Below are 144,179 nucleotides of genomic sequence, written 5' to 3'. Positions count from 1 at the left end.
CACCCAACTATAACATTATTTGAACCTTGTTTTATTCAGTGATTTTCTAGGTCTTTTTAAAAGTAAATTAATTATTTAGGTGTGTGTATGTATGGTAGAATGATTTTGTAATATATGTTGTGCTTAGATATTATTTTGTAAAAAGAAACTTTTTTTCCTTGTAACATTACAGGGTATTAAACAGATAAATATAACATTTTTCAGTAGTGAATGTGTATTTGATCTTCTCTTGTAACTTTCATAGTAACACATGATACCAGCAATCTATTTTAAGGTGTCATTACTCTCACAAGAGCCTTCTATTAACTAAAAGAGCTCTTTACAGAGCTACCTTCTACTTTTATCATGTATGTTGTTTTGTACTGTTTTCTTTTTTTAGTTCTTAAATTAACTTGAGAAACTCTTGCGAGAGCCATACAAAGCCCATCATTACCAGAGGCTCTCGTGATTTCCTCATGAGTGCTCATGAAAGCCTGGGAGCGTGCTGTCCGAAGGGGGTAGTTCTTCGTGGTTTGCTCTTTCAAGCCACTCGCGAGATCATACTTTTTATATTGGAATTTGCATTTACACTGAATACATCTGGATGTAATAGTTATAATTTATATACGACAGAACAGTAACAGTATATAGTTTAATGAAATGTAATCCAATTTTATAATTGTGGGGGGAAATAAATTACTTAGATTTATGAAAAAACCGACTTGGTGTACGGAGAGAGACTGTCCTCTCCTGTTAGACCTGTCTCCCAGATGATGGATTAACATAGTAAGGTGTGTGCATGGACTGGCCTCTCCTTTCAGACCTCTTTCTCAGATGATGGGTATGCGTAGTAGGCTGTGTGGAGAGAGACTGTCCTCTCTGCTGGGACCTCTCTCTTTGATGACAGGTAGGCATGGTATGCTCTGTCCAGGGACTGTCCTACCTGCTAATATCACTGTCTCTGATAATGGGTGTGCATACTAGGGTGTGGGAAGAGACTGTACTCTACTCACAATTCTTACCAAGCCAAAGAGTGTAAATAGTAGACTCTGATAAACATCATCGCTAGTAACGCTTCTTCCCAGATTAGCAAGTGTGCATACTACAGTGTATTAAAGATCACCTACTCCTTTCTACTTTCCGGGAGTCTTGCGAGATTGCAACATTTTTTTAAAATATGAATTAACCATCTACTTATTACAGTACTTATCTCTTACACACTTCTCAAAAACAAGGACCACAATATGCATTCCTCCTAACAGAGTGTATTGAGAACTCATCTACCCCTTTTTACTATTCGCTATCCCGCGAGCGTCGTGCGAGACAGTAACAGTTAGTAAAAATAATATACATTTATTTTCTTCACAGTAGTTATCCCTTAGACACCTCCTCTCCAAACTTAGGGGGACAGCATGCCTTTCTGCTACGCCCTTATATAACTTTTTTTATTTCATTTCCACAACATCTCCAATTTTTCACAGTAAACAGTAATTGCGTACATTTTATTTGTAACATTTCAACACCAGCCAACCACATTGCTCGCTCTCACAAGACTTGTGGGAACTTCTTGCAAGAGTGTGAAGGCACTTGGAAAATAGAGGCCTCACGACCAATTACTGGGCACTATTTTTAAATTTGCGCTCTTGCTGGCCACCATGAGGACTCTCGCAAGACCAACCATCCAAGTACACAAATATTTCTGAACCTTAATTTTTCAAAAACCTCTGAAAAGATTTGCACCAAATCACAAAAAGCACAATCCGTGGACTAAGATCTAGCTTCATGGCGAGTTTGGTGAAATTCTGTTCAGCAATTTTTGCTTTAGTAGTGTCTAAAGAAGTCTATGGAAAATGCATGAGAATTTTACGTTTTGGGACCCCCTTTTTTCTCCTCCCCCTCTTAACTGATCACCCCGAAACGTTTCAGGAAGGAGCTGAGGTGGATGAACCTTGTTTGAATAATTTTGTGAAGATTCATTAAAGTGAACAAAAAAAGGTTCCATGTATGGTAAAGCAGATCTAACTATAACTACCAACTGGTGACCACCAGTAGGTATTAAATAACTACCTAAAAATAAATATATATGTGTTAAAAAAATTGAAATTCACTGAATAAGCACTACTGTTTAAAAACAAAAAAATAACAGAGACATTTGTCAAACGTAACGAACATTGGTATAACTTTCACTACTGTGATGCTCTGCTTATGACCTCCCAAGTTACAACATTCCTGAAATCTGAAACCTATAGTGGTGCAGTCATACATTTGTCATATATGTATAATTGGCAAATTTCCCTTTTTTTTGGTTTTTAAAGGGTAGTTTTTTATCAGTGTTTTCTGATTTTTTAAAACATTAAGCCTTGCTACCTTCCTCACGTATAGCAAGGGAATTTGATTTTGTTTGAGTTAAAACACATTTTTTTGTTACAATTTGCAAATCAGGAAGCAGATGATGGATTATGTGGCAAATGTAAAAAGCATTCCATGAAGGAGCTGCAGCGGCTGTACTTTTTTTTTGGAAAGTTCTGTGAAGGTTCATTGAATGGCACCAAGGTTTTAAGGAAAATAAATGCTCTTACCCTGGTGACTGATTCATGTATAACTACACAGTGACTATACATATGTCTATCTATCTCTATGTATTTCCATAAATACATATAGATAGATGGATAGATAGATAGATAGATAGATAGATAGATAGATAGATAGATAGATAGATAGATAGATAGATAGATAAATATAACTATATTCATATTCACTTTACAAAAACGTTATAGTTAGGCTCATATTTTAAATTGACAAAACCATAGAAGTTTTCCTGTTATAGTTATCTCAAATAACCATAACTCGTGCCCTAAAGTAAATATAACTCGCTGCCCCGCCACGCACAGTTTTTTCTTAAATACGTTTACTGCAAATATTCCCTTGATGTTATCAGTGATGTTATCAAAGATGTCATGAGTACTGTAATTTGTGGGGTAATTAGCAGTGCATGGTGAGGGCACAAGTTATAGTTACCTTAGACCGGGAGTTATAGTTACCTGAGATAACTCTAACTATAACAGGTTAATTTCTATGGTTTTGTATATTTAAAATGTGAGCCTAACTATGTTGTTGCTGTAACCTTTGTTTTTTACAGTGAATTTCCACGTTTTTTTAAATTCTGTTTCCTAACTATAACGTCCCTGTAACCTTTGTTTTTTTTCAGTGAATTTCTATGTTTTTTTTTTTATGTATAGTAATTTTCATTACTATATGTTAATCAAGGCCCTGAGGCCAACCTCCTATAACACCCAACCTTGCACCATGCACAGCCTTTGCCCGTGCGTGACAGGGGTTGCCCACAAGACCTGGCCTGCAGCCAGACCCTGCGGCCAACCTCCCGAACCACCCAATGCTACACTACGCACTGCCCTTTGGCCGGGCATGATGGGAGTTGGCCGCAGCCTGTCTCTCTGGGTGTAAGAATAGGTGTGAGAGGGTGTATCTGGGAATGAGAGTGGCTGTGAGAGTCTGTGTCTGGTGTATGAGTGCGTGTATCGTGTCTGCACAGGTCTGTGAGTGGGTGCATGAGGGTGTCTGTGTCTGAGAGTGGGTGTGTGAGAGTCTGAGTGGGTCTGTGAGTGGGTGTGTAAGGGTCTGAGTGGTTGTGTGAGTGGGAGAAAGAGATTGAAAGAGAGAGAGAGAAAGAGAGAGAGAGACAGAGAACGGATGTTTTGGGGGACGGGAGCTATTTTCTTTTGCTTTACTTTTTTATTGATTTCAGCTTAGCTGTTGTTTTGATCAAACTCTGTTTGCTATAACTATTGACCCTTTGATGTTAGTTTTGAAAATTATTGAAGTATTCCCTTACTAATGTTTTGTCTCTGATTTTATTTTGAAGTTTTATGTTTTTTATTTCCTAATGATGGATGTTTTGTATGTTTACTGTTAGAAATGGGGTATTTGGTTGACAGTCAGGTTACCCCCTGTTCAAGCAAGGACCCTCACTCTAGTCAGGGTAAAAGAGAATCACCCTCAGCTAACCCCTGCTTACCCCCTTGGTAGCAGTAGGCTTAACTTCAGAGTGCTAGGTGTAATGTATTTGTACCAACACACACAGTAACTTAATGAAAACACTACAAAATGACACAACACCAGTTTAGACAAATAGGAAATATTTATCTAAACAAAACAAGACCAAAACGACAAAACTCCAACATACACAAGTCAAGTTATGAATTTTTAAAGATTAAATTAAAAAATAGCGCTTAGAAACACAAAATGCTTCGATGAGGTGTTAACACGGCATCGTGACTGAGTCGTTCCCAACAAGCTGACACCAGCGGCGCCAGACACAGAGTCGCGTAGACCCCCACGTAGAGTACCTTTGGTGAAGAGTGAAAACAAGTTGATGCGTGGAGTCGGGGATCGCGGCGTCTGTGCGAAACATTGAATCCGCGCACTTCGAGTGGCGTCGGTCATGACGTGGTGCGGCGACTTCCACGGAGTCGCAGACTTCAGTGGGGCTGCAGAGGCGTCGGGCCTGAGAAGGTCGTCGCATTGCAGCGAAGATCACGGAGTCGGTTGCAGGTGGCGTCACCGGATTCAGCACCGGCATCGGTCTGAAGTCATCCGAAGTTGATTTCCTTGGATTTCCACAAGCTTTCCTTACAAGGGCCCAGGGACTGGATAGGCCACCACTTGACAGAGCTGGAGTCTCTTCAGAGGCTCCAGGTGCTGGCAGAGAGAAGTCTTTGCTGTCCCTGAGACTTCTAAATCAAGCCCTTGAAGATTTCTTCACAAGATGGAAGGCACACAAAGTCCAGTCTTTGCCCTCTTACTCTGGCAGAAGCAGCAACTGCAGGATAGCTCCACAAAGCACAGTCACAGGCAGGACAGCTCTTCTTCCTCTGCTCTTCAGCTCTTCTCAAGGCAGAGGTTCCTCTTGATGTCCAGAAGTGATCTAAAGTCTGTGGTTTTAGGTGCCCTTCTTATACCCAATTTCTCCTTTGAAGTAGGCCTACTTCAAAGTAAAGTCTCTTTTGAATGTGAATTCCTGCCTTTCCCAAGCCAGGCCCCAGACACTCACTAGGGGGTCGGAGACTGCATTGTGTGAGGACAGGCACAGCCCTTTCAGGTGTAAGTGACCACTCCTCCTCTCCCTCCTAGCTCAGATGGCTCATCAGGATATGCAGGCTACACCCCAGCTCCCTTTGTGTCACTGTCTAGTGTGAGGTGCAACCAGCCCAACTATCAAACTGACCCAGACAGGGAATCCACAAACAGGCAGAGGCACAGAAATGGTATAAGCAAGAAAATGCTCACTTTCTAAAAGTGCCATTTTCAAACACACAATCTTAAAATCAACTTTACTAAAAGATGTATTTTTAAATTGTGAGCTCAGGGACCCCAAACTCCACATGTCCATCCGCTCCCAAAGGGAATCTACACTTTAATCAGATTTAAAGGTAGCCCCCATGTTAACCTATGTGAGGGACAGGCCTTGCAACAGTGAAAAACGAATTTCACTGTCAGGACATATAAAACACATTACTATATGTCCTACCTTAAACATACACTGCACCCTGCCCTTGGGGCTACCTAGGGCCTAACGTAGGGGTGCCTTACATGTAAGAAAAGGGAAGGTTTAGGCCTGGCAAGTGGGTTCACTTGCCAAGTCGAATTTACAGTTAAAAACTTCACACACAGACATTGCAGTGGCAGGTCTGAGACATGATTACAGAGCTACTTATGTGGGTGGCACAACCTGTACTGCAGGCCCACTAGTAGCATTTGATTTACAGGCCTTGGGCACCTCTAGTGCACATTACTGGGGACTTACTAGTAAATCAAATATGCCAACCATGGATAAACCAATCAACAATACAATTTACACAGAGAGCATATGCACTTTAGCACTGGTTAGCAGTGGTAAAGTGCTCAGAGTTCAAACACCAACAGCATCAGGTCAGAAAAAATAGGAGGCAGCAGGCAAAAAGATTGGGGATGACCCTGCATAAGCAAAAAAGTCCAACTTTTACACATTGCAAATTTGCTAAATATTACACGTTTCCAGCCTTTGTACAAAAGTGAGCAATAGAATCCGAAGGGAAAAGGTTTACTTCTGCGGTCAAAATCGAGGCCTACTACTGTGAGGCACGAGGCTTTAATCTGATTCTTTTACGGTAAAAGACACTTTAAAGAAGATTTATTTTAGGAAACTTTTCTTATCTTCATTTTGTTGTGTTCCTGTTTCTAAGCTAGCAGTATACTTCCCTTTGCTGCATCTAGTAAGATGTATTATTTTATTTTAATTGATTTTCTTTATGTGCAGCATTATGTTTATGGTACCAGAAAACTGGTTTGAAATGTTCACAGATTGAGCAATAAAAAAGCAACAAAAGAATGAAGTGGTGCATAAAAGTTATGAAATCTGCATGTACGCTGTCAAAAGTGGTTTTAGCACTTATTGTGGCACAGCTACAAGATACAGATTCCCCACCGTGCGCATAGACTGAGCTACGAGAGGCACTATGCTGTTTCTTGCTATAGCTTTCGGCAAAGGGAGCTAAGCTATTGGGAAACAAGAGGTTAGCTGCTGTTTAGTTGTGGCATTAGCAAGGGCATTAGATTTAACTAAAACTAACGGTATAATATGTTTACTTATATAGACTTCTAGCCATCTCTTTTTGTCCATTGCTCTTTGTGTCATTCAAATTTTCCTTCCACCAGCTACAGGATGGAGCGTGGGTCAGCCCACTTAAGCTATTGGCTGACTTTACTGTGAGAGATAGGATTCTGCCCTTTCACGAAAACATCCACACACAAAGACGTTCCCTTCACTGCCAGGGACTAATATGGCAAGTTGTACTTTTTGAGACTAGAAAAATATTTTTGCCTTTAGCCAATGTTTTCTTTTCAGATTGACGAGGTCTCAGCAGCTTCCCCAACAATAAACTTCTGCAAAACTATGAAAAAACAAACCAGGCACTGACATAGTCAAAAGGGTGGCAGCCGAAACCAGGCCTATTGGCTTTGCCAGTGCTTGTTGTCTGGGGTGAGCATGGTATTACAGCAGAACGTCGTGTTCCCAAAACTCCAAAAATCTGTGCATTTTGTGCTCCACACCTCTGTGTTTGGGTAGTGAGAGGTTGGTGAGTGGGATGGTGGGCACTATTGAAACTCTAGTTGAAACTGTGGTTTTGCAAATTTTCACTGACAACCATCCATATCTTACAACCTACAAGTCGCGATCCAGAGGCCTATGACTTCATGATTGAAATGTACACATCTCTCAGTAAAGAGAAACAATCAAAGGCACTTTTTTCCTCCGGGCCACATATCTTCTCCAAAGCACTTTAGAAATGGATGTTGTGTTACCATTTTAGTTCTCATCATAAAATTGACAATGTTTGGGATTGAGGAATGGTGAAAGATTTTCTGGACTCTAAGGAAAATCGAATGTTGCCTTCTACAGCACTTCCCCTACACGGAGAAAAGTCAGCTTTCCTGATCTTTGCAGTAAAAATAATAATAATTACATCTTGCACTATACTTTCACATCATGTCAAAATTTTAATCGCAGTATTCAATTTTAAACGTAAGCAAACACAGATAAAAAAGATTATCTTCCAAACGAGTGTGCTCTTCTACATTTATTTAGAATATGTCCATTACCTAAAACAAGCGTTAAAAGTACACCTTAATAGAAACTTTAAATCCATTGCTATGAAACAATACTGATCTCCATGAACGTAAACATTCCTGGTTGGGGGTTACTGATCTGTGTGTAAAACAGACATTTTACACTAGTTCTAATTGCCGTGGCCTCTTAAGAGCAGCATTGGAAGTCCCCACGCAAAAATACTTAGAATGGGTTTTAATACTCAGAGCCCTTTTAACGTGGGGCAGGCATTCAAATTAACAGGTGCAGTTGAGAGACTTCAGTGAAGAAGTCTACATACACTTAAACACGTGAAACAAAGACACACCGGAGAAAATAGCCTCTGTTAGTTTTATTTTTTTTATATAAACAAAGGGATTTCGACAGATTATATAAATATCCGTTTTTTTATAGGAATCGTGTGCTCCTAAGCATTTTATGACTTGATTTGTTTCAAGGGAAAAACAGGCATTGGTCAAGACACTGGAGATATATTTACTATGATTGTATGCCGTGTTTGCACCACAAACGTGACGCAAATCATCACAAAATCTTTTTTTTTACCTATTTACTTTCCAGCACAAAACGTGTTTTGCGCTGGAAAGTACCCAAAAAGTAATGCAAAGCAGCGCAAAGCACAGATTTGCATTTCTTAGCTCAAAGGGGGCGCTACATTGGTGATACATGGGCGTTCCCATGCAACCACCCATGCTTCTTGATGCTAAACCATATCTGCTAACATTAGCAGACAGGGTTTAGCACCAAATATTGATGCCACTGAAAAGCATGCGTTAAAAGGAGAAATGTTTTCATTTCTCCTTTTTTCCGTCTTTGCATGCATGCTGCACTATGCAGCACACATACAAAGCAGGAAAAGTTTTAAAGTGTGTCTACTCATAGTATTTTGTACTGGAAGGGTACCCTTCCAGTATAAAACCTATGCTAGACACACACACCCTGGTATTATGGCGCTAAGGTGTGTGTGGTGCTTGGCAGCTAAAAGGGGGGTGGAGACAGCCATATTTCTGTAAATATAGCGCTCTCCTGCTCTCTGCTTTTCATGCAGCGCAGCATTTATCGCTGCTGCACTGCTTCTCTGTTAAGTAAATCTGGGCCTAGGTCAGCACTTGGCAGCCAATCTTTTGGCTTTGCCAATACTTATGTTGGTTGTGCGTGTTGTTTGGTATAAACACATAGCACATAAGCAACCAGCTAGCAGTGATGAGGTAACTGCTGGTCTCCCATCTAAGTAAAACAAGTATTGTCTAAAAGTAAAGTTAAGAACCTCACATTGCATTGTACCTGGTGCTGAAGGGGACTATTTATTGTGCAGATGTGCATATTGTAAAAGAGTCACTCACAGTCAGGTAAACCAAAGGCTGAGATGTGCTTACTCTGTATGTTTGTCAATTAAAAAGTGTGAGATCACCTTTTAGTATGTAACTTAAATATTTATTGTTGAAAATAAACTAAAGCAGGAAATGGCCACAGACTCACCTAGACTAGAACCCTTAGCCTTTAGTGTGCCTATCTGAGACCTTAACACTTAGGCCAGAAGTGACTCCTTACTGTGTTATGTCCAGACTTAGCTGTGACATTCAACCCACAGATTTTGAGGGGAAAAAGACTTCAACGTTCCATCACTAGGAATGTTTAACAGTGAAAACACTAGAAATTAAACAGACACAGTGCCAAGCGATACTAGGATCTGAACCTTCAGCCTACTGAGTGACTGCACATGACCTTGGCTATTAGGGCAGAAGTGACTCTGTTCTGCTCTGCACCCCAACATAACTATAATATTCTCACCAAACATCGTGCTAGTCTGACTCATGAAAGTCATTGTATGGAGAGACCGTTACAATAACAATCTCTCTCTCTTCCATCCCTAATTCGGGGGGAAGGAGAGAGAGAGAGAGAGAGAGAGAGAGAGGGAGAGAGAGACGCAGAGACGACCGTGGGGGGAGCCTGAACCGTTGCCCCGAGGGGGTGGGAAGGATTTTCTGGGGGAACAACCCGAGGGGAGATCAAAGCATACACACTCCAAATTTTAAACCAATGTCTCCATAAGGTATCCTTAAACCCAGACCAAAAATGCACTGTTAGCACTCTTAACATTCAATTACTGATTATGCCTTCTTAGGACAGATTTCTGTTCTTTTTTTATTTAAATGTAATTTAATTTATTTATTGTGCATATATTTTTTACTTTTAATATATTTTAATTTTGTTCTGTTGGTAAATATTTGGATGTGTTTTTTAATTATTAGGAATTAGAATGGTATAGCTAACCATTGCTAAATCCAATGCTTTATCTGCTTTTGCTTACCTTGGGCAGGGAATATTAACTCTAACTCCTCCATAGTCTAACATACATGCATACAACCCTACTATTGAATAGACTAGACAAGCATTAGTAAAGCTAACCATCTAAAGGCCAACCCTTCTACTGATTTTGCTTACATTGGAGTGGGAATAGTAAATCTAATTCCTCCAAGGTCCAACACATTCCCTACTATTGCTTAAATTGGAGGGGAAATGTAAATTTAACCCCTCCAAAGTCCACCATTTTCTCTACTGCTCCTTGGGTTGGAGTTGGAATAGTAAATCTAACTCCAAAGTCCAAAGCTTTCCCTGAGTTTGCTTACATTGGTGTGGGAAAAGTAAATATAATCCCTCTGAGGTCCATCACTCTCCCTACTGTTGCTGAGATTGGAGTGGGAACATTAAATCAAATATGTCTAAAATACAACACTTACGGTACAAGTACATCTAACGCTCCAAAGTCCATCACCCTCCTTGCTTTGCTTCATTGATCTAACTCCCTCCAAAGTCTTATACTTTTTCTACTTATGTTGAAATTGGGGTTAAAATAGTAAATTTTACTTCTTGGCTATATGTTAAAACATTTTCCTTTAATGTTTATATCATTTATTTTAAAAAAATGAAATTTTTTATTTAAGATTTTTATAATCTTATTTGAATTATGCGTGATATATGTTTTTGTTAATGCGTGATTGTTAATTTCAATTCATTATTGGCAATATTATTAATGTATTATTTATAATTGTGTAAATATTGTTTTTTTATAATATATATCAGTATTAATTAAGAGTATTTTCATATTAATTATTTAAGTTATGTTTCATATGTTTTGGTTAATCATAAATGTGTTATTTTTTAACTTTAATTTAGCATTAATATTTGTGATGTCATGTTTCTTAAACAATGTTTAATTTATGAAGGTTGAATACACAATGCTCTGCAGGAGCATTTTCTTTCAGTACCACAGGCTACACACATACTTATTGTAGAGGGTGAAGGTGTAGAGCTAGTCAGCCGGTTTGTAGTTAATATTTATTTTCTAAATGACTGGCCATTAATAGAATGCATACTTACTTAATAAATTAATTATTGATAAAAGAGGAGTCTCTTGCAGCAGAGTTTCTCTACAAGAAGTCAATTTATTAAGTATAGTGTAAGGATACCACCCCTACTTAAGAAGCCATCAGTACTAATTACGAGATTAGAAAGACAATGTCGATCGAGTGAATGAGATTGATTTCAGACTACGAGGAGAGCTTTGTGTAAACTGTGGATACAGTAAACAGTGGATATGCTCATATCGGTGTGTTTCAGGTTCCTGGTACTAAGGCGGTTTCGGCTGTGAATGATGGGCGCAAGACCATTTGCTGGAAGAATGTGGTTGGGTTAGAGACTATATAATGGATTGTAATGGGAAGTGCTTTAATAGTTTGCCAATAGGTTTTCGAGAAGATGTGGTTTCGTGGTTAATGTGGAGACTTTGGAAACAAAAATCCAGAGTTGTAATCTGTAATTGCCAAAAAACACAGTTTGACACACAACTGATTAAAGTAACTCCTGTTACTTTTTGTGCCAACATGGGTAGAGCTTAGAAGATGGCTGAACACCATTGAAGGCACTCTATCCTGAACATTAGATTGTTGTTATGAGTCTAGACATGCTTTAAAGTGAATCATCTTATTTTGCTCTGCTCTGCCCTTCCACAGTTACATTGAAAGGCCAAAATGATAGGTGCCTTAATTGCACATGAGTAAAATGCAACAATTAAACATAAAGAAAATGAACCGCAAGCTAAAATATCATCAAGCCAATTTCAGCCTTCCACCTTTTTGAAGCAGGTAGTTTAAGCTCTATGCAATTGGGTAATAGTAAAGTCTGTCCAGGGTTTCTACAAATTCTTCTAGAAAACTTTAGTGAATTCCTAATTCCGAGACAATTGAGGCACTTGTATGTGTTCTACAATTATGCATGTGGAAATACCACTGTCTATTCGTAACCGCACCGCAAGAGGAGAATATGTTCTGCCATGGCGAAACCCCCTTCCTGCAGCCCTGCTAAGCACAGCAAGCCATTTGAGTGCTGTCTTTGGCTGGAGTAAATTTCTGATCTTTTCCTGGCTGGGAAAGTTTTGAAGAAGACTTTGCAATATGCATCCATACGCAACTTTATAGAGGAGCACAAAATCACTCCCACCCTAGTGTGCCCACTACTGGCATACTCTTGGTTCCCAGGAAGAGATGTACTCACACAAAAAGCTTTGTGTACGTTAACCCTAAAACAAGTGCAAAACCTACTTCTGTTATTACCAAACCTCATTTTGCCATCCTTCAAAAAGTGTATACCTGGGCAGCGTGGTTCTTGTGTGTGTGTGAAAGTTTATGTTGCATCTAATACTGAAAACTTGATGCGAATAATGGAGCTGAAGTTATTCATCCCTTATATTTTCCTTTTGAGAGCTCTTGCTACAGCTGTGAGGTTCATGGAACTCATGGATAATACATATAATTCAAATAGGCGTGATTGACACTTGACGGTGGTTTTGGGAGCATTTACTATAATTGAAAGACGTCTGTGCACCCTGTACCTACTGGTTAAAAAGCACTTGCTCAGAGGGTGGTGCTGGTCGGGGGAGGGGGCTGCTACTAAACGGGTTGCTACAACCCCGCGCACTTTGCGAGCGACAGTGGATTATTTCCCTGCATTGACTTTAATGCTTGGCTAATTTCGATTTTCAATGACAGATTCCACACTCGCACCCCCACCTGGGCTGCTTTGTGACTATTGTGTTGCGCATTTTGAAATTCTTTGTGCTGAGAGCGATATGAATTAAAATCCCTCGGCTTCTTATTTTTCTTTCAAGAATACATATAATAAAGCGGGAAGTTAATAGAATGAAAATAATTTCCACAATAACAGTTCCAGCAAATCTTCGAATTGCAAGGATGAAGGTGGCTAGACGGAGTGCAGCAATTACGTCTATTATTAGTCGCGCGGCGGAAGGATTGATGTACAATGGGCCGCGCGTAAGCAGGAGCCCAAGGACGTGAACCAAATGTTAATAGTGAAATTCTCATAGATTATAGCTCCCTTCATTAACATTTTCACACATCGCTGACTAACAAATGAGCAAAAAGGCCTTCTGTAGCGGCAGATTTATAATACACTGGATGCTCTCACTGCCGCTCTGTGTGGTGGAGTTTAATCTCCCCAAACACAGGAATTACCGGAAGTTTAACACTTTGCGGGCCTGGTCTGGCAATCGATCACAGTTCACTCTTTTACAGACGTAGCAGTATTTGTTAACAGTGGCAATAGGCTGCCATCTTGCCCCAGGTAAGCAGCAGCTGTTGTTTTGAGTTGTTACCTGAGTGTTGAAGTATTGAATGGTGATTGATGCGTAGTGTTCCCTTCTCCCACCCAATCTAGCTCAAACCGAGTGCGTAATTTAGACAAAAAATAAGGTCAGGGCGCCTCAGTGTTTTTTGGAGACCACTGCTGGGGCAGCCGAATGCCAGGGATGCTGAATGCCAACGCTGCCTATTCTTTATTCCACCTCATGCCCTCTTCTCCCACCATCCTGCACATCCTGTCATTGTTCCCTGCAACTGTAATGCTGTAACATATTCTGCCAAGTGCCAATGTCAAAATACAGACAGAAGGACTACTAATTATTGCTAATTTTGTAGTTGGGTTTCCAATTTGGGTGGCACGTAGGGTTTCCAGTCACAGTGCAAATGTCAATCATTTACACCATCTCCACCAAACTCCCGATCACAGGTCTTCAATTATTGTCTTTTGCGCTCCATCAACCAAGACTTAAATGATTTGGCATATAGGGAAGGAGAACTTCCAGTAAAAGACACAATATCGGCCTTACTCTCCTCAAAAACAATCTGTAGTACACATGAAAGAAATTATCTGTACCATAGCTAACTCCAGAGACTCAAATATTCAGCAGATAAAAGCTAAGGTGGACATTTCGTAGAGGGCATTACTACAATAATCTGTGCGGGAACTATGTGCATCGTCTTGAAGGTGATCCACTAGTCATTGACATCCAGTGAAGGCTTGTGAAGATTTGAGTGGTAGATACGTAGGTTTTAATATGCATTTTAAACGATTCTTGCTGATGTTATAGGCCAACTGCAAGCAACTAATTTGTTTTTACACAGACTCATGAAGGGAATGTTAGCATATTCTACATTCTCGTTGAAGCTAACATGAACACCCTGGCACAGTCTGTCTCAGAAAGAACCATATGGAATATTATACATCTGTCTGAATTCTGTGGGCTTGATTACGAATCAGGTGGAGGGGTAGCCGTGCACGGGATACCTCTCTGTCTGATCTTCCGTGGCCCAGGTATCCTGCAACCGGTTTTCCTGGATGCAAGAATACTAGATCTGATTTTTTACCAGTGCGAAATTCGAGCCAGTAAAATTGCATGAGGGTTTGGCTGCAACAGAACCAAGCTTCATTCTTCAGTTTTTGCCAGCTTTTTTCTCAGGCAGTACCCTTTTCCTGACTAGCCTGACTGCCCCCACCCTCCATTCCTACCCCACACAGAGCCATCTACACACATTTGCCACCTGCTCAGTGCAGGTGGTAAATGTGTGCATTAGGTCCAGTAGAAAAGGGAATACCATGTGGAAGTCTACATTGGAATCCTTTGTCCACAAAGTTATTCCCCATTCAGAGGACTAGGTCCTCTGAATGGGGAATAACTTTGTGGATAAAAAATTCCATAATAGGCATAACTCAGTTTGCAGATACTGACCGGTAGCTGTAATTCTGGCTGCTGAATCACTACATTGACTTCTTCCTAACTCATATTCAGGGACTTTGTGTCCTAACACATAACCTATTGTCCTTTTTGTTTTAAGTCAACCACCCTATCCTCAACTTAGTTTCTGTAATACAAATGAAATTCTTCTTCTTCTTTGGAGTTCACATCTGAAACAAACTCTGTCTGTTCCTGCATCACTTGCTCTGCCCTGACCCATATACAAAATATCAGGTTATGAATATTAAATGCACCCTAAAGTACATGAGTTTATAATACTTATTCTCATGGTTAAGGTATATTTAATAAAGGTTCCTGAAAGATTATTTCATGAAGCCCTGCAGCATTAAGGTGTCAAAAAGTAAAGCGGGATTGTCTGTTGGTTTAAATAGAAGCCAGATTTTCAGAACACTCTCTAAGTAAATTAATTCCATTTAGGCTAAATGTATGTGAATTTATGTTATGGGGATATCCAGAAAATAATTTCCAGCCCGGCGCTATTGCACCTGCTATGCACACCCCACTGTAAATGTTTACACCAGAAAAAAATGTGTGAAATTGCTAATTCCTTGATAATTTCGTGCAATAAAATAGTTATAATGCGACAACCTAATGCGGCCTTTGAGCTTCCGAAGTATTCCCTAGCCTTCCTAGTACAAAAGGCCCAGGAAGTGAAGCACAGAAATTGTGTCCACTTGTAACACCCCTCCGATGCATTTGCATGCCGAGGACGTTATGGAATTTTATTATATAGGGCATACTTAATCTACATTTCTCCACCTCCTTAACCTGCTCACTCCATGGTAAACAAAACCACAGATGAATATATGAGCACACAAGGCTAACCTTTTTTTTTATATCCACTGCCATTTGAACCTTGGGATTGCAGTCTCACGATGGCGTGGCATCATATGCACGTGACTTTGTCACTTTCCTTTGCGGAGCCCGGATCTATGCCACTATTGAGGCAGCTCCCCAATGTTGACAGTGGGCGGTCACCCTCCTGGACTTCTCTTGTGAAAGCTTGCTGAGCTTGCAGTGTTCCTTGTGCAGCCCATCATCTTTTAATTTCCCTCCACCTCTTATGATTCTTCTTGTGCTGCCTGCCAAGTTTTAAGTCTTTTGGCATGGTTTATGAATCACATAAACTACTTTCCTCCTTTCCAGAAAGGAAGCTGCTTAATGACCTTCAGGCGGGTGCTCAAGATACGAGGGGCATCCTCGTCTTCATTCAATACCTCATAGAAGCCGGGCTAAAAACACTCTCTGTGGGTAGAGTAGGCATTGGTGTACTTACCTGAATCATTTAGATGTACTTATATGAATGACGAGCTTAACTAAATCCAGTAAAATGCAATTAAACCACCATACACCACCCTAAGCCACCATATGCTTTTAATGAGAACATTTCTCTTTTCTGTTGTGGATAATTACTGTAGATTACTCAATAGAATAAATTTTGCCAACTCACTAAAACCTTTTTTGAATCCCATGCCTGGATTTATAATCTCACCTTTCCAACATCTCGCAGTTTTTCTCTTCGTAGCTCTGTCCGATTTGACCCTTTTATGCATGAGTTGTTGCTTCTGCTGCAAATTGAGAACATATTAGGATTCTTGTTTCTGCCCTTGAATGTCCTCTTAAAGGCCGGTTGTTGTGGGATTCCACATTTCTTGTTCTTCCTTACTATTGAAAATCACCACCTATTGCATGGTATTCCCTTAGATTTTTGCCCTATTTTCCTGAACCCATTTTTGCTGGCCACAGGGCTATGCGCAATTTACTCCTGCTAGCCAGCGGTAAAGTGCTTGTGCTCTCCTCTCTAAACATGTAACAATTGGTACAATTCTAATTGGCACCTTTAATTTACTTGTCAGTCCCTAGTAAACGATTCCGTATGTACCTAGGGCCTTTAAACTGAAAGCACTAGTGTGCCATCCACTAAAGCAGCACTGTAAAACATGTCTCCAGGCCTGCCACTACAGCTTGGGTTTGCCGTTTTAAACTACCTTTTAGATCAGGCAAAACAAACCTTTTGCCAGGTCTAACCACTCCTTTTTACTATTTATAACTAACCACTAAGGTGGACCCTAAATGCCCATAAGGCAAGGTGCATGATATTTAAAAAGTAGGACATGTATGTAAGCTCTCCAGTAAGAAAACACCTGTTTTCACTATAACCATGCACAGTGATTGATATAATTCTGGGAGCAGTTAGAAAATAGATTCAAGGACTTATTTTAATTAAAAAAATGAATAAATTTTTAATGGTCAAGTTGAAATTTATATAACTATTTTGCAAATGACACTTTTTGAAAGTTGTCATTTTCCACACTAAAGCCAAAAGTGCCTTTTGTCAGTGTCCAGTGTCACATGACTGCTCATGGCACCCCTGTGGGGTGCTGTGAATTACTCCTGGACGCTGGACAAAGGGCTTGGGTCTGGGAAGGTGTGTTTCTTCCTTGAGCAGGATGACCTCGGGCTGTGCCCAGCGCCTTCTTTATCTTCAAATTAGGCCTACCATGACACTGGCGATGTACCTCACACCTAGGTCTGCCTCCCATTTGTCTTCCTAGACCATCTGTCTCCTTACACAGTTAGAGGGGGAGCTGTCCAAGAATTAATTGGTTTGGAATGATCACAAGGGTGGGGTTGCCCATTATAATAGCCACACGTCTGGGGGCGCACAGGTAACACTGATCAGGGAAGAAATGTCTTTCCATGTTGGAGTTAGGAAAAGAGTGGTACTGTGGGATAGTTTGCAACAAAATGCACAAGAAGTACTAAAAACATGGGTAGTTCCACCCCAGTAACTTTTACCCCATTGATTAGGGAGTGGCCACATGTTTTCCCCCACTCACAGGCTGGCACTGGGCATAAATGTGGCATCCACAGTACCCTCCTCAGAAAACTCCTAGACCTGTGAGATCACAAGACGGACTGCCCTGCTGTCGGAAACCTGAAGGAAGACTGGACCTGTTTGCCTCAAAACTAGGACCTCAGATGTGACTCCAAGGGTCCTCCTGTTTGAGCCACAAGTGCACAGAAAAATTGGAGAAGCTCTTACCCTGCAACTGTCCAGGTGACCAGTTCCAGCTGTACTTGCTCTGAATCCTACCTCCGGCCTCTGCTAGAGTGAGTCTTACCCCCAAGTGATACACCCCAGGTACAGGGCCCTTTGCTGGTGTTAGAGCTTAATCCTCCTGCCCCCAAAATTGTAAAACGTGGGACTTAGAAACATGTTAACAAATCTCTGCCAGGAAAACTGTTGGAGTCTGGGACTGCCTTTGAAGCCACAGCTGTCGACTAATCACCCATTATCCTCAGTCTGCTGGATTGTCTGCTGAAAATGATTTGACTTAGAGAAATGTTTTTGAGTCTGAGCGTAGAAGGCTGACACTGAGCAGCAACCCATCAACATCGAGGCCTTCCTGGGCACAGACTTCAGACTTTGCCCACTCAGAGTTTACCCGCCTTTGTCGATAACTGCACGCAGGACCCTGCCTTTCCGCAAACCTTCGGCCCCCCTTTCGGTCCAGGTTACAGCTTACCCTCCCGACAATTCGTTGACAACCACTTTTTCTCCGTAGAAGTTTCTAAGTCTGAAGGTGAACATTTCACAGTGATGAACTTGGTCACTGTATGAGACAGACAATCCATCATAGTTGGCCTTGACTTTTGACTTTAGCCTGGTCTAGTGTGATCAGTTGCCCGTGGTTGGCTTTGGGTCTTTTCAAGCTACTTTTCATTCAAAATTTATATCTCCGGTTCTGCTTATTTGAGTTTGTCATTTTTGTGTCATTTTATTTTTTATTTTTTAAAATGTTCTCTATTTTTCTAAATTGTTTTGGGATTTTTCTTGTGTGGTGTTTTAACTTTATTACTCACTGAGCACTGCATAAATACTTTTCACATTGCCCCTAATTTAAGCCTGACTGCTTTGTGCCAAGCTATCAAAGGGTTACCCACAGGTTTATTTAGTGATTTTTGTGGTTCACCTTGAAAAGGACTATAATTATTATTTCAGGTGGAAAGACCCCCCCATTCAATTAATACTCCACTTTATAACACATATGCCAATTAATCCCTGAATATGTACATGCACCTTTAAATACAGGGGAGTATAAACATGTATTGAGATTGGACTTTTGGTCTCTATTCATATTTCACTTTTTCCTGCAGGCTAAGGCTGCAGTGGCTTTTTTCTTCTAAGAACCTAGGGGGTTATTACAACTTTGGAGGAGGTGTTAATTTGTTCCAAAAGTGACTGTAAAGTGACGGATATACCACCAGCCGTATTACGAGTTCCATAGGATATAATGGACTCGTAATACGGCTGGTGGTATATCCGTCACTTTACCGTCACTTTTGGGACGGATTAACACCTCCTCCAAAGTTGTAATAACCCCCCTAATTTCCAATTAGAAGGAGCAGAATTCCGGTACGGAATTACATTTAGCCTCATCACTTTGCTGGGTTGTCCCAGATTCTGGAACATCGAACTCGATTTTACCAGCTCAAATAAAGGCAGATAAAATTCATATGGCTTCTGCTGTAATAGCATCCAGGACCCCTCACCCCTGCCCCACCTAAAGTCCTTCTCCGGCAGCAGCTCCTCAAGTCAGAACACTTCTTCTCCTTTCCCCTTCTCTTCTCCCAAACGCCTCCCCCAGCCACGCCTTGCACAGAAGCCCCCGCTCAGAGTAGGTAGTAAATAGAAGTGGTAAACCCAATGTTAGAGGGATTTCCTTGTGCTTTTACTTCTGGTAAAACCAGGTCTACATATTTATTGCCCATTCCATGATGTTTAACTTGTAATTGCATGGCACTGGCAGGATATTACTCCACAATACTGGTAAGTACAGGTGAGGAGTTAGCGCCAGGACAGTGCAACGTGTGATGAGGATGTATGTGGGGAGGACGTTCATCATATCTCTCATTCAGAAGGCCTTTTTGTACCCCTGCTAAAACCAACATATTCTGTGATTGTGCTACATGAACTGTTAGAGTCCTAACATTGCTCTAATATGTGCACAGCTGCAGATCCACCCTGCTTGGTTCCCAGATGATACCCATAGTGAATTCTACTTACTAAATGTTTCAGTTTCTTGTTTTGTACAAGCATTTCAGTTGTTGCTGTATATTGCTATTAGAAGCAGTACTAGTACTGTCCCTATCCATTTTCTTTTCATCTAGTCCCTCACCTCGCCTTTCCTGCAACCTATGACGCCAGTATCGGGCAACCATCTTGCATGAGCCACTACAAAACGTGCGCACTCTCTTCCGTGTCCCATTGATTTATCTGTAGCTCCACATCACTAAAGGCCAACCCAGTGTCAGTGTGTAACTCCCAACACACTCACATTGCCAGGCTGATTTAACTGTCACTGTCTATGCACTTCTGCTAACCAGGGTATAACACCACCTACCGAACCCCTGAACCATTGTCCACCTCACTGGTGGCCCGTCACTCTGAGCAAAACAAAGAGTCCTTGCAGCCTCAAACCTGTCTCCATCACACCTACAGAAAAGCACCCACGCATGCATGAATACTAGCATTCGTCATATACTGTATTACAGCAGCTCACCTCACCGCAAGAAGCAAACATAAGATTCAAGTAGCCACACGTTGCACAAGCAACCACCGTCAACAAGCACAAATGGACCGACACCATTCGGTTACCCATCACAATCACGAATTACTACAAGTAATAGACAAGCTTCACAGACACAACCTCAAAGACACACATCAGTGCATGCACACTCACACATCAATTGATGAATACACTCACAGTCATCACTGCACATGCACACACTCACACACACACACACACACACACACACACACACACACACATACACTTACAATTTATTGAACACAACATGACTCCCCATGCATATTTCACTTCTTCAGACTCCGGTCTGCATGTTTCACAGACTTACGAGGCAACGCCCCTTCCACAGAACTTAAAGCCACGAAGTAACAAACACACACCCTGACAGCCAAGTGCCATGAAACAATGCGTAATATAGGCAAGGAAGAACCACGAGGCTGAGCCAGTGGCAGAAGCGTGCCATACAAATAGCAATAACAATCTTGCTCCGAGGCACAGTATAAACATATATTCGGTGACTGTTTTTTTATGCCAGTTGGTCATGCAATACCTACAGCGGTATCCATGGTCTCCGCAGCACTGGCTTAGTGGAAGCCAGAGAAATCCCTCTTCTATTAAAGGGCTCCTCAAACATACGCGAAAAGTATCACCCCCATAGCTTCAGTTCACTCTGGATCAAACGCGCCTTTGTAAGTTTGTAGGGGCGCCATATTGTTAGTTATCACTGCTTCATGCGCACAGGATGCGCGCTTGCAATGCACAAAATGGTGGTGAAATTATTCCGAATGGAAGAATTCTCCATTTGATTGGGTACTTACGATTGTACGATGATTTGGGAGATTGTAAATGGCTTTGCAGTGTTCACTGCCTGTATAATTAGAAACATAAAAATGCTTAACTGCTATTCCTTCATAAGGCCCCTCACTAAAAACAAGAGGGTTTATCAAACCTTCTTCAAGTCAATGTATAGCAAATGAACCATCTTATTTAAACTATTTTTTAACATATTCAACGGATAGATATTATGTGTCTTTTATGGACATGTCCACAGTGCTCGGTCTGCTATTAATAAGTCATTGCAGCACATAGATGACTTTTCATCACATACCTGAGTTTGAGTTGACTTCTAAAGTTGTGCTGTCAGTAGAATAGTGGGCATCTGAATTTGCCAACTTCAATAAATTGTGGGTGATTTGCCTTGGTGTCGGATGGGTAAGAGTGGGTAGCGGTACCAAATCATTTGTGCATCTTTCAGGATGGAAAGCAGGCCCATTGGCAGACAGAATATGTGTGCCTGGCAACTGTGACCGTATTACTAAAAGTGTGTTTGCACTTGCTCTTTGCACCCCACGGCACTTTGCACTTTGGTAATAAAGACAGTGTTTAGATAGAATATAGTTTCCAAAATATTGTGTGAACAAAATATTGTGTCAACAAATACAAGGACACAATATAGTGGAGGTAAGTTTCTATGGGTAAGCAAAGATTTACTATACTTAAATCCACATATATGTACAGTGACAATATATATATATATATATATATATATATATATATATATATATATCTTCAAGATACGTAGATGCTGAGTTAGGAATACTAAATCTATACTTACCTATTTGCACTTACCTCTCAATAATTTTGTCCACAATATTTTTGACACGATATTCTGCACACCTGATATTTCGAGCATCGACATTCTGTCAGCCAACCAATAACAAGCATTTTCAATGCAACGGGTCTCGCATTTGCTCGAGTTAGAGCTATTAGCGGTGTAAAGAAAATAAAACGCAGCGCGATCGCACTATGTAAAATGCAGCGCGATGGCGCTGCGTGGAAAACAAACAGATAAAGTAGTCTGGACCCCAGTCTCAAAACATTGAGTCTCGTATGTTTCTAGTAGTTTACTGGTGCTGTGTAGGCAGGCTAAACACCAGAAAAGGCATGATGTATGCATACCTTTCACAAATGAAAGCATGCGGTTTTAAAAGGCAAGCCCACGAACCAATGTAAGTGACTGACGTGACATGGGCGTGGTTTGAAGCACAAAGAGAGATTACTGAATGGACTGAGCGCTTTGCGCTCGCCCATAAAAACTGGGGCTGCACACATTTCCGAACTCCTTTTTTGTGATGTGTATGTGAACGGGTGCGATTACAAGAGGGTGTTCTGTCATTTGCTTGCGTCTGTGGCCCAAAACAAATAGGGCAGTCCTTGGCCTTGCACCGTGCTCTATTACATATATAGGCACAAGGGCAAAGACGTTGTTGGGCTGTTCCAAGTGTGTGTGCAAACTGTCAGAGTTTGCACTTATGCTGGGGACACCACAGTTATTTCTGTAATCATTCATATTGTTCCTTTATAGTTTCCAGTTATTTTGTCGAAGTGTACAAATAGTTGATTTTACATACACCGTGTATATAAAATGATACATATATAAACCCTGATGTAGCCTGTAGAAGTTCAAATGAACGAAATGTTTTGGCTGCAAGCAGTTGTCTAATAGGTGACAAATCTGAGATTTTGGCAAAATAAAGAAGATTTGTTCTGGAACAATAGACTTTTTATACCATGCCTGAATGAAGTCAAATTAACAATGCATTTTACATTTTCTCACACAAAGAGACTTATATGGAATTTGTTAACTCTTTGAGAGTGCTGAATATTGGTTCATTATCTTTATGCAAAATAGTCAGGCCCCATCCCGTCTGTCCAAGATGTTTATTTATAAAAGTTTCAATAGCCCGAACATAGCAGGGGTTTCGAGAATGTTGCAATGAAAAAGAGCAAAGTAATACAACGAGTGAAATTACATTAAGGTGGCAATGTGTGAGACTTCAAATACAAAGTAACACAATATATAATAAAGTGCTAGATGAGTATGTGCCTTACTGGAATGTGTCCTCTAGTAGTAAAAGTAGTGGCTCCATGGTAAAAGAAGGGTTCAATAATTTCCTTTAGATATGGTAGTGTCTGTTGAACTTCCCTAACTCGAGAGGGGAGTGCCCGGATGTAAGCACCTAGCTCGCTGTGTCTTGGGACTCAAGCTGTTAGGGACTGCACTTCCCAGTGGTGAGGTGAGAAGTGTTCGTAGTGTGCCACATTGTGGTGCCATCAAGTTACCAAAAAAGTCTAAAACACATGGCCTGCTTTAAATGCTTAGGGAGCACACCAGACGGCAAAATGCTATTTGGCTTTGAGCGGTGGACCTCATCACACTGTTCCTGCACCCTACACCTCGTTGAAGATGCAAGATGAGGCAGAAACAGGTCTGGTGTCGCATAGCTCGTGCAGAAGAGCACCTAGGCTTGAAATTTGGGATGTGCTGCTCATTTGGTGGCAGTTTTAAATGTGTTGCACATGGCCTCTAATTTAAAGACACAGACAGAAATTATAATTTATCACCGCATTAGCAATTAAGTAATTGCCACACAAAGTTAAGAAATGCTGGCATTTTTTTTTTTTTTAAGAACTTCAGCCAGAATACCTTTGTAAGAAACGACTATTTTTTTGTTTTGGGATGTCATTAAATGTATGATACTATCTTATTCAAGAGCACAAAGGTACACATGGGTAAGACATCAATCTTCCTTAAGTATTTGTGTTTAATGCAATGTTTGTTTAACAAACCTTTATTTTCTCATAATGTGGCACATACATGGTGCTATTACTACCAACTCTTTGTTACTCGTTAAGAAGACCTGTACGCACATAGATCGCAGCAGCCAGCGCTCTGCCGACTGAGCTGCATCCCCAGCCGCAATGGCTCCATTACGATCCTCTCCTAGTCCCTGTCGCACTCCCCTCATTTCACCTCACGTCTTAAACTAATTGAAAACGTATTCACATTTACAATATACATTTTCCAATCGCTAACACCCTGTGCGACCCAGAACTAATGACAAAGTTATGCTCATGGCTTTGCATGACGTCCCATTTCCTTTTTTCGCACGTCTACACCGCCTGGGTTTCCGCTCTAGGGGTAGGGTCAAAGGAAGGAGGAAACATTCTACATCCTTGAAAGAAATAAAACACTTCTTTAACGGCAGCTAATTTCCTGTGCATTAAATCCATATGCAACATTTAACAAAACCATATACAGGCAACTTCCTCTCTTACCGAATTAAAACAAGCTTCAGGCGTCTTTCGCTGGTGTTTTCAATATAATTTACTATAAAATAAATGGTGTATCTGCATGTAGGTGGAATTTAATAAATCCATAGAAACATAATCCAAGAGTAACTATACTCATTTTTTCCTAGGCGCGCTAGATTCATCGTGGGGACAGGCCCTCATTATAAATTTAGGGGAGACCGCACTACCCAGTTATGACTGGCCCAGCGTTCCTGCTGCCAGATTCCCTAGGTGTGGGGACTTTACAACCGAATCTAGGGCCAGATGTACCAAAGTATTGCGCGTCGCAAACGGCGAAAATCGCCGTTTGCGAGGCGCAAATGCCTCTTTGCTATGCAGAAATGCATATTGCGAGTCGGGACCGACTCGCAATATGCATTTCAGAATCGCAAATAGGAAGGGGTGTTCCCTTCCTATTTGCGATTCGGAGTGGCATGCAATACCATTTGCGACCGCATCGCAGTTACCATCCACTTCAAGTGGATGGTAACCCACTCGCAAATTGGAAGGGGTCCCCATGGGACCCCTTCCCCTTTGCGAATGGACACAATACTATTTTTTCAGGGCAGGTAGTGGTCCAAGGGACCACTACCTGCCCTGAAAAAATACCGAAACTAAAGGTTTCGGTTTTATTTTAAGTGCAGCTCGTTTTCCTTTAAGGAAAACGGGCTACACTTAAAAAAAAAAAAACTGCTTTATTGAGAAAGCAGTCACGAACATGGAGGTCTGCTGACGACAGCAGGCCTCCATGTTTGCGAGTGCCTAGACTCGCTATGGGGCCGCAATTTGCGACCCACCTCATTAATATGAATGAGGTGGGTCATTGCGACCCCATAGCGACTCGCAGACGGTGTCTGAGACACCGTACTGCATACCAATTTGCGAGTCGCAAATTGCGAGTCGCATGGACACGCAATTTGCAACTCGCAAATTTTCTTTTTGCTCCATCTGGCCCCTACTGGCTGGAAAACTTAGCATCGAGCTTCCTCTGGCCCTCCATCGACTATCTCCAGTGGGTTGTGGGGTAGCACATGCTTCCCTCAGCCATTCCTCTTCTTCAGCTGATCCCTGATGCCCACTGAAAACACTGCCCCCCATCCCACTTAGTACCTGTCCCAAGTGGGCGATAAATGGGAGAGCTACTCTCCAAAAAAATGGGAATTCCTTACAGAATTTCACCTGAAAAAACGTGGTCCTCACAGTTATGTGCAGGGAAGCTAGCCATAAATGTTATTTCCAGACACAGTATCCCAGTACATAAACCTGTTTAACTTGGAACTGAGTAGTGCAATCCAGAAATATGTAGTAAAATGTTTATCTTCGATGACTCAGACCACAAAGGATGTATAAGTAGCATGGCCACTTGGGCACACAATGTGAATCTGTCAAAAAACAATTGCACATGGGTCTAAATTTATGAAGAAAAAAAATCACTCAAACAGTGCAGCAACTCAAGTTACTGCACTACGCTGCTTAAACGCATAAAACAGAACAGCACCTTATTTACTAAGAATTGCGCTATTTTACTCTCTCCCTGCGATGGCGACAAGCTGCCATGCGCCAACGCACACAACTTTGAGCCAAAATGCAAGGGTATCTGTGTTCTGTAGGAATAGAACACCCTCCCAGTACAAAAACTATCCTTTCTCATTTTTCCTGCTTTGTGTCTGTGTCTGCTGTACAATGCAGCATGCATGTGAAGTAGGAAAAACAAGGAGAGATGCAAACATTTTTCCCTGCTAGGCCTGCCTCGAGGAGGCCGAAGATTTTGAGCTAATCCATTTATGAAGGTTTGTAGATAGCAATTTGCATCCAAACCCATGGATGGTTGCATGGGAAAGCCAATGTGCCACCAATGGAACACATCCTTGACGCAAAGTAACCCGAAGCAACTCATAGCACAACTTTACATTACTTTGGGAAACGATTCAAAGCAAATACTGATGCGTTGCATATTAAATTCCAGCATAACACTTTGCATTATGTTTGTGTTAAAAAAGCAATGCAAACCTGGTGTAACCTGTTAGTAAATCTGGCCGTGGTGTGATATTTACTGGATACACAATTTGAAACAATTCTTCTTTGTGCAACTCAGGAAGGTGGATAATGCTTTAATAGCACGTTATCCTCTTCCCAAGGTTTTTAATGAGCCCATTAGTGCTATTTACACACTTGATAAACCCTAGAATTGACCTGCCGAAATTTAGCTGGGCAAACCCTTTTGTTGTGTGCAAGTTGCAGCTAGGTTATTATATTGAGTCAGGCGCCAAACAAACGCCTACCTCTAAAATATCTCAACATCCCTATTCATTTCAATGGATAATAATTGCACACTTGTAGGCTATTCTGAATATCAGATTTTACTGTTCGGTGGGTCGAGGAGCCCAGACGCCATCCATTGCATCAGGTTTAGACTTCAGACACTGCTTCCTGTCCCTTTGCAGCTGAAGAAATACTTACTGTAGCTGTTTCACATTGACTTGTTCCAGAATGAATGGGTAGTGTATTTTTGTGAGGCTTGCGGCCTCCTGGGAAATTCCAAGAAAGCAAAAAAAAAATGAATATAGTCATGCAGAACAAGGAATGGTGGAAAAACAGAGGCAGTTCTTCTGTGTTAGAGGCAGACATGACAATACCCCTACAGCCTATAGATCCACGTGTTATCCCTAATTGCCATTGCTTGAAATAATAGATTTTTGAAAGCCTGCCAACCTGATCAGGCCTCTTTCTTTTTTCTCATCCAAGGCTTCTCTTGTTCTTTCCTAATTGAAATTGCTGATTGTGTGGTGAGAAGTGTTGTCCTTGCTTTGCGCTGTATATTTATACTGTTATTACTGAGAGACGGAGAGGGTCTGTGGTCTACTGACTCGCTTCTCCCACCACAAGCATGAACTTACTATTACAATCTACTTCATTGAATAGAAAACACTTTCGAACAATTAGATTAGTTTATGTGCTTCATCTTAGCCAGGGTTTCATTTAACTGTACTTTTGATAAAGGCATGCAGGTAAAGCACTTCTCTTGTTCTTTTACTCTAATCGTGTGGATAATATACTTATTTAGACGGGATTTCAACCAGCTCTTTCAAAACACAGATGTATGTTTCTGGCATTCACATTGTTCTTCTGCTCTGTACAGCATACAGCAGTGAGCCAGCCCACTTCAGTCATTGGCTAATTTCACTGTGAGTGACAGCATTTTGCTCTTTCACGTGGAATGCACCTGCATACAAATGGGTATCCTCAATGCGTTGCACTACTATGGCAATATGTGCTTCTGAAGCCAAGCAACATTTGCATTTAGACATTTTGATTGATAAAAGCAGAGCAGTTTCCCCAACAAAAAAGTTTTGCAAAAACCACAACACATCAAAACAAGCATTGACAGAGTAAAAAAGCTGGCAAGCAACGCAATACCATTGGATTTTTTTAATGCTTGGTCTCCGTGAAACACAGGACTTCACCTTCTTATAGTGTGATCAAAGCTCAACATTACCTGCATTCAGCTCACGCAAGGCAGGGTGGGTGGACCAGTGCTTAGTTTGAGCAGATAGTTATAAGTGGCACCTTGCCGCCCTCTTTTCGTGGGACTGGCGCTTCATCTGCACTTCTGCAGCTTCATCACCTTTATCAAGAAAGTGAAAAACACACAAGGGGAAAGGAGGAAGAAGAGAAAGACTGAAAAGGTGTGACAGAGGGAGAAATCAGGGACCTGCAAGGTTGAGATAAAGGAGTAGGGAGTGTTTGGTGGTGAAGAGAGCGCAGAGGTGGAATCAAGACCACACAGCCTTCATATTCAGAATGCCGACATTCAGTAGGGCTGGCCGTAGCCTTCTGAGTAAAACTTTAGGCCCTGGCACTTATTCTTTTACAATTTAGGCATTGGGTGGCCCCAGTCTACCTCAGGGGTCATAAAGCAGTGGCAACAACAGAAAGTAAGCAGGACTGTGAGAGGCCCGTTCCGCCCCGGCCCTTCCCCTGGCGCCTCGTCAGCGAGTATGATGCTGTTGAGGGGATAAGGGTGAGGCAGTGGGTCAATCATGTGACGTCATTAGGTGAGAAATTATGCACAATGTCTCTTTTGGTACTCCTGGTATTTTGGTGTTGAGAATCACTAGGTGTGACCCAGGCAGTTTCCACATTTACGCATATTATCTGTTTCGTAGTCACTGTAATCACCGGTCTGTAGCCATTCAATACCTTTCGACAGCTCTATTGGCTTGGTGGGCCTGCCCTTATTCGCAGTGGCACCACGCTAGCAGTAGTTAGTCTTTTGAGATGGGGGCTTTAGCTGATTTCCCACTTCATAATGGGCCTTGCAGTGAAGCAAAGCTATTGCTTTTGACATTGACGCATATATTCCTAGATGTAGAATCGCAGCCCTTTGATAAACCGTGTGATCTTTAGCAAATCGCTATAATCACCCTCCGCCTCAGTCACAGGTCACATATGGACTCTTAATAGCAGCGAGGTCTCCGTTTACACATCATAAGAAGTGTCATTTTCTCCCTTTGGGTGATGTACAATATTCACTTAGAGCGTTCACCTCAAAATAGAAAACGGAACATGGACCATTTAGAGAACAGAGCAGTTTAATGGAAACAGAAGTTTCTAATATCACACATAATCAGATCCGATCTATATTGCATTCAGCTCTGTGTGATGCAAATGAATATTTCATTTTATAAAGTGCAGGAGGCAGCCCGTGTTATTAAACTAATGCTTTTCAGGTTGTAGCAGCAGAAATGAGCATCTGCCTAATGAACTACAACTCCCAGAATGGATGAGAAACTTAATAAAATTGCCCTGGAAAAGCTCAGCTTCACCATAAAGCCACCTGCTGCATTTATTCCTGTACAAAGCTGCGGAGCGGCACGAATTCTGCTGTTGCCGACCCAATAAGATGCCGAAGCCAGTAATAAAGGGTGTAAGCCAGTGTGTAAACAAGTTTTACAAAATATAGGTTGGAGACACACACAGATATATTGTAAAATGCACGCATTGTTCATGTATAGGCATTAATATGAAAGGTCACATAGCATGACGAGAAGGGGAAAATATGGCCAACAAGCTTGGATAAAAGGAGCCACAGAAATACCTACCAGAAATTATTGAAAAAGTAGTAAAGTTACATTATGTTAACCTCGTGACAAAGTATACGGGTCTATTTATTACCATTGTTCAGTGTTTGGAGGGGCCATAACTCACTCACTGGGCCATGGGGGCTCTCTCCTAAGTCAAAAATACTAGTGAAGAGCAGAATTCTCAAAGCTGATCTTCCTCTGAGGTTTAGGCCGCACTGTTTTGTTGTTTGTAGTAGTTGTGAACAAAGATCCTTACCCGGTCCAGGGTGGAAGGGGTTAAATCCATGCATTGCGATACATTCACACTAAATAAGCTGCCTGTCTAGTAGCCGCGGTCCTTTTCTCTGCCCAGACCTTGTTTCATGCATTCTGTGAGCCAGTGGGACAGTAAGTGGTGTCCCCTGATGTCAGTTACACTATACTGAGGTAAGAGCAAAAACACATAAGAAAGTTTGTACTGTAGTAATGAGTGCCTTCATCTGCACACTTGTTAAAAAACTTATTGGGCTGCACTTATTTTCAGTTTCACTACACAAAAAATAAATCTAACATTTGAGGATCGTAATTAATTAAGCCTCTTGATGTAAATAGGGAGCAGAACCATCATGTTTTGTATGTTAATCTCAGAGAAGAGAAAAATATTGTAAATATTAACTCTGTAATGGGGTTTTGTTTGCTTGTCCTAGCGGTACATCGCGTAGAGAAAGAGGTCAGAATTGTGTGTTGTAAGGCTCTTTATATCGAGTCACATCTTCTATTTCCAAACTCTTCAATCTGGGCTGCCTATCTCCTTTCAACTAACAGTTCATTGTAAAGTGCTATAAAACTCTCGGATTGTACAGCAGAGTTAGATAAACTGACCTCACATTGCCGTGTTTGCAGGGATCTCATGCCGCCCTGAGTCAGGTTTGAGTAGTTTGGTCAGCCCTATTTTTAAGTCCGGCTTACTGACAGCTTTTCCGTGATACTGTCGAAAGACCTCTGTTGAATCATGACAAAATCTTACAGTGTGCTTGGAGCCAGCCTATTGCTTGCCATTGGTTAGCTTATTGTCACTCTCATATGCTTGCTTCTTATTCCATGGCCTTCCTACCTCTACTTGTGTTTGTCCCTCCTCTGACAGGTAGCTTCTTCACCATACTATTGACTTGATGACCTTGATGGTTTGTATCCTTCCACTGTTTGGACTCCAGGAACTACTTTTTTCTTTTTTTAAGGACTCCTTTGGAGTGTGTGTATTTTCTTACTTTCTCCCTTTGGTGCTGCTCCCCTATCAAATTATCACCCTATGCATTCTCTGTTGCTCCAACCTCAGCCACACTCAGACCAGAATTGTCCCTCCCAAACTCTGGCTCTTGTCGTTGTACTACTTCCCCCACCTCATGCAATTCATTTTGCTCCTTCCAACCCCCCATTACTGCCCCACCCTGGCCTTTCAATTATTTATTATAGTCTCAATTGACCTCAAACTCGTACGTTGCTCTCCCTTTCCACTCCACTTTTCTTTTCTCCAACCCACTACCCACAGCCTCTTCTCTGTTGCTTCCCCATCACCTGTGGTCCTTGATTTCTTTTATTTCCGTTTTTTGGAGGGCTTAGGGCTGCAGTTTGATGCACCACCAAGCAGGGACCAAAGAGCGATACTTTCTTGCGAACTACTCATAGTGCACCAACTTCAGGTTTCCTCTGATAAAGCCTGTAAGTTGTGTGGCAGTATCATTGATCTGTGCCAGTGTAAGGTGTGCTTGTTCTTGTATTAAGTACATTTTGACAGATAACAGGCGTGGGTTAAGTTTACCAATTTGTTAAAGTGTCAGAGTCTTCTTTCCTCCAGCTGGATGTCCCTTTTTGAAATGGGCACTGTGCTGTCCACACCTGATTTTGGCATTATGATGTTATTTTATGCCATCTTGACCCAGCAGGAAGCTTTGTAGGTTTCGGAAGATCCAATTGGTTAATTTGAAAATGCCCTCCAACTGAAGCCGAACAGTGAATATTAGTCATTATTCAAAGTAGATTAATTTCATTAAAGATAAATGAGGTTAATCAAGAGGGTAAGTGGCAAGGAGATCAATGTCACTGTTAATTCAGGCAACCTACACTAGAACCTTGGCTTCCACATTTGGTCAAAACGTGTGATCCTCGGCAAATAACTGTGTGTCCTCGCATTTACATTCCATTATCTTCAACTATCTGCAATCAGTCGGAAACCATGGCAGCGGGATAACCCGTCATCCTCACACATTAAATTGACAGTAGGATTTTATTTGTTAAAGGAACTCAAATAATAAAATATATGAAAAGCCTTCTAGCAGAATGAAGGGCTGCTCATCCAAAGCGTTCGTGTTGCTTGACAGTAAGCTCACATGGTTGCCGTCTGCACCAAGTGGACAGATTTTATTTCTGCAGTCCTGTTCCAACTGTCTTTTTCTTTTGCAAGATATTTTGCCTAATGTAAGTTTTGTGTTCAAATCAAGCCAGCATATGTGATTAATTTCCCGGAGCTGCCTCATCTGGCAAATATTGTTCCGTTTAGAAGCAAAGTCTGCAAATTCTTTTTGAGAATATTAAATATTTATGAAGCTCCCGGTGCAGCAAAAACAGACTGAGCATTTTTGGAAGAATTATTTCCCGTGCACTGCATTTTTCCCTGTGATCATCCTGTACAGCATGCTGGAAGCCTGGACAGAGGCGTCACTTCACCTGAATCCTACGGTAGAGGAAGTGTCAGGGCGCGCTGTTTTATCCTGATGACATACCAGGAAATGACATCACATGAGCTTTGACTCTGATGACAGGACATTGTAGTTCAAAAAATCTGAATTGGAAACTTGAGGTTCTATTGTGTTAATTGTTAACCAGCCCAACCAGCAGCCTCAGAAACTGGTGAAAACTGAGGACAATATGAGTCTTAAATGCTAATGAGATTTATAAGTGACCACTTCTGGTAATTCGGTGGACTAATGCATCAGCTGTTTGATCTTCAAATCACAGGTTCGAATCTTAGTGGGCCGGTCTAGTATTTCAGCCTTCTAAGGATAACAAAAGCAGCACCATTGGCTAGTGGTTGGAAATGATTTACTGTGGCTTCTATCATATGTTTATTATTGTCATGGCTCTTGTACCAGGGGACCTGCCTCCAAAATAGAGGCAAGACCAGTAAGTGCCCAAGGGTCTGCCCCATTCTCTCGCTAATACAGTTTTAATTTTAAAAAGTGTTGGTTTCAATAAATGGATCTAAAAATCATGATTTTAATTTAATTTAGTTTATTAAAGTGAAATTCACAAGTTGAGGATTTTTTTATTTTTATTTGAAGAGTTTTAAGTCTCTTTATTATATTTTTACTTCACTTGGTGACTTGGCTCCTGCTTTAACGTTTAGGACCATTAACATGTGGCCAGGCTTTCTCTATGCATTGGGTGGCTTGCTCACCTCTACCATTGGGATATGGGCGATAGGAAATGTCTGTTATCTGTCAAAAGTGCCAAGAGATCCCCTCATAAGTGAGCATGCGCCACACAAATATGATTATTAAGTCATGGGGATGCAAAGCTGTCCTGAATTATTGAACACAAATTGTAAGGTGCAAAATAGTTCTTGAAATCATTAGCTCCAATTACTTCTACATCATGGTGTTGAGATGTAACATTCTATTTTAAAATGCCATTTTATATTTCCTACTGTTGTGAGTCTGCTTTTGAAATGTGTGGGGGGTAAGGTTCTAGAAGGGAAGGAACAGAGGTGGCAGCGGGGTGGTGGAGATGTTGTGAGTCTGCTTTTGATATGTGTGGGGGTAAGGTTCTAGAAGGGAAGGAACAGAGGTGGCAGCGGGGTGGTGGAGATGGAGAGGAGCTGTTTGCAGTCCTGCTGTTAATATAACAAACTCAAATGTAACCTACCTGAAGTCCTGTTTCCTAATAAATGGCTCGGAGTGTGATATCCTCTCCAGGGTAGCAATGAAGAATTGTTTAATAGTGCAATATTATTTAATCGTGATACCAGTACAGTTCTCTGCATCACACTAATTCCTTAGAAAGCCATCACAATCATCACCCACGCTTATCTTGCAGACAAGCTCACCATCTTTGATAGCTTTCAACACGCCTGTAGCCAGGTCACCATCTGACTGTAGGACAAAAAGTGTCAAAACGCAGCAGGCCTTTTCCATCTATGCACAAAGGATCTGTAACAATATTCCATATCCATTAATAATGTCCCAACACTGCTCCAATTTAGGAAAGAGTTTAAGACACACCTCTTTAAAGAACACTATTTAACAATCCATTAACTGTCCAGAAATTAGCAACCTCCCCTATTTCTCATTTACTTTACGCTTGTCCCTCTACAGCATCCTACTGTCTTTTGAATAGCTTTGCACTACCAAAATAGTAATACCACATACGTACATGAATAGATAAAGTGTTAAAAAGCTGCTAGCTGAATAGATGTGTCCTTCGTGTAGAGTATGATGGTTTTACTGAAATTCCACTTTATGCGTGTTTTGTGTATGCATTCATGTACCATTTCTACAGGGATGGCACTTTCATAAAGTGCAGTAAGGAAGCACTTAGATGGTGCCTCATAAATGCAAAATGCTCTAAAAACGTTTTTTTCATGTGAATTGTGAGTCCTCTACAGCTAAAAATAGAATTTTGCCAGGAGCTTATAAAATCCTCACATCCGTCTTACTTTTCTCTCCATTTCATCATCATATCCCACTCTTTTGAGCTCCCTCTCCGCACCCTACTCCCAGGCAAGCGCCGGTGTACCCCCGCCTCTTGAAAAGATTCCGTTTCCCGAAAGAGGAGCAGGGGTGCCCTCTCAAAACGTGACTGGCATTAAAATTAGAACACTGACAACTGTCAGCCTGGCAGTGCGTCGTATCTATCTGAAGTTAATTTCCTCTTGAGTGACAACGCTATCTGGACATGCAAATATGTCCGATTGCCTGGTCACTATATTTGCTTTGCATTATATTCCTAGCATGGTTTGAGATAACATGTCAGCCCTGGGTATGATGTAAGCATTGAATGTATGACTATTAGCATGAGGCTGAAGAGCAGACTCTATGCTGACTTACTGCCATTTACGTAGATAGCTGGAGTTAAGCTGTGGTAATGGTAAAAAAGTGATTTTACAAAACATTACTGCACAGTTCAATCAGTGCTAATACTGCTTCATGGTATATATTTGCAGAATAGTGTCACTAATAGATTAATGGTAAAGAACGGAGAAAACAGACATAATAAACAGTGGACCTTGTTTTGATGAGGTATTTTCCAATCTTTTTTGCCAGAAAGTTCAATCCAATAGTAATACCATATTGGAGCTTAATTATCGCGGCAACCATTACCATTTGATTTAAACTTCGATTTTTATTGAGAGGCCTGGACATTTTTTTAAAATTACATCCTGTTCCTGTATTCATTGGCCCATGAATACGTTTTCAAGATGCAGACCATCTTTCCAGAGCATCTGTTCAGCATATATATATATGTAAATATATATATATATATATTTTGAAATTCAACCACACCAGAGCTGTCACTCCTCGTGATGTGGCTGCCAACATCCGTCAGCGTAGAACTCATGCATCCATTGTTTTCAGAGCAGTTAGATACTTTATTTTGGCAATGTGCCATAAAAGTGCAAGCGAAAAATAAAACAAAATACAAATATTGCTGGTAAAATAGTCAATAAAAAAAACAAACAGTTAAAATATCATTGAATGTGAGTAAAATCTGAATTACTAAAAAAGGATAAAATTCCAATACCGCATAAATACACCTGAACCCTCTCCCTCACAAAACAGCACTGGAATACACATTGATAAAACCTAAAGAGCTAAGATATCTGTAAGACTTGGCATCCTTGGCGTGGTCTCCCCTAACTTTTTGCCTATGATTCCCTGATTGTTGATGTATGCTGGACTCTGTTTTTGCTGTTTTTGATCCTCTGGGCACTTTACCACTGCTAACCAGTGCTAAAGTGCAAGTGCTCCTATGTAACATGTATGTGTAATTGGTTTATCCATGATTGTCATTCTTGATTTACTTGTAAGTCCCAAGTAACGTGCAGTAGAGGTGCCCAGGGCCTATAAATCAAATGCTACTAGTGTGCCTGCAGCACTGTTTGTGTCACCCATGAGTAGCCCTGTAAACACGGCTCAGACCTGCCACTGAGGTGTCTATGTGTATAGTTTTAAACTTTCAATTCGACTAAGCAAGTGTACCCACTTGCCAGGCCTAAACCTTCCCTTTTTTATACATGTAATGTACCCCTAATGTAGGCCCTAGGTAGTTCCATGGACAGAGTGCAGTGTATGTTAAAGGTGGGACCTGTACTGATGTGTGTTACATGTCCTAACAGTGAAATACTGCTAAATTCACTCTTCACTGCTGTAAGGCCTATATCTCTCATAGGTTAACATAGGAGCTTCCTTTAAATATGATTCAAGTGCAGATTCCCTTTGAGAGCAGATAGAAATATGGAATTTGGGGTCTCTGAACTCACAATTTAAAAATACATCTTTAAGTGAAGTTAGTTTTTTGATTGTTAGTTTGAAAATGCCACTTTTAGAAGGTAGGCATTTTCTTGCTTAAACCATTCTGTGACTCTGCCTGTTTGTGGATTCCCTGTTTGGGTCAGTTTGACAGTTGGGCTGTTTGTGGATCCCCTCTAGACAGTGAGACAAAGGGAGCTGGGGTGTATCCTGCATATCCTGATGAGCCATCTGTACTAGAGTGACGGGAGGAGTGGTCACTTACACCTGAATGGGCTGTGCCTGCCCTCTCACAATGCAGTCTCCAACCCCCTGGTGTGTGTCTGGAACCTTGCCTGGGCACGGCAGGATCTTGTGAACAACAGAGACTTTCCTTTGAAGTATGCCTACTTCAAAGGCAGAAAGGGGTATAAGTAATGGACCCAAAAAAACGTGAAAATTAGATCAGTTCTGAAACCAAGGGGAACCTCTGCCAAGGAGAAGAGCTGAGGAGAAGTGCTGCCCCTGCCTGTGACTGTGCTTTGTTAAGCTATCCGACAGTTGCTGCTTCTGCCTGTGAAAGGGGACAAAGTCTGGACTTAGTGGTATTTTCCTGCTTGTGAAGAATCTCCAAGGGCTTGAATTGAGCTTGCCTCCCGTTTTGAAGTCTCAGGGCCAACAAAGAGTTCCTCTGCCAGCACCTGGACTCTCTGCTGAGGCTCCTGCCCTGCCAAGTGGTGCCCTATCCAGTCTGTGGGCCCTTGAAAGGTGAAGCTAGCAAAACAAGAGCGGAAAATCCACTCACAGAACGCAGTGCAGGGAAATTTTCAACACACCATCTGCAACGCAGCTGATAAACGAAGTGCCGCCGGCTTTGCTTCTAAAATTGATGCTCCACCTGCATCGCGGCTGGGAGATTGACGCATCGTGGCTGGAGAAACAATACGCAACAGCCGCTTGTGGCTGCTGATAACAACGCAAACCCCATGCAGCGCAGTTTTCTAAGACCGTGCAACCGGATTTTCCACGCATCATCCCTGGGCGTCAAAGTCAACCTGACTCTGCACGGATCCGAAGTGCCCCATCCGAAAATTGACGCATCGTTCTCTTGCGAGTGAGAAAAATCAACGCATTGCCTACCCGACCAGGAAAGAAATGACGCACGGCCTCTCTTGTGAGGAAGAAATCGAGGCATTGCTGCTTTTTCCACGAATACTTGCCTGTGAGGCTTTATTTTTTACACTAACCAGGTACTTTGTGCAAAATCAACGTTTTCATTGTTTTCTATGGAGTGAGACTTATTGTTTTGAAAAATTTTATTTTAACTTGTGTATGTTTGATTTTTGTCATTTTGGTCTTGTTTGTTTTAGATAAACATTACCTATTTTTCTAAACTGGTGTGGTGTGCATTTTGTAGTGTTTTCACTGTAGTACTGCATGTGTTGGTACAAATACTTTACACATTGCTTCTGAGTTAAGCCTACCTGCTCATGCCAGGCTACCAAGGTGGTGAGTGGGGGTTAAACAGGTGTGTTTCTCCTTTGCCCTGACTAGAGCGAGGGTCCCTTCTTGGACAGGGGGTAACCTGACTGCCAACCAAAGACCCTATTTCTAACAATATCAAAGCAGCAATTTATGGGCACACCCTCTGTCTTGTCCTCCACATAGCTATCAGAGAGTGTGATACAGCAAAGACCAAACATTGTGTGGTATTGGTCTTTAAAAGACGCAGGGCAACTTGGTGTTCCCTGACACCTAATAGCCTGCAAACAGGAATTTGCCACTTTTTCCGGATCTTTAAGTATGCCCGGCAAAAAATTAGACATGTTCTTCTGTCTCTCTTTCTGCTCCACAAATGAGAAAACCAACTGAACCCATTTTGGTAGTCCATTTGTCAGAAAATGAGGCAATCAGTAATGTGCTGTATCTAAACTACAAATACAGTTTTTGAGTTAGGGGTGGTTTAATTTCGTCTAAAATGCTCCTGGCTATGAACATCTTTAATCTGAGAAAATATGTAGTTAGAGTTCCATATGAGGAAAATGCCAACATTTGATCCTGCTTATACTGCGAGTACTTTCTTTTTAGCAAACTTTTGCCAGTTACAGGAGCTGCCACTGGTTTAGTCCACAGGTCACAACATCCCACCTTTACTAGAGTGTCTTTAACATATCTAATCCAAGGAATACTTCCTGAACCAGAGATTGCTAAGACTTCTTTAAGGCCCTCTCGATATATGATTGTAATTCAGGTGAAGCCCAAATCCGCCTCCAATAAATAATAGGTCTAATCCCCGCCTCCTCTGAGATTGGTTTAAGGCCAAGGTGAAGCCTAAGTGGGAATAAAGGTGTGCTATCAGGGAGCCCCAGTAACTGGCGTAGAAAATAGTTCTCGGTGACTAGCAGTTTTGACATATCCTTAAAACCCCAAAGCTCATCCTCATAAAGGGCATCTCATAAAGCCTGCAATTTATACATTTGGATTGCAGGAGCAATTGGATGAAATTGGGAGCTATGCTGGGCTCTTGATAGCACCCCGGTGAATAGCATAAATTTTAACCTACGTTCTTCAATATGGCATCGCTAATCTAATTCTTCCATAAGGATTAGCCCAAGATAATCAAAAACATGCACATGATCTAAGGGGACACCAATATGTTTAGTATTTGATCTAGCAAGGTGGCGTGAATTTGAAACCATAATTTTTTACTTTTCGTTTATTTCTAGCCCCTGCTGATTACAAAAGCTCTCAAAATGACATAAGATTTTTTGTAACTCAACAGGCGTGTTTGATATTAAGAGGGTATCATCTGCGAATATTAATGCAGGAATCTTGGTGTTGTCCAACCAGGGAGCATCACTATTGCAATGATTTAAAAAGGAAATGATATCATTTACAAAAGATGAAAAGAGGGCTGGGGCAAGTACACAGCCTTGCCTTACCCCTCGATTAAGGAAAGGAGTCCGTCAGCTCACCGGAAGGTATACAGTACTCATGAGCAAAATTGTGGCTGTGGAGTCTCATTATGATGGCCAAAAGGTCAGTAGGGACCCCCATATCTGCCAAAACCTGCTATAGCTTGTGTCATGCACTAAGTCAAACACCAATTGCAGATCAACAAATGAAATGTATAAACCACAGCCACCCAAGACCACTATTTCCCAAAAGATTAACTGAAAACAGAAGACCCGATGCACCATACTGATACCCTTCTTGAATCCCACCAGGAAGTGTGTTAAAATTTCCATCCGGGTTTGGAACCGGACAAGGAGGATTGGGCAGAGAAGGTTTTGGGAGCAATTAATTAGGCTTATTGGCCTGCAGTTGCGTGGCTCTGCCAGGGAACCCTTCTTGTAGATGGGTATAATCTCTGCCCCCACCCTCATTGAAAGGGTTGGTACTCCTTCCATAATAGTATTACATATTAACATAAAATAGGGGCCATAGACATCTGCATGTTCAAATATAGATCCCCTGGGACTTTATCCAAATCAGGTACTTTGTTAGGAGCTATCTTGGCAATTTCCACCCTTACTTCATCTAATGTGATTGGGTTAGGGTTCTTTATAATAGTAGGATCAATCCACCCTTGCACAGGTCTCCCAACCAACAGGGATTGCAGGGGTGGGTTTGCATCCCCTTTTCAATGAGTAAAAGGAGGGAAAGTGGGTAACCCAGTCTGCTGCTGGAACCATTATTTTCAATTTCCTTTTGTAGGAATGAGCGATGGCCAATCACGGAGCATTTGTGTGATCAGTTTATTGCGACACAAACAAACAGATTTGTTTCAGCACTTAGCCATCCTCAGTGTTAGTGAACTGGACACCATTTGTCATCTTACACAAATCTCACAATAACAATAGCATGGAAACAAACAAAGGTTTACTGCTTGAAGCATGATATATTTTGTCGTGCGAACATGGCCACCATCTTTTAATGGCTGATCTCCAGAACAGCCATCAAAAATTGTAATGCCCAATGCAAAAGCAGTCCAACTGGTGTTTAACCTCAGCCAGTATTTTTATTTATTTAACACTTTTATGAGTGCACTAGGGGACATTTACTCACTTTACAATTAACAGATAATTGGTGAAAATAATACGACCGATGAGTAGAGAAAACAGAAGGGAAAATAAACCACAAGTGTAGCTGATTACAGTAGAAGGCCCCTATCAAGAGTAGGGGTGAGGGGAGAGCAACAATGTGAAATGGGAGGGAGGTGTCTGGAGAGCATTGGGATTTGAAGGTAAGAATAATCCAGGGGGAGGCAGAACTGATGAGACTGTCTGGGTTGTAGATATCAAAAGCTCAGGAGGTACAGGGACCCTGGACCCAGGAGTATGTGGTGCCCTCTGGACCTCAACTATGGCTATCTACCAAACTGCGGCAAGTGCGGCCATTTCCTTCCCTTGCATAACGGCCCACGCACCCTTGCTACACCTCTGCGTCTGTAGCTGCTTTCTGAAGCTGATGGGAGAGGAGTGGGTCCTAACGATAAGTGTAAGAGACTTCCAGGCTGATGGCGCAGCTCCGCTAAAGGAGTGATTCACTATGTACCCTCCATCTCTATATGTATAAGAGGAAAACTTGGGATCCAACTCTCAAGCTCCTCCCGGGCTTCACCTGTTCAACCTGCCCTTTCACTGACCGCTGGGTTCTCCCCAACACCAGGACCATCTCCTTGTATCCTCTTTTTATGTTTTTCCTTAAGAAGTGGCTCTTTCTTGCTGCTCAGGGTCGAGACTCCAGAAGTGCCATCAACACCTAACATCATACCAAGCAAGAGGGGAAAGGTTTTCAAATTATTTTTTGATGTCGTCTAAGTCCAGATGCACAGTCCTGGGCATCTGGATATGTGTTTCCCTGACTCCCACAAACACCACGCATTACTAAGAAATACCAGTTCACTTCCTATCTCAAAACATCACCAACGTTTTGTGTAACACTGGAAACACATTGATTAGAAAAGGTCAATAGTAACACGTACCGCATTTAAATGCTGCACTTAGCCATTTCTATCTAATAATTTAAGTTTCTTTTGTAGTTTGAGCACATATTAAGGAACAATCCGGGAAAAACCTTCAAATACAGTTTCTTCCAGAAATAGGGTTCTCAGGGCCAAGACTCTGCTTGCAGAATAGTGTATAACAAGGAATAAATGAACACATCAAATGAAATGCCGTCAGTTTTTGCTTTTGTACAACGCAGACAAAGGAGCGTCTTGGCACTGCCACCCGGGACAATGACAGGGGAGAGAGATTTGAGGAATTATTATTTTTTAGTAACACATCTGATGATTACCCTCCTCAGCTGCTCATTTTTGGGCTTCTGTGTACACATCCTGGCACCTGCCGAGCAGCACAAATCAAAATGTAATGCCATTTACCAACAATATCCTCGCTAGCATTTACCTCCAGTAAGCCCGTGAGCCTCTGGCACGGGTATGTAATCTGCATTTGGGCAAAAGAGAATGTGCAATTAGTTCATGGATGAACGGCGTCTCACTTGGAGCTCAGTTTCAGATGCAAACAGGAGTTTGCACCTTAAATAGAATTAGTCGCTGTCACAGGGAGGGGTGAATATTTCCAAGGACGAGCCTCACTAGGCTTATTCTCAGGATCTCGTCTAATTTGAAGACATTTATCTTCCTTTCAAAAAGGTAAAAGTTAATATTGTGCAGCTGTATGAATGGAATGCTATTAATAGTTGTGACAGCATCCCACAGACTGCTAGTGACTGGAACTTACGTGGTGCCCATCCTTTTTTGCGCCAGGTAGAACTTGTTGAAAGTGAACTAACCTAGGGCCAATGGAATTATTCGGCAGGGTTGGGCTATGTTTTGCAGCAGGGTTGAGTAAATTATGCGGCAAGAAAAAACAAATAATGCGCCAAAATGCAGCACTTTTTTTAAAATCAAAGTTAACACTGTCTCAGCAAAGGCTTCACCGATCAGTACCGGGTTAACATCCAATTAAAGCAATGAACAACATTAAGGGGACCGGTTAAATTTTGCAAAGAGCCTTCCATTCTGGTGCAACACATCGCCACATTTTTTGTAACTTTTGAACCGTTTGAGTTACAAACATATTTTTTGTTAAAATCTGCAGCTCACGCTGCAGATTAGGGACCATGTTGCAAGCGTGGCACATCCATAGTCATGCAGAAAATGCCGCGGCTGTAAAAATCGCCTAATAGGAGTGCATAACTTTTATGAATATGGAATACACCGCCATGTTTGTGTCCGCTGCCAGAAACTACTCCTTTTCATATAGAGGCAAAAACTAGTGATCCACAGAATTGTGTGCAACGGTGGACAAGGAGATGGTAAGGAGAAGTTGGATAAACGTAGGAGATATCTAGAATACTGAAGAGCCGGTCACACGAATATCCCTTCTTTTCAAGTAGCTGACACTGCCCCAATCCTGGATGCCTTTTCGGAGCTTAGTCAGTTTGGATATATTCCAAAACCTATACACGACAGCCCTCTGATATGAGGCACAGCTTTGGGGGTGGGTTGAGGGATGCACTGGTCCTTGTGTGGTATCGTAGTCTTAAATATTGTGCTTCAAAAGTATGATAGCCAGAATATGACCTGCCAAAGTATTGTGTCGGTAAATGTCTATTGAATACACCTAAGTAACTGCATACACGTAACTAGACAATATTTTTTCAATCGAGATACGTAGATGTGAAGTTAAGAACTTTAAATCTATACACATCTATATATTAACCCTTTAACAGATGATAGTCTGGCTGTAACATTTTTGTAGCGCTGTATTTTTGTTTTCGAGACACACAGCCCATTGCAGAGTCCACGCTGTAGAAGAAGGTAGGCGAGAAAGTGACATTCAAATAAGTAAATTCGGACCACGCCTTAGGGACTGAAATTAATGTATTCAGGAAATAATTATTTCAATAATAAAACATTCATTTACGATTAGAGAAAGGGGCTCCCCGGGGGAAGCGATCCCGGAGGTGGCCCATTGTCCTTTCAGATTTAATGTGGTCCCGGGGTGGCACAATCAGCTCTGCCAGTTGCAAGGACCTGACAAGCCTGGAGGGCTTAGCGCGCGCTTCCGCAGCGGCCATGAACCCGAGGTGAGCCCAGGTAGACGCCAAGGTGGCCGCTGTGGCGCAGACCCACCCCTCGCCTCCAGGAAAAGCGGTTCACGAAGTATTATCTCTTCTCGAGAGGGGCACTTCCGAACGGAGGGCCGGGAGACAAGATGGCCGCCCTGAACCGGTGGTCCCTGCCAGATGAGCATCACACACTGTTCCGTATTTAATATACGCAACAATGTCACTAACGAAGAATGTAGATTAATAACTTTCAGCCGGGAGAAGTTATTTCCTTTGAGAAAGCGATTTACGTGCACTCTGCCAGAAAGAGCCGTCACCACTCTCTTGTCGTGTCAGCTCAAATAATGAAGTTGCAAATAACAGGGAAGGTTAATAGGTCCTGCTTATCTCCTTAGAACGGAAACGGAAGATTTACGGTGCACGAGCTGCTTTGCATATTTCCACTGGCAATTGGAAGATATTTTAAGGCGAGATTTATGAGAACCAGCGGCTAAAGGTAGCTGCTCTGTTATGACTCATAAGTGAGGCTGTAAACCTCTTCTTCTCTCGACAAATTTCCCCGTTAAAACCCTCATTCCGGGTGGTTTAATACGGAAGTCATTACCGCCCTGAGGAAAAAAATCGTAGCACAATGTGGGATTTTTCCCAAGTGCAGGATTGCAATTCAGTCATGAGTTCAGCAAGTCAGAATTGGGATACCGCTTCATTACCACATTTTTTCTATAATTCTGACTGCAGAATCACAGACACTTGTGGTTTCCCTCAGCACAGATATTTAAAGTTCTTACTGGTCAAATTTATAAAGCAAAATACGGCAAGGTCAGTGCACACGACAATCACTACTTGTCATCCCGATTTGGATGCAAATTCCCAAACAAGTATCACCCCCACATGTGTACAAAGGTCTTACAAGTGTGCCATCTTTCCTCTGGTCCATAGTGAATGCTCCTGAAAGGCAATAGAGAGCAGCGACCATGTCTCCGCCAGTAAGGGGTGCCTGAAGGTTCAAAGAAACATCGAAAGTGTTTCTAGTGTTAGCAAAGAGACAGGAAAATAGCATTTCTTCCAAGAAATCAGAAATCTTTCAACTGCCCCTGCAAGGGGCACCATCTAGAGCATTAAAGCTACAGGGGCAGATCATTACTGCTGTCTCTTCTCTACTCCTTTTACTAATCTGTGAGCACCAGCAATGCTTCTATTCTCCTTATTTGTATTTGTCATGCAGCTGCACTACCATCTAAGCAAATTCTCCCGTTGCAAAACGGGCAACAGTTAGAAATTCCAGTATGAAGTTTATCTCCATCAAGTGAATCTGTTTTATGCATCACATTCCCATGTGTCCGACGTAATCAGTTACCAAAGGTTAAGTAGTCATGAGAGATTATTTTTTACTGCCATCTGATCAGACTTCTGCCATTTTTACATCTTGATGACATCCCAAAAATGTAAACCCCTTTTGAATTTGAGTTATGAGAGTCTAAGAAATTGGAGTTTTACTTGAAGAAGGTGGGAATACACTTCAAATAATGATCAAAATCCTTGTATGAGAGAACCACAAAAGTCACTAAATAGACCTCTGCTTAACCTTCTGGTAGCCTGGCACAACGCAGTCAGGCTTAATGTAAGAGGCAATGTGTAAAGTATTTATGCAGCACTCAAACAGCAATACAGTGAAAACACAGTGCAAGAAAAATCCCAATCCAATTTAGAAGAATAAAGTAAAATTTAACAAATAAAATAACACTTAAATGACAAAAACCCAAAAATTAGAACCAGAGATGAGATCTTTTAAAATTTGAATTAAAAATAGCACCAAAAAGTACAGAACACTAAACACAGTTATCTGGCGCTAGCCAGGTTAAAATCAAAACTTAAGGCCACCTGTAATAGATTGCCAGTCAGATACAGGGACCAAGTTCGTCCCAGCAGAAAGTTTACCTTCGGACTTAGAAACGTTTATGGAGAAAAAGTGTTCATCGAAGAGCCATCAGCAAGGCAAGATGTCTCTGAAGCGAACGGTTCTGGTCTCTCATGGTTTTCCAGGCAGAAAGTTTCAAAAAGATTCCAAGTCCCTGCTTTGCTGATTGAGGACAGAAGGAGTGCAGTCTAACACCAGCCAAAGGTCTAGGACCTGCGGGCACCAGTGAAGGGTTAGGATTCACTCCAGCATGGGCAGCAGCCAGGTCCAGAGCCGACTCAATTGATACTGGTCACCTGGGCAGTTGCTAGGCAAAGTAATCTGGAAGCTTGTTTTGTCCCAGTAGCTCGAACAGGAAGTCCAGGGTTCAAGGCAAGCAGGTCCGATCTTTCTTCAGGTCTTAGACTTTGTTCTGATCTTCACAGGTCCAGGAGTGTTCTGAGGCTGGGGATGTCACATTTATGCCTGATGCCTTCCTGTGTGTGGGAGAACTCCTGGCCACTTCCTGGCCAATGAGGTAAATGTTCTCTGGGGTGACTCTGTCCTCTTTCGTGGTACGTCCTCTAATGTGTTCTGTAATCTATTCCACTGTACCACTCTCTACCTAAACCCATCAGGCATCCTTTGATGCTCAATAAGGGGTGGGTACACCCCAAGCCATCCTCCTCGAGGAAAAAAAACACCTCTACACAGCCAAGCCCTTTGTAACTGCCTTGGAGCAATCCACATCTTACCACAGATGAGCCATCAGCAGTCAGGTGGAACTGGACACTGGCAGAAAGGCCCCTTTTAGCTTAGGCAGGAAAACAAAAACTTTTTATGATAAAATACCCCTTGCTGTAAATTATACCATATCGTAAATCACTGAGCAGTTCCATAACCATATAGAGGAATTAAATGAAGGCTAAGCTCCTTTATAAGGTTATGGAACTCTGAGGTGATTTCTATATCCATATAATGTATGCCAGGGGGTACTTTATCCGATATAATACATGGTCACTTCATCAGCTTTCCCACATACCATTTAAAACTTTGGTGTGTAGCGCTTTCAAATAAAAGAGCACTCAAGTTTACAAGCATAAAGAATAAAAATGAAACCTCTAGTCCAAAATTAAACACATCAAAAACCCAAACTTCTTTTGGTTGTTGCAAACAAATATCAAAAAAGTTCAATACAAGCCGGCTTAAAAAAATCTGTACTAGCTCAAAGTTGTAAAAATATGCAGAAAGTTTCAAGATTTTCTCTCAGGAGTGCAAAAAAATAAACATGTTCTCTCTGCTTGTCATTGTGAGCTAAACAAATAGAGCAGAAGGAAGAAAAGCAGCCTTGTCTTTGTAGCTTTAAACAGCTGCTGTAATTATGCTTTGTGACCTGCCTTTCACCTCGGCTGCCGGCTCTGGCAGCAGTCATTGTGACACCAGAACTTGACTGTAATAACTTATAATAGTCAAGTTCTGGCATCTTTTTCATTGTAATCGGCAACTGGGTGCATCTCAAGTTCCCAATTATAAAGAATTTAGAGACTGGTGTTTATACAGAGTCCCATGTATTATAAGAGTATAATTTTCAAAATAGTAATAAAAACTCTGACTTGACAGTTACGTTTGAATTTAAATTACTACTTAAATGGGTCCTTGAAGTATTTTTCTAGCTCCACCCAAACAGAAATTAAGCACTATAAGTTTATAGTGTGACCCATAATTTCCATATGGGAGAGACAGCCTTGCTACAGTGAAAAATGATTTTGGTGTTTTTTTACTGTCAGGACATATAAAACATTAAATGTACAAACACTACTTTTTATATGCCATGCACCCTGCCCAAACAACATTTGGGATCTACCCTTGAGGCAATTTATAAACATTAAAATGCAGGTTTAGGCAAAAGGTTTGTTTTGCCTTGTCCAACTGGCAGTTTCAAAAATGCACATGCACGTTACAGGGGCTTGCATGTGGACATGTAAATTGTTACTTTAGTGTGTGGCACAATGAGTGCTGCTGTCCACTAGCAGGATTTGATATACAGAATCTGGGTACAGGTAGTGCCTATAACTAGGGTCTTATAAGTAAATGAAATGTAGCAAGAAAGTTCATTCCAGTTCTACCAGGTTTAAAAGGGAGAGCATAAGCATTTTACCACTGGTTAGCAGGAGTAATGTGTGCAGGGTCCTGTGGCGAACAACAACGGGTTCTGCAAAAAAGGAAAATCTGAGAAAATACCACACAAAAGATGGTCCCTTCTAGCAGGGAGTTTGAAGTATTTCATCCACAAACATTTAGAAGTTTTCTTCAAGCAAGTTTCATGATGTTCAGTGAAGTCTTCAAAGTAAAAACACGCAGGCAGACATTCCCAGAAAATAGTTTTTGTAAAAAAAATCGTGCAAAAATGCAAATATAAAAGAAACGTCTTATAATTATATTATTTCATCCCTTCTAATGTGAGTGACATGAATAACCTTTAAGAAAAAGGAGTTCACTGGTTCATTAAAACAGAAGGTATTCTCTAAATTGGCACACACCCGGACAAAACATCAAGAGGTCATTCAGCTTGATGAGCCACTTCCATGCCGGAAGATTACTTCTCTTTTTCTAGTTTGGTACTCATCCTCACACTTCTACACCTGTTGGTTGGATTACAAATTCTTCCAAATCTAGCTTCAGTCCTCTGTTCTACACTTAAGTGTGGCCTTGTTGCATCAGAGGAGGCTGTGCTGAAGCTAGAGTTTCAGCTCATCAACTTAAGGACACTTAATGTGCATTAATCAACATCAAGGAGGAGTCAGATGATAAACCTATGTTGAATTCTGTGCTATTGTGAACCTTCATCTTTGCAAACCTCTGATACAATTCACTTCCTAGAATGATATTGTTTTCTTACACCCATTTATGATGTAACAGCTAGCTTTTAAAAAACAATATAATGCGGGGGTGAGGGGTTGTAGTCTCCATCAAAATATTTGTCAGCTATTAAATCAGAAGCTTGTTCTGAAGGCAGACTGCAATTCCAATAAAAAGGTAAAAACATAAGAACAACATTCGCCTGTAATACTTTATTACAAGTGAGTAGTGATGCTACAGTACCAGCCTGCAAGCCATCTTGTCTTACCCTTCTGGCATTTCGAATAGAAACTGCTGCATCTGCCTAACTTTTCTTGCTTGCTGATCTCAAGACTCCATAGATGGACCTAAGAGTGTCTCTGAGCAACCAGAAAGAGTACACTTACCTGTCTATATTGGTGTACTGATAACAGCACCTCAACTGACAGAAACAAACTACACCTGCCAGCACCAGGAGCAATAAATTAGAAAAGCATGAGGGAGACTTCAGCCTTTAGTTATTGTAGCACAGCATGTGCAGTGCTAGGCACTAGGGCTGCCAAGCTCCCACAGTCAACAGAATAGGAGAACTATGGCCACAATGACAATTGTCAGGAAAATTTGATTGTTTTTTATTTTCTCCCTTCTCCCTTGATGTGCTTGCGCCTCTAGAATGATACACTTTTTCACTGGGCTCCCATATACCAGTAGGCATTTTTGCAACTGCGAGCTTGTTATAAAGGGTTTAGCCCAGCACCACTTTGAATTCTAGAACTTGTCGTTTTGGATTTACTGTTATAGGTAGCAGTCTTCAAGTCCCAAAGTAAAGTGCTTTTCTCTAAAAGGCTAAACCACCTGACGGTATCTCACATGGCAATGGACCCTTAAGCTGCTGTGAATATTACACATTATAATTAATAGATACCCCTAGACCAGTCATTAGAAGGGATAGTTCAATCCATCTTGGAAATATGTGACCTTATACGAGTATTAGACCTGTGGTCACATGGCTCTCTGAGGTCATAGCACACCTCAGTGACTTGCTACATCCTCACAATGTACACTGGGACCACTTCATGCTACATTGTATGTACATGTGCGATTTTGGTTTTATTTAAACATGTGGATTGAATACAGGGTACCAAGGATAAACCAATAAAATGAAAACTGTTTGTACTGTGCTTTTTATTGGATTATAAACTATCATGAACAAACCTTGCTTTTTAAAAAACAACTGAAAGCACTCTTTCATCACGATAATTAAGAGGGTGTAGGCTAGCATATTAGAGAATACACAAAATAGAAGTTGTAAAGAAAAGAGAATTGTTAACAAAGATTTGGTTTACCCCGAACAATAAAGATTATAGCCTTAATGCCTGCCACAGCGGGCTATACCGGCCATTAAAGTCCCACTCCAGCGTTAAAGGCCTGAGCTGAAGGTGAGGGCCTTTAACAAGGCAGTGGGCCTTTAATGTCAAGTACAGCCCAGCTATGATGGGCTATAGGGCAATTAGAAAATTCTGCCCTTAGAGGGCAACATTTTCTAATTAGTAAAACAAAGGCCTCAATGAGCCCCTGGGGGTTGAAATCCACTCAGGCTCCATGAGGCCTTTGTTCACAGCAACAGCTGATAAAGGCAAACATTGGAATGTGGATGCTCAGGGCTTCTACCAGCCATTAGAAGCCCTGGGGACTCCATTGTCTGCAGTGGAGTGCTCAATGTTACAATGTTCTAATGTGTATTAGAACATTAAAATGTTGGGTGCTCTATATCATACACAATGGCGTGGCAGAGGGCCAATAATGGCTAGTATAGACCTTCTGCTCCAACATTCCAGTGTTTGTCTCAATGTTTCTCCTTTAATTTTCAACATTCTACTCTCAGTGATTGGAATGGTCTAATAGCATTATAGCCTGCTGTTGAGAGCTATATGGTTTTTACAAATGCACTCTCTGTCTTTATAGACCCTTGCCTGAGGCTAAGGCTCTATAACTTTAGTTCAGGGTCTTAAAAAACGTTATAGAAATATAAATAGTAGCTTTCTGTATTCCGCAAGATGAAACTCAATAATGAGTGAGCTATTTATTGAACAAAATATTGATAATAAAAGGTTTTACAAATATTGAAACTCAGGCTATCCAGAGAGAATTATTGACCCTGCCATTTGTTGTGGAACAGTTAAAGTCTTAGGGTCTAATTTAGAGTTTTGTGGATGGATTACTCCTTCACAACATGACGGGTATACCATCTGGCTCATTATAAGTGCCACTTCTAAAAATGCACCCAGGATATCCCTCACATTTGTGACAGGGTAACCTGTCCGCCAAATTTTAAATCAGACCCTTAGTCCTCACTTAGTATGAGACGTTTGAGGTTGCGTGATAGTGACATTCATGATGACTCTTAAACGTCAATAGTGTTTGCGTAGACGAAGCCTATTTTTAGGTGTGTCTGGCTCAGTCTTAGTCCTACAAAACATCTATAGTGACTGGCCCATAAGGACATTTCCCTCTTTCATACACCCTAACCCAACTCTCATACTGGGTCTGTAGCGTCCGAAATACACCTACTTTCTCCTCAGAGCAAAGGAGTTCCTGTTATACACCTAAAACATGCAAATCCTATCTTCAAAGGTAAGTGTATTTTCTAACAGCTTGTTATGCTTTTCTGCTATCCGTCTGTGAGTTCCACTACCCAAGACTGTGATATGCAGCCCTCTTCTTTGTATATAATACCAAAGTCCTCTGAGGCCACCATTAGCTGGTTTGTGTTAGTTCGCAAAACAGTTAAATAAAAATAAATACAATGATGCCCTTTAAGAACTTAAAAATGATCTCAAAGTTCTGGAAAGCTACATTGTGCACAAGGGTAGAAATCTAGGGATCTGCAATGTGTGTTTGTTATTTGTAAAGAAAAGGTTGCCCCTGGGCACCATTGTATGGTATTTGTATTTAAATAGCAACTTCCTGCCCTTTGGCAGGCCTAAAGCACCTTATTGTTTTTAAAGTAAGTACCTTCTCTGTTTTTACCTTCTGTATAAAGCACGCTTGCCCTGATGCGGCCTTGTATCACTTCGCTTTGCATTGGGTTCCTGGGAGTCCTTCAGGTGCACTGTTGAAGATGTATTGGTTGTAATTTTGCCTGAGTGGGAACAGTTAGGTGCCCTGTGTGAAGAGTGAAGGTGCGGTGTGAACGTAAGCCCGGAATGTAGCCGAGAGCACACATGGATGGAGTCAAGGAAGGTGCACAATCACACAGCGATTTGTGCTTAGTCCATTGTGTAAAGGACTAGTGAGTTTCTAATGGACAAAGTCAGAAATGAAGAGGGGAATCCTAACTGTTCTACAAAGATGAACAGATTGTCTTGCTTTTATTAAAAATGTATTAAAACTATTGATATATACTTTGTGGGTTATAATTTAAAATAACCATCTTCATTATGAATGGCTTGATAATGGGTCTGGTAGTTCTGGTCCGGGGAGATACCATTACTGGCCAAAATGGTTTCTTAAGTGACGGAAAAGTTGGTCCATTACGAGTAGGACTTGGGGGCCTCCTGTTAGATGGGGAGTAACAGTGGATTCAATTTAATATAATTTAATATATCTCATCCCTCAGGTTATGCCTCATTTCTGGCTAGATATGCAAACTTTGACCGTGGGTTTCACCTGCTCTGAGCAGACAGACTAGCAAGTAGAAATGGTGTGGATCTGCGGTGTGGTCCAGTTACTCGTAATCCAAATTGGCATGGTAATACCCGTTACCAGCCAAAGGAGATTACGGCCCTTCAAGGCTTTAGTGTGCTCACCTTATGCATGCAAATCTTATTTCAAACAACACTTATTAACATTGACCACAGATAAAGATCCAAATCTAATTCAAATACAGTACATCAATTGTAAAATGGAAGGAAAAATACATTTTCACAATGATTGTTCTTGGCTATCGCCCCTGGGTAGGTGGGCCAATTAAACATCTGCTAAGAACGCGATGCTCTCTTGATTTGCTTTGTACCGTACTGCGAAAGAGAGAAATCGCCACCAAAGGAGCTCGATCGCTCCTTTCATAACCATGTCTTCACCCTGGCATTTAATCAATAATCACTCGCTTCGAAGGTTGTGCAAAACAAAACATTCTGCAGGCAAAAAAATAGAAATATTTCACTTGGTTCTCCTTCTCTGAATCTAATCAGGAAAACCACTGTTGATGTGAGATTTGTCGGGCCTGAGCACCTAATTGAAATTCTGACTGCACTAAATCTGTGTGATTCAAATGTCCCTACCAATAGGATCCCAAGTGCTTCTTACTTATACCTCTGGATATTGAACATTTAGAACCACCGACCACCTAGAAAATTCAATTCACATGATTTGTCACAATTTGGAAGTGGATCTTGTTATTGTGTTTGAATCTGTTCACCATTTTCTCACATTCAGGGGTATAGTATAACTATGTACATTAGGGCTTTTTCCCACTTGGATATGTTGTAATCAATGTGAGCCCGCGCTAAGAGGCAGTAAGAACACTGCACTTTACACATGTGGAGCATCAACACTCTATGGGTGTGGGACACATACGCATACATCCTTAGTGGGCTCGACTTCAGATATTGCAGTCGAAATCTCGACCCACCAAAAAATTGCATCCTCAACATATCGCCTACTACTGAATCAACAAGACAGATATATTTAACATTATGAACTCTAGGTTCACATACATGGCCGATATAGTGGTAGTCAGTGTAGTGGATGAGATATTTTTCTTACTTGGCATGTTGACTAAGCTGTAGCAGAAAAAACACCCCTAAGTGTGCACATGTTCCTTTGTGCACTCGATTTACTGTGAGGGGGGCATCGCTAAGTAGTGAAGTGTAGTAGTACACTCGTGTGCAACCAATAGATTTTGCCCTGGTGGGGCTTACCAAGTGTGTGCGAAGGAACCGACTGTCCCCTACACAGTGCGCTCTGTTACTGCACCACCCTGCCCGGGTCCCTTAGGTGTTCCATGGTACAATTTTTTTCCTGTCCTCAAATCCTTCTGATTGGAGGTGCATGCCCTGTGCATGCCTCAGGGTGCGAATATGGAAAAGGGCACACAGGATCCTCTCACTTGCATTTGGATGTCCCAAGGTAAAAAGCAAGTTTCCTTTTGTGATAGCCTTGGCAAAGGGATCTCTCTAATGCTTGAGATATTTTGTTCACTCTTTGTGACTGGGACGACTGCAATTCCTTCATTTCTGCGTGCACACTGTACAATGCCCCTAACGTGGCCTGTGATTTCCAGCCACTAAATATAGTTACTGAAAAATGAAAAATTAATTTCTAGGTAATACAAAAAGTAATGGATGGAATGCTGACAACATTATGGGGGTCATTCCGACCCTGGCGGTCCATGACCGCCAGGGCCGGGGACCGCGGAAGCACCGCCAACAGGCTGGCAGTGCTTCCAGGGCCATTCTGACCGCGGCGGTAAAGCTGCGGTCAGAAAAGGGCAACCGGCGGTTTCCTGCCGGTTTACCCCTGGCCCAAGGAATCCGCCATGGCGGCGCTGCTTGCAGCACCGCCATGGGGATTCCGACCCCCTTCCCGCCATCCTGGTCCTGGCGGTAAATACCGCCAGGAACAGGATGGCGGGAACGGGTGTCGTGGGGCCCCCTAACAGGGCCCCATAAAGATTTTCAGTGTCTGCTGTGCAGACACTGAAAATCGCGACGGGTGCCACTGCACCCGTCGCACCCCTTCAACTCCGCCGGCTCCATTCGGAGCCGGCTTCATTGTTGAAGGGGCTTTCCCGCTAGGCCGGCGGGCGGCCTTCTGGCGGTCACCCGCCGGCCCAGCGGGAAAGTCAGAATGATCGCCACGGTCATTTGACCGCAGTACGGTCTTTTGGCGGTTCCCACCAGGCGGGCGGCTTCCGCCGCCCGCCGGGGTCACAATGACCCCCTATATGCCACTTGCAATCGTTTGGGACTGCATTTCAATTCACTGTGTTTTTTTGCCCACTACACCAAATCATCTCACTTTTATGTCCGCAACAAAAGAATATACCCTGATTAAGATTTCAGATTCCTGATTTATTCAGTGGTGATCTTTTGTATTCGTTTAGCATGTTTTCTGTGCATCTGTCGCCCAATATTTTAACACTGAATTTTGAAAGCTTTTCACAAAAAACACTAACTATTACTGGCATAGGCCAGTGCTGAACAGCTTAATGGATCTTTGACAATAGCCTGGGAGACATGTTTTTTTCTATCAGTTTCCAGAGGTGAAAGTGTCGTTTTCGCATAAAAAAACACAGGTGCAGTACCTAGTTTACAAAAATAAAAAATAAAATAAAAACTAACAGGAAAGAATGTTGGGGGCCCAACGTTTTTGTTTTTCTTATGGTCTTTCCACCAGCAAAGCAGGAAGCTGGGATTGTCCAATTTCAATTCTTAAAGTCTTAAATCCACCTAAGGGCTCTCTCTTCCACCACTCTATGGTTCCTGTCTCTTTATTTCTCGGTTACAGGTCATATTTTGTCTCTGCTTTCGCCCTTTGTTTCTGTCACTGTTTTCCTATCGTTCTTTTTCCCCTTCTTTCTTCCTTTCTGCCTTTCTCTGTCTTACTCTAGGTCAATTCCTAATGATATATAATCCCCCACCTGCAACCACTAGCACAAATTAAGCCCTGACAGACTGACACCTTTAGTGGCAATGTCCGCTAGGCTGGTTGAGAAGCGGGTGTGGTGTAACGGACAGATATGCCTTCTTTGGAACTAGAGAACCAGGCCAGACTCTCAGAGTTGGCTCTACTTCCTGGGATTCTGGGCAAATCACTTAATCTCCCTGTGCCTAGAAAAAAAATGAAAGTTGTTATGTGTAATGACACCAGTGCTCATGTGAAGTGCTCCAATATCTTGGGATCGAGATTGCACTATAAAAAACTGCAAAAAAATCTAAAGTACCCTTTCACCTTCTAGGACTCTTAATATAAACACCAACACTTTGGTATATTTCACCAGGAGGGGGCAATTATTGGTTTTCAATTTTAGTCTGACCCCAGTATTGCGAAATCTGTCTCTGAAAGTGCAGAGGACTTGTCAGCAGGCTGCTCCTTCGTTTGGACCAAGTTCTTCTCGTAGTTCTCATTGACCTTTGATGACCCCTGTGCTGCTTTGTTTTTGACCATCAGATACTTCCCCGTTCCAGCGAATGTAAAAATGTCAAATGGTGAACATTTCTTTTGGAGTTTTCTCTTATACCAGAGACCTCAAAGGTAGCTTGTAAATAGACATTAGTGTCGGCATGGTCCCCTCCAGTGCCACAAGTTGTTTGTGTGGCTCACAAAACCCCTGCTTTCACTGAGATTTAAACCATGTCCCTGTTAAGAGACATTTCTAATGTATCGCCCTACAACGTTTTAGGGTTGCAGGGAAAACAGAAGCCGGCCTTTACTTTCATGTTTTTGCTAAAAATTGTTATATGGTGGGACTTTTTTCCAAAAGATTATTACCAAATATTGCCAATAAACATGTCTACCTATTACAGTGTTCATGCACGTCAAACTGTGGGGCTAGGGTTCGAACACAATGCTGGATCTTCACACCCCCATAAAACCTGTAGTGAAAGTTCACACAGGCTCTCAAGACTCTTGGTTTTCAAGGAATGTTCATTTTATTAGGGGGTATATTTAAATGCAGGTTACGTCCACGAACTGTCCGTTACCACTAGACGACCATCAGGATCACCGACAACAGTTCTAACAATGCACTGTAATTTAACACACCACATATATGTACCCATGTACCAAAGTTCTATCGGGCCACCTAAGCATGGTGAGTGGTGCTCTACAAAAACCCTAAATAAAATAAAATAAAATTAAAACTGTTGAATACGCTCATTACAGACACTGTTCGTGGACTCACTGAAACAGTCAGAAAAAAAGAACTGTAAGTCACAATAGTTTAAGGGGAGGAAAGGTACTAACCATTGGACGATCAAAAGGAAGTGTTGGTTTCTCACCACAATGTAGAAAATTCTCGTGGTATGTCCTGTCTTAAAAATGAAGTGTATTCATGTCATTTCATGGGTAACATACATACCCCAACCTGTAGTATTTAGCCATTAGGCGAGCCCTAGTAAATACTGGCGGCTGTGATTTATTTATTTCAACATTTATCACATTTTGTTTTTATAAGTGAAATACCCTAAGATCAATGAGTATGCCCAGGCTTCGGTTCTAAGATAGACCTTGCTGATGGGCCCCAACAGGGCCGAAATGTGTCTGTGGTTGCTTGTGTCCCCGTGTGTAAGGAATGTGTCCTAGCTGTTTGGGTTAGACAATGCTTACTGAAGCAGAACCAAGTCCGTTTTGCATTTGGCTGGTGCCTGTCTAGAGTGGCATAGCGTGCAAGAAAAAAAAAAAAAATTGGAATACAGCCTTGAGTAATTATCATTGAATGGGATTAGTTCAAACATTCCACTCATCGCTTTTTGTTTTTATGTATTTTCATCACAGCACAACGGTGCATACTTAATCCCAATAAAGAGATACCCATGCCTCCTTAAGACCTGAATACACCTGCTTAAGTACAAATGCTCGGGAGTTTCCTCTTCAGTCAAGTAAACGTACCAATGATGCAGCCCCCCCCCCCCCCGGCCCTTCTCTGAGGTAAAATGATTGCTGACAGTGTGGAGGGTGGTGGAAATGCCTCTCCAGTGACCAAAATGGAAGTGTGTGTGACACCATACAGTGATTACAAAGGCTAATAGCTATGGTGGTGGGGCATAAGGTGACAACTCTGCTCGACACACTTATGGTAACACCATCCACGCCTTCCTGAGGCTCGCAGGATTGAGTTCCCGCTATAACTAGAAGAAGGTCGCTATCCACTTGCATATACCCGCCACCACTTGTGCCCTGATCACGCTGTGTGAGCATTCGCACCAAGGAAAGGTACCGCTTAACTGTGCTCGTTAAAGGAGGTGCTTGAGTGCCTTTGAAAGCACTGTGTTTTTTTCCCTGACCTGCGTTGATTCTGCACATATGGAAAATTGAATTGGAAATGAGCCTAGAACTAGTCCCTGTGAAAACTGCAAACAACAGTATGTGCTTTGGTGTGATATTATAAATAGCAGCCGGGGCCCTGGGGTGCTTCTGGAAGCAGTCATCTGTGTACATGTTGAAGACAGGCGCTCCTCGCTGGAAATCCCAGTGCCCCGAAGTAACGTGAACTCATTTTGCTCTCTCCGATCTTCCGTCTCAAAGAGATGACAAAACACCACTCAACTGAGCCTGAATAGTAGCGGTACACAGAAGATGCACACATCCCCAAAGGTGATCCTATGAGAGAATGTAATGCTCACATTGAAGTATAAATCTCAGCTACGGATATTAGCTCTGCTTTTAAGAGGGTTGATAGATAGTACTTTTTCATTTGTGAAAAATTCTATTTCGCCCGCCCAAAGCGCAGGTTAACAAATCAGATATGTAAATATGGCACCGGGTTATATGTGAACTCTACGACTTCATCTTAGGGTACCTCCGTTTGAATTTGGGTTGGTCAGATATTTTATTGTTTTGCTTAAACACAGATCTATCCACATCAAAAAAATGCTATAGATTTAGGGCCTCAAAGACGAGGCCCTTGTGCCACTGAAGCGGCACTTTGAGCCACACTTCGGTGGCGCAATGCCCTGTGCCGTAATTACAAGGCGGCGTTAAGCCACTTTTTGTGACTTAACGCTGCCTTGTAAATGCGGCCCCTTTACACGCATCACTTTGCGTGAAAGGGGCATGCAATGGGTGTTGCCGTGAGCGTTCCACCACAAAACTTTGTAGTAAATGAGACCCTTAGTTTGTTTAAAAGAGGGGTTTCGGACATTAGTGCTCCAAGATTGTTTGGCCTTATTTAATGGTAGGCAGGGTGGAGGTTTGTCCTTTTTAGGTTCGAGCCTGCGGTGCATGCACTCGCGCATGCGTATCGCAGCAAGACGCTTTAGTTATTAGAAAAGGGCTCGGAGCCCTGTCGCTGTCATGTCAGTGTGTTTCATTGGTTCGTGGATTTGCCTAGTAAAATCTGCTTGCTTTCATTAGTGGAAGGCATGCACACGTCATGCCTTTTCCGGTGGCTAGCCCTCCTCGAGCGCAGCGACCAAGTACAGAAAACATGCGAGGCTCGCTGTTTTCTGTCGGATCGTGGACTACTTCTTCTCTATTTTCCTAGCGCGATTTCGCTTGGCAGAAGTCGAGTGCTTTACACAGTTAATTTAACTTTTTCAGGTTACGTACATAAAAGCACTTTTGCCGATAGATGAAAAGTCAGGTTAGGAGTTTACAACGCGATCAGCTCTAACATGAGCAAACGCGAGACCCATTGCATTGCAAATGCTTGTTTTAAATGCCTACAATTTTTTTTCTCAAAGCCTAGCTGACTTGGATCCATCCAGAGAAGTAGGGGCAGGAGCTTCCCAAATCCTTGTCCTGGTGATAACCATTATCCCAATTCTTTGCTTCGCTGCCAAGCATTTCCCAGTTCTTTATTCTACTAACACAAATTTCCCATTTCTTTGTCCTGTTGCTTCAAATATTTCATACATTTGTATCTCTTCCCCAAATTTACTAATCATTTGTTCTGCTGTCACAAATTTCCTTACACATTTAGTTGCTTTCTTGGCATTGTTTGGTGTGGTCATTTTTAGGTTGAGCATAGCAGAGCATAAGCGCTGCTTTTCTGATGTGTTGGTATGTATCTGGGCTTTTAACCACGCCCATCACTATCACTTGTTCATGGGCTTGCCCTTCAAAACTCCTTTATGTTAGTTGGTAAATGCTTTACTTTTGTCCCTCCTTGGGGCGGTTTAGTTATCGCCTTGGACATCGCCCCTGTTACATGGCTAATTGCACTTTTGCCAATACGTTTGACTGTGAGCGAACTTCTTTTTCCTTTTGTGTGCTGCTTCACGCTGATGCTGTGGCGCTTTGAATCGTCTCGTTTATGTGAAACTGTAGTACTTTTCATTTTCAGTTTATGTGGCAGGAAAAGTCCAGTTAGGAGTTTACAATGCTAATAGCTCTAATTCGAGCAAATGCGAGACCCATTGCATTGCAAATGCTTGTTTAATCTGCTCTTCATGCTTTTGCCGATGACGGTGAGAGCTTGCCATTTTATTTTATTTTTGACCTTTAGCCAAAAGAGTTGCTGGATGATGGTAGTGATAATTTGTAGGCATGTTCAACCATGTCTTGGAAACACAGCAATGGAAACTACACATTTCCCTAATGTTTTTGTGTTCTGAGCAAAACACTGTAAATTATTTATTAAAAATAAAGTTCTAGAATTGACTTCAAGTTGTGGGCCACATTAAACTGTGGACTTAGAAAGTGGGCAATGTGAGTAGCAGAAGTACACAACTTTGAACACTTCCCTTGAGATATTACTGTACAGATGGGTCATAAAGCATAAGATTAATACACAGTGGTCCGGTAAAGGTTCTCTGACAGTATACATATTGCTTTTAAAAGATGGCTGTACACGCTGAAACTGTCCTACTGATATAATGTGGGCCCTTTGGTATACCTTATTGGTTGTGCGGATTCTGCACTATCCGAACAAACAAGATGTGCTGCTGAAGGCCCAGGGTAGACCAGCGAAATTTTTTCAACATGAACAGGGAGCTCTCAGGAGCAAACCGTGGGTATTTTCAGGAAAGCACCGATTAGTGGTACTGATTATTAAGGGGAATATGTGAATAGTGAAGGAGTACTTTGTTACATCCGTTCAACTGAATTTGGTCTCAATTGCTGAGCACCATGCTGGATGAAGGAAAGTGATGGTTGCTTGATCTTGTTAAGCCTTAAGAGATCAGACGGCCTAACTCTTGCTGGTGACACTGTTAACATTTTGACATATAGAGCCATTTAATGTTAATATGTGGATGACAGCATGCCCCAGAGAAGGAATTGTACGCATTTCCACTCATGTGCTCTAGTGTAAAGTCCTGTTGGTGCACTGATACGCTCCAGTGAAGTACTCTTGTTTGACACTACTACAATATGCATTTGTGCAAACACATAGCAGCTGCTGTGAAGCCCCCACCTTCTGTGGCAGGCAAGCAAGAGGAGGAGAATGGACCGCCTATCCACCAAGGACCAATCACTCACTGTGCACCATCATTCTGTAGGGCACTTAATTTTTAGGCCCCCACCAAACGACCCTCATAGTCATATTGCTTATTTTAGGCTGCTCTGAGTGTGGTCAACAATTTGGGTAACTGGTGCATATCATATATTGTGCATTTGCAGAAGCTTCACAGGTTCTGCCTCTATGCTCAGTGGCGTAACAAGACTTGAGGTGGCCACCCTGCAAAGTAGTTGGAGGGGCCCCCTCCCTGCTGGACCCAGTCAGGGGCCTGTTGCCTGTGCACAGTGAACTGTGCTGAGGTCGCTTGCCGGAGCTGCTGGGGCCTTTGTTATGCCAATTTCGATGCTGGTGACTTCTACTGTTTCAACAAAACTCTGTATCTGTATTCACCACTTATACTACAGCCAAAGGGTATCTGTAATAGGAAGTGTGTGAGACAGTACATGTGGTAACGCCTGTGGCTACCACGCCACAATGCATATTGATACACTCCAATGGGAAAGAGCAATGTGTAGGTTGGGATTCGATTTGTCTGAATTACATAGTTCCTTTTTTTCGTCGATTTATGCCTTCAGCCATTTATAGTTTAATCTGATATCCATATCCCCTTGGCCTAAATCCCACGTTCCTTTTTTATGTTTTGACACAATGCCGGCCTGACGCCGGCGGCTTGGTCGGTGCACTTCTTATCTGCTCTCCTTGAGTAGCAGGGATACCCTTGCTTTTCATTCATCTCTTCCCTGCCTGACATCCTCAGAGTAGGCAAGCGCCAGGCTCAGCGGGGAGGGCATTCTATTAATACACACAGTACATGACAGCACTTTTATTGGACACCGGGATCCTTCCCGCAGCCTGAGATGCCGTTCACGAGCCCGGCTCACTTTATGGCGGGTGGATACATAACCCTTCTGCAACATCCAAATAAATACTCCGCTGAAACACTGAACCAGTGCACTCAAGCGAAGTCAAACCAGAAGAAACTGAATTAATACAATAATACTTAAAGGTATCTTTACCACAAAAGGGGATGCCAAGACTTCAACCCTTCCTCGGGAATGGCGTCAAGGATATATTGTACGGTATGGCATTGTACTGAAATTGGATTTATGTAGCGCTGACGGTGCTCACGCCAGTCCAGGTTTTGAGGAAAAGTTATTTTAGCTTGCACTCTCCTCTCCTCTCCGTCTCAATCGTAAGAAATCGTGTTGACTTCTTATGACTGAGACCGCACAGGAAAGCAAGAGTGATGTGTGAGGAAGCACTGAAATGGTGCTCAGATCATCGGTTGAAGTGCAAAGAAATGTATGGAAAATGTGATCCTCAGATCAGTGAGGAGTGGGGGTCAGTGATCTTTTGGCGGGACACAGATGGGGGGTATGAGCCTGACCTGCATGTTAGATGCAGCCTGGAAAGTACTATTACATATGAGAAATCTGCAAAGTTTTATTTAATTTGATCTGCATAATTGTCCTGAAAATTACATGAAATCACACATAGTATACACCAAATAGTGAGGGAGTATCTCATTTGCAGTTTTCAAGTGACATACCAGAAGTTGATTTTCTTCGAGAAGAAAATGACTGGTTCGAAGAGAAAATGCCCCTGAGGGAGACACCGACTACTCAAATCAGTCTCCACTGATGGCAAAAACCATGCAAAACGTTGTGGTAATTCGAAATTGGGACATTTTTTCATATTTCGTATAATATAAAATCCCTAAATCATGCAGTATTACACCTGTTTAACAGAAATGTCGTACCTGCCTAGTGAGAAGACATTATAGGTAGCAGGATGGATGGTTGGTTTCAATTTCAACATATTAGGAATGAAATACATTTCTGCTACTTCCAGATACTGACAAATAAATTCAATAGTGAAGTATAAAAAAACTTGGGAAAAAATATTTTGCTAGAATTATAGAGGAAAGCAAAGTTAGTCCGTGTGTTTAATAGAACATATGTATTCCATTGAAATGGTCCCAGAATAATTCAAATTATGTTATAATGGTAACCTTTGATTTCCATGAACCTAATTACTTAAAAACCCCTTTTCGCTATCCCCAACTTCTTAAAATCACTTACTCTGAGGTCTTCTGTTGAAACGTCTCAGCACTTAGGCCAGAGGTCTTCAAACTGGGGGGCGGGCCCCCCTTGGGGGGCCTCAAGTGATCCCAGGGGGGCGCCAAACTCTGGCCAAAAGAAATATTATATAGATAACATGCCTTTGTTTTAAGCAAAAGCATGTTATTGCAGTTTTAAAAAGGTAACAATACTTAACTGCAATGTTTAAATAGGTTTAGACCTATTTAAACATTGCCATCTTTCTAAAATAAATGTGAAAAATTCTGAGGGGGGGCCCAATGATTTTTATTTTTCAATTTGGGGGGCACGGCATTAAAAAGTTTGAAGACCACTGACTTAGGCCAACGGCATCCTGTTGAAGCATTACTTAATAACCCTACATATTTATTATTTATATAGGTATTGTATGGTGTGACCATAGAGGACGGACAAGCGTGTGACACGTAACAAGACAATAAATTAAACATGTAACAGAGAGGCCAAAATGGATAAAGAAAGGATTAATGTCAATCTTTTTAGGTACTGTTAGAAATGGTGGGTTTTCAAGTTGTTTCTAAAGACTAATGTGTTTAAATCGAGGCTCAAGACTTAAGGTTGGTTGTCTCTATCTGTGGCGTTTACATTTTGCAAAACAACCAAAATTTCTTTTTTTTAAGAAGGGAAGTGATAAGTAACAACTCCACTGTCAGTTCTGAATGGAGCATCTTTGTGTAGTTGTACCCATTCTAAGCTATATTTATTGTTTCTCAGCAAGGCACAAACAGCAGTGCACCACGCTCAGAAGAAAAACATATGGATGAAACAATCAGGCATTGAGGTTGGTAGACCGGAGTTTAAACCGCGCTGATGCTCCAAAAATATATGTTGTGGTGAGAAACCATTGTAAACCCTGATGAAGGTTGAATAGGGCAACGAAAAGAGAAACATTTAATGCCACAGACGTTGCAGGGCTGGAGAGTGCACTGGATGTATTAAGCTAATATATGCTGGTACTCTACTATGAAAGGAGCTTGATTTTCTTCCAGTATAGTGGGTCTTCACAATAAGGTCAATTTCCACAGTGTTTTGTACCAGATATATAGCCAGTTTTAAGACTCTGAGGCAAGGGAAATAAAATTGGTTTATTCTGTTTTGCCTTAAGCTTTGAACTGAATTTCTTGATGAACCCATTGTATTGTAATTGTAAGCATAACAATTGATGTATTTAATGTGCAGTACGACTGTGCACACCACTGAAGAAATAAAAAAGGTTTATGCTTAGATTTTTTTTCCGAAAGGGATATCATCTTTGCTGCACCACTAATTTCAGTACCTGCAAATATTTAGGGGTGGGTGGTAAACTCTGCTCTGCCGGTGGAGTTCGAGGAGTTTTGCACTCGGTGCTCCACTTGGAGTGCGGAGTCTGGCACATCTCTGCCATCTGGCCACTCCTTTTCATTTGAGTTCAACTTCTAAGGAGTAGATTTCTATTGTTTTGTTTTTTTCCGAATTGCCACATTACGCAGAGGATCTCACTCTCTATGCAAACCGTATGAGCCCTATATTGGTTGTTCAGAAGTTTTAAGCAGGTTCCAAAGAAGAAGAGCCACTTGCACAGATCTAGGGTGTGGGATCGAAGCACAAGATCGACTGGAAATGATGTGTGCTACGGGACTATGGCCAATAACATGCTAGTGCGTATGCGCCACATACAAGATCACAAGGAAATGCACAGAGACAACATTCACATTCACATATAGCTCGACACGCATGGCTACGACATGCTTGCAGAGCGGGCTCTGGTTAAAGACAGTGATTGTCTTGAAATATCCTCACAGTGAACAGCACAATCACATTTGGGAAATCAACATCTGAGCATGTGTAGTGCATAGTGCTAGACATTGTTATGCCATTCGAAAGTCTGACTGTGTGTGCCTAAGGCAGCTATCTCCCCTCCAGAGCTTCACCGGTCAGTGCCCTCTCCTGTCCTCAGTGCACTGAAAGGCCCAGCTTCCGAGCAGCCGGGTTCCGCTTTCTTACATCTGAAACCTCTCACCTCGGCCCCATGAATCTCAGGGGGCAGGACACAGAAGCCGGTGAGAGAACATCACCCCTCAGCATGCAGCAAAGCAGGGCCTGTTCAGGCACCCTGAATCAGCTCCAGGTAAGCTGTTGTAAAGCAGGCAGAAATGCATTGAATATTAATAGTCCTCTATTCATGTTTACTTTAGGTGGGTTAAGCAGTGGTGGTGGTCCTTTAATCCAAACATCTCTTTGAATTTGGGGGTGAGGAAGAAAGAAGAAAAATACTTGTAGCCTTCTCAATATTGTATGATTTTAGCAGAAGGAGTGAAAACAATCACCACAGTCCTTCATATGTTATATTAGGCTATGTTAAAAGTATATGTACACCACAGGAGTGTCCAGGGCAGGTACAGAACACCCAGATAAATGTCAAGTTTCAGGCCCTCCCTATAAAATAAATGTGCATGTATTGTAGCTTTTGCCACAAAAGGGGAAGTATTTGTGTCACACAGACACTCAGTTGGAGCGAGTGGATTCTTAACACACAGTGCACCCTGTCTGCTACTGTTCATGGAGCCGGCTCCCTCTGTGATGTCCCCTCTAATAGTGGCAGGTTACTGAAAAAAAATCCACACTGACACCTGATTTGTGGAGACCTGAAGATTTATATATCCTATTAATCATCATTTTAATTCAGATGGGATTCCCATTTTAGTGGCAGATGTTAATGCTATTCTCCTAGTTAAACTTGGGGTGGGCTGTACTTTGTGGAATCTTGCTGAGTTTTTATGTTACTCCGGTGAATTCCGTGGAGTACAACTCTGCAAGTTCCACCCAACCCTACAAATAATATACAGTCAATATCCTGGAATATATAACCTTGTTATCAATGAGTGACTGTCCAGTGGGCACATTGTGATTCATCTCTTTTCAAACAGTGTATGTTCACTTCCAAGCAATGTACCTGTGGTCAGAGGTACCTTGAATACTCCTGGAGTCCCCTCTACATAATCAGAAACGAAACCAGAGTCCTCAAAAACCATCTAAGGTACCTTTGTGATATCATGTATGCATTTCACAAGTCTGAGAGATGATTGTGGTGTCACGAGGTACTAAACTGTTAAACAAAGCAGAAAAATAACCTACCACCCTGCTCTCCCTGAAGTACGTGAGCATCTGGAATATTCCTTGATCATTCTAATGTAATTCCATCTTCTGGGGGCATGCTGATGTGATCCACACAGTACCACAACAATATCCCACAGCACTGCAATAGAGCCATTATTTCTTATATATTAATGGAAGATCTAGTCTCTCAGTGAGCACGATGGTGAGCGATGTAGCAGTAGGTGGCACATTTTGAATCTCAGGCAAGACGCTGTTTCCTTTTCTTATATTGAACTATCTTATTACCGAATCACAGGGAACTCCTTTTCTACCGGCGATCTGCAATAGCCATATCCCAACAAAGGACAGAACAGCTGGCAAAAAAGAAGAATTCGAACAGGTTTCAGGTAGCGTGCCAGCGGGCGCCATTGTCCAACTCAATTCCACACAACAATGTTTCATTCAGAAGAAAGCTCCTGTCAACTCATTCTATTTTGAGAATTGCTGCAATTCGATTTGACATGTCCATTTTAGATTTAGTACTTACGTTCGGAGTTAGGCCAGCTCCACATCTGCTCTATTTCAGCAGACTGGAAAGTCCCTTCCTTCCCTCATGGACAAATGCATCAGGTTGCCCATGTGCGGAGTCCCAAAATCCTATATTTAAAGAATTACGATAAGCATTGCTGTTTGAGGGTGGAAGATTAATTTACTGACTGAAGGTCTGGCTTAGAAGCACCAATCCCAATATTACTGCTACTTTTGTGAAATAATTATGCACTATTTACATACAATTTACTGCCGCTGGTTTGCAACTTCATAGTCATTCATAACACCTACTATTAGAAGCTAAATTAAGCGATTGATTTTGCAAAGATAAAAAGTCTCAGTGTACATGCTCGGCTTAGCATCTGTGAATTACAGGTTGTGAATAGAACTCAGTAGTAGAAGCCCTTGTGCCACAGAGCGAACCTGTTGTATAAGATCAAGCCCAAAGTGAGGTACAGTAGACAATATGTCATATCTAATACTAGGGTAAACATACCTAAAAATAAAATGGTATTCTCAATACATTACGGTATTCCACAAAATGTCCTGGTGTGGTGTGGTGCCCTACATGCAATGTCTTAACATAATCTTTTGACAATAGTTTTAATGCACTGGCCAAAAGTTTTGTGTGATCGCATAATGTTTGTCCTGCCGCTCCTCCTTCTTAAATCCCTTGTATCCAGCAAAGCAGTGCTTGATATTTGTGTGAACAGCTCTGATGTAATCTGTCACTCTTTTTTTTTGTTTGTTAAGAATGGCTTACTTAGGTTCAGTGGTGGCTGGCACTCAGTGGGGGTGGGGAGGTCGGATGGGGGAGTACATTTTTTTTTTAAATGCTTACCTTTGGGGGAGACGTACGCGTCCTCTTCCTCTTCCTTGCTCACACAGGCTCCCAGCACACATGACCCTGCTGTCACCTGCATGACAGCAGCATCATGATTGGTCTGATTGGCCTGCGTCACAGCTGAGACTTGGAGTGGGAGCCTGGGCATGTTTTCCACTCGGCTGTGCATACAGCCGGGTATAGAACATGCAATGGGCGCATGTCTGTTTGGCCGGCCCAACACGGTCGGCCAAACAGACATGCACACTTTGTGAAGCAAAAGCCGTTCTCAGGCCCCCTTCCTCCAGCCCAGTCCAGCCACTTACTCCCAGGAAAGATAAATTGATAATAACATCACGTTATTATGCTATTATTTTTTCTTTCCCCACAATCCAGTGGGGCGACACTCCTCCGCCTTAGCTGAGGAGCCGCCCCTGCTCAGGTTCAATGTGGACTGCAGTCTGCCGTTCAAGACACAGTCCACCTTTCCTTAGGCAAAATGTACATTTTAGGAGTCAGTCACTTCTCAAAGACCCTCATTTGGGGTAAATGCCACCTAGTTACAGAGTGAAATAACTTTTCCCCATGTGAAGTTGATACTTATCACCCATCTCGTTTTGGTACACTATTCCGTCCTTTAATGCATGTGTATTTGGAAGTTGTTCTGTGTCAGCATGCCAGAGGTTTAGCTAATATTGCACAATCACTAATTAAACAGGGGAAACAGGAATGTACCACATAATTCGGGGAACAGCTGAGTTTTATCTGCATTATTTATTATGACATGCACATCTTGGAAAAGGGATCCTCAGTGGCTGGGCGTTAGGGATGGGTTTGTTAAGAAAAGGTTAAGCTGATGTAGTCAGATCTAAAAATAATGCACATTATTAAAAACATACCTTCAGCCAACAATTTCACTAATCATCCCAGCCTTAACACCAGAGACAGAGAGCGCTATTTACAGATTGCAATAGACACCACATTTAATGTAATTAATCAGTGATTCTGTACACCATTAATTATATCAATATTCCGGCAATAAGTAGACCTCAATTGGTGACATGAAGTGTCCAGTTTCGGAGCCAGTGTCCCAAAGTTGTGAGGAGTCTAAAATTGTTCTTAAAGAAAACTGAGACAAGATGCCACTTAGCTTTTCTAAACTGCTCTGGTTTATCCACAACAAAAGAGGGCATTTCATGAAAAATGAAGAAACAATTGATACACAACCTTACCTAAGAATCCACTCTAGCACCACACCCTATCACCTCCCAAAGCCATTCTGCAGGCTTAGAGGTGCCAAAATATGAGAAAGCACCACTTCCATCTTGAGAAAACTCCACCGGCTTGCCCTTGAAGTTCTAATGAATTTTAAAATAGACTGCTTCTTATACAAAGCCTTCCACCCTATACTCCATACGATGGGAGGAAAAAGAGGCACTAGAAGCACATTTAACCACCTACTTCAAATCTCAAAGACTATAAAATAAAATAAAAATCTCTCTAAGCCAGGCCTTCTTTTGTCAGGTTCAGAGAATCTGAATTCATCTTTCTACAGAGCTTAGACACAATTTGTTTCTCAACTGGAATTTGTTAACTTTCTGGACAGGTCTAAAAATTCACCTGTTCAATTTACAGTTAGAGACTGTACCTAATTCAATCCCCGTCTTTGGCGGTTATTCTGCTTGATGTATCTTGTTTTTTATGTGAAGACATCTGCTGCCCGTGTGGCGAGGTTGTGATGTAGGGCTTTTTATAATAGAGTTGCAAAACAATACCATCCCTTTATAATCAATATGCAGTTTGCACTGTACATTATGTAATTTGGCAAATGTGAAGATTGTGACACTCACTTTGGGATTGGGCTGCATAAATTAAAGGATGATTCTCCCCAGTAGTTCTAGGAGGATCTGAGATGTGAAAACCTCCTGGTGTGTCATGCATGTGTATCATGAACTGGAACATGCTTCCCCTGTGTTTCTGCTTGCTAAGACTATACATTATAAAATAGTTTCCCAAAATGTATTTCACTAAAATTATGTGTCAGGAATATCTTGTACCTGTGTTTTTTACTTGCATTCTTGTACTTTTAGTTTTGCCTTTTATTTATAAATTCAAAAGTGAATTTGCCAGTGGACTCCAAGTTTTTGTTCCCAAAGCAGTTCAATTTTGGACTTGGTTCTAGGAATATCTGAAAGTGATATAATTTTAAATATGAGAGAAGCCCTAGGACAAACAGTAAGAAACTTGGTTTTCTCAGATGTATGAGGAAAATGATGGGAGTATGTTCCAAATGAAAATGAGTATCTAAGACGGCATAAATAGGTGATAAAAAACGGTCACTGAAAGATTCAGGACAACTGAAAATGTATCTAAAACGGGGCAAGGAAATATGATCATCATTTTAAAATAACTGTGCAACCCACATTATACACCTACTATTCTAGGAATGACAAAAACCAAGTCTGTTATTATCCTTAATAAGCTTATTATACCATATAGACATGTTATGGAATTTAGAGGATGTTATTTCTTTAGGAATGAACATAGTTTTCATCAGGGAATGGTATGATGAAAAGGGGGGGGGGGCGTTAGAAGTGATGATTTTGAAGTAAAAGATAACATCTCTTTTATTGAAAAGGGATAAAGAAAAGCTCTCTCTACATCTAAACATAAGGGAGAGAGGGGTGAAGATGAATCAGAAATCCAAAAGGAAGCTTGATGTGAGCCAAAAGCTTTATGATAGCGATAGAAATCTGGGAAATGTACTCTTCCTTCTAGTTTCGATTTTTGTAAAAGAGATAGAGAAACTCCTGCTTTCTTATTATTCCATAACAATTTTGTAAGTATGGAATTAATTGTTTTAGAAATAGTCTTGGTGATATATATTGGCATCATGGAAAGAAGATAGTGCAAAAGAGGAGACGTCATCATTTTAATTAAATATAAGTAACCCCACCATGACAGAAATAAGGGATTCCAAGAAGAAAGCAGGGTTTCAATTTTAGTGTAAAGATCTTTAAAATTAATCTTATTGGACTCATGTATTGTCGGCAATTTAATCAAGAGTAATATTCTTTTCTAAGGAATCAAAGATTAACTGAGAAGGGATCGCGTGGTGTGTTTGCTGCAGGTATTGTTCAATGTGAGATTGATCTGTTAGACATTCATGAGTCTATAGAGTTATACAGAAATTAACAAGTTAACAAACGTATTAAGAAATCTTTGATGTTTCATCATCGACACACCTTGTGAATTAAGTAATGAGTCGATCGTACGTTGCTGCTTCCTCACATTTAGATAATTATTCTATTATATTCTGTTCACCGGTTTTGTAGAGCGCATGGCTACCCGGACACCGGGCTTCCCAGCCCTGTCGGAGTGGTTGGAGAGATTGAAGGTGAGAACTAAAAGGATTAAGGGAAGAGATACTACTTAAAAAATTTTCTGAAAGTCATGAAATTGTCCTCCATTCTGAGGCTAGTAGGCAGAGCGTTCCAGAGCTTGGGAACAAGGTAAGTTAAAGACTGACCTCCACACCTAGCTCTTTTGATTCTAGGAATGAGGAGCAGCTCATGGTTCTTTGACCTTAGGTCCCTCTTGGCATGGTAGGCAGTAGCTAATTGCTGTAGAGCAAAAGGGCCTAAGTTGAGCTTTGCCCGATGTGTGATGCACAATGTCTTGAACTCTGCAATGTATGGTCAGCCAATTAAGAGTTTTGAGTGCAGAACTTGCCAATTGTATTTTCTGAATACCTAACAGTACCAGGTCACCAGCGTTCTGAGTAATCTGAAGATTTTTAATCACTGACTTTGGACTGCCTTAATAAAGTGCATTGACATAATCAAGGCAAGACAGTATCAGCCTTTGAACCATGATTCTTGGTTCTGCTGGGAGCCATTTCAATAGCTTTCTCAGGGCTCTCAGGAGGCTAAAACAGTTTCCAGCCACCTTTTTTGTTTGGGAGGTCATGGTTAACTGATTGTCCAGGATCATCCCAAAACTCTTTACTCCTGCCTTGCGGACTGGACGTTCTCCTTGAGGATAAGCCCAGATGACCTGATCCCAGAGTGTTGTCTTGTTCCCCAAGACCAAAACCTTGCTTTTTTCAACATTCAACTTCAGGCAGCTGGCTGCCATCCACTCAGACACCTTTATTAATCAGCTGTTGAGTCTCGCAGGGGTATAGTCCATGTTTGGTGACAATCAGCTGGGTATTGCCCGTGTAGGATACCCTCTTAAAACCAAAGTAAGATGATATCTGATAGTGGACAGACATAAATATTAAAAAGCGTAGGTCTCAGAGACGAGCTCTGTGGAACTCCACAGAACAGCTTATGACTGGTTGACTCGAAGGGCCCCTCACTAACCTAAAAACTATGTTTATCCAAAAATAAGGCAAGCCACCTGAGGGACTTCCGTGTAATACCAGCTTCTTCCAGTCGGTGAAGAAGAATAGGGTAGGAGACCATATCAAAGGTGGCACTCTGGCCCAGAAGGATATGTGCCACTGATCTACCCTAGTCCATGATCATTTTGAGATCCTCTGTGTGCGAGAACTAAGGCGTTTTCTCCTGAGGTGGCAGATTTTTTATTTGTTTTTTTATGTAATTAGGTCCTATAGGTTTCTTGTGATCCAGTTTTTGAGTCCAGTGTATGACGTAAAGAACTCTGCATCTACAGTTAAACTAGGGACTGACTTACATAAAGCGAGTCAGCCCCTAGATAATTAGCTAAAAATGTACCAACTTTATTCTTCCCACTGTGATATCAAGCATTACGTCAAAGTAAAATAGATGAAGCATCATTGGTGGAGATAGAATTGGAATTTAATTTGGTCTTTGGCAGAGTTTGAAGATCAGTTTTTGATTTAATAGAAAAATATTTTTGTTTTCAAGCATTCATGATAATAATGCTGTATATTTTTTTATGCGACCTTTCTTCTTTTTTGCTATGTTGTCTATGATAAAACCACAGGCAGCTGTTTTAAATGTGTCCCACAGTACAGGGAGAGAAATAGATGAAAAAGTATCAAATAAGAAAAATATTGGAGGCAAATGATATAAAAGAAAATTGTGCATCCTTTAACATTGAGTTATTAAATCTCCATCTATGATTGTCAGATTGGGTGGGCAAGTCCAAATCTGATAACCATGGCGTAATCTGAAAGTATAATGGGGCTAATAGTTGATTGGACAATGAATTGTGAGAAGGGTTTAGAGATAAAGTTGTGGTTCAATCTTGTGAGTGTACCATGTGAAGTGAGTAGAAAGAATAATCCCGTTAAGTGGGGGTAGTGATTCTGCAAGAGTCAAGTAGTGGATTTTGGATAATAATAAATTGAAATTGTTTTTGCATTTTATAGGGTAGAAATAATACTAGCGATTGTCTATCCAAAAATGGATCTATCATTTGATTTCAATCACCTCCTAGAATAAAGTACCATTCATGATATTGTATACATTTGTTCACTATTGTGGGCCAAAATGTGTAATCCGGTTGTGTTGGAGCATAGATATTTGAAACAGTGATTGGTATTTTGTCATAAAAAAATCAGGATTAGACTTACCTAAATGGACTAATATTCTGTGCCATTTAACTGGATTTATACATCCCTTAATATCGCATGTGACTACTTTAAATGTTACAACACAAATATATTAAAGAAATCCGGAGGACTAATCAACATGTGACAAAATTGTAATAGGAATCACGAACTATGTATAGAGGAAGCGAAAAGTGACTAGAAATAGACAATATTATACGGGGAAGAAAGGAGGAGAAGGGAAAGGGAGAAGGAAAATAAAGGGAAAGAAGAAAACATAAAAAAGACAGTACAGTCAAATATTGACAACTAAAAAACATACCTCTATAATTAAGACTAGGGAGAATGGGGTGGAGACAACACAGATGACGATGGCACATCCAATATGGGGATCATGTATCACAGGAGGATGATAAATAGGCAGGAGAGGATTGAACAAGGTACACACATGATATGTATCTTCAATAAGAATGAAAGAACATGCTAACAAAGATATAACAACATCAAAACACGCAATCTATGTAAAAAATATAAATTATGTAACATATAAATGAAGTCCAAAGAACATCTAACATTTAGAAAGGGCAGCAGCCTCCGCACTGTCTACAACATGAGTTAATACATTTCTTAAGCTCAGACAGATCTTCATCCTTCATGTTATTATTTTGGTAAGCAACCTTAAATATACATGGATGAAAAATTCCACATCGAGCTTCCAAGTTACATAAAGCTGAATGAGGACTGAGAAATTCCTTTAATCTGCTGGCTGTACGGTTGGACACAGGAAAGTCTTATCTGACCATGTAATTTGCTTTTTTGCTTTGGCAGCATTAATAACTTTCAAAAGATCTATGAATTCCAAAAATAAAAGAATAACTCTTATTGGTTTAGCATTTGACATAGGTGTAGAAAGATGAGACCCCAATCTGTATGCTCTTTGTATCTTAAGAACCGTGGAGGGAGATAGGTCCAACAAAAAGGTGAAAGTATTATTTCCCTCTGTGACTTCGGGAAGACCATATATACTGAGATTGTTGCACCGATTTCTATTTTCCAAGTCCTCTGAATGTTTCTTTAGCTGGAGAATCTCGTTTAAAAAAATTGCAGTTTGACAACCTGTTGCTCCTTCAAGGACACAAGCATGCCCATAAGAGACCATTGATCATCAAGGTATTGAATGCGTTTATTGGTTTCTTCTACAAAGGGACGTAAGGCTCCGACTGAGTAACATTTCCCTTGATATAGGAGAAGAAGATTTTGCTGGTGCAGGAGGATCTTGTTTTAATCTTTTGTTGGTGGAAGAAGATGATTGAGCCTCAACAGATGAGAGAAAAATTGGGGCTGATGAAGAAGACCGCAGTGGTTGAAACGCGTAGCCTTTGCAAGTCGAGGAATTGTTTCCTTTAAAAAGACTGTTACAGCCTTGAGCAAATAAATTAGTGGTTGTTTGGAGTGCCGTAGTTGGATTTAATTTTTGCTGCTTTATAAATATATATGGATATATATATCCATAGAAATGGATTTATATATATATATATATATATATATATATATATATTAGTGTGTATCTAAAATTCTGCACATATAACTCCTTGAATAATAACAATAGAACAGATGCATCTTGTATGTGGGGTCCAGCAGGTAAAGTACTAGCAAGGAAAGGCCACCAGTATTTAGAAGCCAAGTATATATTGGGTTATGAGGAGACCTTCATTTGCAAATGAATGAAATAGCTGTTAAAGAGTCACATAGCAGCTTGTTTATGAATATTTCCAGCAATGTTGAAGTTTTACTTTAAATTGTCAGGCAGACAAGTGCATATTTGCAAAACAGGCACTAAAAAACAATGTGCCTCAATTTTATGAGGTGGGAAGTGGCATACAATGAGCCAAAATGGCAGCCGCATGCATTGTGGCGGCTGCGATGCATATGCAAAGAGAAAATGTAGGCTTCACCCGATTAAAAAAAATCTTCAAGTTCATGTCCCACAAACCTGCAGCATCTGGGGAGCACTCTCCCTCAGCATTTCTGACAGCAAACGAGGCATCAAAGGTCCAGTGTGTGGTGAAGTCCCGCGATCAGGTGGTCATCTTAGGTGATGCAAAACCACGACCCCCTCAAAGCTCTATTCTTTATCTTTATTACACATTATATTATATGATATGTTTAATTACATATTTACAAGACAATGTTGAATTGGTTTGCAGAGTGACCAATTTCGCCAATGTGAAAGACCTGGACTATTAGAAAAGGTTAATTCTCAGACAAATGTAAAAGTATATTTATCTTCACCACTGGCTACATAATGAGAAGCCTGGGGTTCAACATGCTCAATGATTAATGTGGTACAGATTCACAGGGTAGGGTTGCTTGCGCACTTACAGCTTGTGTAAATTCATTGACCAGTTATCAGGTGTGGAACAAGAAACAGCGAGGACAGACCCAGACGGAAACATATCTACTTCAAGCCTCCTACACTTGTCAATCCATATACTGGTGATTTTGTTGGTGGGATCCTACCAAGTGCTCTCGAATTGTTTTATGGTCTCTAATCCAGCAGTGATGACAATGATCCACTTTATTCCCATTGACCACAATGGTCTCTTGCGTAGCACCCTTAATGGTTCATTGTGTATTTTGATGAATGACTCTATTCCAACTGTGGTGACATTGCTGACCCATTGTGCTCACGTATGTTGTTAGCTTTTCCTACAGAGGATCTCTCTCTGTGAAGTAGTGATGGACTCCCTAATGCTCACAATGATAGTGGTATGCACCTTCGCACTGTTCGTGGTGAGCCTACTCCATTCCAGCTCTGGTGACTGTGCTGAATACTGTATCCGCATCTAGAAGGGAACCAGCTTGCAGCCCAAGTTGTACTGTGCCTATTGGATCAGAATTTATCTGATTTGCATAAGACTGGTTTCTGTCTGGTTAGGCACAGCAGGCAAAAAAGATGAAATAGAATACGACTGAGTAATTATGTCCATCACTTTTTGCTTTTTCCACTAATGGTGATAATTTCCTGTTTCTCATGTTCTTTAGAGGAGGTTAATATGGAATGTATTACCGTAGTGGCGCCTTTAGTTTTCTTTGACCGTGCGATGCTGGTACCCTTAGCATCAGTGGTGGACTCCTTCCTGGCGGTGGTAAATCAAAACTACGTCCTATCAGTGAACCTAAACTGCCCAAGTGCACCCCTAACAGTTGACACATAAATGTTCATATGTTCACAATCGATCTGTGGAAAAGTACAGAAAACTCTTTCATAGCACTGTATCCCGCCACAAATGTATATGTATATATATCTGATTGAAAAGATATTTGTGTCATATACTAGGACGTTGTTGCACTCCTTGTGAGGAGTGAAGCACAGTTGCGACTTGATAACGTGACTGTATGAGTGTTGGAAAATGTAATCATAAGACCTTTGTCACATAATCAATTCTTGAATCTCTATTTCCAGGGGGGGGAAGCACATGCAGGTGTTTATTAAAAATTGCAAAGCTAAACCACAACATTCAGATTTTTTCCCAAAGCATGTAGATATTGTTCCATTGATAGGTAGTTTAGAGTAACATTTCTCAGACGTCGCGTTTTTACACCAATGTAGATATATATACATACAGTATACTCATAGAATGTGTTATCAAGATGTTACTCCTCAAAGCAAGGAGTGATTTGACCACACCAGTAGATGTAAATTAAACGATATCAGCCGATAATGAATAATCTGCGGGATAAATTAATTTTTACCCCGGAATTCAAATATATACATTTTCGAAAAACCTAATGGATGCTTTTACAAACACTCTTTGCAGAGTTGTCACAATCTAATTTGCAAGTTAGTAAACAGGTGTGGTGGCACCAGTAATTATAGCTTGCCCTTTTTAATGTGCCACAACCGATAGGGTACGTAACAAGTATCTCCTGCTTCCCACATCGTACACATGCTATGAAAGTGATTGCCTCAAGACACCAGACGGACCATCACACAAGCACTCATCACCAGCAGGCTGGATTACGGCATCACGCTCTGTCAGAATCTCCTATGCAGACTCCAGACCACCCAGAACACAACTGCAAAACTCATACTTGACCTTCCATGTTGCACCCACATCACACTGCATCTCAAGTACCTTGACTGGCTCTCCATTCGCAAGCACAGCTAATTCAAAATTCTCATTCCCCCATACAAAGCCTTACACAACATAGGATCAGAATACCTGAACAGCTGCATACACTTTCACCAACCCACCAGATACCTGGCCTATGCCTCACTGTCACTTGCACACATTCCCCCATCCACAAAAGCAAAACTGGAGGTCACTCAGTCTCCTGCATTGCACCAAAGACATGGAACTACCCCCTCAAAAGATCAGAGCCTCCTCCTCACTTCTTGAGTTCTGCAAGAAGCTGGAGACCTGGCTTTTCTCATGAGCATATTGTGGACCACTTACCTACACACTTGCCCAAGTGTGGGGATACCCTCTAAGGTGATTACTCCTCCATACAAATCAATGAAAAATAACATAACATAAGATAGGTGCTTCACTCCAGTTCGTTATGGACACAGCCTCTGGCCCCTGAACCTTTCACCCAAAAGTAATTGTTCTTATGTGTGTTATTCTAGGCAGTGCAAGGGAAACAAAACGATACTGCAATGCCTAGATTGTGTTCGTATATCATATGAAATTACAGAACTGGTAGAAGTGTTTGCTATGACCTGAGTCACCAACCAGCCAGCGGCCGGGAACCCCATTATGTTATGAGTGCCCAAAATGGAGATAGGTGCTTTGTCGAAGAATAACTCAACTTGGCTAAGGTGCTTTAAAATTAAATCCCTAGACCTTCCTAGTGACATAATTCCTGTGATATCACTTCCTCTCATATGACATTTAAAACCTTTAGTGATTTTCAGTAGAAACCCAAGAGAAATGCAAAGTATGATAAATGGCTATTTCAGTAAGAAGGGTCCAAATGCTGTTCCCAGAGAGCCAGATAAATGCTGTTTCCTCATGCGATTAAAGTGCATAAATATGAGGTAAGTGAGAATAATTTAGAAAGTGGTGGTTATTGTGAAAATCTTCGCATAGATCTTGCTGGCTTGGGCCAATTTTGGACTCCCCTGATCTTGATCAATATCAAACATCCAAAGATGTCCCAAAAAAGTAGCGATGAACAACAGTGTTTAAAATAACATATTCTACAGCAAAGAAGGTCAATGATCGCCTGATTGGACTTCCAAACTTTGGTGGTCTATTCTTGAATGTATTGCTCTGGGACATAACCCTGTGCAGTACATCACCTGGAAGGCAGGAACTTCTTTTCACTAATACTTCACATTCAACAGTATATTGCTACTTTGAGTTAGCACAACAGGTAATTTTTATCTCCTGGAGAAGGTTAACACTGAGAAGGAAGCTCATGATGTTTAGTGACTCATTCATTTTCACTCTTTCATTAGGAGATACCATTATGTTTTAATTACTGTTTCAAATAAAGCACTTGTCATAATGATCAAAAACTATAGCTTTTTTTGTAGCTGGTAAATGGCCTGATTGATACAAGACAACATTTATTTTGATGTATATTTCTAAGTTTTATCTAGCAAAGGCCAGATAAAGAGGCACCAAAACTCCACGCCAGAGTTAAAATATGTAATGAATAATTTTGATAAGTAGCAAAATACAGATTTATAAGAGGTCAAGTGATAAATGAAGGAATTGTACAGTGGAGCAAACCATGAGATTAGAAGCTGCTGAATGCTGCATGTGTCTTACTTTGTGGAAACCTCCTTTGGCTTTTGGCTTTCATGTTTTTTTCATGATTTGAAAATGTATGGATGGACTGTCCCTCAAGACTGTGCCATTTTGTGGATGGTTATATTGTCCCACTTGATTTGCCATTAAGGTTTGGTGATAGCACATTAATTAGTCTTTTTGATTGACTATCTCCCAGCTTACATATTGTTGTAGGCTAAGATGTTGCTTTATTATTGTGTTTTCTTTTTTGGGCTGCTGGGGACACAAGACTCAAAGTCATCAAACTATTGCCAAGTACTTCCACTAATAAAAAAAACATACCTATTGACTTTGCCAATGACTGTTCTTATATTGCAAACTCAACTGCATAGGATAAGTCCCTGAAAAGCTTAAACATTGTACTAATTTGCCACGTTTGTCTTGTGTAGACCTTATACAGCAACATAATTACAATGAATTAGGAGTTATATAAAGATATATGAACCCTGGTGAAGCCTGGAACCTGTATTGGCTGTATGTTTCATAGCTTGTCGTTTATCATGGATAGAGAATGGGTTCACCTAGCCAACGACTTGGGTCCTGGAACTACTATATATTAGAGATAAACTAAGGGAATAGGAACATGGGTAATTAAGTGAAGCCAACATTAAAATTAGTTTTTTGTAATATGTAGCCCCCCCGCCCATTGCGATACTGGTTATTAAAGTTCCTTAGCCTGGGATGTGGGACCAAGCCGAAGGTAAGGATGCGTAACAAGGGAGAGTGCTTTTAAACAGCTTTGGTCTGCATCAATGTTCAAATTATGCACATTGATATTAAAATGTTCCTTAGCTTACGTATGAAAATGTTCCAAGTAGAATGCACATTTAGGGCCTCATTACGAGTGTGGTGGTCAGAGGACCGCCACACTCACGTTGACGGATGGAATGCCACACTCTGGGCAGTCCGACCGCCCAATTACAACCCCACTGGGAACATAGTTCCAGACTGATAACGGCGGTCTGAGTTGTACTCAGTGAGGGCGGTGCTAAATTCAGCGCTGCCTGGCTAATTACAGTTCCCCTCACCGCCAGCCTTTCCATGGTGTTCGGAGTACCAAACCAGTAATGAGGCTGTTAATCTTTAGGTTGGTGTTTATAGTGTATTATGTTTGTGTGAATGAGGGCAGCTGAGCGCTGTTTGTAATTCAACAGCGTTTGATATTATTATAACATGTCTAATATACCTGTTACCTAACTCTTCAAACTGTGTTAGAACAGTTCTGTGCCAGTTGTACGCCAGCTTCTTTTGTTGATTCTAGTTTAATTTACACTTTAATGCATTTCCTATGTTTTATCCATGCTGTGAATTTGACATGTATCCACAAAAATATGTTTTTCTGCTTTTTGTTTCAGTTATAGCACTAATGTGATTTTACCGATTTTCTGCAAAATTACTCCTACTCGCATTTAAAATAATTCTAACCTCAGACATGTAATGATATATGATCTGCCATGTCTGCAAATAGTTTTTTTAAATGGTTGGATTAACTATTAATCTGTTTAAGCTTGGACTATAAAGGAATTACTGGAAGATATTTACTTCTTATTACCTATTCTGACAGTAAGCCCACGCCTGTCTAATTGTCTGCTGAAGATCCCCCATGTTGATTGGTTGACTGTTAAAATATTTCCAACAGCTATTGATCTGAAAGTGATTACCTGGCCTCCTGTCCTTTGGTTTGAAAATAGAAACTAGAGTCCAGTGAACACTTTGTGATATTTGCTGTTTCATAATAGTGGCCACAAAGCCAGTGTGTCCACCATTGTGGTACCAACATATTATTGCTATGTGGGATGATTCGTCCTTTTCCGTCAGCACTTTTGGCATGTAATCATGAACAGCTTTTCATAGTACATTTATTAGTAAAACAATAGTGCCATTAACATACTTCAAAACACTACTCACAAAGCTAGGTACAGAGTTTACTCCTCTGCCACCCCTATATATTTATGTGCGGAGATCTCCGCTCTGACTGCAGAGCCTCTGCACGTGTAAGTATACACTTGAGTAGTAATGGTGGGAGGGACAGAGGGGGGAGGATGGAAAATTGGGACTATTTCCTGCAAAATGGGAGCGGTAAAAGGTGGAGTTAAGAGGCCTTTATGGTGGGATCTACATCTACCCACAAAAGAGTAAGCCCCTTCCCGTTCACGAACTGCACTTGTAAAATTACTCAAGTCAAAAAAGGCCTCAAAACAGTTGTAAATGTATGTGAGTGCAGAGCTGGAGTAAGTCCAGCATGAGACATTGTCAACCACTTGTACTGCAACAGCCTCCAATAGAAACCACTTGTACTGCAACAGCCTCCAATAGAAAATATAGGCGGTAGGGACTTTAAATAAAATCCCATAGGGAAGAATGTTAAATTAACTGACATTACTCTAAACTCGTTAAAATTATAAATACATTTAACTTAATGTTAAAATTCAAACATTTTGGTTTAAATTTAATATAGCCAAATAACTTTTTTTAAATGTAAGAATTAATGTAGAATTCATTTTTATTCAAATATTATTAAATTTGTTTTTTCTTCATGTCTCTTTTAATAATTTTATAACATAAATTCTTTTTTTTTTTACTAAAGGCTGGAGTTTGTATATAATTTATAATTGAGGTAAATAATTCTAATTTGAATAATATATTCAAAATAATATGTCACCCTTAAGCAGTGCTGAGTGGCCCACAAATCCTACATGCATAATGTGTAGAAGTGGCAGATTTGAAAATTGCTACTTTACCGCATAGTCTATAGTAGCATTTCCATAATATGAAGCCCTGCTTAGAGTGATAGGGTAATATAATACAATGGGCGCACTGTTGCAGAAATGATCAAAAATCTAGTTCTGTAGTCATCTTGAATGATTTATAAATATGGCTTAGAGATAATTTTAATAACGTTGTCCATCTCTGGATGATGCCTCAATAGTCATAAAGCCAGGCATATCTCATTTATGTCAGGCTTTCTTTCCTCTAGTGACAATAATTATCTCCCCTATACCCCCTGACTAGGTGTGAAAAACCTCTGTCAGAACAAAAGAAAGGACATGAGACTTACAATAGAACACTGACAGTAAGACAGTGGGGGTTAAATACAGAACATATACCCCTACTTATTTTGGAAGTTGGTGGATGATACGGGCATGAATTACAGATGGATAGCACAAAGGAGTAGACAGGAATGCCACAGAAACCAGTTTATGGTTTGAGGAGTTCTGCTGGGAGAGTTGATTTTAACAGTGTTATCCATGTAATCTCTGGTACCCACAGAGGATGCCATGAACTTAGGTTGATTTTCCAGGGGAGTTTGCATAATTTACCTGGAGTGCCCTTGGAAATGGATGAACAGCATTAGCCAGATTCTCTGAAGTACTGTCATTTTGAAGGCCTCAGTTATAGCGTCTTATGGGATGAATGTATAGTGATATGAAGTACTGCAGTAAAGGGGTGGTTTGAGTGAGGACTTTCTGAGATAGGGTTAGGATCTCTCATTGACCACTGGCTCGAGGACAGTTTAAGTAAAGGTTGCCACTATCTGCACCACAGAACACAACTGAACTTGGTAAAGATAAGAAGAGGCTTCACCACCATTTTGTCTACCTGGAAGAGGCTTGAGGCCTGGACCTACTCTTCCTTGTGCTCAAGTAAGTGCTTTTCAGGAACCAGAGCAGCTGATATTCTGGGAAGTAAAGGTCTCGATGGAAATCTTTCTGTGAAGGACCTGAACCAGTGACTATTGGGACTATACTGAAGCCCTGGTGCAAGGGAGTGGTCAAGTCTACCACTCATACCTGTGCCCTGAAGTCTGCCCTTGAAGTCTAGGAACCTGGATTGACTTTTCTTGACTTTTGCTGGAAGTGTTGCAATCTGTTAATAGACCACTTGCTATAACGAGCCTGAGTTTAAAGTGAGGGCAGAATATGAGAGAAAAATGTTAACACCTGGCAGCATAGGGCAGCACGGCTATTAGCAGCTGACACTGAATTGTAACCGGGGGCGCCTCCTCCATTAGGGCGGAGGAGCATCACCCTCCTACCCACCTCCCTCCTGTGCCAGCAGCGGCAGCTACAAAACTTTTACCAAAAAACGATATTAAAACTGTGTGTATTATCGTTTTTTGGCAAAAGGGGCGAGGTCACAGGCTGTGATGAGCACTGAGCGGGAGTGCACAGCACTCCCCCTAAGTGCGCATGTATGTGTGTCCGGCTGTCTCGGGCCAGCCAAACACACATGCACAATAGGCGCTCTCCACCCCACCAACACAGTTGCCGGGCTGGAGAGGGCATGCACAGGCTCCCAGGTCTGTGTGGGAGCACCCAGTCTGGGGGCTCCAAGTCAATTCTGATGCTGTTGTGAGCAGCGTCAGGATTGGCCATAGGGCAGGCTGGGAGCTTGTGCTTGCAGCAGCAGAACGGATGGAGAGGTGCGGCGATGGAGGTAAGTGCTTTTTAAAATTAATTTAATTTTTATTTGCCCCGCGTGCGCCACCCCGCCCCTTCTTTGTGCCATGAGCCACAGCTGATTCTAACCAAACAAATGAAGACATAAATGCTGTCAGTGTCTGCATCAAGTCCCTGAGTCCCTGCCCAGAAAGGACACTGAAATTTGAATGCAGACAAACAGTAATTAACATTCTCTGCTAAGAGAGTTAACAGCTAATAATTGACCATCAAATAAGTATCAAACCTTGGTGACGGCAAAGGGCAATTAACAATTTGGAATGTCCAGGAGGATATCAGCAATAACTATATATACCAGCCCTCCTCCCAGGCTCTTTCCATACACAAACCCAGATGCCCATTATCTCTGCTTATTTACTTTCACCGCCGGCACCATAACCACCAAAGAAGACGTGTGAACAAGGGTGGGTAATGCCCACATTGCAAGCACTCTGAGTTAGGTCATCTTAACTCTATGTCCATAAGTGTTATTTATAATTGGCGCATGGCCCGCATACATCTGTTGTCCCCTTTCTAAGCTGCTTCAAACTTCTGGTCCACTCGCGGCCTTCTACAACCTATCATACATTGGAACATCATGGTATATAAGGATAAAAGCCAGACTGCTCTCAGTGCAATAAGAGAAGCAGGGTAGCTATGAATTTACATGGGCAGTTGTGGAAGTGGTGATGATGAATGGTTTTCCAACCGTGCTCTGACAGTGAAAAATGTGGCCGTGCAATGTAACAGGACGGAGCCAGGTCCCCGCTGAGGCGGAACTCATCGCCTGATCCAAGGAAGTTTCTAACAACTGGAAACATCATCAGGATTCTTAATACTTTTTTTATTGCTAAAAGCATCAGTAGGCAGATGTTCCAGTGTTTTTTCCTTCTCACATTATCCAAAGCCGACCACTTAAAATTTAAACAAACCGTGAAGCACAATGCAATGTTTAACCTTTGGAAATTATTTTTCCTTTCAGCTCTTGTTACTACGCTTAATAAAACATTGTGGAGGCAGAAAGCGGAGCCTTTTATTCTTGTCCTGCAACATTTAAAGGTGATACTTTCATGGCTGCAGGTGGGGATAAAAGTTAGACGAAAAAAGTTTTTTCATGATGAAAAACCCTTTTTTTTAGGTCTCGCCTTCCAGAAAGGACAAGCTGTTTGGTTGCGAAAGAACCTTTTGCAGGCTTAACAAAATCTTGCACTGGGCTTTACAGCCTGCCCATTGCTTCTCATTGGTTTGCATTATTGTCACTTTGGTTTGCTGCTGTTGCTCTCTCTCTTGTGTGCTTCCCCCATGCTCCTGTGACGCTCTATTCCTCACGCGCTTCTCTTCTCTTTCTTATATTTATATTATTCCACAGCCACTTCCCCTTGCATCCCACCACCCACTCATCCTCTACCCCTCACCCCACCCTGTGTTCTTTTTTAAATACATATCTGTATTTTTTGGCAGAGCCAGGCAACAAATTGCTGCTTGCCTCTCAACCTGAAAAAGACACTTTCACACAACTTAAATTTAATATTTTTAAATTTTCTGATCCATCTGGTACAGTAAATAAAAGAAAACGGAGCCCGAGTCATTTCATAAGCAAATGCTTTGCGATGAGGCGCGTGTCGCGTGTGCATTCTTCATCACGCCCATAACTGGAATTGGCAGCGTCAAAAGTATCATCACACTATTTTTTATTTTATTTTTTCTTGAAACTGCATACCATACAGGACATCAGTAAACGGCACTGGCAAAATCAATAGATCCAAAAGACCCAAAGCATGGGTTCGTTGTTCTCATTTATTGCATATGACATCAGACAGGGCAGTTTCTAGACACAGGCAACATAGATTCCCACATATAGGTGTCAAAATATAAGGGATCAGTGGAAAAAATGTACCGCGACTGTGGTGTCAAACACTTGCATTTGGTCGTCACCTCATTATCTGGCCGTGGTGTGACAGCCTAAGAATGTTGAGCTGGCACATATGTTAAAGAACTCGCCTTATCGGCTGGTTGAGACAAACCGCATCATTGCACTTTCAGTGCACAATTTATGATGTATATTTTGCTATTTGTCTAATTCTTAACCCTTCCGTCTTTAAGCCCTTGCTTTTATGTTGTCAGTGTTTTCTTGTGGGATGCCGTAGTCATGGTGGAGGATGCTGTTGATTTTTGTAGCGGGTATGTTTTGTTGCTCAGGGAGACCACTCTTGTTGATGCACTTTATGTGTCTCTTAACTCACTATGTTAGTGGAAATCTTGAACTAGAGTGGTTGCTGAAGTCTTTTGTAATGGATATGGAGTCGGTGATAGCGAGCCCCCCTTAAAGTTTAACGTTTTGCTGTGACCGAGCCTCTGTAAGAAACACACACTGCAGAAACCAATTGGTGTTTGGCACAATGTTGAGATGCTTGCAGTCTGAGATAAAGCAGAGCATTATGGGAGGATGCAGTAGAGGACACTGGATACTCTATCCACACCTCAAGCAGTATACCTGGCTCCTTTAATCCTTCCTTGGCAGATATCCTGCTGGTGGAGTCACAGCTACGATTGGATTTCTCAAGGACATGGCCTCATGGTGCAAAAGACTAATGCCACATACCGAGTGGGGACATTGTAACTATCATGTCAGTATCACGCTGGGACATGAACCTGTCTTGTTATGGAGAGAGCCGATGCAGTCACGACAATGTACCCCCACTTTGAGATTCATTTTCAGGGCTGGTATTTGGTAGCAGAAATTACAAACTTGAGCTCCTTCATCAACAATGAAGGCAGCTCCATTGCTAGAGAAACCTTGGTGAAGAACTCTAAGAGCAACATTGTGGTGCAGAACAAGCATCCATCATACTAATCGCTTTTAAATTCCACTCTCCTAATTCTAAACCAGCCTTTTAATATTCACAGGCTGCTTGTGGAAAGGATGTACCAGGTGTCTTATCATAACAGATCATGTGGTATCATAACAGATGTCTGTTTTGATATTCAATAAAAAGAGAATATTATAATAACATTGGCGATTAGTATGGTGCATACTAATTAATTTATCCATGTCATTAACTATTTAGGGGCCACTATTATTGGCTTCTATGGTGCTCTACTTAACACACATTCGAGAATATTAAAACATACGTGAGCACTTCTGAACTTTGAATCTACAAGCTGAATGGTACATTCGGATCTCCTAAGTAGAGGCTCTGAGCATTCCTACTGGCTACGCATGGCAACCACCATTATATCTCCCGATCACTTAAAGGGGCAGGAACCATAGCGTGCATATGGTGCTGGTGCATCTGAGACTGCATTTGAGGCCATTAAAATCACAGCACTACTGAGCTGATTTCTAAAAGAATCTAGAAAAGTAGAGGCATAATGTGCTCCATTGACCATCATGCTGAACACTGGTTTGTGGTCCTAATACATTTCCATGTGTAGACTACAATGCACATAGAAGAGCCCACAATGTTAATATATGTTATCATATATTACATTTTTTATTTTGCAACAAAGAGATCTTTTTCTATTTGTGTTGCACTTCAGCTGGAACAATTTTTTGCTTTTGTCATGTGAGTATTAAACCTAATGGCAGTGCCAGTGGCTGTTTTTTAGTGAAGTGCAATTAATATTTATTAATTGAGTGTAGCCTAACTGTGTGCTATGAGAGTGTTGTACAGATAACCCTCTCTCATCATGTTGAACAAGCAATAATAAGTAACTGTGAAGAAGAAGGCAGAATATCTTTGTAGAGGTGAACCACAGTCAATGAGCTATGGGAGCCACGCCGAGGGTCCAAATTTAATGTAGTAGAATCCCTTGACAGATGTTCATGTTGATGCAGATGTGGATGTAGAGTGTGTTTTCATGGTCTTCTGAAAAACCTGAAGGAATTGAAGAGCCTCAGTTCATTTGGGACGGGATTCCACAGTGTTGGGCCATAGACAAGAACGCTTTATTGACGGCTTTGGCAGCTTTTGTTGTTTCTTGGTTGATGTGAGATTTACTTCTAGTTCTCGATCCACCTTCGATGGTCAGTTATTCACGTAGGCAGGCAGGTTTCACTGGGTAACGTGTCTTCTGAGTCATACAATGGGTCTTGAAAGCTGTTTTTTCTTCAAAGGGAAAAGGGTGTAATCTAACCAGAATTGATGTTACCTGGCTAAATTTCTTTCCTCCCTCCACCACTCTAAGTGCTGCATACATCATCTCTGTGAGATGAGCCATTGTTGTTTTGGAAAGGATGTCAGGGCCCATTTGTACCTGACAAAGCCCACACATAGGGCACGGTACATGAGTTAGTGATTCTGAACAGTCGACCATTTGTACAATAGTTGCTTGAGGATGCCACAAACCAACATATCGCCATGGCACTCTGTAGACTTAAAGTTGTTTTCTTGACAGCTATAATCAGGGAAATAAAACATTGCTGATGGGGAGAACCAGGGTGGCGATGCACAAGACCTCTGAAATCATTGCTAAACTGATGTTCCTTTCTACTGCAAATATCACACCAATGGTGTGTTTTAAGCTCTTATAAATAGGTGGGATGTTCTTTATTCATTTACCCTGGGTTCCTCTGCCAGTTGTTTTTGTTTGATTTTTTTGTGATCTCATTTATCAAGCATATAGAATTCCAAATTCATCCTACCCCGATCCCTTGGTAAAATCTCAAGGATAAGGAGCAAACACCAAGGGGAGCGCAATGCAGAGTTAAAAAGGAAACCTCAAACAAGTAAAACTTATTAAGCCCTATGGAAGGCAGAGGCTTTTTTGCTTTAGAGCCTGCCATTTTGTAATCGATTTGACGTTTTCAGGAAATGTGTATCCCGTCCATAAATCGCACTGTTCCCATTCCAGATATTGCACATGGCTGGTCCCTTTCCCACCCGCTGCCTTTGCTCCTCCGGTCCCGATCCTTTGAGAGGGACCGATGAGGCTCAGAAGCAAGTCTGGGCGCATTTGTAAGCCCATCATCCCTCCGACTCCTTGACACCACTGTGGCTGTGTCACTTGCAGAGATAATGGCACATCTCTCTCGGAAGTTCCGGCTTGACACATTACACATAAACTGGCATATCGAGACTAATAGAAAAATCTCCTTTCACTGTCACTTTACTGCTCTGGGAGATTAGCATATCATTACACCGCTAAATTGAACCTGATCCTCTTAAAAAACATTGAGAAAGGGCTTTGCTTGGCAGGTACGCCGCAAACTTTTCATTAGCCCTTACAGTATATTTGAAGGTTACAGAACATGCTAAATTGTTCACTTACTGTAAGGCTGACACATTCATGAAGCTCAATGTCTTTTTATATTGGTTCTCTGAAAGACTCTTTGATTCGGGGAGATAGCAGGGACAATCGCTGGGCTTCCCAGCAGGCTGCTTTATTGGCAAGGGGTTTGAAGGAGGTGAAGTCTAAGCTCGCAGAGACAAAGGAATGTTTGTCTGCCTGATCGGGGACCATCTCCTTCGGAGCGTTGTTCCTTGTTTGGTTGTGTGATGTGCCTAATTTATGCTGGTGGTTGCAAGTGGGGGTCTACTGGCACCCATTTTGGGGGGCCAGGACTTATTTTTCATCATCAGACTTAGACCCAGAGTAAAAGAGACAAACTAGAAAAAGCAGAACAAAAGACTAAGAGAAACCTGTGAAAACAGTGACAAAGAGAAAGCAGGTTAAAAGGGGCCTGCAAGAGTGAGATTAAGAGAGAAGTTCTGGCTAGTGGAAGAAAGAGGCTTGTGATGGAATCAAGAAAAAGCGCCCTTAGTACCCGGCAACCACGGCCTTCTGCAGCGCGGCAATCAACCGCAATGAAAAACGATTGATGTTGCAGTTATTTTTCTTTTCTTTCTTCTTCTTTCTGCCAATGAAGGAAATTCCCAAAGCAGCATAGTGTTCGTTCCCTTTTTAGCTTTACTGGTAATAGCACAACCAGAGGAGGTGCTCTAATAAGGTAAAGTAAAGCAGAAGACGTGTGGCACCTTCTGTTTGTGATATCAAATCATAAAGAGAAGCTGAAAAATAGCCTTTTTTGGTGAATTGGGAGAACTTCTGCTTCAAAAGTTTATTTTGCTTGAAGTGCTAAACTTTTGTGCACCATTCCTGGCTAGAACTACACCTACGTTGGGATAACCTTAGCACCTTTATATAACCATGGTTTGGCATTTTCCACCTCACCTGAGGCAGACCAGCTGTTTTCTTATCTTCTGCCAAGGATAGTTTCCTTTGAAGTTCCTGATGAACATGGAAGTGATCTCTCCTTTAAGTTTTCTTCATGTCAGTTTTTACTTCCATAAACTGAAGCTTCTTTCCAGCTTAAGCTTGTGTTTCTTCCTATCCCGCGCACTTCCAGCACACTCCACTCTGTGCCTATCACACTGCTACACAGGCCATCGCAAGTCAGGAGCACACACCTCTGGCTCACCTGTGACACGAAAACCTCGGTGACACCCCTACTAAGGAAGGGAGCTTTGTGTGGGGAAACAATTGCAGCGCGCAGCAGGCTACGCTTACTTGTTCTCCAGTAAAATGATTTACCCCAGCAGGCCAAAAACTAAACAAGGGCTGGCATGGTGGTGCCAGTAGTGCGTGGCATGCCTCTTTATTGTTGAAGGAAGAGTTGAGATTGCCCCTTGAGTTTAGTTTGCTTTTTTTGGAAGCCACGTACTGCCTGTTTCGTAAGATATTGGGACATAGGTAGATGGACCATTACTCCATCCTGATTATGACCTGTTTATTGTGACTGTTTGCTTCGGCGGGGCACCTTCTGTATGTATTCGAGGAGATGATGCATGGGCCATCTATCTTTTGTTTTCATCAAGAATGTTTTTTTTTCTCTCGCTGCCAATGGATGCCATATTGTTTTCTCCTTCGTCTTATTTAATAGATGCCTTACATCCCCATGCCTATCAATATTTATGGAATGAGGCAATGGCACTGGGAGACAAGGCCACTGGGAGACACATACGCTAGAATATAGAATTAGAATATAGCATCATTGTAAACAGATTGATTTTCCAGAAATCCACATCAACATGGTAATGTGCCACCATAAAGCCCATGGTGCCAGGAACAATGGAAACAAAAAAGCTGTTGCTACTCATGAAGACAGTGTGATAACATGACAGATGGCACACCAAGCACTCTGGCCCATATTTAAGAAAAGTGGTACATAAGAGCTGATGCACCACTTTTTCAGCCTACTGGGCCCTAACGAGACCATGGTTGCCCTATATTTACAATACGGTGCACCATGGCAGTCGTTAGTACAAAGCATCAACATTTTTTACGCTATTGTGGCTCTTTGCTACACTAGCGTCAAAACTTTTGACACTAGTGTAGCAAAGTGCAAGGAGGCTCATAGGTTTCTATGGGAGAGTCATTTTAACGCCTGCTCTGAGCAGGTGGTAAAAATTATGCCAAAAATGGCGCAGTGAAATCTGTTAAATTTCACTATGCCATTTTTGCATGCATCCTAGTACTGGAATGCCACCCTTTCATTTTATGCCTGGCACAGGCATAATGTGGGGCAAGGGTTTACAGAGTGGGACAATGCGTTCATTGCGCGCACTTTGTAAATATGGCGCTTAGAAAAAGCCACTTTAGCGCTGCCTTAGCATAAAAAAAATGTTGCTATGGAGGCGCTAAGGTGGCGCTAGGGACTCTAAAATATGCTGATTACATAAAAGTGTTCTGGTATGCATCCACACATCTTGCAGTGTTCTTTCCTTTCCCTCAAGCCCACTTGGAGAAGCAATTTTCACTGCTGTTTCCTAGGGATACTGCAAGCGGCCTTCTCCTACCCTGGCATATAAGGATAAGTACCCCAATGCTACCTCGATGTTTTCCTTCACCAGGACCCCCAGGTTTTGGCTTTGAAGGGATTATAGGAGACTCTCTTATGCCATTTAGTCTGTTGTTTTAATCATTTTCCTTACTAAGCTAAGTGGAATAGGATATTTTGTAGACAACTCTCAATATTAAAAAACATGACCCTCCCAGGGTTAGAGGAAGGCTGCTGATGTGTTTTACGTACTTGCTGTTGCCACATCGGCCTCATGGTCCATGTAGAGACAATGTCCGTATGTTAATAGGCCACTCACGTGGTCTGAGGTATTGTGTATTACAGCAGGGTCTTTAAGACCCACTCTGCTACACCAACCTGAGCCTGACACGCTACATCTGCGCCAATGTGATTTGTTGCCAGATAGCTCTGATTCAAGGGAGACCCAAAATTCCACTTTCTGATGCACATCATGTCTCCCCAAACCAGCATTCTGTGCGCCCTCTGACACGGGATGTAACTCAGTTTAATTAGGTCGCTATCTGTCATGAATAAAAAACACATTTCACCTTCATGGACTTGAATTTGCCAGTTTATATGCTCGTGCATGTACTTTCTTTGTTTTCAGCATCCCATTACTCAGCACTGAGGGCATCTGCATATGTAAATATTCAAATAACCAGGCTACCTCAATGTCTTCCCTCTGTGAATTGAACTGAATCAGCGTTGACACATGACAAATGTCGAGAAATTCATGAGAGATGTAGGGACATGTGGGAGGCCGCGTGCGCCAAGTCGGCCATTTTGTAAAATTCGGTTTCTACTTATTGAATGCTTTCTGAAAATATTTTACCTGTATTTCGACGGCAAGGCCATGGTCTCGTGATTGGGTTTATTTGAAGGTGCTGTTCCCGAGAATGTGTTGAAAAGAGCGACAACCTTACATTGTGCAGAATTGTACGCCATTACACGAAGTACAAAATAAGGAAAGCGAGGTTTGTCTCTGGAGGTGAAATATGTGTCCGCTCGCTGTGTTATGTGAATAACTTGCCAGCAATTTATAGATCCCCGAAGTTCTTTTGGGTTTATATTGTTTACCTTCCTGTCTGAAGCACCAGGTAATTTACAGCCGGCCAGTGAATTTCTTCTTGGAGCGGGAGACAGGCTCCTTCACCATGTAATTGTGAATGGCACAACGAGAGAAGAATTCGTGTCCAGTCAGGGACCCATCAAGCCTAAAAACCTAACTGTATCGATTGACATTAAAGAATTAGATATATAATGCGCAGGCACTTTACCCTGCTTACGCAGATATTTGTGGACGAGAGCTGGCTTTACTGCCATACCTAGAAACCTCTACTGAAGGGGCAGTGGGGTATCACACCTTCCCCACAAAAAAACATATTTTCAATTAGATGCATTGAGGACGCCAATGCACCTTTGTGCAGTTGTGTACCCACAATGGATCATTTGAACAAATAAGCCGTTCATGATTTTTTTAAAGAACACAGTGCACATTGAATAATCATTGAACTCACGGACTGGGCAGATACGACTGGCTTGTTCGACTATGAGTAAAACTCTTTGCACAGAGCAGTTTAAATATAAAAAATCAAACTCACCAGATATCCGTGTCTGAGCTGTCCTGGGAATAGAGAACTAATGTCACCAGCAGACCACTATCTCTGCTACAATACCAACTGTTAGTCCATTAATATGAGTGAGTTGGGTGAACGTATATTAAGAGGGGGCCATGCTCCAACACATGCTCAGTTCACCCAGTAGCATAAATATACTGAGAGACAACTGGAAATTTCAGGGCTTGCAATTTTTTGCATTTACTTTTTTTTTTGTTTTTTTGTTTGAGCAGTTTATCAATGACCAATTGTGCATCAATACATAATGCAGCCACCAAATGTTTTAAGAAATAAATAAAGAATATTTTATACGAATTGCTATATATTATGGTTATTTAATATGAGTCATCTCACACAAGATACTTGAGTACCATGTTTCCTGTATCGGTGCAGGAACAGTTGTACTGGATCATCAAAAGATATTGATGAGGTTGTCTGACCTACAACTTATGGTGTCATGCTTCATCATAGGTGGCATCCCCCACTGGAGTAGGGTAGTGCCACTCCAGCGGACTCAACCAAAGTACTGAGACGTGGGAGCTCTTATTCATCCATTTCAGGACAATGTCATTGGTCCAGTTGGAGCTCTAAAACATAAAAGTGTGTAGGGGTACACCCAAAAGGACTACCTTTATTACTGAGTACCCCTGATATTATTTAAAACAAAAGGTGTGGGAGGGCATGAGGAAAATTGAAGGGGGTGTTTGAGAGGGACATGCTTATACAAAACAGACACCTACAAAAGAGTAAAACTATTCCAATTCAACAAATACTCTTCTCAAGTTACTGTAGCCCCCACAGTATAAAAACAGGCTTGAATGTGCTCCAGCTCAGCCTTCAGGTAAGCCGTACACCACACATGCACACCCACTGGTCCTGCAGCATACTCCCATAGAAAACAACGGAGACAGAGAGTTAACTAAGATCCAATAGGAACTAATGTTAACTTTATTAAGTTAGTATGATACTTAAATATTGCATAGTTGCGATTTCCCATGAAGTTTGGCCCAAGAAAAAAAATGTGGTCCCGAAACATTGATTTCTCATGCTAATTCCAGTAGGAAATTTTGTAAAGCGATACAGAAGAAAACGGCTCAAAGGAATTATACCACATTTCAGAGAAAGTTAGAACTTTATTCAGACAATGTGTTTTTTGTTATTTGGTGTAAATTTGTTCAGCTGTTTTCTAGAAGTTTGCATTTCAAGAGGTGTTCTGAGTGGTCATGAGGTGGTCAAAATTCTGTTATAGCAGGATAGTTTGTCACATGGGGTCCTGTGGAGCCAAAAATGTAAAAAATAGGACCCTCTGGTTGCCTGTAGGAGCTTTTTCTCCTGTTGACCTTTAGCAGTCCCACGGGGCAGAGGGATCTGATTGCTTGGCCACAACTTGTAGTAAAATGTTTTGTCTATCATTACAGGAATTGAGGATTTGGTCAACAAGTCTGAAAGTAAAAATAAAAAGATATAAGGGAGCAGGATAAAGACACCTTTACTCCCTTGGCACTGTGGGTGAGAGAGAGACCTAGGGGGAGCCACATAAGGCTAAAAAATGTAAAAATAAATCTTGTTACCAATATTGTGCTGCTCCTGTGGAACAGACTGCAGCCCTCCTGTGAAGTATGACAGTCCTCCCACAGTACAACAAATTGAGCTTCGATCCCATGGACAGGGCAAACTTCGTTGTGTGAAATAAAAACATATATGTGGGGCGGTGGTCTGTGGGGGGAGATTGGCATTCACTGGTGGTTGAGTGCAGCATTCTCCTGGAGGCCAGGCCCAGTAGCCAAACCCCACTGTACGTATTGACCTATATGTAGTGCACACGTGTAATGGTGTCCCCGCACTCACAAAGTCTGGGGAAATTGCTCTGAACTATGTGGGGGCACCTTTGCTAGTGCAAGGGTGCCCTCACACTTTGTAACTTTGCACCTAGCCTTAACTAAGTGAAGGTTAGACATATAGGTGACGTATAAGTTACTTAAGTGCAGTGTAAAATGGCTGTGAAATAACGTGTGCGTTATTTCATTCAGCTGCAGTGGCAGTCCTGTGTAAGATTTGTCTGAGCTCCCTATGGGTGGCAAAAGAAATGCTACAGCCCAGAGGGATAGGCTTTTTTCCTTATGCTGATGTTAGGTGAAGTTTGTTTTGCATGTTTCTGATGGTCTTGGATTCTATGGCATGGCTTTTCTCCACTAAGCCCTGTATTTGTAGCAATGCCAAACAAAACCACCCGACAATCAAACATTACATACTTACTTGTAGAAAAATCTGCGTTCTCCAAGAACGGGTTAGAATCAATATTAAAAGCGGGGTCCTCCAAATTCACTCTTGAAGGAGACATGGCTCATATCTACCCTAAATCATCCAATACCTTCACTTGCTCGTGTAAGAACGAATGATAAATGAATCATTTAGGACAAGAGCTCCCTGGAATTTCTGCTGTTCTGGATTTCTATCGTTTCATCCCCTGAAATACCGATTCGCTGGCCATTGGGTTTGTGCAGTAATATTCCCCATAAATACATGCCACAATTGCCTATGAAGTCTGTTTCATGGGGTGGAAAATAACTAATCTGCATGTATATTTTGTGTGACAATTATCATGTTCATATTTAATGAGTGGAACGAAACACAAGAAGAAAAATTCGAGCCTTTTATAGATTCTGAATAATTGGGTAATCTGAATTTTAGACACGCTGCATTCTCAGCTTTAATTTGATAGTGAATGGATTCATGACTCACATTATGAAATGTCTTCCTCTCTGCTTTCCTCCTTACAAACATTGCATCAGCATTTTACACTCTTACCTACCTTTTTATGCTGCAGAATTTGCATTAGGTCTTGTGCAGCCTTGCCTCAGTTATGTTGTTTCTGGCAAGTATCAGGCAGGTGACTATCATGGCACCATTCTGGTTACCTGTGAGTATTAGTGATAATTCAATTTGTGAATTGTGTACTATTCAGGTATTCTTGCTACGTTTGGCAGTCCTTTAACATGGTTTACTATGGATTCCAGAGTAACCTTAAGGCACTGATGGAGCAGGGGATGGGGTTGGTGTAAAGTTTGCATCTCAACCTGTACTCAAGTGGATGGATCTTCATCTCGAATTGAGGCTTAAACTCAACAGTTCAATAGAATGTGAACAACAGTGAAGTACATTTTTTCCTCAGAGGAATGAAGAGAGCAGTAGAATTCCAAACCATAAAGGTTTATTAACAGACTGTAAAAGTTGCTAAACTCAGATTTGTCAGATTAGTCATAAACCATTTACAATCTGGTTACAGGCTGATTCAGTATAATGCAAAGAAGGTCAGAATTGCAAATACAAAGTCAAGTTATTTAAGGATTATTGTAGGCAAATTGTGACAAATATGGTTCCCCTGGAAGGAACTTCCCTAATGCTGTGCTAAAGTTTTGAGTGAGGTAGGGGAAGTATAAGCAGCAGGTGTCAGCAGTGAAGCTTCTGAGGAAGAATCAAATGAAGGTTTAGTCAGGCAAAAGAAAATAGATGTGCTGTAAAGTTTAACTCTTTGAGCAGGGCAAAGTGAGTGTAGGGTCTCGAGAGGGAATAGCATCTGCCTTCAAAGGTGGGCAGGAGAAATCTGGCAGTTTTTAACTGAACAAAACAGAGTGAAATGTACACTTTTCCAAAGAGAAACACCAATCCCTACGGTGCCAAGGAGGCAGGAACCAATCAACATTTAAAATTTGATGCTAAACTGTCTCTGCGCTTCTCAGGCATAGCACAAATAAAGTTTGCAGTTGTGTGGACTTCATAAGATGTCTGAAGCCTCACAGTCAGACTGGCCTGAACACAGGTGCAAGAAACCAATTATAATGTTACAGCGAAACAACAATATTCTAATGCAGATTAGAACAATTTAAGCAAATATTATTCAATCTATTGCAGTTCGCTTAGCAAGTATGAGGGTAAGACAACAAAGGCAGTTTCAATGTTAGCAAGAATTTCCAGACTGAGGCTGTAAGAACATAATCCACATCAACAGAAGTTGACTGATTAGCTTTATTTAGGTTAACATGTTCAATAGGCCCAAGCCACAACAGCTGACTGAAACAGGTCTGAACTGCAGTCTTTCCCTGGCTGCTATGATCTTACATTCCAGAGATGATGTTGTATTCTACAACACAACATCATCACTAGGATACAGAACACCACATCACCTCTCTCACCCAATACAATATTACTAATACAACATTTCAACAAAGATATCATGTCTACTTATAACTTACTAAGTCTATAATCAGACTGCTACAAATTGAAATGTAAAGAAAACTACACCAGAGCTTCAGTTTTGAGAATGTCGAACATTTAAAATATAATCTTGTAATCATACAGGCATTTTTCTTTCTCTCTGTAGTCTTACTTATAGTATTTGAAAGGATGTATTGTTGTCTCATTTCTATCTCTGACTCAGACTCTTGTTCCACCAGATAATATTTAGCAACCCCGTTAAGGTTCCAAATCCTGTGATCACTTGTCTTCACAGCATTTTTTAACAATTTCTCCACTTTTAAGAGTTGACTAACTTCTAAAGCTCTACCTCCCTTTCATGGAGACTTGATTTAATCCAGTCTCCAACTTGCACACCAGTTAATTTTACAGCGTTTCGTCTATCATGCAGCTCTTTACTATGATCTTTCCTGAACCACTCTCTCACTCTCCAACCTTCAACATTTCCTACCTACTCACCTGGTCTCTCCCTTCTCTTATTCACCCAGCCTGGAGATAATTTTGAATTAGGAATCCTTTTTTTGAACAATTGAAAAGAAGAGACACCGTTGATGGAATGTTGGCTAAGATGCAGTGATGGCTGCCTCTGAACAGGGGTGGTGGGGCGGACTGGGTGCAACGGGAAGAGGGGTGGTTAAAAAAATAAAAAATAAAAACACCTTCGAGGGGAGACACGTTCGTCTCCCCGCCATCCTCTTCCTCTTCCCAGCAGCACAGGCTCCTAACCAATCATGACGCTGCTGTCATCAGTATGACAGCAGCGTTGTGATTGGTCTGAGCGGCCTGCTTCACCGCTCATACTGGGAATGGGAGCTTGGGCATGTTCTCCACTCGGCTGTGCAATATAGCCAGGTAGAGAACATGCAAAGTGTGCATGTCTGTTTGGCTGGCCCAACTCGGCCGGCCAAGCAGACATGTACACTTATTGTGGTGCATAACCCTCCTCTGGCCCCCTACGTTATTATCACTTTCTTTTTTCTTTTTGGAAAATCCAGCGGAGCGATGCATCCCCGCCTTAGTGAGGGAGCCGCCCCTGGTAAGCTGGCATTCCCTTACTTTTTTCTCTTCTCATTCTCCCAACCTTCCTTTCAATCTCCAAGTCCATCGCCGGCCACCAATAATTTTCACAGACCCTTTCCTTGGTCTTAGATATGCCCTTGTGGCTGGCATGTGCAAGACCAACTAATCTCTTCCTTATCTTTTGCGGTGGAATCAACTTACTGCCTCTCATCAACAATCTATTTACCACTGCCAACTTGTTTCTTATTTGTCCGTAACCCTGAACTTCCTAATCACACTTGAACTTTGCATTCCAACGACCCAAAACCATCTCCGTCGCTTTTTTAAATACTCTATCCTCTACCAGTTCTCTCTTCCACTCTGACTCCTGAATCACACCTTCAGTCACCAAACACTCTTTCACCTCTTGATCAAAGTCATCACCAGCAAAATAATCATAATTTTCATCTTCACCTACATTTTGAGAGTGAATCAGTCTCGACAAACTGTCTGTCTGAACATTGCTTGCTCCATGTACACAGGACACTATGAACTCAAATTCTTGTAGTGGCACAACCCACCTTTGAATGCGGGGTGACACCCAATCAGTACCTTTCTTTGATAAGACATCTTTAAGTGGAAATTTCTTGAGTCTTCTCACTGCCCAATATACATCCAAAGCTTCTTCCTCAACCACTGAGTAATTGAGCTCTTCCCCTCTGAAACTTCTCGAGATAAATAGAATTGTCCTGCTCACACCACCAGACTTTTGCAATAAGATGGCCCCCAAGCCCTTAGAACTTGAGTCTGTTATCAGTATAGTTTCATCATTGACATCAAAGCTACTTAACTCCACTGCATCTTCAAGACTATTTTTTATGCCCACAAATTCGTCTTCACACAATTTACACCAAATAACTTTTGGTTTTGCTAAGCAACAACCTCATGTATTGAGTTCTCACTGCAAATCTGAGAACAAAGCTATTATAAAACTCAGCCATACCTAGAAACTTCATCAACTCTTCCTTATTTTGGGGAGGTGGTAAGTCTTTGATGGAATTGACCAACTTGTCTTTATATCTAATTCCTGCTCCCACGAGTATGTGGCCTAGATTTTCAATATGTGGTACATTAAATTTGCACTTTTTCGACTTCAGGGTGACCCCGCTTTTCCACAACCTGTTAAGAGCTTCCTCTAATCTTTTATCATGCTCACAAATTTCTGTTCTAAAAATCAGAATGTCATCTTGATATATTTTCGCCCCTTCAAATCCTTTCAATATTTTTTCCATTGCTCTTTGAAAGACTGAAGCAGTGGAAATTAAGCCAAATGGCATGCAGAGAAATTTGAAGGTGCTGAAGGGAGTAACAAACGTTGTGAGTTCCTGGGAAAAAAGGTGTAAAGCAATTTGATGATAAGCTGATGTCAGGTCGAGTGTGGAAAAGTATTTGGCACCATTCAGGGAACATAATATCTTGTTGATGTTGGTAAGTGGGTAATGATACACCACCACCTGCTTGTTTAGTTCCCTGAGATTTACACAGAGTCTGGTCTCTTCGTTAGCTTTACATGCCATTACAACTGGTGCAACCGACTCTGCAGCGTCAACATCCTGAATAATACCATTTCCAATCAAACTGTCCAACTCCTTTTTCATGTTTTCCTTCATAGAGACACTACGTGCCTTTGAAACCGTGGGTTGAGTATTCCATCTGATCATGTGTACACAGTTTTTAAGACACCCTAACCTTTTCTCGAATACTTCGGGAAATCTCTTGACCCACACTTCACTACTTGTAGTTACATTTTTGTATACCACTTGTGGTTATATGTTCTTCCTTGGCAGAATTATTAACTCTAACCAGATGGTCTTCGTTGAGATCTAAATAAACATTCAAATTGTGTTGGTGAATCCAACTACAGAGGGAATCTCCTTTTATAGTTGCATATATTTCCCTGGCACCATATATTCCTTGAATTCAATAGCTTCCCAGAAGTATCCTAATAGTTTAATGGGATACCCTCCATACCCTTTCGGTTTCACATTTGGTCCGAAGTGCTTTAACTCAATCTTCAATTTTTGATCGTAAAATGTCTTGGGTATAAACGTAATCTCAACCTCTAAATTACGCTATGTGAGTGAAATGTGCTTTATATTAAAACTGCCCTAATAAAACAGCAACAAAAAGGTGTGGAAATGACTCACATCGCTGTACATTTACCGTATTATTGTTGACTTGCGTTAAGATAAGAACCCAGTGTTATTTTACAATGAAATTGGTGTGCGTATCACCATGCCCAGGCACCTACGCACCCAGAAATGATTCATAAACACTATCTTTGTGAATTTGTGAGCGTATCACCATCTTAGTCCCAAAGATGTAATTTATTTGAAACCAGAAGGTGAGAGTATCACCGTGTATTAGCACACACTAGTGAGTGACTAGGATATGCAGTATTTACAGATTGGTGTGCGCATCACCGTTATAGTCTATCACCACTTTAGTCCTAAAGAAATTATATATTTGACATCTAAAGGTGAACGTTTCACCATGTCCTAGCACACACTTGGGCGCAGGATACGCAGTATTTACTGACTGGTGTGCGCATCACTGTCATCATCTAGAAGTAGGATGGCACATTGGCGTAGTTCTGGTGTACTCACTTGGTGTGCATATCACTGCAGTAGCCCAGAATGAAATGGCACCTGCACACTGATTTGATACAGGTGTCTACAAACACCTCATTGCTGTGAGCCGTTGCCAAACAACCGCTCCCTTTGTGTGCAGTCCATTGTCCCTTGCTGTTAAGGAGGTTGTTGCGCTGCAGTCTAAGATGTCAGAGTGCCGGGCAGTGACAGAGCTCTTGTCACAGAGCCTCCATAGTCCTCCTTGTGAGGAGGCCCTCTCAGCCTTCCCTCCCCGAGACCACAACTGCTGTTCCACGCACAGGATGGCCGTTTGGCTTCGTTGCACCACTGTACACCACTGCTCTCACGTATCACCGTCACAGACCCACCACAGGTACCTGTTAATGTTGATCCTCGACTTTACCAAGTTGTGTTGAGGCCCTGTTTTCTTCCGTTGTCTTCAGTGTCTTGATCAGGTTCTTTTAAGAAGGATACTTATGTGAGTCCTGGATTCTTGTTGCTCCTCGCCAAATGTAAGAATGTCCTACACGTGGACAGAGGTTGATTATCTTTATTTAAGTATATATTTTCAATAATCCGCAGCCACATCAACTGACTGAAACAGGTCTGAACTGCAGCCTTTTCGCTATGTCCATAAATTCCAGAGATGATGTTGTGTTGAAGAACACAACATCATAGCTAGGATACAGATCACCACAGAGTCCTTCATCTGTTATAGCTAACATAAAATGAACACACTCTATCTGTGATTAACTATTAATTAAGAATTACTAATTATGGTCAATCTGAACATAAAACCACACTTGGATATAAGTATGCAATGCCTATATATGTTGTGTATTAGAATGTTGTTAAAATAATCACACCAAAACCTGGAATCACCCGGCAATGTGTTCCTCAAGAGCATCTGTTGGCATGTAGATGGGTCACCCAAAAACTGCTCCAATGCAGAATATAAAGCTGGTAAGAGGCAACATTTGCTAACCTTTGAAAATGTAATTTAAGTGAAAATGGTAATTGGGATGTGTGGAATTTATGCAAGTAGATCTGCATCCCTAAAACATTAACTAAATCCAAGTGGTCATGCAAAACCACTAAACCAAGGATTTAATTCACACACACAGATTACATGTCAAATGCTGTAATACTATTTGTCGTCCACTCGGGAATCACATTAAAGGAGTGTGTTGGAGGGATCTGTGGAACTGCACTGCCAATAAGACATGTGTTGTGGCATGTGTACGTTAAAAACAAATAACATCTTTTTCTTCCACATACTAACTGGCTTGGAAAAGCTGACCTCTCTTATTGTAGAAGTTTATTTGAAAATTGACTGTAGGTGTAATCCGTTTCAAAGAAGCACCTGGGGATCTTGGCAAACAAATGCAGGATTCGTTCCTCTGTGGAGGTCAGAAGCAAGGGGAACAGTCTCACCAGCCTCATCAAATATGGAACTTCCCATGTTGCAGATAGACTTCTTTATCTGATTTCAACTTGTTCTTAATTTTTCCATCTGCTCTCAACACTCTTGCTGCTCATAATCATGTCTCAGTCTCCTCGACCTAACCATCCTTACAAGTCGTTTTCCTCATGTTATCTGCCTTTTTGACTCTCTTGGTTCCTCCCTTCTTTTCTGCTAGCTTTTTTGTTAATTGTTACTATCATCCGACTTGCCCCTCTTTTTCTTTAATGTATGTCTAAATAATATAATCAGCTCTAAAATCTAAATTGTATTAAACAAAACAATCTTTTTGTACACCCTACCATCTGTGCCCTCAAAACCTGCTTCATGTTATTCCATTGCCTTTGCCGTGGCAAGTAAAAGGTTTAGCTATCACTCCTTGGGAAATTACAAAGTACTTTCTAAAACAACATGAACATCTGTGTTTTTTTTATTGTTTGAAATCTTAAATTTAACACATTCTGCCTGTATTCTTACTGCAGAAAGTACAAGGGAATTTGGGAAGCCTTTCTTGTCTACGACTGCAAGAACACTCTAGACAAATTCATAAGTCAGCACAAGCGCTACATGAAATTCTATACGTTTTGTCAAATGATCTGTCTGGGTATGTGCAGCATGAGATTCATTTAATACTACAAATGAATCATTTTTCATGTCGGTGAAGTATTTTTTAATAAATATATCCATCTTCCGTTGCTTCTGAAAGCACACACAGAGTATTGCACAGGCTCAGTTTAAATCAGGAAACACTGTTTCAATTGGAAAGTTTTTTTATATCTTCCATTAAATTTCATTTTTGCTCATGTTTTATTTAGGTGGTGCTTAATTTTGAGTCGTACGGACTGCTGTTATTAGGTTCCTGTTCTATGTTCAGAGAAATATGCTTATGTAATTCCTACCTGTAACCTATTTCCAAGAATTATGCACTAGCCAATATTTCCTGGAAATAGAAACTGTAGGTACTGTATCTATATTTTGTTTCCATATTCTCCTTTATATTTTAGTTTGGCTTGAGGGATCTAATTGCCAAAGTGTGTAGATTCAGAAATAAATAATGAGTACGCCTACTCACAGAAATATCTATGCCAATCGAGTCCCTAATGTTGTGATGTAGAGAAGAGGCTCCGGCCTGATAAACACGCCTAATTTTAGTGTTTTGTGTAACTGAATAATCTTTTTTATTTTGAAATTGCCATAACTTTCATTCCGATGAGACAGCTGTCTGCCTGCAGAACCTCTGTCCCCTTACATAGAGTACAAATATTGGAAAGAGTAGCAAAATATTATATATTTGAACTGATGTTAAAACATAGCATAATATTTTAATTACCTATTTCCCTTTTCTTTGTAATCTGTGTTGTGGAACAATTAAATCAATAACCTTTGAGAGAAAAATGCCCAAATCTGATTTGGAATGTAAAAGTAATCTAAAATAAAAAGACTTTGGCTGTATAGGGGACCCCGTGGAGGGCCCCTTGCGCCGCAGAGGCTGCAGGGGCCTATGTTAACCCCCCCGCATGTTATCTATATGCCAGATTTGGAGTACAAAATCGTTCTTACTGAGTTTGGTTTAAGTGTATTACAAAGGCATACTAATTTCTATCTGCTATAATCCCTTTTATTGGACTTTTACACAATATCAAGATGCTAGAAGGGAAGGCGATGGGACCTGCAGATTTAGAAAATTGTGATTTCAATGTCTGATTAGCACACTTCCTGGCCATAAATGGGGTGCCTCCAGACTCAGTAAAAGCTGGTGCTGAAGGAGGTCTGGCCCAAGTTTTGGCTTAGGGAAGAGGATTTTTATGATATTCAGCTAACTGGAGTGGGAGAGCCAAGGAGGAGTTTGGAGGGTGTGGGAGACGTTTCGGGTGTTTAGAATTCTGAAGTATTTTTACACAAAGCATGCCCCCAAGAAAGGAGGTGCATTCCTTTGCTACAAAAGTGTGGGCATGAAGGCTGACAGTTTTGCTATATTTAGCTGGCCTCATCACCCACGAATTATTGGGTTTCCATCTAAAATATGGTGACTGACACATTCAAAGGAAGTCTGCCCTGGAACTGAAGAAGAAAAATTCTTCCCTGCTTGTAGCAGAGAAGACTTTTTTTGAGTACCTGAGTACCATGACGACGACGTACAGCACAGCTGCAGACTGGCTGAATTCTTGGATAAATTAGCGTGCCTTCTATAAGAGACTGAACAAGCGAGGCAAACACGCACAATCAGTCTGCAAGCAACATCGTAGCAATCCGTAACTTAGTTGAAACATTTTAACCCAAATCGATTTTATTACTGTATTTATGACTCCCTGTTTTTTTTTTGTCTTTCCTTCTTTTTTCCTTCTTTTCTTCTCTTTTCCTTTTCTCTATTTTCTTCGTGTAATGGTTTTTACTGACCGAACATGTGTTCAAATAAAATACAAATACAAATACAATACGAGTACCTGAGTGATTAGTGAAGAGAGCTGCCTTCAGCTTTTTCTAGACTGTCTCCCTTCAACAATCTTCTACAGAACTGGTAGCACCACTTTCAAGCCTTTGCATCCTCAGCGACATTTGGATCCATCTCCTAAGAGGAGCTTACAGCTGGTGGCTGCAACCCTTACTTGGAGGATATTACATAGGAAGGTTGACTGCCAAGGGAAAAGATCAGATTCTCTCCCCGGAGATATTTTTTAGAGGTGTTGAGCTCTGTAAGTAATTCTGCAATTCTGAACTTCTACGTCAAAGAGTCTTCCAGAGTTAAGAAGGTATTTGATCCAAGTAATTCTTGACAAATATTGAGCAACCGATATGGAGTAAGAGAAAGGAATGAAAATAGGGACAGAGGAGGGAGAGCCAGTCTGAAATAAATTCAGAAAGAGTGAGATGAAGAGACAGGAAGTGTACAGTGGTGGCAGAAAAAGGCACAAGATGGAATCAAAAGGAAGAAGCCTTGGCATTCAGAAACCTTATCTATACCAGTGTATGGTTCCTGAGAAAAACTTCTGGAGCTTGTATTTGTTTTACAAGTTAAGAACTGTGTAAGAGATAATGTTTTATTATGAGATAGGAAGAAGTTGATTTCCAAAACAGCGGCGGTGATGCTCCTGACAATATTCTTTGGTACTAACATCCATTGTTTTTGAATCTCGGTAGAAGGCTTGAACGGTTCACTTATCAAATATACCATGAAGTAGTCAAGTTCACCACTTGAGGTCAGTGTTAAAGCAGAGCACCTCTGACTCCTGGGTTCTGCCTCTGTATTTCAACTGTTCTGGGGGATCTAGGGCAAATTTGCTGGGGCACACATTTCTGTTAGACAAGGAGTAGAGCACCAATTTATCCTTATCTCTTCCATCTCTTTATCACACATACACGCACCCAACTCAAAGCTGCATATACGTAGGAACCCTTTTCATGTGCTAACGAAAACACAAACCTTTAAGATTAACTTGCCAGGATGTGTCCCATTGGAGGTGCTTGCAATAACACAGGTAAATGGGGGCTGATTTAGAGTTTAGCAGAGAGGATATTCCGTCACAATGGTGACATTGTGCCCTCTCTGCCAAACTAAAGGTCCATACACCTGATTTACAGTACAGAGGACCTTAAGTATGCCAGTGATGGAGACTACTTCGTCTTCATTGCTGACATTTTCCTCTGTAAGAGTGGACCATCCAGTACCCAGTTTTCACTGTCTATCAACAGCAGATAAAACTTGACCTTTGGGAGATAACTAGAACATTTTTGGTTTATTAGTTTTTGTATTTAAAAATAATCCCTTTCTGGGATTTTGTTTTGGAAACTTCAAAAACATGTCAAAAGTTTGACCAATAGTACTGTCACGTTGACAGTTCAGTATTTCAAACTTAAAATACTTTGACAGGGCTGGAGTTTCTGCCTATGTCAAGAGATATCTGCTGGGCCAGCGGACATCTAGAAATTTGGAGTACATTTGCATTGTCAGGGTGACGGAGTAATTAATGCAAGGGTGGCTCCTCCGCTAAGGCGGAGGAGCGTCGCCCCCCCACCAGCAGCAGTAGCTGCAATCATTTAAAAATAAAACGATAATAAATCGTTTTATTTTTAAAGGGCGGGGCCTAGCGGGTGATGAGCACTGAGTGGAGTGCACAAGCACTTCCCTCAGTGCGTTGGCCAGCCATCTCGGGCCGGCCAAACACAGATGCACACAAGGGCTCTCTCCATCCCAGCACTGTGTTGCCGGGTTGGAGTGAGCAAGCCCAGGCTCCCAGTCTGCGTTGGAGTGCCCAGCCAGTGCGCTCCAGCCAATCATAACGCTTCTTTGAACAACGTCATGGCCGCAGGGCAGGCTGGGTGCCTGGAGTGTGGTGGAGAGTGGCACGGTTCAGGTAATTATTATTTTTTATTCCGTCCACCCTCACCCCGACACTTTCCAGCTGCGACTGAATTAATCTACGCTGAAGTCCAAATCGGCCCCTCGCTTTCTTATCACAAAGATGCCTGCAGAGCGGTAAGTAATACATTTCATTGCTTTATGCTAGGTGTTACTTTGCACTCGTTATAAAAAATGCAGTAAAAGTTTCCAGTTGGAACCTACTAATGAGCAGCGATTGTAGAAAAACAGTCTGCTGGTTTGAAACAAAATTCTTACTATACTTTAACAATTACTCAAAGGCTAAGTATTATGCACGATGCACTGTCTCTTAACTGCTATTGCCTGTTGCGTCCCAGGAGCAGATAATGTTAAATATTCTTTGAGTTACGGAGAAGTTTTGATATTTTCAGGTCAGCAGTCGAAATGATGCTGTATTAATTAACAGTCCTTCCTTGGCGTTCCTTCTATAATGCTTCTATCTGTGTAGTGTGTGTATAGGTATTGAGAGCGTAAACCCTGAAGTGTTTTTATGCTATTACATGCCTCTTGCGAGCATAAAAAATTGAATTTATTTAAGGTAATTTGAAACAGACTAATCCTTATGCTAAAAATTTGAAATCTAAAATAGGGCCGGGCTGAAAACTAAAACCAGCCCTAGCAAGACTGTTCAAACCAGCCCCACACTGCAGCAGGCCCTGTCTAGAAGGGGGCAAAAGGGAGTTGTTTGGGTCACGGCAGCCCACCCTGCTCTGAAAGTAGTATTCTTGTCTGCAATCCACTGGGAAAATGCCAGAATGGCACACTGGCTACCTGGCCCAGAACACAAATTGGACTTTATCCATTTCTGAATTCAGAGGAATCAAGGATTTGCCGGGAATTATTGTTAGAACTCTTGGTTCAAGGTAATGTTTTGCACACATTAGTGGTATCTATCCATATTTTATTTTGCCATGTGGGAAAATGTCATTCCAATTGATAAATTTCCATACATATTAATCAGGTATATGTACACTTACTTGCGTGCCAGTGGAATGTTAGCTCTGTAATAAACCATATGCAGTCATGTAACTACAGTCATCTTAGCTTTCTAGTGCAAGTAAATGTACACATCCACTGATAGTCAAGCTTCTTTAGGCAATTCTGTCTCTTTCTAACACCCTGTCCTATAAAACTGTCCAGCTATTGAGCAGGAAATCATGACTAATAAGATGAAGAGTCCCTCAGAAGAAGACATAATTTTTGATATATTAAATAAAAAGAGGCAAGGAACTTTGAGTTTTCCATCTGTAATAATCAAAAACCAGTAACACAGAAACTTGTAGCCACTATTATTGTAATCATTAGATAGCAGAAGTATTAAAAATGGACGACATTGGTAGCATAGGTATGGAGATCTGTAACTCTTTAATGGACGTAACTCTTAGCAAAAGTCAAAACCTTCCAACTAATCTATGTTCATCAGCACTCGTTTATAGAGGGGAAAGAAAGTGGAGTCTGAGTATGAGAAGTGTGTCGAGGGTTCTTTCAGCTGGATCTTCTGGGATGATGGGAATGTGGTTTGTGAGATCCCTGAGAAATGGATATCCAGATATTTGAACCTCTTCTTTAAAATAATAACAGAGGGGTCTATTCGGAGCTGAAGGGAAAGAGTTAAATATTTTCGGTCATAACCAGCGAAACAATAAAATTGAGTACTTGCTTTCTAAGTTTGGGGTGTCAGGATGGAGTAGGTTCTAGGCCTGGGGTAAAGTATAATTACAATTGTGAAATTTTGCAAATTTCACGTTTTGCCAAATTTGCAAAATCTCTTGAAATTTTATACTATATAATTTTGTGTAAATGTAGCCAGCAGGAGATTGGTTCAAGCAGAAAATGTCTCGACAGGAGACATTTTATGTGCACAGCAATCTTCTGCCGACATCCTGTGTGACTTTTTTTCCATAAGTTATGCATCACATCACATTTTCTCTCAAAATACCAGCAAATTACATTTCACAACATACTGGTGATTTCCTAAAATATTTTTGCAAAATTTCACAAAATGTTCGCACATTGCATTGTGAGTTCTTGAAACTTACTGTAAGGTTGCCCCCTGATAAGGTTAGCATTGGACACAAGTTGGCTGCATCTTTTTGAAAACTTTATAAACATCTGTTTTTTCCAGCAGGTTTATTTATTGTCATCCATGGAAAGATGTATTTTATCCAAAGGTACACTGTTTAAGACTTAGGGCCTGATTTAAAGTTTGGCGGATGGGGTTACTCCATCACAAATCTGACGGATATCCCAATTCTCCATATTACAGTCCATTATATTGTATGAACATCGTAATATGGCAGACGTGATAACCATCACGTTTGTAACGGAGTAACCCATTCGCCAAACTCTAAACCAGGCCCTTAAACTGTAGTGATAGGGCTGGTATTTGTTGAAGTGGAAACTTTATCATTTGTTACAATTTCAGTGGGATCTAGGGAGAAGAGAAGCTGAGTCAAGACTTCAAAGCTTGGCCAAGATTTCACTCATTGTTAGGTGATTGAGGCAGAGGCCTAATGGTCCTGGACTGAAGTCACAAATGATATCCTTAAAGAAATCCCCAAAAACATCACAGGTGACTTCTCATAATACATCACCAGTGACAAAATCTATAATGTCACAGGTGATATTACTTGTGAATTCACTAATAACAAACCTCAGGGATACTCACTTTATTCATTCGCAAAGCCTGTTATTGCTGCCAATGTGTCTCCCCCACACACCCACCCTATGAAATCCATATCTTCTTTACTAAAAATCTTACAAGATGTGTCCCACATATTTACATCAATGTCTGGATCCTGTTGCAGCACTCTTTCCAGAACTCTGAGATCGTAGAGATGGAAAAAGAACCATGTGAGGGTGACACATAAGCAACAGTTGAGAAGCTTGTTTCTACGGCACATAGATGCAAGAGTATCTGTAAGGGCTACTGTGTATCGACTGGAGAACGTGCCAAAGACACAGAGGGAACATGGGAATGAGTAGCATGTGATGGGAAGTTTGGTGGTAGTAGTGTGTTTACAATTTGTAAGCAGCAGAATTTATAAATATGGATAACACAAAAATACCAAATGTGTGGCTTGTGGGCTGTGTGTGAGGGCCACATGACTATCATGTGCACAAACTATTGGTACCACACTCCCACGGTCAGTTGACCCTTGTTTTAAAAATATTAGGTTGTTATGATTTTGCCAGTGAGGGCCTCAAGTATAGTTTTAGCGATACTCTATGTAGTGTCTGAGATGAGCATCAAATGATGATGTTATTTTATAAGAACTTGTGTAGCATTGATGACATTCTACATGAGGTTTTAAGCAGATCATTGGTAGAGCAACATTAATGTTGGCAGGAAGCTTTGAAGTTATATGTATATATGTGAATGTATGAATATATATACATATATATATATGTATATGTATACATATACATATATATATATATACTTATATATATATAACAAAACACTTTGACCACAGCGTTTTCCTTTCGGCACCTAACCGTCAACGGTGCTAATCCAGATACGCGCGCTACAGCGTATTTATGTCAAACACTTTTCTCCCATATGCAAAGGAAATGGCAGCACTCCACGAACGTAACGAGTTCAAACAATATTTATTCGCCTACAGGGACGCGTTTTTTTAGTAGTAATTCAAGATCTTTGACTTAAAACGACACCAATAAATTGTTCAATACTTATCCAATTAATCATCATGTATTAACTCATATATAACTTATTTTTCACTATGCATTTTCTCAATGTTATAAATCATTACGGGTTTTCTTATGGTTGCTTAATTTCACCGTAGCTCATTCTCATTTAACAAACAATATTTGTTACATGTATATATCCGTTTTAATTAAGAATATTGCTACAACTTCTTCCTACTTCAATATAAATATATACATCTCTGTGCTACTATTTAACCCGTTTGGTTCTTTTGTGTCGAATATCAATATATATTTGGATTCCAATTTTCTTAAATGTTTTTCTCTATCACCTCCCAGAATGTCTTTTTTAATTCCATCTATGACACTGTATGTTATGTCCTCTACTTTGCCTCCATGTACGTCATGCACATGTCTAGCAACTGGATATGAATCATCTTTATTCGAAATCGCCCTCAGATGTTGCAAAATCCTTTTATGTACTTGCAATTTTGTACTGCCTACATACATTTTGGGACAGCTACACTTCAAAATGTACACTACAAAGTCACTTTTACAATTGTATCTTCCTTTGATCGAGTGTACAATTTTATCTCCTTTCTTAATGTGACTAATATTTTCTCCATTCTTACAGGCTTTACATTTGAAGCATCTAAAAAAAAAGTCTTGTGATTTGAGCCAACTTTTGTTAGATACTATGGCCCTCATTCCGACCCTGGCGGTTTCAAACCGCCAGGGTGGAGGGCAGAGGAAGCACCGCCAACAGGCTGGCGGTGCTTCCCAGGCCATTCTGACTGCGGCGGTAAAGCAAGGGAAAAGGGAAACCGGCGGTTTCCTGCCGGTTTTCCCCTGGCCCAGGGAATCCTCCATGGCGGCGCTGCTTGCAGCGCCTCCATGGGGATTCCGACCCCCTTCCCGCCAGCCTGTTCCTGGCGGAACGGGTGTCGTGGGGCCCCTGGGGGCCCCTGCACTGCCCATGCCACTGGCATGGGCAGTGCAGGGGCCCCCTAACAGGGCCCCACAAAGATTTTCACTGTCTGCTTAGCAGACAGTGAAAATCGCGACGGGTGCCACTGCACCCGTCGCACCCCTGCAAATCCGCCGGCTCCATTCGGAGCCGGCTTCCTCTTTGCAGGGGCTTTCCCGCTGGGCCGGCGGGCGATCTTTTGGAGATCGCCCGCTGGGCCGGCGGGCGATCTTTTGGAGATCGCCCGCCGGCCCAGCGGGAAAGTTGAAATGACCCCCGCGGTCATTTGACCGCGGTGCGGTCTTTGGGCGGAATGACCCCCTATGTGTCTTACGTCACTCTTTACCAAAATATCTTTCATTGATGTTCCTTTCCTATGCTTTGAAGCCACCTGGCAGACCAATAGTATCAATTAGAGGGAGCCTTTTCGAATTTGTGTCCCAGTACATTGATTCCTTCCTACATCCTTTAGTAATGAACTTAGCCTCATACCTGAAGGACAGCACTGACTTTCTGTTTCTTAATTGAAACGGATATATACATGTAACAAATATTGGTGGTCATTCTGACCCTGGCGGTCTTTGACCGCCAGGGCGGAGGACCGCGGGAGCACCGCCGACAGGCCGGCGGTGCTCCAATGGGTATTCCGACCGCGGCGGTAAAGCCGCGGTCGGACCGGCACCACTGGCGGGGTCCCGCCAGTGTACCGCCGCCCCATTGAATCCTCTGCGGCGGCGCAGCTTGCTGCACCGCCGCGGGGATTCCGACCCCCCCTACCGCCATCCAGATCCCGGCGGTCGGACCGCCGGGATCCGGATGGCAGTAGGGGGGGTCGCGGGGCCCCTGGGGGCCCCTGCAGTGCCCATGCCACTGCATGGGCATTGCAGGGGCCCCCGTAAGAGGGCCCCTACATGTATTTCACTGTCTGCTGCGCAGACAGTGAAATACGCGACGGGTGCAACTGCACCCGTCGCACAGCTTCCACTCCGCCGGCTCGATTCCGAGCCGGCTTCATCGTGGAAGCCTCTTTCCCGCTGGGCTGGCGGGCGGTCTGAAGGCGACCGCCCGCCAGCCCAGCGGGAAAGTCAGAATTACCGCCGCGGTCTTTCGACCGCGGAACGGTAATCTGACGGCGGGACTTTGGCGGGCGGCCTCCGCCGCCCGCCAAGGTCAGAATGAGGGCCATTGTTTGTTAAATGAGAATGAGCTACGGTGAAATTAAGCAACCATAAGAAAACCCGTAATGATTTATAACATTGAGAAAATGCATAGTGAAAAATAAGTTATATATGAGTTAATACATGATGATTAATTGGATAAGTATTGTACAATTTATTGGTGTCGTTTTAGGTCAAAGATCTTGAATTACTACTAAAAAAACGTGTCCCTGTAGGCGAATAAATATTGTTTGAACTCGTTACGTTCGTGGAGTGCTGCCATTTCCTTTGCATATGGGAGAAAAGTGTTTGACATATATATATATATATGTATATAACCTAGTGGCAGTCGCCACTCGGTGGTTATAGTTAGGACCTAGTTTCTATGGAAAAAACATTTTTTTGACTTGCTGATATCTCTGGTGCCGGTTGACGAATCTTCCCAAAATTTTTCCAAAACCTTTTATGCTCACTTCAGCTGCTGTTTGGGTAAGTCTCTGGGTGATCTGCCAAGCGAGGGCCGAGAAAAAGGTGGGGTCCCAAAACGTGTTTTCCCCATTCATTTTTCCATAGGGATTTGAAACAGCGATAGCGCTGAAACCACTGGACGGAATCACACCAAATTTGGCAGAAAGAAAGCTCTTGGTCCAGAAAGAGGCGTTTTTGTTACCTGGTGTAAATCTGTTCAGTAGTTTTAGACAAATTAAGGAAAATCCAAATTTGTGTATATAGGAACACAAAGGATTTGTGACCCCTTCCATTCTCGTGCTGGGATCTGATTGACTGCCAACACTTCAACAAGGAAGTTTTGCCAGCCATATGGGGACTCAGCTTCAGCCGAGTCCCAGAAAAAAGTGTCAAAAAAACCCAAAAGGGGCCAGGATAGAGTCTGCCGGACCAATTAGCTCTGGTGCTGGAGTCCCAGAGGGACCCACACCCTAGCAGAAAATACATTTTTTTAAATATTTTCACCGTGAGTCGAAGCAGGGGCTCCCGCCCTTCGTCATTTTTAATCCCCCGGGTGGGCCAAGTCCTGGGAGCATTGTTAATTTAATTTGGTTGGGACACCTGGCCCCCCCACAGCCCTGGGGACTGCCACCTCCCGGGGGCTAAAAACATTTGTTTGCGGGGCCACCTGCCCCCCCCACAACCCCCCACAGCCCCAGGGACTGCCACCTCACTGGGTTTTAAATGCAGTTTAATGCGGGTGGCACACAACCCCTAGTACTGCTACCTCCCCTGGGCTATTAATAAATTGAAATGGGGCTGCACCCCCCCCCCCCCCCCACGCAGCCCTGGGGATTACCACCTCCCCGGGGCAGTGATTATAAACAGTGTGGCAGGCCACTCGGCCACCCCGCAGGCACGGTTATTAGCAGTGCATGGCGAGGGTGACAGTTATACTTATCTCAGGGCACTAGTTATAGTTACTTGTGATAACTTGTATTATAACTTTTGAATTTCTATGGTTTGGAATGTTTAAAATGTGAGCCTAACTATAATGTCTCTGTAGATGGATAGATGGATAGATAGATAGATAGATAGATAGATAGATAGATAGATAGATAGATAGATAGATAGATAGATAGATAGATAGATAGATAGATAGATAGATAGATAGATAGGGTTTTCACTAATAACTATATACATATCATGCCAGGAATAGAAACAAGGTTGCTTTTCTTTCTGGACTGATCCATCAAACATAAGGTTCTAATGATATGCGAGCTGTGGTTTTTCTGATGCACTGCCGTAGAAGACATTTACAGCATACACACTGATTATCAGTAGTGTTACAATGCTTTTGTCCGCTATTTGTAATCATTGATATATCTCTGCTTGGAGGGTACCGGTGATAGCCAAAGTCTGTTTTTCAATATATGCAGAACAAATCTTAAAAAAAGAATGCATCTGTGTTGTAATATCCCAGTCTTCGCACTTAGTACATTGACACACTGCCCACCAAAGACCATCGCAAAGTGGAGGCTAGTACGAGCCATCCAAAACGGTCTACTTTGGAAACTGAGGGACCCAGATGGGACTTGGCAGTTGGCGCAGAAAATCTTATTGGAATCAATCTTAAAACCAATCTCTCCAATTGGCTTTTCATCCTCTCAGCTGTCTCATTGCCTTTCTGGCCGTGTGCAGCTAATCCGGCAGCAGAACTGCTTTAGTGGTTGCATATGGTAGGTCTCCTCTGGCTAGTGAAGTGCAGTCGCCAGCTGGACAGCCCTTTGCATTCTACTTCCTTAATGTTGTCCAAGTCAGTTTGCCATTTTAGGATGCCGTTTTGCCAACCTTGGCTCAATAAAGAGGTTGTGTTTTTGTTAGCTGGAATAGCAAGTCATCAGGCTTCCAGTAAAGAGCTGCTGAATTATGGGGATATTTTTCTAAAAATGGAAGCTCAGTGAATCTAAAAGCTATTTACGCCTGTTGACCTACTGGTGGGTTAGCTGAGCAGGAAAATATCAAACATCTCAAAAGAATGCTGGTAATTTCCAGTTTCAGTGCAGATCAGTTCACCTCCTCTAAACTTGGTTGCCATTTTGAATGTTAGACAAATATTTTACTACCTTACTCCCAGGCAGTCTGTGTGAAGGGACCTATTGAAGGATAATTTATGTACCATCAAATATCATAGCGATCGTTTACTATATAGTGCACATTTAAACTATGACAATGTCACTTTTTTCTGTATCCAGATGGCATTTTTCTGTTGGTTTAGCTTACAGTGCCTAATTTGTAAAAGAATTAGGGCCTGATTTAGAGTTTTGTGGAGGGGTTACACCATCACAACGTGACAGATATCCCATCTGCCGAACTCTAAATCCCATAAGATATAATGGTATATCTCTAAATCAGGCCTAAGTGTGAGTTCCAAAGTTTTACTCAGAAGGCCGCTGCCGGCAAAGGTCAGGGAGCTGAATTTTAAAAGCCGGCTAGCCTTGATTTGCCCTCATGACTCTTTCATTCACCACCGGTTTCCTTTATTTATCACTGCTTTCCTATCATTCTCTTCCTCCATCTTTCACCCTTTTCTGAATTTCTCTCTCTTGCACTGGGTCAAACTCTGATGATGAAAATTAAACATTGGAACCTAAAAGTTAGTGCCTGTGATACCCACCTGCAACCGCCGACTCACATTAAGCACAGAGTTGACTCTTTTTTGGGAGTGCAGCCATTTGTTGCTTGCAGTTTGCATTTGAAGCATTGTCATTGACTCGCTCCCTTTACTCGGTCCCTCTGTGTCTGTTTTCATTTTTCTCTTTGTGATTGCCTAGAGATTTGGCAGGGGAGAAATTGCATTTCACAATAGAAATCCGTTTCGGCGTCTTTGCATTTTTTAACAAGTTATGAAATTGAAGACATAAACAACGTTAACTGCACTGAATGTAGGCTGTGGGATACCTCAGTTTTTGTTAACAAGGCATTTATTGATCTTTCAAACTGCGAAGCGTTACTATGCAGGATTAATATGATAATATATGACAAAATATGATTTCCTGATGAGCAAAGCTGACATTGCAGCACCTGTAACGTTTTTAAGAAGCAGGATGACGTAATATGTATGTTATGTATATATAGCGCCACATACGAAGGCCTTTAGGCATTTAAATATATTCTTAACACTGATTCCAAGTTAGCCACAGCGCAAAGTCCGAATTGGTCATACAAACAATTTGGCGTAGCCTTAAACCACTACTATGTCTTGAACATCAACTTTAACCAGAGCTGTGTTTTTTAGCCAATAGTAATTTGCATTCTGTGTTTTGTGGGTCTTTGCCCATAAAAAGGAAAAATGAAACTACGGGGCAGATTTACAAGAAAGTGGCGTATGGGTCCCGATGCATCACGTTTTTTGCATCCCTGTTATCTCCCCCTAATAACACCATGGTTGCGCCATACTTACAATACTGCACACCATGGTGGTCAATACCACAACAGCTTCAACATTTTTGACGCTTTTTTGGCACTTTGCTGCACTAGCGTCAAAAATTTTGATGCTAGTGCAGCAAAGCACAGGAAAGCCCATAGGTTATTATGGGTGAATCACTTTAGTGTCTGCCCTGAGCTGGCATTAAAAATTACGGAAAAATATCACAGTCAAATTCTGTACGGTTCAGAGCACAAGAAGAACTGATTATACACAGTTATGTGAAAAGAAGCAATGGGGGTTGGAGCCCAGACGGATGGGCGGAACCCTTGTCCTATTTCATTGAATTGCAACCCTTGACCTGTGAGCGGATGAGTTAGAAAACCAGTCTAAATATTTCAGTCTTTTGCATTTGGTTTGGGATCTCAATGAGGGATTGCACAATTTGGGGCCACAAGCTCCCAGGGATCAGCCTCTGTGTTTTAACTTTGTGAATGATCTGATTGGTGGACAATGACAAGAGGTTTCTGGCTGGGATACAGTTGATGATAGGGTTAGCAGCGCAGAGTGCAGATGTCTAGAATAATTGTAACGACAGAACCTGGTAATACAGGACTTATACATCATATGTAGATACTGAACTGTGAGCCCACAATTTTTTGGGTTAAAAAGATGTATTTTGGAATTGCCTTTGAGCTAAATAACTACACAGATGTCTATCTTCCACATTCAGCATTACTACAGAACTTCTGGGGGATCGTAAAGTATAGATCACAGTTTGTGATGAACCTGGTACTGGTGAAGGACATTGTTGCACAAATGTATTCTTGCCCCAGGTGGTGTATACGTGTGGCCCATAAATGGGTGACTCTTTTATGTGACAGGTTGTGCCTTCCTAGATGAGGCTCAGACTAAGAAGCTGAGGGTAAGGGAGATCACAGGATGTCTACAAAATAAAATGCTGTCATGAATTTAAACAAGAGGTCCAATTAAAGTTGACAACCTTGCGCCGACCTTACCAGTCACAGAAACACAGAGAATTTCAAAGGCTGAGAAGTGTTGTTTCAGACATTGCTCCCAAGTACTGCTTCATTGGTACAGCCCTACAAAATCAGGCACTCACTCAGGCCAGAAACAGCTGCTAGGAGGCAGGTGCACTTGCCTAAAACATAACACCCACCAACCAGCCTCCACAGCTGGTGTTAGTCCTCCAGGACTTTCAATAGTTCCTGGGAGTACCAAGCTTTAGGGATGGGAAAGATACGAGACAACGCATACGGAACGACACCTGCCTTGTTCACGCAAGCAGAACGACGCTTGCCTGATCAACGCAGGCCTTTTTCTCTGCCTTAACCACAGGTGTGCTGAACAACGCACATGCATGGTTAAGGCAGAGAAAAAGGAAGATCCTTCGGGAGAGGACGCAGTCAGGTAAGTGGGGCTGGAGTTTTTAGGGGTTGCAGTGTGGGTGAAGGGTTTGGGGTGGTTAGGTATTTCTTTTTTAAGGGGCAGGGGCTGGGGGGTTGGTACTGTGGTTTTTAGGGCGGGGTGGGGGGTTGAGGTTATTTTGTTTTTAGGGCCAGGGGTGGGGGGTTGGGATAATTTTGTATTTAGGGGGGTCGGGTTTTTAGGGGTGGGAGTCTGGGTAATTTTGTGTTAAGGGTGGGTGAGGGGCGGGTTTTTATGGGTGGGGTGGGGGTTCAGGGTAATTTTGTATTTGGGAGGGTTGGGGTAATTATCTTTTTAGGGAGGGTGGGGGCCGTTTTTATGAGTGAGGGTCGGGTAATTTTGTATTTAGGGCGGGTGGGGGTCGGGTTTTTAGGGGTGGGTGTGGAGGTTGGGGTAATTTTGTCTTTAGGGCAGGTAGGGGTGGGTTATTAGGGGTGTGGGGTCAGGTAATTTTGTATTTAGGACGGGGCAGGTTTTTAGGGGTAAAGGTTGGGGTAATTTTGTATTTAGGGTGGGTGGTGGGTCAGGTTTTTAGGGGCGAGGTGGGGTAATTGTGTATTCAGGGCATGTGGGGTGGTCGGGTTTTTAGGTGCGGGAGGGGTATTGAGGTAATTTTGTATTCAGGTCTGGTGGGGGGTTGGGTTTTTAGGGGCTGGGTAGGGGTTGGGGTAATTTTGTATATAGGGCGGGTGGGGTTGTGTTATTAGGGGTGGGGGGTCAGGGTAAATTTGTATTGAGGGTCAGGCGAGTTTTTAGGGGTGGGGGTCGGGATAATTTTGTAGTTAGGGCAGGTGGGGGGTCGGGTTCTTAGGGGCAGGGTAGGGGTTGGGGTAATTTTGGATTCAGGGCAGGTGGGGTGTCAGGGTTTTAGGGGCGGGACAGGGGGTTGGGGTAATTTTGTTTTTAGGGGTTGGGTAGTTTTATTTTTGGGAGTGTAGGTTGGTTTTAGGGCTCAGGGTGGGGGGGTATCGGAGTAGTATTTAAAGGTGGGGGATCTGGGTACTTCTGTTTTTAGGGGTAGGAGGGATGGGTCATTTTTTTTAGGGGTTGGGTTTTATTTTTGGGGTTGGGGGTTGGTTCTAGGGCTCAGGGTTGATGAGGGGGTAACGGGGTAGTTTTTAAAGGTGGGGGGGGTCAGGGTACTTCTGCTTTTAGGGGCGGGAGTGGGGGGGTCGGGTAATTTTGTTTTTAGGGGTTGGGTTGTTTTATTTTTGGGGTGGGGTCAGTTTTAGGGCTCATGGTGAGTGGGTGGTATCAGGGTAGGTTTTAATGGTGGGGGGTCGGGGAACTTCTGTTTTTAGGGTGGGGGGTGGCATGCAACAACCATGCAAGCCGTTTCCACACATGTCTTTACTAGGCATGCCTTTACAATAAAAAATCTTTGTAAAGGCATGCGTGGAAACAACGCGGTCGTTGTTCCAACCGTGTTGTTCAGGCATGCGTGGTTGCTGCATGCGTGGTTCCATCATACAACCGTCGGAGATCAAAAAACTGGCCACTCCAGGGAGGACTGGTGGCTGTAAGAATCGTGATAAGGAAGAGTAGAATTTTGACTTTTAAAGAATAAAAATAAGCATACAGAGCATTAAAAAGTGCACTATTTAGAGTATCTGTTTGCGCCTGTGAAGTGCTGGTACTCTCCTAATTTATTGCAGTGGTGCTGAGAAGTTTTTGTTAACATATACTGTAATGCACATTTAAACTATGGCAAAGAAGTGCAGGGACTTCTCCTTTCAAATTAAAGAACTGCAGGTACTCAGTTTTGGATAAGTACCTGCCCATTTAAAGCACTGCCCCATATCCAACTCTGTCATCACAATTCTTTGAACATGAAGCATACCACATTTTCACATGACTCTGGACAGACTGGCATCGAAGCAACTGTCCTGAAACACCAGTGGATCCTAGTGAACAGTGTGACAAACATGGGTAGAACCTATCTCTCAAGGTTTTGTTTTCTTCCGGAGATTGGCTCCACTAACTTCCCAGCTTACACCTGGTAGCTGCCGTTCGACAACAGCCCGTGCTAGTTCAGTCTCCCTTGCCAGGCATTGGCTTGCCCTGTTTTTCTAATTATGAACAAAGTATAAAACTCACACATGCATGAACCGCTGACATAAACTGAATCCAGGCAAATACGCTCAGAAATACTTCGAGGCTCATTTACAAGCCTATTGTGCTGTCGTAGCATCATTTTTTTTTTAACTCTACAACAGCACAGTACAGTCCCCCACACCTGTGCCATATTTACAAACTGGTGCAAAGATACTATTGCGTCAGTTTGTAAACCCTTGCACCACATTATATCTGCGCCAGGTATAATATATGCAGGGAGGGGTTCCCCCTCTAGGAGGCCTGCAGGAATGGTGCAGTGAAATCTACAAGATTTTAATGCGTCAATTTAGCGTCATATTTTAACTCCTGCTCAAGGGCAGGCATTAAATTGGCGCTAGGCTGTTTTAAATGGGCATCGCCAAGCTTTGCTGGACTAGCGTCAACATTTTTGACGTTAGTCCAGCAAAGAGCCACACCTGCATCAGAAATTTGATGCAGCTATGCTAACGAGCGCCATGGTGTACTGTATTGTAAATACAGCACTATCATGGTGGTGTTAGGGGGGTGCAGGGTGGTGCAAGCAAGCTGGCGCACAGTGACTGATGCACCAGTTTGTTGTAAATGAGGCCCTTTGTATTTCATAGAGAGCTAAATCTCACGCTAGCTGTATCCATACACTGCAAGCAATAGATTTTACTGTTACACAATTTTTTTAATTTACCGACTTTGGAAGAATGGGTGGCTGAATCTGCCTTGCCAGAATTCAAACTAATGACATGCAGATCAACACAGTTTTCAGTGTATGAGCGTTTACCTCACTGAGCCACCTTCATGGCACAGCTCTCACTGTAAAATCCTGATTCGCAAACATTTTGGTTTACGTTAGGTACTGCAAAAATGCACTTATGTCATGATTGTTAGTTGTGAATGCTCATTCTATCGATCAGCACTAGTGGTATTCTAAATAGTGGTATTCTAAATAGTAAAGTATACTTATAATGCATAAGCAAACACTTAAAAGGATCCGTAATCATGAACTTAAGAGTGGGTGAAAAGTGATCTGCTGGACGGACAGGGAAGGTAGCCATTTGGTAGCTACTGAACATCCACAAAGATAGAATCTCACACCGATTTTCACTTTCAGCTTGCCCAACGTGTGCAAATTGTGCGTGAAAAACATCCATATAATTTATGTAGGTGTACAGAAAGAAGTTTGACCACACAAAGGCCCATGTTTATACTTTTTTAGTGCTGCATTTGCGTCATTTTTTGACGCAAAAGCGGTGCAAACTTACAAAATACAATTGTATTTTGTTGTAAGCTTGCACCGCTTTTACGTTAAAAAGCGGCGTAAAGGCAGCGCTAAAAAAGTATAAATATGGGCCAAAATGTGTTTTCCAACTGGGAAAAGAAGAAAAGATTACGCTGCATTTGCAAATTAAGTGCAATTGTGGAATAGCAAATTTTAGGCCAGTGGTTCAAGGGTATGCCTGTACCTAAAAATCATCTATTTGGGTCGATATTCAGGTGTAGTTCTGGGGATATTTCTGATTCCCTATTATATGAAAATCTTCTCAGAAGTCATTACTATTTGCACATTTCTCCCTTTCATTGCATTTTTGTGTGAATATGTGCGTAAGTGATTATCAAACAGGTGTCTTGCGATAAAGTAATAACAAACTGACCGTCTGCCAGTATGCTGAGGGCATCAGACACGGAATCGGTTTTAATTAAATTGAAAATGAAGAGAGTCCATTTTATGAATCCTTCCTGACACACTCCCAGACTTGAAAACCTATTACAACTTTTTCACAATGGGAGGACTCCATCAGCCAATGAAAACTACGGATCTCTAAATGCCATTCTTTAAAATATAATTAAGGTATGGGTCTGAAGACATCATGTTTCGTGTAATTGAAAAGCACAGGAGTTCCCTGTTCAGTTTTTCACTTGAATTAATGGCACAGACCTTTAACAGATGGCTAATAAGACATCGTTATTAATGGAAATATCCCACAAGATAAAACCCTACCGCGTGGCGGGAAAATGAAAGGAAATTAAACCATGTCTGCTAAGCCCAGCCTAATGGGACTCAAATTGAAAAGGCCGTCAGCATGTAACACCCTGAAGTGAGTGTTCACAGTGCAAATTGCACTCTTTCAATGAATTAAGTACACAGAGGAAACATCAGCCTTTTAAATTATGCCCTTTTTTTAACAAACAAATGGCCGCTGAGGTTGTTGCTGTACCTCCCGACTGTGCTAGGCCAGATCAAAGAAGGCCGTACCAGCGTTGGACATGTATTGAGGTGGTGGTCACCAGAAACAGGCTCATAAGGAAACAAGCATTGGAAAAGGCACTAGGTCTCGCCCATGCGAGAGATATTGGCTTTGACCATGTCTCTGAGTCACGATTAAAAGAAGCCTGGCTGCGTGACATTATTAAAAGATTGAAAAAAAGCACTTTGATGTGGTCACTGCTGGCCGCGTCAAATCACTATTTTTTCTTATAGCAGATGGGTGTGGGGCAACACGAACTACTAATTGAACAAGCAATATGGACAACAGAAGGGTGCAAGGGTAGAGGCAACATCGACAACAGAGTTTTAAAAAATGCTATGATTGGCGAGGGTTGGCTGCTTTAACATGCTTTTTCTTTCTAATGGCAGTTGGCGGGCAAAACAGACGCAAGAGTAAGTGGTCAGGAAGAAGCAACACAGGCGAGTGGGAAAGGGGAGGAAAAAGAAACATGGACAAAAGGAGGGGTGGAAGGATAGGCAACATGGACAATGACGACAGGGGAAGAAACTCAACCACAGCCTGATCAGCCGAAGGACACTAATCAAAATGAAGCAATCAGTACAGGATCCACTCTGCAAACTAAAGAAGTTGAAGTGAAACCAGCATGTACTGGCTAATAGGAGGCAACAAGTAAGAGTGACAATGAAGCCAACAAATGGTAAGCAATGGACGGTCCCAAAGCCGTTTACAGTAAACAAAATGTCTCCCAAACGACAGTTCATGCGCACTGTAATAGGCAAGACCAAAACGGCATTCAAGTTAACCTTTCGTCAGTTTTTAAATTTTGGTTGAGATGGCAATTTTGATTTCAGTCATGCCAAATATATTTCTTATGTAATAACTTTTCTTTTTTTCATTTTTTTCAAATTTCATGTCAACCAGAATGAATTCAGAGGGAACCGCCCAGATCCAGATAAAATGTCAGGATTTGAAGGGAATACCTGCTACAACTGTGTCTTCCTATAAGGATTGCTGCACTCGCTGTACGGGCAAGAGCAATCAGCGGATCTCTCTGATCCCATCCATCATCAGGAAGAGCAGGTCTAAAGGAGACAAAACACAAATCAACTCACAACAGGCAATTCACAAACACTCGCTGCATGTCAGATCATGTCTGAATAGTCAGGTTTTTATTATGCATTGATTACTATACAGTGTGATTACCGGGCAGAGTGACACCGCCAAAGGACCGCTGTTCTATCAATATGCTGATAGAGGGAATAATGGACAGAATTTAAATTTTCATCTCCCTTGTAAACCATGTTACTGGACCACTGGAGTAATGTGCTGTTTACACACACAAGTATCTTGTTAGATTTCGTATATGAAATGGTCAAAATATCAAAAGTGTTATAAAGATGAATGCTATTGCATTTTTTTGTACAAATATTTTGGTTCCCTAGTAGCCTACTTCAGAATTATTACTCTTTCAAGGGTGGCAGTAAAATGTGCCAATGTTACTGGTTGTTCTATAACTAAATGAGCATCAAAGGCTTTGCTTTGAAAAACCTGAGGTACGACCACCACTGCCAACTGTCCGCAGTGTCAAATCCCCCTGAAAGTGGTTCATCGGGCACTACCCCTCAGATTCATGGAGATATAAAGAATACTTCACAGCTCTATTGAGTCCCAGTAATTCTCAAGGCAAAAGCACACAATGAGGTCAATGGGTTAAAGTCAACCAATGGTGGTCATTGTGTTTGGGCCTGTGCTGGGTCACGATCTTCAGTGCCACATAAGCTTTTCCCAGTCTTCAATGTTACTGGAAGAAGAACTAGGGGCGTTGTACTAAATTTAAATAAAAGAAATAGTGCAGGAGCCCAAATGTTCCCTAGGATCCCACGGTGGAGCTGCTGACTGGCAAAGGCAGGAGGGTAACCTAAGTTTGATTCCAAGGCATGCCCTAATTCAACTACCCTACATTTAACTATCCCTTTATGTTACTCTTGTAGGTTTTGCATCTTTGCATTCTTCATTTGACACTTTTTACCTATCTTTCTCCTTCCTCTTCTTTCTTCAAACACTTCCTTTTTCCCTTTTGTTCTGAGTCTAGCTCTGATAATGAAAAACATGCCTCGATATCCATCAGTGGTGCCCAGTTCCCATCACCAGGACAAATTAAGGACTGCAAATGACATACTCCTAGAAATAAAATCATAAAGGGCCATCAGATGTAGGACATCAAAACATGTTAGCAGCTTCTTGTGGAGCTCATCAACATGAAGGTTAGCCGATGTCCTAGTGGAGGACATTGATAAGTGAGTGCAGTATGGCCCACGGGTGCTGATTCATTTGTGAAAGACTACCCCAAGCAGTATTAGTAGCAGCAGCGACGGCTGCAAATCTCAAGGGGTGGGCAGGGGGAAAAGACAGAGGGGGGAAATCAAATAAATAAATAAACTTACCTGTCACCACGATGCCGCCGTCTCCTGCCGCCTCTCTTCTCTTCCTTCAATGAGGTGTCCCAGCATTTACTGGTACACCAGCACAGGCTCCCCCGCAATCCTTGCACAGCTTTCATGCTAAACCTTGCATGAAAGCAGCATCAGGATTGGTCTGAGCGACTTGGACTGTCACTCAGACACAACTCTGGGTTCTGGGCAGTTTCCCCAGCCTGGCTGTGTAACCTAACTGTTCATGTGTTTTTGGCCAGCCTGCGACAGCCAGCCAAACACACATGCACACTTAGGTGCACTCTCTCCTCCCCCCCACCTCCCTTGGCCCAAGCCCCCTGCACCTCTGACTGAATCAGCTGATGAAAAATAAAAACAATAGTAAGCTATTGTTTATTTTTCATCTGCTGCCTTTTAGCCAGGAGGGGCAACACCCTTTCACTATTGCAGAGGAGCTGCCCCTGATTAGCAGTAATATTCTTTTTCTTCTTCTCCACTTCCACCAATCGATACTTGGCTACTACATTGTAATAAGAGAGCATTCTTTCTGTGTCAATTTGATCATATAATAGTTTAATCTACATTACCATTATGAAATCTCAAGTAGATATCAAAGTGTGTATAGTTAATTGAATGGAACTTAACCTACTCTAACAGAGTACTGTTGGATATTTCAGCAAGTAAGTATTGGAGTATGAGGCAAAGCACCCCAATTGAGAACTCGGTCTGAATTGTGTCACAGGGACCAACCATACAGGTATAATCCTAAACAGTAGTCATGCTCAGTTTCACAGTGTATAGCACGCTAAAAGAATCATGAATAAGGTGAATTTCATTTTCTCAGGAATTAAAAGACAAAATATATTTAACTTGCTAATTGTATAAAAGTGGGCCTTTGTACTTTTTTTTTCTTTTTTTTTAAACACACTAATTATGTTGAAAAAATGCCAAGGTCCTTAAATGTGATAACTTGTCCATTGTCAAATGTAGTAGGTTCCGAATCTTTTTGCAAAGTTTTATTTTTCCTTGGTCAATTAAATTGCTCAATTCCTTCTAGCTTCTGTGCTATATCTGGCAGTGCTGCTTCGACATGATTTTGCGAGTAATTGTGGAAAGCCATGTGACCATTTACTGTAGCATGGTATTCAGTTTCACAATCTTATAGTTTCTTTAATGCTTGAGCGGCCACACAATAAATTACTTGGAAGCCTGAATCTCTAACAGTTTCCTCGTCCCTTTAGTGCTTGTAAATAACCACAGCTCTGCTGGAATGACTGATGAAATGTTGCAAATATTACATGCATCAGGTCTTTTTTTCGCAGGCAGAAGACTTAAAGAAAATGCATCGGATGAGGCTTTTGAACGATATCAACCTGCACTGTTGTGTAGTTACATATCTACTGAATGTCCCGCCTGTTCAAGAATATTCAACAAGGGTTACTTTAACTTCTCGATTGTTATGATAGGGTTCAGGGTTCTCGTAACATCTTGGTTGTTATGATAGGGTTCTGGGTTATTTTAACTTCTCATTTGTCATGAGAGGGTTCAAAGTTCTTCTGAACTGTTTTGATAGGGTTCAGGGTTCTTTGAAATTCTCAGCTATTATGAAAGAGTTCAGGGTTCCTTTAACTTATCAGTTGTAATGAATGAGTTTGGGGTTCTTTTAACTATTTACTTTAAAGGGTGCTCTTAACTTCTCTGTAAGGAGAGGATTTGAGTTTTTAAAACTTCTCGGTTGTTATGAGAGGGTTCAGGGTGCTTTTAACTTTTCATTGTTATAAAAGGGTTCAGGGACCTGTTATCCTCTCAGTTGTCATGATAGGGTTCAGGGCGCATTTAACTTCTCACTTATGATAGGTTTCAGGGTTCTTTTAACTTCTCGGTTGTCATGATGAGGTTGGGGTTCTTTTAACTTCTCACTTGTTATGAGAGGGTTCAAAGTTCTTCTGAACTATTATGATAGAGTTCAGGGTTCTATGAAATTCTCAGCTGTTATGAAAGGGTTCAAGGTTCCTTTAACTTATCGGTTGTAATGAATGACTTTGGGGTTCTTTTAACTTCTCAGTTATGATAGAGTTCAGGATTCTTTTAACTTTTCGGTTGTTATGATAGAGTTCAGGATTCTTTTAACTTTTCGGTTGTTATGATAGCATTCAGGGCTCTTTTAACTTCTAGGTTGTTATGAGAGGGTTTAGGGTATTTGAGCCAATGATGTGCAACCTTCACGTGGATGGGGGATAGTTGGGCTTTCAGAAAAAGAAGCCAACGTGGCTGGGTTTATTTGCATTTTTTATAGCACAATACAAGTTCTGGGACATTAGAGTGCTGTACAACAGAACCAGTTTACATTCACTTTTTTTCTTCTCTTGTTGGGCACAGTGAAATTCAGCAATTTGCCCAGAATAACATGATGTTGAGCAAAGGCTAAAGCTGAGCTTTTAGTTTCCCATGTTTCAACTATAACTTGCACCCACAGCATGCACTGTTTATGACCTTGCATATTACATCACTCATGACATGTTCTATGACATCATTTATGACATCACTGATGACAGGTGTGAATTACAGCTACCTTAGGGTACGAGTTATAGTTAGGTGAGATAACTCTAGCTAGTTAATGTCTGTAGTTTCTTTTACTTTGAAACATTACACTGCTACTGAACTTTTCACCTAAGTATAATTCTATACTTATACTTATATATATATATATATATATATATATATATATACACACACAGAGACACACACACAGAAAGAATGGTTAACTGTGTAATATGGTCTTCCAATGTTGCATTGTGGGGTTCTGGTGGCACTGCAAACTTTGATGCCAAGGACTGAATGGTCTGTTTATGTCACCAGAACTCTTACAGGGGTCTCCAACCTTTTCTGTGGTGAAATCTACTTATGTTCAATGAAAATCATCCAGAGCTACGAGTATTAGAATGTTAATACTGATCACATCAGATAAGTTTACATTTTTGTTTTGAATATACATTTTTCAGTTTTTGTAGGGTGGGCTGCACACAGGGGAGTTACTTATGGGTGGCTCGAGAGGCACTAGTAGCTTCCTTGCAACATGTTGGAGACACCTGTCCTAGAGCTTCTTATTCTAAGTACACATGCCTTCCAATGAGGCAGGAGTACTTAAAAAGCATAGAAACACATTTTAGCTTTCATGCACATCACAAGAAAATATGAGTGTTAGTGGTGAAAAGAAAAGTTAGTATTGGCTTTGAATTAATGTAACCTGCAAGCATAGTTTAAGAAGAAAAGGATGGTTAAACTGTAATATTTTGACTGACAGTTGAATTGAACAAATGGATGAAGAGGTCTGACCCAAAGGCCTCCTTTGTATGTATTTTCTACTTATGTTTTTATTACATGAGGGTGGCATTACTAGGTCAGACCTAAAAACATTCCTTTCATTTTGTGCACCTGCTGATAAATTGGTGGTGAAATGATTTCCATTCATTCACTGAATACAGAGAAACATTAGCTCTGGTATATTTTTAATGGTACAAAAATAAATGCTAAAAACAAGAGCCTTGCAAGCTTTTCAGGCTAAACCACCCCAAGATGTGGGCTTTTTGGCTTCCATTATAACCCTCGCTTTCTACCAGACTGGTAGGACTTCTGTATTTGGAATTTTATAGCAATCCATTTTGAAATAAAAAAAAGAGAAGGTTCATGTCAATGGTTTCAGCAGAAACCTGACAGGAGCAATTTAATGGTTTTTCGCTGTTGATTGATTTGGAAGCCTGACAAGAACCAAAGTGGTTTGTCTCAGGGCAAGGATGTATGTTTGCCTCTGTTGTCATGGAAGTCACAGAAGCCATGCGTGTGTACTTCTTTTGTCCCCATAGCATGATTTACTTCAAAATGTGACGTCTCCCTGGAGATCATTAAACTTCCCACAGTTTGTATGTGTGCCTATGTACGTCACTGATTGTCGAGTGTGTGTGTATGCATGATGTGAGTGCCTGTAGTTGTGACCCTCTCAGTGATATGCTCATGGTTGATTGGAGAGAGCAGTACGTGTCCATTGCAACGAAAAGGATGAGGAGGGTTCAATGGGTGACGGAAACACAACAGTTGTAAAGTAAGAAGAAATAATGCAATATTATAACAAATGGCCAGGACATTCTATGATAAGGGAAGGTAGTTTACCTGTAGGATGAGGTAAACTACCTTCCCTTATCATAGAATGTCCTGGTACATTATTTCCAGTTAACATTCTGAAATCTTTGTTTTTAATCTTGGCCTGAACCCTTCCTCTATCGCATTAAAAATAATAGCTTAGGGTCAGAGCTAATTTTAAGTACTCTGTCTTGTTTTCTACACTCTCCTTGCTTTATTTAGTTTTTACAGACCTGTGTTGTTAACAATTTCACCATGGTTGAGTGCCACCCAGATTGCTGGGTTGCCCGCCAGGCATTGCAGCACCAGTCTGGCGAGGAGTAAGCCCGATGATGATATCAGTCACCCAAGTGGGTGCTTGTGGATACTATGGCCTCCTTCATTCTAAACAGAATATGGGGCCATATGTACGAACACTTTTTCCCATAGACACAGAATGGGTAAAAACCTTTGCTACATCTGGCCCATGATGCTGTGTATAGCGGACGCTAGTACGTTACATGACTTATATGTGATTAGGTACAAGACAGGTTACAACTTTCTTTGCTGGAAATGTTTTTCCAATTCCCAAAGCTGGGCTATAAAAATCAAAACATTTCCTCCTTCAGGATTACTCCAAAGTTTGGAGCACATTTTTCACTTTGTTGAGGTTCACAAAGGATACCCTAAATAGAAAAGAAAACCTCTGCCTGTTGTAGATTTCCTTCAGGAGTCCAATTCATACAATGCCTGGAATGCACATATGCCGAATTCCAACTATGCACAACATTGACGTTAATGCGCTTTGGCACATTTTGCATTCCTTTCTCAATTGAAAAAAACATTTTTCACTTAAAGAGGACCACTTTCCTCTACAGTCACATTAAATCCAGGGATGTCCACTCCCCAGTCCCATTCCAGAAACACACTTATATCAACACTTGAGAGTAATACATTTATGTGCATTTTCAATGTAGGAAGTTTACTGCAAGGAGTATGTGAGTACCTACATGAGTGATCATATTATTTTGCAGCTTGATCGGTCATGGCAAGCGAGTAGATCAGTGAGTCAGCAAGTGAATGGGTGAGCGATTGGATGAGTGAGCGTGTAGATGAATGAGTGAATAAGTGAACAGCTAAGATGATGAGTGAGTAAGTGAGTGATTGAACAAGTGGATGGGTGCCTAAGAGACCGGATGGATGAAGGAGTAAATGAGTGAGTGAACGGCCTAGTTACTGGATAAGTAAATGAAAGACTGACTGTGGGAGTGAGTGGATGAGTGAATGCATAAACAATTTAGCGATTAAGTGTAAGACTGAGTGAATGAGTGCATGAGTGAGTGAATATATGAGTGCATGAACAAGTGGGTGAGGACTGAGTGACTGAATACAGGCTTGAGTGAGTGAATAAGTGAATACCTGAGTGAGTGGATGTGAGTTTTTGAGTGAGCGAACAAATGGGTCAGTGAATAAGTGAGTGGATAAGTTAATGAATAAATGAGGGGGTGAGTGGGTGAGTAAATGACTGAGTGGATGAGTAATTGAGTGAGCGAGCCAATAAGTGAGTGAGTGAACAAATGAGTGAGAGATCACTGACATCAGTTAGGCATAAGTTGTGAGTTTGGATTTCTTCAGGTCTACTCCGCTTCAGACTGGTGAGCACAATCCAGAGAAAACAAAAAATGTGTTGGAATATCTGAAAGGACAGACATAGATCAATTTTAAGACGGTTCTAGTAGTCTTAATGCTTTCTATTTGCTGGCAAAGACCAAAAAACATATTTCCGCTATGTGCATTTATCGGTTCGGGAACACAAGAAGAATCATTGTTCACGAATCATGATTTGTAAGTTATGAAACGGTTCGAGCACTGATGTATGTTTTTCAATTTTCTATTCAGCGTTTTTTTACATGTACAATTTGTTTATTTTCAGCATGCATCGTTTGTCAAAAGTTGCTTGCTATGAAAATCTGTTTCTTTTTTGTTTATAAATGATTCAAGATGCCGCCGACGAGCCCATGGATTTACTACGGGGAAACAGAGGCGGAAGCATATGATATTAGTTTTAGAGAGTCACACTTCGAGCTGTGCAATGGGGCTTTAAATGCCGTGGAGCCTGGCTCCTGAGGGCGGGGCAGAGTTGGAAGAACTCAGCTCTCTGTATGGGCAGAAATTGCAGCTGTAGTTGAGTGAAAGACTTTAAAATTAGCCCCAGGAAAAAAAAAAAACTATCGTTATGCGGGCGTAATCTCACATAATTTTATGTTACAATAGTTATGCAAAATTGTCCAGTTTATGTAATTACACCACATCGTATAATTACGTGGATTTCATGACAAAAGTTTGGGGCAAGCACGTAGGAACAAAACAAACAACCAAAAAGCGAGTGGTTGCTGTTTGTAGTGGTGTTTGTGTTTTTGTGCTAGTTTGTTTTTAGATCATAATGCGTCCTCGGGCCCAAGATGGACACGATGACTTATTATGTGGTAAACTATAACACCAGGGCCGTAATATACAAAGTTCCCCGGAGATGCAACAGGCATGTGCGCCAGCTTTGCGCACCCCCGGGGCACTTCGGTATTGCAGAAAGGGCTGCAGACACTTGTGTGGCCCTTCTGTAATACAGATAACCGCTGCTGCACATACAGAGCCAGAACTATCACCAGAGGGTGTTCCCTCATTTGCATGGGGGCGTGACCATATTATAGGTGCAGAGGCAGAGAAGCTGTCAGTGCACCCCTGATGGCACCCTCAGGAGGGAGCATCCCCTTTGTGGGGGGTGCAGGGTTTCCACCTGCACAGTGAAACAGGGAGCGGCTGCTTCAAAGCCTCTCCATTTTTCACTTGAATGCGCTGCCCCGAGATCAGCGCATTTGAAATAATAGGACGCACCTTCTCTGTTTGCTCCTGGCGCACCTGTTCTAAGGTACATTGCGGTGCAAACAGCGAAAATGCGTAATAGGGCCTCAGATGTAAATTTTGTGTTTTGTTTGATTATGCACAATTAGCACACATTTTATGAAGTTTGTGTGTTTACAGTAAAACAATTCATACACACACATGTAAAATACGTATGCATCAGGAGGACTGGCTGTAAGCCGGATGTGTCAAACATAGGCCTTATAAAATGATACACCTAAACATTGTTTTCATTTAGATTCAGTTTTGGTAAATTTATGTTATGTGGATCTCCTAAGACGCTGGTATGAATGGCTTTGGTTCATCTCCAAGAACCTGCATGTTTACTGAAGCCATTCCATATTTTGGGCCACACATTCCACTCATAAATAGTGGTGCTGGCATTTCAAAATTATTACTCTGCTATATATTTGTGTCATTATATACACTACCTCACAGTGTGGGTCTTTTGTAAAGAAATGAAATTCTCTCAATTTGAAAACCACAAAGTGACAGAAACAGCATACATGGAAAATTCAATCCGAGACAGCTATGTACAAGAATCAAGGGAGCCACAGGGATGTCTGGGGACTGTTGGAGCTTGAGCTAAACCCGGTGGTCACAGGTTAGAACCCTACGGTGTCCACTCACCCGCCTCAGGTTCAGAAATGTAGTTGAGTAACTCCTGACCTCTGTTATCAGCGCCAAGAAACTGCTTTGGCGAGGTAAGGTGCTTTACAAAGAAAGCAGTTGCGTTAGAATCGTTGCAACTTGTTGAATCAAATTTGAAGTTCCATGCCTTTGAGCTGCCATTTCTTACAGCTTTTACTGAGCATCTGTGGAGTTAGGTAGTCAAGGATAGGATATCATGGTTAGTAGCACTAGTAAAGTGGTGGGAGGGCCACAAATGTGACAACCCTCCAGTTCACTGTGGATAGACTTTCTCAGGTGCACCAAATCCTGGCAGTACAGTAACACCAGCGTTCACAACCCACGGCTGCCTTTAGTTCTGGTGGCGCCCTGTGTGACAAACTTTTTTGCCTCCCCCACCCCACATGACCGCCTCATCAAATTCCAGCCCTATCACCCTACAAAAGTGCCCCTCATCTCTCCGTAGCCCCTCTCTCACAAAGACTTCATTTGTTTTAAGGTGCTGGCAAAGGCTGGCTTTACTAATGCACTCAACGAGCCACATAAAATAGAGACCTGTTCTTTGCAGCAGGCATATTAACCCCCTGTACTACTTTATAGCGAGTCAAAAATGTCACTAGACAAAACTCCAAATTCTCTCTCTTGCAGACACCTTTATCACGAGAGTTATCTTGACATTTTTTATTGTTGCCTGGTAACTGAATGCACATGAAAATCTGCTTCAGGTGCTTTTAAATTGTAAGTTATTTCTAAACACAGTGCCCCCGCCCTGAGGTCAACGCCCCCCATTCAGGTCAGCACCCTGTGCGGCCGCACCGGTTGCACTTCCCTAAAGCCGGCCCTGCCAGAACCACTAGAAGAGGGTATTTGCTTTGGTGTGATCCATTCAAATTGACCCCAAGCTCATCACCAAAGTATGCACACAAACCCACACACTCATACAGTATGCACACATATACACACACCGAGACCCACAGTCACACAAGCACACTAGTAGAAGCGTACACTATTACAGCATTATACTCACAGCACACACACACACACATTGTACACCAGATCACAAAACCAGGAGAGACAGCAGAATACTCCACATTTAAGGTTGCCAACATTTCTCTGGGTCACTCTCTTCTTTGGGAATGCCAGCAGAATGAAAACACATTTAGCACTTTATGCCAGCTGTTCCTTTCTTTTCCACTTCCTGTTTTTCGTATAGTTACTCAGTACTAAAAAAGGTCTGTTCGTGCGCTGCTGTTCTCAGACGTGGTGTCCAGAACCTCGGTGCATGAATGCACCTTCACCAGTGACACAATTCTGCCTTTGATACTGGAATGCTGTGTTCTACATCTGACAGAAGAAAGTAACATTAAGAATGGATAATGTTTGCCCGACTGAGGTCTGTGCTACTCCATGGAAGTTTGTGAGTGCAGCATGCACTCTTGCTGCCAAGGCTTTAAGTGCTGTGTGTGTGAGGAAAGCTTGTTCTACTTGTTTTGTGTGAGAGAGAATTGTGGACTGTTGCTGTCCTCACTGCGACTGTTGTGTGTGTAAGGGAGGAAAGTTTGCACCGATGCTTTCTGTGCTGCATGTGATCTGTATTCCAGTAAAATATCTTGTTGCTGTCTGTAGTGAACCTGCTTGTGAGTGTGAGGGATGATTGTGGTGCTGCTGGTTCAGTAATACCTGTTCTACGTGTAAAGAAAACATGTGCTATCAGCCCCTGTACTGTATATTTTGCTTCCACTGTTATTCATGTTCAGTGTGTGTGAGGGAAGCTTGCACAGCTGCTGCCGATGACGCCCTTGTACTGTGTGTTTCTACCTGTGTGGTGTGTGAGTGAGGACCTTGCACCACTGCTGTCCACATGCTGTAATTTCCCTGCTTGTGGGATCGATGCTAGCATTGGTGCCGGTGTACTTTGTGGTTCCAGATGTGTGGGGCATGTTTTCCTGCTGCTCCCACGGTTCCAGTTCTATGTGTAAAGGAGGTGTGGACTACTACTAGTACTTTGTAAGGAAGCATGCAAAGCTGATCCATGAGTCTACCTGATCTGAATGTGAGGGAAGCTTGCATAGGGAAATTTGCACTGCTGCTGGCCATATCACACCTGTTTAATGCGTGTTAACGTAGCATCGACAAACCTTTACATTAAAAAATATACTTGAACTTTACATCCTTCCCCATCCTCATCAATGTTTTTTTGCCTTTCTGGTATAAATCTGTTCTATTATGCTTAGGGCCACTGGAATTATGTGATTCTGTGGCCTTGGCGATTTACGCATATTAATAGATGTGCCACATTTGCAGCAGAATCCATCATCCATCCAAAATCTGCAGATTTTAAGGGGAAAAAATGTTTCTAGCTCAAACGGTTCAAAAGTCACTAAAATGCAGCATCATGTGTTGTTGCAAAATTGGAGACCTTCTGTACAGCTGAACTAGTCACTTTTCAGTTGTTTATTGCTATAGTTGGGTGTTAAACGGGTACTAATGAGGTGCAACCAACGCCCATACGGTGTTACCAAGGGTAAAAATGATGAAACGATGAAGGAATATTATTACTAAACATGCTGCATTATGTGTATAATTTGCCTTTGTTGCCACATAATTTACTCAGCCCTGCTGCATAATTTGGCCCTCTCCTGCCGCATTATTTCAGGTGCCCTGATTATACTTGCCAACCCTGCATTATCTCCCCAAGTCTCTGTAACACACATTAAATTGCTAGAACAGTACAGCCACCAATGATTGTCCTATACATGCATATCTATCTATCTATCTATCTATCTATCTATCTATCTATCTATCTATCTATCTATCTATCTATCTATCTGTCTGTCTATCTATCTATCTATCTATCTATCTATCTATCTATCTATCTATCATCTATCTATCTATCTATCTATCTATCTATCTATCTATCTATCTATCTATCTATGTATATGAACTAAACAATTCCTTTAATAAACGCACAGTGTAAATGTCAAATGTCTAAGTCTAGACAGTAAAGGGGTTCTGTTTACTTTAATACACGGAGAGCAGAACTAGCTAATTTATTGCAAGGACAATAACATGTTCGACGTAAACATCTGCGTCCTGTCTGAATGTGGAAGCCGCTTCCATTTGAAAATAGACTCTGGTGATGGTAATAAGCTGGCCTGTCTGCCTGGAGTGTTTTCAACTGATTGTAGGGTTTGTAGCTGTGTGTGATTGCCATGCGGTAACTTGGAAAGGCGACTGGTCAAGTGCCTGCTATTGCTCTGATGGAAACCTAGGGCTCCACATTGCATTGCAGTACCCTGACGCTAGCACTGGGTGCCTTCCTTCCAGGCCCTACAGAGTCCCGCTTCCTACTGCATTTCTACACAAACTGGACAATTTCACCTAATTTAGGACCGAGAGAAACCCATTTCTTGGGAGAGTGTAGTTCTGAGGCTGAATCCCAGATTCTTATTAGTGGCGAAGAGAGGCCATAAATCTCTTGAGTGCAGTCCTGCCTCTCCATGTCATGCTGCAATCCACCATCTTCAGGGCTTGCCACGGCCATTTACCTTCCTGTCGGGCTCTGTCCTTAATTAAACTTGGCCCAGCCGTTCCTAGTCCACCCCAGGCTTCCACACTGCTGCGGACCAAGAGGACATCTGTATGGCTGCAGGCAGCGGTCAGCCGTACAATAGCATCGCCTTGGTAGTAAGGTGTAAATGTAGAGTCAAGAACTAGAGGAAAGAGAATCTACATAGGAATTTCATATTTGAAAGGCAAATACGCAAGGGACGCATGCTTTTAAGACTACACCCCTTAATTCGGAATATTATCCAATGGTAAGGGTCAGTTGCAGAAAGGGGGCAAATTCCCTCCCAGCTGTGCGACTACACAGGCGTTCCAGGCTTGAAAATTAGAACCATAGATAGAAAGAAGTTCTTGTCTTACCATGACAGATATACCTTGTTCTTCAAAGATGAAGCGGGAATAATCAAAAACAGAATTTAATTTATAATGTAGCTGAAGCCTTATATTTTGTTGATTACATCTTTACAGACGTTAGGGATACATTTTCTGAATTTAGCTATATTCCTTTTTCCCCAAAGAAGACAACACAGATTTCTGCAACTGTCAAAGCCCCGCCCCCTTGAGGTTGGTCTGAGCTATGTGCACGCAATCTAGTTTTGAACTCAATAGTCACCAAGGGCATAAAGGCGCGATTGAGCTTTTAATGCCCCGCAGCCATGTACAATGAAACTGGAAAAGCAGAAATTAGACCATAAACAAGTCTCCTCATCCTCCCAGGGACTGACTCTGTGCTCCACCTCTGTTTCTTTTCCCATACCATGCGGTGCATTTTGGTAGCCTTCCTTGGCAAATTTATCACTGATTGCAATGCTTCATTTTTAACAATAAGAGAACTGCAGAGGATTCTTTCAGTGACTGTGAAGGAGCTGCATAGATCCCTCTTCTAGTTCAGAAAGCAGTTTACAGGTGGATACTGGAGTGTACGGGCAATGTTAGAAATATGCCAAACGCTTGCCGTGTTTTCCACCTTGAGTGGTGTCTTAGACCAGGCTGGAAAATACAGCGGTAATGGCCTGCGGCAAAAATCTTATTATTCTGAGCAGTATTTAGCAAGACGAGGAATACCTGGAGGGAACTAAGTTGTCTGGGGTGTTTCACATATTCACAGTAGTTTTAGCTGCCTGAAAAGCATTGCAGATAATTAACATGGTATTCCTTGATTTTACAGGATGTAGTGTAGAGGATAAAAATGACCGGTATAATGTTTGAGTATGACATCATGTACAATGCTAAGAAGGTCTCTTGATTTGATAAAAATAAAGTTGAGGCATGGACGGTATGACATTCAGAAAGAATGGTAGATTAGCCTTACTTATCGGCTGGTCAACCTCTTCACCTGGTCTGCCTCAAATATACAGTAAGTGCCGACAACGTTGTCTCATGATCCTTTTTGTAGCCCAAGCGCTATGCACACAGAACATCTGTGCCAATGTGTCTGGGGCATCAAAGCCCTTTCATACCCTGACAGATATGTCACAAGGTCAGACTTCATGCACCCTTCTTAAAGAACACTGTCAATAAAGTATCAAGCATGTATCATTGACTACAGCTATGAACTGCATCTTTGAGTTCAAAGAGTGGAATGGGCATCGATGTGCTGAAATACATAAAGATAATGGCCACATTTCCACTGGCATCTTACCTAGTCACATCACTCGTGATTTTAAAAAAATATATTGAAACATCAATACAACTTTTATGAACCATACTCAGAAATGAAAAGAAAAGCGACAGAGCACAAACATTTTAAAATTGTACCAGTTGGTGGACATAAAGTCAAGAATAAAAGAATGATGCAACACTTTACTGTAGTTCTGTACACCCAACATTAGCCTGTGTAAAGAACTATGAGGTGAATTTTTAAGATATGAAGGAAACAATGTAATCTCCATCATCTCAGCTGATCAGTAAAGAAATCGGAACTTGCTTCAGGGAGATGAGATGAGGATTGGTTCAGTTGGTGGATGATAGTCAAAATCTTGCTTAAAAAAGAAAGTTAATTGGGCAATGGAAGAGATTCTTTCATTTGCACTGGAACCTATGGGATGTCTAATTGTCTACGGTCCCAAACTGTTATTGTGCATTATTTTGCATTTACCTTACCTCATGTAACGATGGGCACACATTCCTCCAGTGTCAGTTCTGCTGCTACTACTTGAACTTTTTGCATGTCATGACACAGAGATGTACAATCCTGGTCTTCGAGGGCCTGAGCCATGCCAGATTTTCAGGATAAACAAGGTGCACTCTACACGGTCAAGCACAAACATGATGTCAAAAGTGATAAAAGCCATAGATGGTTTGAAGACTGTTAATGCATTGTGTGGTAGTTCTCTTAAAAGACGGGGCTCTTTAACTGTTTGCTAAATTGGAGCAGCGGAGGTGGGGGGTGTGAGGGGGAGTTGTAATGGAGATGGGGATGTGGCTCCAGGCCGTGGGTTCATAGATGATATATTGCTGGTGTCTTGTTTTTTCTTTTTTGTGTTTCTTAGTCTCCCATCTGATGGTGTCTTGGCTGAGAGTGTGCCAGGAACCACCAGAGATCGCGGGCTTGCTGGCAATATAAGCAGGGGTGCTGATCATGGTGGCTTGTAAATGATGCAGAAAGTTTTGAAGATGGTGCGGGCCAGCATTTATCAGAAATGGATATCCTGAAATTCTGCCATGGATCTGGCCCACTGGGCAGTATATTTAAATGCTGCTTGTAAACCATATCATGATCCTACATCAACATTGTGCTCAATTGCACCATTTTTGTTGTAATTTTCATAATTGATCTAAATGGCTCTTACAGGTGCACGTTTAAGAAGTTGGGAATTAGGCACCAGCCATGCTTTGGGAATGTCTTCTTGGTACCCTGTCACATGGATCCTACAAATTCTCAGCACATTTGAAAAGAAAAGTGTTTCCAGCTGGTCTTTTAGCATTCTAATGTATTTTCAAAAACACACCTTAAACACTGAAGGTCATTAAATAAAGCTTATTCGTCCAGGAGCAGCTGAAACAAATTGACTTGGAAGTGCTGTGAACTCTTGTATCAAAAAGAAAGAATAATTCTTTATAGCAAAGCCTTTTGCATTTAACCAAAAAATGAAAGCGTACAGTACAAGGAGAATTGTCTTTTATGCAGTGCACGCCACAAAATTAATATTTTAATATTTTCTTCACACCGAGCTCAGTGGTACTTCAGAAGTGTGAGTCAGCCATGTAATGTAGAGATCTTTGAAGCAGGCTATATTTGATACAAAGTCCACAGTATTTCTGATCACTTGACCATCTATCCCGAGGCACTCAAATTGATGTAGGTTTATCACTGAATGCTAGAAGTAATTTGACAAAAAAGTTGGTTTTGAGAAAGTGACTAAATTTGTCAAGCATACATTTTAAACAGAAGGGCTAGTGAAGGTTGAAAATGGTGCAGCCAGTCCGTTGTCATAGTGAATCAATCTTTTTTAAGTGCCCATTAGCTTCCCTCAGACTGGCAATTTGTTCCAGCACATGAAATGATACACACGTAGGCTCGGCAAGTTAATAAGCGTGGACAATCTACCTGAAAAGGCCAAAAAGCTGGTAGGATCGCAATTCACCTTCAATAAGTGGACAATTCTTTGCAACACCTCAATCACTGGCTCAGGGAGCGCAGGGTCAGCAAACGCTACATTCGTGTGAGATGTCAAATGTTATCAAAATTCCTGTGCTGGCGGAGGCAAATGTAAATGTCAGTTTTTAACCTTGTATAACCATTTAGCCTCTACCGAGGGCTATACCAGTGCTAAAGGCCCTGAACCCGAGGTTTAGTCTCGAGTCGCTGGAGAGGGCCTATAACTAGGGAGGGGGCCGTTATGAACCAGCAGAGCTGAAGACAGAAGAGCTATATAGCTGTTAAAAAAATCGACCCACTGAGGGCAGACTGGTTTGAATTCGAAAGAGAAACTAAAATACAAGCATTGAAATATTGGCGAAGAAGGCCTCTGCCAGTCATTACTTGCCCCGAGCAGTTCTGTTGGATTGAGTAAAGCTCTCAACATTCCATAGGTCTATTGTAAAGCAATGCAGCCACAGTTGAGGGCTAAAATGCTCCTTTTCCTGAATTATAATGAAGAAGAGTGTTTAACGTCCTATTGCAGAAGGCTGGAAATGCTATTAGAATGATCCACCCACTGAAGGTAGGATGTCCTAAAATGAACACGGATACATTGGAAGTCTTGCATTGGAATGTTGGAGCAACTTTATGGTCAGTAGCTCTCGACAGTGCAAGTGCTCCCAATTGCTGACATTGACTCAAAAAGCACAGTTTTCAATATATGCCAAAAGGGCAGCCCCTCTTTGGCTATTAATTATGTGTTTGTTTGAACACAGAAAAGCAGGTGTGAAGTGACCTTGGTCTTAGTTTCTGTGACTCCTCCAAGGCTCTTTTGATGTATTTATATATGGACCTTTTAATAAGATGCTCAAACTATAAATTGCCATCTCAGAGCTCTGTGAGGGTGAAAAGAGACATTGGATTTTCACAACAGCGATTAAACATGCATGTGAGTTGGGAAAACATACATAAACATAGCGCTGTACAGTAGGGAATAAGAATGTGTCTTAATTTGTGAAAACTTGTAGTTATGGGATACGTATTTTAGACCAGTCCTAGTTACCTTACTGTTCATTTTGAACCTTCATTGATAATATTTGTACTCACTACCTCTCTGCAAGTGTTTTGTTCTGGATGTAGAAGATGGCTATAGTTTTACATACATATTGCTTTTACCTCAATTGCATATCAGCACACATGAGCAAGACTCCTATTATTTGTGGAAAGGGGGTCCTGTACGAAGAGGGACTAGCTACCTTGGTTGATCTACTTCTATTTTTACTTTTTTTTTTTTAATGTGGAAGACGTAAACATACATTTGATTTGAACTTTTTTGACTGTTTGGGCTTCTCTCCCAGTAAAATCAAAGTGAGGAGAACAGATAGCCGGTTGTAAGCAGGCTACTTCTGAGGAGACATAGGAAGTGCCCCAGGGGAATGGATCTATTTTTTTCCAATCTCCTCAGGTAAGAGACAGCTGCTGCTCCTACAGTGGGACTAATCTTTTTGAGTGGGGCTAGTAGCCTTATTTCCCTTACATGCAAGGCAAAAACAGCTAGTTATTACCCTCCCCTTTCAATGGGCCCGCACCTGAGGCTCAGGCCCAAAAATGCAAGGGAGGACGTTGGCAAAAACAATTAATGATGTCAGAGCGAGTCTCACACCCTCTCTTCGTACGTGGATCTCTGTGTTTTTAGTCTGCATCTGTACATACACGTGACATTGCTTCCTCAGTTGCACAAAGTTGCCACCAATCGTATCTCTTGTACATTTTCCAATCTCACACTGAGATCCTAGATACATTTGTGAAGAACATGATATCTTAACATCCACATACATTTTAAAAAAACAGCTTAAGAGTGAATCAATTATCACACATCACTACACTGAAAATTCTAACATGGTTCTTAGAATATATAATTCCTGCATAGTTTGATAGAGGCATCGTCAATGAAAGTTACATTATGATGTATTCTGGTGCGAAAGCGAAGAAGGAAGCTTACCCGTTACTGTGATTTAGCTTTTATGTAGAGTAGAGGTTTGTAAAGATATTTTCCCAGGATTACGATCTAACTTATTTGAAACACATTCTGAGTGGCAAGTAAATATACAGTAGGAATAAATATCCATAGTACCAATTTCTTTGCTACAGTGAAAAACTGTGAAATTCATAAAAATTGTGTTAGTTATTCTGTCTAGACAGTTGTGTGCTTAACGGGAAATGCCCTGAAGGCCGACTCCGGAACAACAAAGTTGTGGGCAACGAAAGCGGAACTATGCTTTCCTTAACCATGAGTTTGTTGTTTTGTGCCTTAACCACGCATGTGCTGAACAACGCACATGTGTGGTTAAGGCACAAACAATGGAGTCGGCTGAGGAGGAAGACGCGACGAGGCAACGACTCAGGTAAGTGGGGTGTGGGGGTCGGGGTATTTTCAGTTTTAGGGGCGGGGGGTCGGGGTTTTAGTTTTAGGGGCGGGGTGGGGGTCGGGGTATTTTCAGTTTTAGGGGCGGGGGTGGGGGCGGGGTTTTAGTTTTAGGTGCGGGGGTGGGGGTTCGGGGTATTTTTTGTTTTAGGGGCGGGGGTGGGGGGTGGGGGGTTGGGGTTTTAGTTTTATGGGCAGGGGTGGGGGGTCAGGGTATTTTTAGTTTTAGGGGTGGGGGTGGGGGTGGGGGTGGGGGTTGTTTTAGGAGTTGGGGTTGGGGTGGTTTTAGGAGTGGGGGTTGGGGTAGTTTAGGTTTTAGGGATGGGGTGGGGGTTGGGGTTGTTTTAGGTTTTAGGGGTGGGTTGGGTAATTTTAGGGGCGAGGTGGGGAGGTTGGGGGGGTTCTAGGTTTAGGGGCAGGGTGGGGGGCTCGGAGTAGTTTTAGGGGTAGGGGTTGGGGTACTTTAGGTTTCAGGGATGGGGTGGGGGTTGGGGTTGTTTTAGGTTTTGGGGGTAGGGTGGGGGTTGCAGTAATTTTAGGGAGGAGGTGGGGGGTTGGGGTAGTTTTAGGGGCAAGGGTGGGGGGTTGGTGTGGTTTTAGGTGGGTTGGGGGGGTCGCAGTAATTTTTAGGGGTGGGATGGGGGTTCAAGGGGACGCATGCAGGAACAATGCATGCCTATCACTAATGCCTTTACCAGGAATGCCTTTACAACAAAAAATAATTGTTAAGGCATTCGTGGTAAAGGCATTAGTGGTAACAACGAGGTTGTTGTTCCGACCTCGTTGTTCAGGCATTTGTTGTTCCGGCAGGTGTCGTTCTGACATACATTTGCGCTTAACCCTTTCCGTGCAGAATATAACACACCAATAGGCTGCCTGAGGTGATCCATGTCTCACTAGCTTGTATTTTACATGATAAAGTTCTTGGACTTTTGCATGTGTTTGGCTTTTTTTTAATAAGATCATGTTAAAATGACTGTGGCTTTGCCCTGCCGCAGACTTAGGTTTAATGTTGCTTGTAGATATTTCAAGGCCACCCAGGCACTGAAAAATTGAGTTCTTGGAGAAATCCATTGCTTGGTTGGCACTCTTGGCAACATGCCAAAACAGATTAGAATTGATTGAGATTCATTGTAATATGGCTGCCGATATTCTAACATTGACAAGGGTTGTGGTAGGACAGTTGTAAAATAAAAGAATTACACACAAGCACAAATATGTGGCTTTTGATTTCTTGTTGGTTATTATGCCAGCGGAGTGAAGTCAATAGTAAAAACTGGAAATTATTGCTCCACTTCCTATGGCTTCATGGTCATTTTTTACATTTCTGTTGGCAATGTTCTTTGCCATCGCGCCAACCTTTGCTCAATCTTTGCACTTTGTTGAGAATGAAATGAAGGATCTTCATAGTGGGAGAATGTCGAAACATGTCAAAGAGTCATTCTTCAACTCTTCATTGAGATGAAGAATTTTTAATGAGACAAGCCGTTAGACCAATTATTTTGGCACAACCAAGCAATCATATCACATAAACAAGGAATCAGGCTAAGGCCACTAAACTAATTTCACAAACTTTTTACAGTTTATGAGAACCCCAAGAATTTGTAATTCGGATTAAAAGGATTGCCTGGTGACTACAAAGATGTTGATTTCAACAGATCCCAAACTGCATTATGGTAGGTTGAGCACACTCATAGTTCAACACATGCCTATGGGCTCAGGGTCAGACAAGACAGAAAATAAGACTAACATTAAAAATAAAAGTGGCCTCCACTAATAAATTAGATAGCTAAAAAATGGCCCCTAATTGGGAATTGGGGCAGTTTTGAACTTAAAAGGACACACTGTAAATGTGTTTTGCGAGGTATGGAAGACAGCATGAGCTGAGCAAAGTTCGTTTTAATATCAGGGACATCAACAATAAAACCGTGCCAGCAGACCATAAAACGGGCCCACAGGCAACCACAAAAGGGGCCCACAAGTTGACTTTTACAACCAGACTGTCAGGCACTTCCTGACTGCCTTACAGGCAAGTCCAACACTGAATGGCTGTGCAGTGGGGAAACTTAGACTGCGTATCAAATCAGAATTCCTTCTGCCATGCAGGTGCATGCAGTTTTAGTAGGCATCTGCCTGGGATAGGACATATAACACATCCTAGAGCAGAGTGTGGCTGGCCCCCAACCATTGTGGGGCTCTGAATTCCCCCACGAGGGAATACAGAAAATTGAACTCAGCTTAAAGGATGCTGCTGATATTAGAATTTCTGAAAAGATTACTAAAGTAGCAGTGTTTGCTTCTCTCTGGATAAAGAGACACAGACCAAGACGTTCATGAGCTACCCAGACTACTTTTATCATTGGTCTGCTTATCTGGCTGGTCGATATCCAACAGCAGTCCTTGATGTGGTACCCGAATAACCCCAGAACTGATCATCAGATGTTATGTTAAACCCAGGGCTCTCCCAGCAACTTGCTTTTCCTTTAACAGAAGCTCAACCTTCAACAAGGTCACCAGATGATCCATTTTTTTTCACAGCAGCCATGCCCCATTCCTTGACACCCATTTAACAGCCAAGTCATTCTGGAAGATGTAGTCCTAATTCATCCCAATTTAGTCAACCTGGCTAAAATTCCTCAATGCAATGGTTTGTACAGTGAAATATGGATGCAATTTGGTGTCTCTGATAAAATAGTCATCCGGTCAATTTAAATACTAAAAAAAGCTTCCCCTCAATACTCAGAAGCCATGGCGGAAGCACTATGTGAATGCAATATGTTGATTTTTGAGTCAAAGTTCTAGATCTTCCTTCCTTAAACAACAGTGTCTCTCCACCTTTCCTAGATCGATCCTGAACAGTCGCTAGTCACGAGTATTCTGCAAATTACTGATCTTTGTAATGAGACAATTAACATAATGTGTAGCTAGGCGAGGGTGTCCTGCTAATGAGTACAGGTTTTAAGTGGGTAATTATAATAACTGGAAACACCACTAAATAGAGTCCTGAGGTCACGGGATAGAAGTCTGTACGTTAACGGAAAAGTTAGCGTTGAGATTTCCTCAGTTCTGTTTGGTTGATGGCTGTGATGTGACGTAATATGGCTTTGATCCTCCCTATACAAATAGTTGCTGGGACAACAGCACACAAATGACGACCTCTAGCATAATATATAACCTTCTCAGTAATGAAGGGGGATAGAGAAGTAGGGTAATAGTCCTGGATGAAATTCTAATTGAGCTAGTTAAATTAGTGAGATTTGCTTTGTGAAATTTCCTGAAGCTTTGCATTAATCGATTTCACATATTATTATTTTTTTTGCTTTGAAGCTGATTAATGCAGAAAGCGTCGTGCTCAAGAGACGTTTTGGTGCTTGAACCTGTGTCGTGCCAGTATCTTGAGGATTTTTTCATGCGAGGCCTTCCCACTAGACAAGAACCTGTGCTTAATTTGAGCGGGTGGTTGCCACCAGCACTTAGTTTCGGAGACAGGCAACTATGTGTTTGGTATTTCACGAGAGCAAGAGAGGGAGAAACATACAAAACGAAAGAGGGATGAACACAGAGTGAAAAGCAGTCACCAAG

The sequence above is a fragment of the Pleurodeles waltl genome, chromosome 6 (genome assembly GCF_031143425.1).
Source record: "Pleurodeles waltl isolate 20211129_DDA chromosome 6, aPleWal1.hap1.20221129, whole genome shotgun sequence".
NCBI lineage: Eukaryota > Metazoa > Chordata > Amphibia > Caudata > Salamandridae > Pleurodeles > Pleurodeles waltl.
This window is presented reverse-complemented; position numbering follows the sequence as displayed.